We start from the raw sequence: 133518 nt of genomic DNA on the forward strand, positions 1-133518 counted from the left end.
GTTGTAGAAGTAATAATACATGATTTAAGTGATGTATAGTTGTAGTTGTAGAAGTACTAATACATGATTTAAGTGATGTATAGTTGTAGTTGTAGAAGTAATAATACATGATTTAAGTGATGTATAGTTGTAGTTGTAGAAGTAATAATACATGATTTAAGTGATGTATAGTTGTAGTTGTAGAAGTAATAATACATGATTTAATTGATGTATAGTTGTAGTTGTAGAAGTAATAATACATGATTTAAGTGATGTATAGTTGTAGTTGTAGAAGTAATAATACATGATTTAAGTGATGTATAGTTGTAGTTGTATAAGTAATAATACATGATTTAATTGATGTATAGTTGTAGTTGTAGAAGTAATAATACATGATTTAAGTGATGTATAGTTGTAGTTGTAGAAGTAATAATATACATGATTTAAGTGATGTATAGTTGTAGTTGTATAAGTAATAATACATGATTTAAGTGATGTATAGTTGTAGTTGTATAAGTAATAATACATGATTTAAGTGATGTATAGTTGTAGAAGTACTAATACATGATTTAAGTGATGTATAGTTGTAGTTGTAGAAGTACTAATACATGATTTAAGTGATGTATAGTTGTAGTTGTAGAAGTAATAATACATGATTTAAGTGATGTATAGTTGTAGTTGTAGAAGTAATAATACATGATTTAAGTGATGTATAGTTGTAGTTGTAGAAGTACTAATACATGATTTAAGTGATGTATAGTTGTAGTTGTAGAAGTAATAATACATGATTTAAGTGATGTATAGTTGTAGTTGTATAAGTAATAATACATGATTTAAGTGATGTATAGTTGTAGAAGTACTAATACATGATTTAAGTGATGTATAGTTGTAGTTGTAGAAGTAATAATACATGATTTAAGTGATGTATAGTTGTAGTTGTATAAGTAATAATACATGATTTAAGTGATGTATAGTTGTAGAAGTACTAATACATGATTTAAGTGATGTATAGTTGTAGTTGTAGAAGTAATAATACATGATTTAAGTGATGTATAGTTGTAGTTGTATAAGTAATAATATATGATTTAAGTGATGTACAGTTGTAGTTGTAGAAGTACTAATACATGATTTAAGTGATGTATAGTTGTAGTTGTAGAAGTAATAATACATGATTTAAGTGATGTATAGTTGTAGTTGTAGAAGTAATAATACATGATTTAAGTGATGTATAGTTGTAGTTGTATAAGTAATAATACATGATTTAAGTGATGTATAGTTGTAGTTGTAGAAGTAATAATACATGATTTAAGTGATGTATAGTTGTAGTTGTAGAAGTAATAATACATGATTTAAGTGATGTATAGTTGTAGTTGTAGAAGTAATAATACATGATTTAAGTGATGTATAGTTGTAGTTGTATAAGTAATAATACATGATTTAAGTGATGTATAGTTGTAGTTGTATAAGTAATAATACATGATTTAATTGATGTATAGTTGTAGTTGTAGAAGTAATAATACATGATTTAAGTGATGTATAGTTGTAGTTGTAGAAGTAATAATACATGATTTAAGTGATGTATAGTTGTAGTTGTATAAGTAATAATACATGATTTAAGTGATGTATAGTTGTAGTTGTATAAGTAATAATACATGATTTAAGTGATGTATAGTTGTAGAAGTACTAATACATGATTTAAGTGATGTATAGTTGTAGTTGTAGAAGTACTAATACATGATTTAAGTGATGTATAGTTGTAGTTGTAGAAGTAATAATACATGATTTAAGTGATGTATAGTTGTAGTTGTAGAAGTAATAATACATGATTTAAGTGATGTATAGTTGTAGTTGTAGAAGTACTAATACATGATTTAAGTGATGTATAGTTGTAGTTGTAGAAGTAATAATACATGATTTAAGTGATGTATAGTTGTAGTTGTATAAGTAATAATACATGATTTAAGTGATGTATAGTTGTAGAAGTACTAATACATGATTTAAGTGATGTATAGTTGTAGTTGTAGAAGTAATAATACATGATTTAAGTGATGTATAGTTGTAGTTGTATAAGTAATAATACATGATTTAAGTGATGTATAGTTGTAGAAGTACTAATACATGATTTAAGTGATGTATAGTTGTAGTTGTAGAAGTAATAATACATGATTTAAGTGATGTATAGTTGTAGTTGTATAAGTAATAATACATGATTTAAGTGATGTATAGTTGTAGTTGTAGAAGTATTAATACATGATTTAAGTGATGTATAGTTGTAGTTGTAGAAGTACTAATACATGATTTAAGTGATGTATAGTTGTAGTTGTATGAGTAATAATACATGATTTAAGTGATGTATAGTTGTAGTTGTATAAGTAATAATACATGATTTAAGTGATGTATAGTTGTAGAAGTACTAATACATGATTTAAGTGATGTATAGTTGTAGTTGTAGAAGTACTAATACATGATTTAAGTGATGTATAGTTGTAGTTGTAGAAGTAATAATACATGATTTAAGTGATGTATAGTTGTAGTTGTAGGAGTACTAATACATGATTTAAGTGATGTATAGTTGTAGTTGTAGAAGTAATAATACATGATTTAAGTGATGTATAGTTGTAGTTGTAGAAGTACTAATACATGATTTAAGTGATGTATAGTTGTAGTTGTAGAAGTACTAATACATGATTTAAGTGATGTATAGTTGTAGTTGTAGAAGTACTAATACATGATTTAAGTGATGTATAGTTGTAGTTGTAGAAGTAATAATACATGATTTAAGTGATGTATAGTTGTAGTTGTATAAGTAATAATACATGATTTAAGTGATGTATAGTTGTAGTTGTATAAGTAATAATACATGATTTAAGTGATGTATAGTTGTAGTTGTAGAAGTACTAATACATGATTTAAGTGATGTATAGTTGTAGTTGTAGAAGTAATAATACATGATTTAAGTGATGTATAGTTGTAGTTGTATAAGTAATAATACATGATTTAAGTGATGTATAGTTGTAGTTGTAGAAGTAATAATACATGATTTAAGTGATGTATAGTTGTAGTTGTATAAGTAATAATACATGATTTAAGTGAGGTATAGTTGTAGTTGTATAAGTAATAATACATGATTTAAGTGATGTATAGTTGTAGTTGTATAAGTAATAATACATGATTTAAGTGATGTATAGTTGTAGTTGTAGAAGTAATAATACATGATTTAAGTGAGGTATAGTTGTAGTTGTATAAGTAATAATACATGATTTAAGTGAGGTGTAGTTGTATACGTAATAATACATGATTTAAGTGATGTATAGTTGTAGTTGTAGAAGTAATAATACATGATTTAAGTGATGTATAGTTGTAGTTGTAGAAGTAATAATACATGATTTAAGTGATGTATAGTTGTAGTTGTATAAGTAATAATACATGATTTAAGTGATGTATAGTTGTAGTTGTAGAAGTAATAATACATGATTTAAGTGAAGTATAGTTGTATAAGTAATAATACATGATTTAAGTGATGTATAGTTGTAGTTGTATAAGTACTAATACATGATTTAAGTGATGTATAGTTGTAGTTGTATAAGTACTAATACATGATTTAAGTGATGTATAGTTGTAGTTGTAGAAGTAATAATACATGATTTAAGTGATGTATAGTTGTAGTTGTAGAAGTAATAATACATGATTTAAGTGATGTATAGTTGTAGTTGTATAAGTAATAATACATGATTTAAGTGAGGTATAGTTGTAGTTGTATAAGTAATAATACATGATTTAAGTGATGTATAGTTGTAGTTGTATAAGTAATAATACATGATTTAAGTGATGTATAGTTGTAGTTGTATAAGTAATAATACATGATTTAAGTGATGTATAGTTGTAGTTGTATAAGTAATAATACATGATTTAAGTGAGGTGTGTAGTTGTATACGTAATAATACATGATTTAAGTGATGTATAGTTGTAGTTGTAGAAGTAATAATACATGATTTAAGTGATGTATAGTTGTAGTTGTAGAAGTAATAATACATGATTTAAGTGATGTATAGTTGTAGTTGTATAAGTAATAATACATGATTTAAGTGATGTATAGTTGTAGTTGTAGAAGTAATAATACATGATTTAAGTGATGTATAGTTGTAGTTGTAGAAGTAATAATACATGATTTAAGTGATGTATAGTTGTAGTTGTAGAAGTAATAATACATGATTTAAGTGATGCATAGTTGTAGTTGTAGAAGTACTAATACATGATTTAAGTGATGTATAGTTGTAGTTGTAGAAGTAATAATACATGATTTAAGTGATGTATAGTTGTAGTTGTAGAAGTAATAATACATGATTTAATTGATGTATAGTTGTAGTTGTAGAAGTAATAATACATGATTTAAGTGATGTATAGTTGTAGTTGTAGAAGTAATAATACATGATTTAAGTGATGTATAGTTGTAGTTGTATAAGTAATAATACATGATTTAATTGATGTATAGTTGTGGTTGTAGAAGTAATAATACATGATTTAAGTGATGTATAGTTGTAGTTGTAGAAGTAATAATACATGATTTAAGTGATGTATAGTTGTAGTTGTAGAAGTAATAATACATGATTTAAGTGATGTATAGTTGTAGTTGTATAAGTAATAATACACGATTTAAGTGATGTATAGTTGTAGTTGTATAAGTAATAATACATGATTTAGGTGATGTATAGTTGTAGTTATATAAGTAATAATACATGATTTAAGTGATGTATAGTTGTAGTTGTATAAGTAATAATACATGATTTAAGTGATGTATAGTTGTAGTTGTATAAGTACTAATACATGATTTAAGTGATGTATAGTTGTAGTTGTATAAGTACTAATACATGATTTAAGTGAGGTATAGTTGTAGTTGTATAAGTAATAATACATGATTTAAGTGATGTATAGTTGTAGTTGTAGAAGTAATAATACATGATTTAATTGATGTTTAGTTGTAGTTGTAGAAGTACTAATACATGATTTAAGTCATGTATAGTTGTAGTTGTAGAAGTAATAATACATGATTTAAGTGATGTATAGTTGTAGTTGTATAAGTAATAATACATGATTTAAGTGATGTATAGTTGTAGTTGTAGAAGTATTAATACATGATTTAAGTGATGTATAGTTGTAGTTGTAGAAGTACTAATACATGATTTAAGTGATGTATAGTTGTAGTTGTATGAGTAATAATACATGATTTAAGTGATGTATAGTTGTAGTTGTATAAGTAATAATACATGATTTAAGTGATGTATAGTTGTAGAAGTACTAATACATGATTTAAGTGATGTATAGTTGTAGTTGTAGAAGTACTAATACATGATTTAAGTGATGTATAGTTGTAGTTGTAGAAGTAATAATACATGATTTAAGTGATGTATAGTTGTAGTTGTATAAGTAATAATACATGATTTAAGTGATGTATAGTTGTAGTTGTATAAGTAATAATACATGATTTAAGTGATGTATAGTTGTAGTTGTATAAGTAATAATACATGATTTAAGTGAGGTGTAGTTGTATACGTAATAATACATGATTTAAGTGATGTATAGTTGTAGTTGTAGAAGTAATAATACATGATTTAAGTGATGTATAGTTGTAGTTGTAGAAGTAATAATACATGATTTAAGTGATGTATAGTTGTAGTTGTATAAGTAATAATACATGATTTAAGTGATGTATAGTTGTAGTTGTAGAAGTAATAATACATGATTTAAGTGATGTATAGTTGTAGTTGTAGAAGTAATAATACATGATTTAAGTGATGTATAGTTGTAGTTGTAGAAGTAATAATACATGATTTAAGTGATGTATAGTTGTAGTTGTAGAAGTACTAATACATGATTTAAGTGATGTATAGTTGTAGTTGTAGAAGTAATAATACATGATTTAAGTGATGTATAGTTGTAGTTGTAGAAGTAATAATACATGATTTAATTGATGTATAGTTGTAGTTGTAGAAGTAATAATACATGATTTAAGTGATGTATAGTTGTAGTTGTAGAAGTAATAATACATGATTTAAGTGATGTATAGTTGTAGTTGTATAAGTAATAATACATGATTTAATTGATGTATAGTTGTGGTTGTAGAAGTAATAATACATGATTTAAGTGATGTATAGTTGTAGTTGTAGAAGTAATAATACATGATTTAAGTGATGTATAGTTGTAGTTGTAGAAGTAATAATACATGATTTAAGTGATGTATAGTTGTAGTTGTATAAGTAATAATACACGATTTAAGTGATGTATAGTTGTAGTTGTATAAGTAATAATACATGATTTAGGTGATGTATAGTTGTAGTTGTATAAGTAATAATACATGATTTAAGTGATGTATAGTTGTAGTTGTATAAGTAATAATACATGATTTAAGTGATGTATAGTTGTAGTTGTAGAAGTAATAATACATGATTTAAGTGAGGTATAGTTGTAGTTGTAGAAGTAATAATACATGATTTAAGTGATGTATAGTTGTAGTTGTAGAAGTACTAATACATGATTTAAGTGAGGTATAGTTGTAGTTGTATAAGTAATAATACATGATTTAGGTGATGTATAGTTGTAGTTGTATAAGTAATAATACATGATTTAAGTGATGTATAGTTGTAGTTGTATAAGTACTAATACATGATTTAAGTGATGTATAGTTGTAGTTGTATAAGTAATAATACATGATTTAAGTGATGTATAGTTGTAGTTGTAGAAGTAATAATACATGATTTAATTGATGTTTAGTTGTAGTTGTAGAAGTACTAATACATGATTTAAGTCATGTATAGTTGTAGTTGTAGAAGTAATAATACATGATTTAAGTGATGTATAGTTGTAGTTGTATAAGTAATAATACATGATTTAAGTGATGTATAGTTGTAGTTGTAGAAGTATTAATACATGATTTAAGTGATGTATAGTTGTAGTTGTAGAAGTACTAATACATGATTTAAGTGATGTATAGTTGTAGTTGTATGAGTAATAATACATGATTTAAGTGATGTATAGTTGTAGTTGTATAAGTAATAATACATGATTTAAGTGATGTATAGTTGTAGAAGTACTAATACATGATTTAAGTGATGTATAGTTGTAGTTGTAGAAGTACTAATACATGATTTAAGTGATGTATAGTTGTAGTTGTAGAAGTAATAATACATGATTTAAGTGATGTATAGTTGTAGTTGTAGAAGTAATAATACATGATTTAAGTGATGTATAGTTGTAGTTGTAGAAGTACTAATACATGATTTAAGTGATGTATAGTTGTAGTTGTAGAAGTAATAATACATGATTTAAGTGATGTATAGTTGTAGTTGTATAAGTAATAATACATGATTTAAGTGATGTATAGTTGTAGAAGTACTAATACATGATTTAAGTGATGTATAGTTGTAGTTGTAGAAGTAATAATACATGATTTAAGTGATGTATAGTTGTAGTTGTAGAAGTAATAATACATGATTTAAGTGATGTACAGTTGTAGTTGTAGAAGTACTAATACATGATTTAAGTGATGTATAGTTGTAGTTGTAGAAGTACTAATACATGATTTAAGTGATGTATAGTTGTAGTTGTAGAAGTACTAATACATGATTTAAGTGATGTATAGTTGTAGTTGTATAAGTAATAATACATGATTTAATTGATGTATAGTTGTAGTTGTAGAAGTAATAATACATGATTTAAGTGATGTATAGTTGTAGTTGTAGAAGTACTAATACATGATTTAAGTGATGTATAGTTGTAGTTGTATGAGTAATAATACATGATTTAAGTGATGTATAGTTGTAGTTGTATAAGTAATAATACATGATTTAAGTGATGTATAGTTGTAGTTGTAGAAGTAATAATACATGATTTAAGTTATGTATAGTTGTAGAAGTAATAATACATGATTTAAGTGATGTATAGTTGTAGTTGTATGAGTAATAATACATGATTTAAGTGATGTATAGTTGTAGTTGTATAAGTAATAATACATGATTTAAGTGATGTATAGTTGTAGAAGTACTAATACATGATTTAAGTGATGTATAGTTGTAGTTGTAGAAGTACTAATACATGATTTAAGTGATGTATAGTTGTAGTTGTAGAAGTAATAATACATGATTTAAGTGATGTATAGTTGTAGTTGTAGAAGTAATAATACATGATTTAAGTGATGTATAGTTGTAGTTGTAGAAGTACTAATACATGATTTAAGTGATGTATAGTTGTAGTTGTAGAAGTAATAATACATGATTTAAGTGATGTATAGTTGTAGTTGTATAAGTAATAATACATGATTTAAGTGATGTATAGTTGTAGAAGTACTAATACATGATTTAAGTGATGTATAGTTGTAGTTGTAGAAGTAATAATACATGATTTAAGTGATGTATAGTTGTAGTTGTAGAAGTAATAATACATGATTTAAGTGATGTACAGTTGTAGTTGTAGAAGTACTAATACATGATTTAAGTGATGTATAGTTGTAGTTGTAGAAGTACTAATACATGATTTAAGTGATGTATAGTTGTAGTTGTAGAAGTACTAATACATGATTTAAGTGATGTATAGTTGTAGTTGTATAAGTAATAATACATGATTTAATTGATGTATAGTTGTAGTTGTAGAAGTAATAATACATGATTTAAGTGATGTATAGTTGTAGTTGTAGAAGTAATAATACATGATTTAAGTGATGTATAGTTGTAGTTGTATAAGTAATAATACATGATTTAAGTGAGGTATAGTTGTAGTTGTATAAGTAATAATACATGATTTAAGTGATGTATAGTTGTAGTTGTAGAAGTAATAATACATGATTTAAGTGAGGTATAGTTGTAGTTGTAGAAGTAATAATACATGATTTAAGTGAAGTATAGTTGTATAAGTAATAATACATGATTTAAGTGATGTATAGTTGTAGTTGTATAAGTACTAATACATGATTTAAGTGATGTATAGTTGTAGTTGTATAAGTACTAATACATGATTTAAGTGATGTATAGTTGTAGTTGTATAAGTACTAATACATGATTTAAGTGATGTATAGTTGTAGTTGTAGAAGTAATAATACATGATTTAAGTGATGTATAGTTGTAGTTGTAGAAGTAATAATACATGATTTAAGTGATGTATAGTTGTAGTTGTAGAAGTAATAATACATGATTTAAGTGAGGTATAGTTGTAGTTGTATAAGTAATAATACATGATTTAAGTGATGTATAGTTGTAGTTGTAGAAGTAATAATACATGATTTAAGTGATGTATAGTTGTAGTTGTAGAAGTAATAATACATGATTTAAGTGATGCATAGTTGTAGTTGTAGAAGTAATAATACATGATTTAAGTGAGGTATAGTTGTAGTTGTATAAGTAATAATACATGATTTAAGTGATGTATAGTTGTAGTTGTATAAGTAATAATACATGATTTAAGTGATGTATAGTTGTAGTTGTATAAGTAATAATACATGATTTAAGTGATGTATAGTTGTAGTTGTAGAAGTAATAATACATGATTTAATTGATGTATAGTTGTAGTTGTAGAAGTAATAATACATGATTTAAGTGATGTATAGTTGTAGTTGTAGAAGTAATAATACATGATTTAAGTGATGTATAGTTGTAGTTGTATAAGTAATAATACATGATTTAATTGATGTATAGTTGTAGTTGTAGAAGTAATAATACATGATTTAAGTGATGTATAGTTGTAGTTGTAGAAGTAATAATACATGATTTAAGTGATGTATAGTTGTAGTTGTATAAGTAATAATACATGATTTAAGTGATGTATAGTTGTAGTTGTATAAGTAATAATACATGATTTAAGTGATGTATAGTTGTAGAAGTACTAATACATGATTTAAGTGATGTATAGTTGTAGTTGTAGAAGTACTAATACATGATTTAAGTGATGTATAGTTGTAGTTGTAGAAGTAATAATACATGATTTAAGTGATGTATAGTTGTAGTTGTAGAAGTAATAATACATGATTTAAGTGATGTATAGTTGTAGTTGTAGAAGTACTAATACATGATTTAAGTGATGTATAGTTGTAGTTGTAGAAGTAATAATACATGATTTAAGTGATGTATAGTTGTAGTTGTATAAGTAATAATACATGATTTAAGTGATGTATAGTTGTAGTTGTATAAGTAATAATACATGATTTAAGTGATGTATAGTTGTAGAAGTACTAATACATGATTTAAGTGATGTATAGTTGTAGTTGTAGAAGTAATAATACATGATTTAAGTGATGTATAGTTGTAGTTGTATAAGTAATAATATATGATTTAAGTGATGTACAGTTGTAGTTGTAGAAGTACTAATACATGATTTAAGTGATGTATAGTTGTAGTTGTAGAAGTAATAATACATGATTTAAGTGATGTATAGTTGTAGTTGTAGAAGTAATAATACATGATTTAAGTGATGTATAGTTGTAGTTGTAGAAGTAATAATACATGATTTAAGTGATGTATAGTTGTAGTTGTAGAAGTACTAATACATGATTTAAGTGATGTATAGTTGTAGTTGTAGAAGTAATAATACATGATTTAAGTGATGTATAGTTGTAGTTGTAGAAGTAATAATACATGATTTAATTGATGTATAGTTGTAGTTGTAGAAGTAATAATACATGATTTAAGTGATGTATAGTTGTAGTTGTAGAAGTAATAATACATGATTTAAGTGATGTATAGTTGTAGTTGTATAAGTAATAATACATGATTTAATTGATGTATAGTTGTAGTTGTAGAAGTAATAATACATGATTTAAGTGATGTATAGTTGTAGTTGTAGAAGTAATAATACATGATTTAAGTGATGTATAGTTGTAGTTGTATAAGTAATAATACATGATTTAAGTGATGTATAGTTGTAGTTGTATAAGTAATAATACATGATTTAAGTGATGTATAGTTGTAGAAGTACTAATACATGATTTAAGTGATGTATAGTTGTAGTTGTAGAAGTACTAATACATGATTTAAGTGATGTATAGTTGTAGTTGTAGAAGTAATAATACATGATTTAAGTGATGTATAGTTGTAGTTGTAGAAGTAATAATACATGATTTAAGTGATGTATAGTTGTAGTTGTAGAAGTACTAATACATGATTTAAGTGATGTATAGTTGTAGTTGTAGAAGTAATAATACATGATTTAAGTGATGTATAGTTGTAGTTGTATAAGTAATAATACATGATTTAAGTGATGTATAGTTGTAGAAGTACTAATACATGATTTAAGTGATGTATAGTTGTAGTTGTAGAAGTAATAATACATGATTTAAGTGATGTATAGTTGTAGTTGTATAAGTAATAATACATGATTTAAGTGATGTATAGTTGTAGAAGTACTAATACATGATTTAAGTGATGTATAGTTGTAGTTGTAGAAGTAATAATACATGATTTAAGTGATGTATAGTTGTAGTTGTATAAGTAATAATATATGATTTAAGTGATGTACAGTTGTAGTTGTAGAAGTACTAATACATGATTTAAGTGATGTATAGTTGTAGTTGTAGAAGTAATAATACATGATTTAAGTGATGTATAGTTGTAGTTGTAGAAGTAATAATACATGATTTAAGTGATGTATAGTTGTAGTTGTATAAGTAATAATACATGATTTAAGTGATGTATAGTTGTAGTTGTAGAAGTAATAATACATGATTTAAGTGATGTATAGTTGTAGTTGTAGAAGTAATAATACATGATTTAAGTGATGTATAGTTGTAGTTGTAGAAGTAATAATACATGATTTAAGTGATGTATAGTTGTAGTTGTATAAGTAATAATACATGATTTAAGTGATGTATAGTTGTAGTTGTAGAAGTAATAATACATGATTTAAGTGATGTATAGTTGTAGTTGTATAAGTAATAATACATGATTTAAGTGAGGTATAGTTGTAGTTGTATAAGTAATAATACATGATTTAAGTGATGTATAGTTGTAGTTGTATAAGTAATAATACATGATTTAAGTGATGTATAGTTGTAGTTGTAGAAGTAATAATACATGATTTAAGTGAGGTATAGTTGTAGTTGTAGAAGTTATAATACATGATTTAAGTGAAGTATAGTTGTATAAGTAATAATACATGATTTAAGTGATGTATAGTTGTAGTTGTATAAGTACTAATACATGATTTAAGTGATGTATAGTTGTAGTTGTATAAGTACTAATACATGATTTAAGTGATGTATAGTTGTAGTTGTAGAAGTAATAATACATGATTTAAGTGATGTATAGTTGTAGTTGTATAAGTAATAATACATGATTTAAGTGAGGTGTAGTTGTATACGTAATAATACATGATTTAAGTGATGTATAGTTGTAGTTGTAGAAGTAATAATACATGATTTAAGTGATGTATAGTTGTAGTTGTAGAAGTAATAATACATGATTTAAGTGATGTATAGTTGTAGTTGTAGAAGTAATAATACATGATTTAAGTGATGTATAGTTGTAGTTGTAGAAGTACTAATACATGATTTAAGTGATGTATAGTTGTAGTTGTAGAAGTAATAATACATGATTTAAGTGATGTATAGTTGTAGTTGTAGAAGTAATAATACATGATTTAAGTGATGTATAGTTGTAGTTGTAGAAGTAATAATACATGATTTAATTGATGTATAGTTGTAGTTGTAGAAGTAATAATACATGATTTAAGTGATGTATAGTTGTAGTTGTAGAAGTAATAATACATGATTTAAGTGATGTATAGTTGTAGTTGTATAAGTAATAATACATGATTTAATTGATGTATAGTTGTAGTTGTAGAAGTAATAATACATGATTTAAGTGATGTATAGTTGTAGTTGTAGAAGTAATAATACATGATTTAAGTGATGTATAGTTGTAGTTGTATAAGTAATAATACACGATTTAAGTGATGTATAGTTGTAGTTGTATAAGTAATAATACATAATTTAGGTGATGTATAGTTGTAGTTGTATAAGTAATAATACATGATTTAAGTGATGTATAGTTGTAGTTGTATAAGTAATAATACATGATTTAAGTGATGTATAGTTGTAGTTGTATAAGTACTAATACATGATTTAAGTGAGGTATAGTTGTAGTTGTATAAGTAATAATACATGATTTAAGTGAGGTATAGTTGTAGTTGTAGAAGTAATAATACATGATTTAATTGATATTTAGTTGTAGTTGTAGAAGTACTAATACATGATTTAAGTCATGTATAGTTGTAGTTGTAGAAGTAATAATACATGATTTAAGTGATGTATAGTTGTAGTTGTATAAGTAATAATACATGATTTAAGTGATGTATAGTTGTAGTTGTAGAAGTATTAATACATGATTTAAGTGATGTATAGTTGTAGTTGTAGAAGTACTAATACATGATTTAAGTGATGTATAGTTGTAGTTGTATAAGTAATAATACATGATTTAAGTGATGTATAGTTGTAGAAGTACTAATACATGATTTAAGTGATGTATAGTTGTAGTTGTAGAAGTACTAATACATGATTTAAGTGATGTATAGTTGTAGTTGTAGAAGTAATAATACATGATTTAAGTGATGTATAGTTGTAGTTGTAGAAGTACTAATACATGATTTAAGTGATGTATAGTTGTAGTTGTAGAAGTAATAATACATGATTTAAGTGATGTATAGTTGTAGTTGTATAAGTAATAATACATGATTTAAGTGATGTATAGTTGTAGTTGTATAAGTAATAATACATGATTTAAGTGATGTATAGTTGTAGTTGTAGAAGTACTAATACATGATTTAAGTGATGTATAGTTGTAGTTGTAGAAGTACTAATACATGATTTAAGTGATGTATAGTTGTAGTTGTAGAAGTAATAATACATGATTTAATTGATGTATAGTTGTAGTTGTATAAGTAATAATACATGATTTAAGTGATGTATAGTTGTAGTTGTATAAGTAATAATACATGATTTAATTGATGTATAGTTGTAGTTGTAGAAGTAATAATACATGATTTAAGTGATGTATAGTTGTAGTTGTAGAAGTAATAATACATGATTTAAGTGATGTATAGTTGTAGTTGTAGAAGTAATAATACATGATTTAAGTGATGTATAGTTGTAGTTGTATAAGTAATAATACATGATTTAAGTGATGTATAGTTGTAGTTGTAGAAGTACTAATACATGATTTAAGTGATGTATAGTTGTAGTTGTAGAAGTACTAATACATGATTTAAGTGATGTATAGTTGTAGTTGTAGAAGTAATAATACATGATTTAAGTGATGTATAGTTGTAGTTGTAGAAGTAATAATACATGATTTAAGTGATGTATAGTTGTAGTTGTAGAAGTACTAATACATGATTTAAGTGATGTATAGTTGTAGTTGTAGAAGTAATAATACATGATTTAAGTGATGTATAGTTGTAGTTGTAGAAGTACTAATACATGATTTAAGTGATGTATAGTTGTAGTTGTAGAAGTACTAATACATGATTTAAGTGATGTATAGTTGTAGTTGTAGAAGTAATAATACATGATTTAAGTGATGTATAGTTGTAGTTGTAGAAGTAATAATACATGATTTAAGTGATGTATAGTTGTAGTTGTAGAAGTAATAATACATGATTTAAGTGATGTATAGTTGTAGTTGTAGAAGTAATAATACATGATTTAAGTGATGTATAGTTGTAGTTGTAGAAGTACTAATACATGATTTAAGTGATGTATAGTTGTAGTTGTAGAAGTACTAATACATGATTTAAGTGATGTATAGTTGTAGTTGTAGAAGTAATAATACATGATTTAAGTGATGTATAGTTGTAGTTGTAGAAGTAATAATACATGATTTAAGTGATGTATAGTTGTAGTTGTAGAAGTAATAATACATGATTTAAGTGATGTATAGTTGTAGTTGTAGAAGTACTAATACATGATTTAAGTGATGTATAGTTGTAGTTGTAGAAGTAATAATACATGATTTAAGTGATGTATAGTTGTAGTTGTAGAAGTAATAATTAGAGATATGCGTTAAAATGTAATATCGGAAATTATCGGTATCGTTTTTTTTATTATCGGTATCGGTTTTTTTGTTTTTTTTTAATAAATCAACATAAAAAACACAAGATACACTTACAATTAGTGCACCAACCCAAAAAACCTCCCTCCCCCATTTACACTCATTCACACAAAAGGGTTGTTTCTTTCTGTTATTAATATTCTGGTTCCTACATTATATATCAATATATATCAATACAGTCTGCAAGGGATACAGTCCGTAAGCACACATGATTGTGCGTGCTGCTGGTCCACTAATAGTACTAACCTTTAACAGTTAATTTTACTAATTTTCATTCATTACTAGTTTCTATGTAACTGTTTTTATATTGTTGTACTTTCTTTTTTATTCAAGAAAATGTTTTTAATTTATTTATCTTACTTTACTATTTTTTTTTAAAAGTACCTTATCTTCACCATACCTGGTTGTCCAAATTAGGCATAATAATGTGGTAATTCCACGACTGCATATATCGGTTGATATCGGTATCGGTAATTAAAGAGTTGGACAATGTCGGAATATCGGATATCGGCAAAAAGCCATTATCGGACATCCCTAGTAATAATACATGATTTAAGTGATGTATAGTTGTAGTTGTAGAAGTAATAATACATGATTTAATTTATGTATAGTTGTAGTTGTAGAAGTAATAAGTTATTTAGTCTGCACCAACCTGGACTTTTGTGCGATGTTGTCTTCTTCTTCGCTCTGCTCGCACTTGCGCTGCTGGATGAAGACGAGGACGACGACGAAGATCTCCTTCGTTTCTTCTTCTTGTCGCTTTTGTCAACTTGACTTCCTCTCTTTGGGGACCTGCTGCGGTCCATTGTGGGTCAAACAATGTGTTTTGCTCCTTAAAGCAGATAAAATCACAACACGCTCACCGTCGTCGATTCTCCATTGACGAACCGTATGTTGGTGGTCCGCTCATTATTCAGTTCCGTCGGACAACATCGTCACAGTGCGTTAAGTTCCTATTTCGTCGGGGAAAGATTGATTGATTGAAACGTTTATTAGTAGATTGCACAGTACAGTACATAGTCCGTACAATTGACCACTAAATGGTAACACCCGAATAAGTTTTTAAATTTGTTTAAGTCGGGGTCCACGCTAATCGATTCATGGTAGACGGTGAACTGGGGCAAATTCTTAGGGCATATGAAACCTGTACAACAAACGTGAGTTGACTAAAATAAAATAAAGTTACGTTAATGGAAGATTGTTATAAGAAATTTAAAAAAAAAAAACAACATTAGGGTGAAGCCAGGCGTAAAAAAAAAGGAATTTTACAATGTAGTTCCGGGAGGACTCCACTAGGGGTCAGTGTGGCATCTGTGGTGTGTTTGCAACTTTGCAAAGGAGTAAGTAAGACTGGGAAGAAGCCAGAGTTGGACGAGAACCAAGAAAGTCATTGTCCATGTGATGTCCATCCATCCATTTTCTACCGCTTATTCCTTTCGGGGGCGCTGGAGCCTATCTCAGCTACAATCGCGCGGAAGGCGGGATACACCCTGGACAAGTCGCCAACTACTCCTTTTTGAAATAAACTCAAACTCACTCACAATGTCAGATGAAACAGAAATTGAGCTGTTTGGCCACAATACATGTTCCATCTATCCATTTTCTACCGCTTGTCCCTTTTGAGGTCGCAGGGGGTGCTGGATGTTCTCCCGAAATGTGTTTGTCATTCTTGTTTGGTGTGGGTTCACAGTGTGGCGCATATTTGTAACAGTGTTAAAGTTGTTTATACGGTCACCCTCAGTGTGACCTGTATGGCTGTTGACCAAATATGGCTTGCATTCACTTGTGTGTGTGTGAAAAGCCGTAGATATTATGTGATTGGACCGGCACGCAAAGGCAGTGCCTTTAAGGTTTATTGGCGCTCTGTACTTCTCCCTACGTCCGTGTACCACTCCGTACAGCGGCGTTTTAAAAAGGCATAGATTTTACTTTTTGAAACAGATACCGATAATTTCCGATTTTACATTTAAAAGCAATTATCGGACATCTCTAATAAATACATTTACGAAATGTATGAGTTACCTTGGATTTCTTTAGTATTTTTACACAAAATACAAGTCAGAGGCATTTGGAACTAAACAAATATTGAATAAATCTTATATCGGTTGTGCTTGCGAGATGTCCTATTTTTGGTCTCATAGTACCACCGAAATATTATATTTCACTTGTGTTGATGACACACCAATCACATACTGTAGGTTTCACGTTCACCTCTGTGAATAAATAGTAAGCACTCCATTTCTCTTGGAACATTTTACACTCGTTATCCACTTTTCTCCGTGCTGACATCTTGGCTAAGGTAGCCTACGCCTTCATTCTGAAAAGGTACATCATCTAGGGGTGTAACGGTACACCAAAATTTCGGTTCGGTACGTACCTCGGTTTAGAGGTCACGGTTCGGTTAATTTTCAGTACAGTAAGAAAACAACAAAATATATCTTTTTTGGTTATTTATTTACCAAATTTGTAAACAATGGCGTAACAGGGTTAATGTGGTCAACATACACTACCGTTCAAAAGTTTGGGGTCACCCAAACAATTTTGCGGAATAGCCTTCATTTCTAAGAACAAGAATAGACTGTGGAGTTTCAGATGAAAGTTCTCTTTTTCTGGCCATTTTGAGCGTTTAATTGACCCCACAAATGTGATGCTCCAGAAACTCAATCTGCTCAAAGGAAGGTCAGGTTTTGTAGCTTCTGTAACGAGCTAAACTGTTTTCAGATGTGTGAACATGATTGCACAAGGGTTTTCTAATCATCAATTAGCCTTCTGAGCCAATGAGCAAACCATACCATTAGAACACTGGAGTGATAGTTGCTGGAAATGGGCCTCTATACACCTATGTAGATATTGCACCAAAAACCAGACATTTGCAGCTAGAATAGTCATTTACCACATTAGCAATGTATAGAGTGTATTTCTTTAAAGTTAAGACTAGTTTAAAGTTATCTTCATTGAAAAGTACAGTGCTTTTCCTTCAAAAATAAGGACATTTCAATGTGACCCCAAACTTTTGAACGGTAGTGTATATAAAATAAAAACTAAATAAGATAAGGCTCAGAATGGTTTCTTAACAAAACCTTTCTACATATAAAGTGCTTTTTTTGATTGATTGAGACTTTTATTAGTAGATTGCACAGTACAGTACATATTCCGTACAATTGACCAATAAATGGTAACACCCGAATAAGTTTTTCAACTTGTTTAAGTCGGGGTCCACGTTTATCAACATTAAACTGCCTCAAGTTGTTACTCAGATTAAATAAAATGACAACACTTTTCTTCTACATATAAAAAGTGCAACATTAAACAGTTTCAAGTCAACTCAGCCTCAGATTAACTTTTCTTTCCCCCCCAGTCTGGCTAACTTGGCAGTAAGAGGATATATGGGCTTATTGTTCCTCCACCATAGAAGTGGGTCAAAATGTAGTTTCTAATGGAATATGGTCTTAAATCTGCTGCTATAAAAACATTTGTTATTGCTTTAGCCCTGCCTGACTCGCCGAGGAGAGGCTGCTTGAATGCGGCGGTGACGCTTCAAATGGGTTAGCATGTTTGACGTGTTGTCAGAAGCAGCTGCTGAACAATGTCGGCAAACCTCCGTCCTCCATTGTTGGATCGCGCAGCCAAAGTGTTCCCAAACGGGAGATCGTAATGAGGCAGGAGGGTCTTCCAGCGCTGGCTTTTACATGTTGTCCTAGCATGCGGTGTGTGCATTGTTTACACATCGTGCGGTACGCTACTTAATATGTCCGTGTGGAAACTCGTTCGGTACACCTCCGAACCAAAACCCCCGTACCGAAACGGTTCAATACAAATACACGTACCGTTACACCCCTACTATCACGTTGTTTAGTTTAAGTACCAGAGTTGTGCCTTTTCTCCTACTCTCCTCTGACCGTAACAAGTATATTTAGGAGACAAACCCCAGCGTGATGATTTTGGCCCACAGGCCGTATGTTTGACACCCCTGTGAAAGATGCGCTCTGTTGTCCCAATTGATAAAATACACATCACAAATAGACCAGCACACATTTTGAGAAGATAGTTGTAATCTTTTATTTTACAAAGGCATTTGTGAATCTTTAAAGCTTGTATTACTGATCAAGTTAGCCCTTGTCGCCCTTGCTCCCAACGAGGCTCAACGGAACTCAGAATTGCACCGCTTTGCTTTGACCGCTTACCAACCTTGAGGTGAATGAACGCCGCCGCAACTACCTTTACACGGCTTAAATATTATTATGTCACGGTATCAATAAATAAAACAAATCTTTCATGATACTGTTGAGGAGTGTCAAATTCATCCAGGAGAGATGCATTGCATTTCATAAATACTGAAGATCCTGTTACAGATGACATACAGCTGCACCACTGAATGTAACAGTCAAACATGTTTGGACGTCTGGAAAAGTTTAAAAAAAACAAAACAACAGGAAGCGAGCTTTAAAGCCGTCTTTCCAGTCCGTGTGCAAAGAAGTAAAACACAAACATTTGTAGGTGGTGGAATGTTGCTGGGATCCGTCTCCCGTCCTCGGCTCATTAGGACGCGGCCGCCATGCGGATCCTCTCGGGTGGAAAGAGCAGAACGTTCTTGGCTGCTTTGATGGTGTTCTTCATGAGCATGGCCACCGTCATGGGGCCCACGCCTCCTGGGACGGGCGTGATGAAGCTCGCCTTCTGTCGCACACCTGACGAGACACGTGCACTTAACGTTAACGATTGAAGCGGAATCGCTGTGATGTCAAGGAAAATATTATTTTTTTAATAATAATTATTTTTTTAAATGGTAATTTTAACATTGAATGCCCGATTGTAGCTAGGCTCCAGGGCCCCCCCCGCGACCCCGAAGGGAATAAGCGGTAGAAAATGGATGGATGGATTAATGAAATAAGTTTATTTCGGTCATATAATCAACCATCAACCATTTTGTTTTGAGGCACGTTTAAAAAAAATAAAAAAATAATGCACTTTGTGAAAGTCAAAGTATAGTATTTCCCATAGTTGTAGTGGGTATCAGGATTATCTCAGGGAGAGAATGTCCCAAATTCCAAGCTGCTGTTTTGAGGCATGTTAAAAAAATATCCACTTTGTGACTTCAATAATAAATATGGCAGTGCCATGTTGCCACTTTTTTCCATAACTTGAGTTGAAGTGGTTCTCTTATTTTGGAAAACCTTGTTTTTGATTGATTGATACTTGTATTAGTAGATTGCACAGTACAGTACATATTCCGTACAATTGACCACTAAATGGTAACACCCCAATAAGTTTTTCAACTTGTTGAAGTCGGGGTCCACGCTAATCAATTCATGGTAAAGTTACAATGTTTCATGCATCCAGCGGGGCATCACAACAAAATTAGGCATAATAATAATGTGTTAATTCCACGACTGCACTGCAAAAACTGAAATCTAAGTAAGATGAAATATCTCAAATAAGGGTGATATTTGCTTATTTTCTGTCTGATAAGATAATTATTCTCACTAAGCAGATTTTATGTTAAAGTGTTTTACTTGTTTTAAGGGTTTTGGTCCTAAATGATCTCAGTAAGATATTACAGCTTGTTGCTGAGATGTTACGACCTATATTGAGTAAAACATGCTTGAAACTAGAATATCAACTGTTGCAAAGCTGTGTCATCAACACTCACAAGTATAAAGCGACTTTTTTTAAAGTAATAATTTCTTACTTCAAGCATGAAAAAAAAATCATGATGCCGAGCGCATATCATTATGTCAAGATAATGGCACTAGCATTTAATTAATTTAAGAATATTTTTCAACATATTGAGCAAAAAGGTATTTTTTTTTCTACCAAGAAAAGTGCACTTGTTATTAGTGAGAATATACTTATTTTAAGGTATTTTTGGGTTCATTGAGGTTAGCTAATTTGACTTGTCTTGGTAAGTCTTGACAAGCCGAATTTTCTTGTTCTATTGGCAGATAATTTTGCTTAGTTCAAATAAAATACCCCTAATTTCGGCTTTTTTTTTCTTGTTTTTGAACACTGACTGTTTGCAGTGAGTATATATCAGTATCGGTTGATATCGAAATCGGTAATCAAGAGTTGGACAATATCGGCAAAAAAGCCATTATCGGACATCTCTAGTTTTGCTGAATATTAGACTATTTTAATGGTGCCAAAAGACAATGAATATTGCCTAAAAGCACAGTTGTTGAGTGGTAAATCAGGTGTTTACCTTCAAAATCCACATCTCCAACCAGTCTGCTCTTCCCAGTGAGCGGATCCTGCACCCGGTTTATGCCCACGTCGATCACGGCCGCGCCTTCTTTGATCATGTCAGCTGTGATGAGGTTGGGAATCCCTGAAATAACAAAGACGGTTACAAAACAAGCAAAGTCTAGGCTGGTGGGACGAATTAGGAAGGAATAAATCCCAAGTCGGGTACCTGCAGCCGCCACCACGATGTCAGCTATTTGAGTGTGTTGCCGAAGTTGATCCTTGGGAGTGTATCGGTGGGAGATGGTGACTGTGGCGTCGCCTAGAACGCACGTTAGCGCCCGTTAGCATTACGCAAACAAACACCGCCATGAGAGAGATGAGGGGAGGAAGTTACCTCCTGGTCTCTCGTGACGACCGTCTGTGTGCAGCAACATGGCAATGGGCATGCCCACGTTCTTGGAGCGCCCCGCGACCACCACGTTCTTCCCCTGAGTGGGAATACCTGGAGAAGGAATCCACGCAGCTTGTTTTAAGAGTCCAGTCATGTACTACACACCTCAATTATCAGACATGTTTTGTACCTGTACGGTTGATGATTTCCCACACCCCCCAGGGAGTGGCGGGCAACATGGTGGACTGGTCCAGACACATGCGGCCCACGTTGACCACGTGGAAGCCGTCCACGTCCTTGGTGGGGGACACGGCGTTACAGATGGTGCGTTCATCGATGTGATCTGTCGGGAGGTGAAAAAGGGAGCTTTTAGATCACATTCTGTCGATGCACTGCAAAAACTGCAATCTAAGTAAGATGAAATATCTCAAATAAGGGTGATATTTGCTTATTTTCTGTCTGATAAGATCATTCTTCTCACTAAGCAGATTTTATGTTAGAGTGTTTTACTTGTTTTAAGGGTTTTGGTCCTAAATGATCTCAGTAAGATATTACAGCTTGTTGCTGAGATTTGATGACCTATATTGAGTAAAACACGCTTGAAACTATTATTGTCCAAATGTCCAAAACACACCCAGCAATGGTGCACAGGAAGGCGGGGAAGAAGAGGGGAAAAGGCGGCCAAAATGGTCAAAAGTCCCAATATTGTCCAAAATACCTCCCCTGGTTCAAGTCCCACGAGTCCCGCCGCACAAGTCCCGGGATGCAAAAAATGTCCAAAGCGCACCCAGCAAAGTCCCACGGGAAGTGGGGGAGAAAAGTGAGAAAAGTCGTCATAAGTCCCCAAAAATGTTCAAAATGCCTACCCAGGTTCGAGTCCCACAAGTCCCGCCGCGCAAGTCCTTGGATGCCCAAAATGTCCATAACACACCCAGCCGAGTCTTAAGACTTGTGGCACTCGAATCCGGGTGTGATTTTTTAACATTTTACTGACTTTTCTCACTTTTCTCCCTGCCTTCCCGTGGGACTTTGCTGGGCGCGTTTTGGACATGCTGGGCATCCCGGCCGGTGGCGGGACTCGAACCTGGGTAGGTATTTTTAACATTTTTGGGACTTTTGCTGACTTTTCCAACTTTTATCCCCCCCCCTCCCCGTGGGACTCGGCTGGGTGTGCTATGGACATTTTGGGCATCCCAGGATATTTTAACAACTTCAAATCCATCTATTGATACACTGCAAAAACTGAAATCTAACCAAGATGAAATATCTCAAATAAGGGTGATATTTGCTTATTTTCTGTCTGACAAGATAATTCTTCTCACTAAGCAGATTTTATGTTAGAATGTTTTACTTGTTTTAAGGGTTTTGGTCCTAAATGATCTCAGTAAGATATTACAGCTTGTTGCTGAGATTTGATGACCTATATTGAGTAAAACATGCTTGAAACTAGAATATCAACTGTTGCAAAGCTGTGTCATCAACACTCACAAGTATAAAACAACTTTTTTAAAGTAATCATTTCTTATTTCAAGCATGAAAAAAAAAATCTTGACTTTGACACAATTGTGTCTCATATTAAAACAGATGACAGCCAAATGCTGTTTTATTTTCAATGAAACAATAGAAAATACGTACTTATATAGTAGTACACTTGTTATTAGTGAGAATATACTTATTTTAAGGTATTTTTGGGTTCATTGAGGTTAGCTAATTTGACTTGTTTTGGAAAGTCTTGACAAGCCAAATTTTCTTGTTTTATTGGCAGATAATTTTGCTTAGTTCAAGTAAAATACCCCTCCTTTTTGTATTTTTTGTCTTGTTTTTGAACACTGACTTTTTGCAGTGTGTGTGTGTGTGTGTGTGTGTGTGTGTGTGTGTGTGTACCTGGCAGAGGAAGCTGCACAAGCAGGCCGTCCACGCGATGGTCCGTGTTTAGTTTGAAGATGAGGTCCAGTAACTCTTCCTCGCTGATGTCGGAATGCTTGAGGATGGTCTCGCTGGAGATTCCTAAGGAAGACAAAAAGTTTGCTTTCACGTTTCCCGCTCCGTCGTCACATGTTCACTTTCACCAGCGCGCGTGTTTGTGTTTCCTCACCGACATCGGCGGCCGCTCTGGTCTTGTTGAGGACGTACGAGTGACTGGCCGGGTTGTCTCCGACCAGAACCACGCTGAGATGAGGCCTCCGGTGTCCGGCCAGCATCCAGTTCTCCAAATCGGCCCGCGCCTCGTCCCGGATCTGACGGGCGAGCTTCTTTCCTGAGATGACCACAGCCTCCTGCCTGTGAACACACACACACACTTTAATAACTGGTACTTACAAACCATGACTACACTTCATTGGTCCACAACAAAGAAAGTCATCAACGCTCTTGCCTTAACTTCACCGACCTGACATCGTTTTGACTTTTTTTTAGACCACAAACTCCCCAAAATGCTGAAATTAAAGTCTGAGATAAAACCACGAAGAGGACAGGGCTTTAATTAGGGAGAGGAAATGTGCTGACCAAACATGAGGCTTCAAATAGGAGTTCTGAAACAATGTTAAGTGTAATACTACTCTTTTTTGCCATGGCGTTTATTAATAGAGAGAACACACACCAGACGACTAAAATAACGACCTACATTTGGATATTTTTTTAACCGTCCGAGCACATTCCATTTGAATTATCTTCAAAGCCGAAAATGACATAAAAGTCATTCAGTTCTCACAGGGCGTAACTTGGCATTTAGGATTTTTTTTAATGACCTTTTTTGCTCAAATTTCTCCATGAACCCAAGCCCTAAATAAAATAAAATACATTTTTGACCCTTTTAATGAGTTAATATCACAGGTTTAAATGAGTAAAATAACTAATGTTATGCAAATGTATCAACAACACTTTGATCAAAAAGACCTTCAAAGAGTTAAAATAAAATAAACGATAGGGACAAGCGATAGAAAATTGATGGATGGATGGTATTTTTGTTTAGGGCTGAAGTCAACTGAGACAATCGAGCCAAAAAAGTACAAAAAAAATATTTATTCTAAATGTTTTATGCCCTTTGAAAATTTAAGGACTTTAATGTTTTGTTTGGCTTTGGGGTGTTGTTGAACAACTTCCAGAGTGTCGTACACCTGTCAAACAATTGCACATTGGAATTTTTATATGTAATATAAAAAAAAAAACGCACAAAAAACCAAATGTATAATTGAGGAAGACAAGAAAAATTATGACCAAAGTACACAAAAAAATACTCACAGCGCTACGTGGTCTTTACGTGGTCACTGTCGCGTTACGTTGTATTCACGTAGTCACTGTCGCGTTACGTTGTATTCACGTAGTCACTGTCGCGTTACGTAGTATTCACGTAGTCACTGTCGGGTTACGTTGTATTCACGTAGTCACTGTCTCGTTACGTTGTATTCACGTAGTCACTGTCTCGTTACGTTGTATTCACGTAGTCACTGTCGCGTTACGTTGTATTCACGTAGTCACTGTCGCGTTACGTTGTATTCACGTAGTCACTGTCGCGTTACGTAGTATTCACGTAGTCACTGTCGCGTTACGTAGTATTCACGTTGTCACTGTCGCGTTACGTTGTATTCACATAGTCACTGTCGTGTTACGTTGTATTCACGTAGTCACTGTCGCGTTGTTGTAGTCACTGTCGCGTTACGTTGTAGTCACATAGTCACTGTCGCGTTACGTTGTATTCACGTAGTCACTGTCGCGCTACGTTGTAGTCACTGTCGCGTTACGTTGTAGTCACTGTCGCGTTACGTTGTAGTCACTGTCGCGTTACGTTGTAGTCACTGTCGCGTTACGATGTAGTCACGTAGTAGTCACGTAGTAGTCACTGTCTCGTTACGTTGTAGTCACGTAGTCACTGTCGCGTTACGTTGTATTCACGTAGTCACTGTCGCGTTATGTAGTCACTGTCACGTTACGTTGTATTCACGTAGTCACTGTCGCGTTACGTTGTATTCACGTAGTCACTGTCGTGTTACGTTGTATTCACGGAGTATTCACATAGTCTCTGTCGCGTTACGTTGTATTCACATAGTCACCGTCGCGTTACGTTGTATTCAGTCACTGTCGCGTTACGTTGTATTCACATAGTCACTGTCGCGTTGTTGTAGTCACTGTTGCATTACGTTGTAGTCACAGTCACTGTCGCGTTACGTTGTATTCACGTAGTCACTGTCGCGCTACGTTGTAGTCACTGTCGCGTTACGTTGTAGTCACGTAGTCACTGTCTCGTTACGTTGTAGTCACGTAGTCACTGTCGCGTTACGTTGTATTCACGTAGTCACTGTCGCGTTATGTAGTCACTGTCACGTTGTAGTCACTGTCGCGTTACGTTGTAGTCACGTGGTCACTGTCGCTTTACGTTGTAATCACGTAGTTACTGTCGCGGTACGTTGTAGTCACTGTCGCGTTACGTTGTAGTCACTGTCGCGTTACGTTGTAGTCACTGTCGCCTTACGTTGTATTCACGTAGTCACTGTCGCCTTACGTTGTATTCACGTCTTCACTGTCGCGTTCCGTTGTATTCACGTAGTCACTGTCGCGTTACGTTGTATTCACGTAGTCACTGTCGCGTTACGTTGTATTCACGTAGTCACTGTCGCGTTACGTTGTATTCACGTAGTCACTGTCGCGTTACGTTGTATTCACGTAGGCAGTCGCGTTACGTTGTATTCACGTAGGCAGTCGCGTTACGTTGTATTCACGTAGTCAGTCGCGTTACGTTGTATTCACGTAGTCAGTCGCGTTACGTTGTATTCACGTAGTCACTGTCGCGTTATGTTGTATTCACATAGTCACTGTCGCGTTACGTTGTATTCACGTGGTCACTGTCGCGTTACGTTGTATTCACGTAGTCACTGTCGCGTTACGTTGTATTCACGTAGTATTCACGTAGTCACTGTCGCGTTACGTTGTATTCACTGTCGCGTTACGTTGTATTCACATAGTCACTGTCGCGTTACGTTGTATTCACGTAGTCACTGTCGCGTTACGTTGTATTCACGTAGTCACTGTCGCTTCACGTGGTTATTGTCACGTTATGATGTTTACGTGGTTATTGTCTGTTAACCTGACAAATTAGCATTTGGTGACGTGGTGAAAAATAATGTGCGTAAAAGCCAAAGTGGGATGAAAATGACATTTACACAACAGTCAAGCACAAATGCTGTACTTTGCCTTTTGTGATCTTCTCTTTGAAAAAGTTGCAGACAAAACACTCCCTGCTGTAATGTGCATGCCATGCCAGGAGGTGGCGGTGTCAGTTACACGCATGCACACCGGGATGGCTTGTCCTCCTGGAGGTCTGTCGTCGACATAGTCAATATTGATGTGGTAAAAACGGCACTGCTCTTTTCAAAACATAACAATTGCGATGCAAATACAGTTTTCTTGTGCACATGTCCCTTTTTTGTTCCTGTTCCCGAGCACTGCATTTGCATGCTGGTACAGTAAGTCCTCTGGAACCACTTGTAGTCTCTAAAATTAGCTCCTGCCAAGCTGACACAGACGTATGCTCCACACGGCGGACAAACCTTTCAGCCCAAGTGTCAAGATGCAAATAGCAAAGTGGTAAAAGGAGGAGGACAGAAGGCGCTTGTAAAAGAAGTAGTGTGTGAAGCGCCAGCTGAGGTACAGTATGATTTACCGTGTGGCCCCTGCTAACTGAGGCTTTCTTGGACCAAACCGGCCCCAGTGCCAACTTTTTGCTCTTACATAAGACAAGAGAATGCTAACCAATAACTGAGGAGCAATGAGCCTTCGGCGATGATGTAACCAGTCTTTTGTTCCGATAGGCACATTTACAGTGGAGGAAAAAAATAGCGCATCTTTGCAGAATTACCTTTTTTCTTTTCTACAAAAAAGTATTTTCCTTATATAGTCTTTAAGCACTTATTAAAAACTTTAGTTTACCATTGGGGATGAAATAAAAACATATATATATATATACACTTTTATTTTTAATTAGCTTGCTTCTGCAGATAAAATAAGTTTTCTTTGGAGATGAAATAAAATAAATAAATATATATATATATTTATTTATTTATAAAAAAAAAAATTATATATATATATATATTTTTTTTTAAATTTCATCTCCAAGGAAAACTTATTTTTAACATTATTCCTCCACCAAATTAAAGTTATGTTTACTGAGCTGTTATAGTATTTATGTGCAGAAGCAGGTTAATTAAAAAAAAAGAAATTATATATATATATATATATATATATATATATATATATATATATATATATATATATATATATATATATATATATATATATATATATATATATATATATATATATATATATATATATATATCAGCTCAGTAAACATACCTTTAATTTGGTGGGGGAATAATGTTAAAAATAAGTTTTCCTTGGAGATTAAATTAAAATTAAAACATATATATGTATATATATATATTTTTTTATTAGCTTGCTTCTGCACATAAATACTACAACAGCTCAGTAAACATAACTTTAATTTGGTGGAGGAATGCTAAAAAAAACATTTTCCTTGGACATTAAATAAAAAAACTTTTAAAAAAATAAATATATATATATATGTATATATATATATATATATATATTTTTTTTTTTAAATTATTATTATTTTCTAATTAGCTTGCTTCTGCACATAAAATAAGTTTTCCTTGGAGATGAAATTTTTAAAAAATACAAAAAATAAATAAATAAATATATATATATACAAAAATAAACAATCTTTCTTCTTTCCTAACATTGTAAAAATGTAATAAAGTGAAACAAATACAAAAAAAAAATATTTTCTTTATAAAAACATATTTGGGGTGTTTGTAATTTGACGGTATTCTTTGGAGAATAAATTAAAAAAATACAAATAAACAAGCTTTCGTCTTTCCTAAGATTGTAAAAATGTAATAAAGTGAAAATCGTCGGATGAAAAAAAAAGTCTACCTTCATTTATAAACAAAAAGCCAGAAAATAGTATTTTCTTTATAAAAATATATTTGGTGTGTTTGTAATTTGACGGTATTCTTTGGAGATTAAATTAAAAAAATAAACAAGCTTTCTTCTTTCCTAACATTGTAAAAATGTAATAAAGTGAAAATCATCGGATGAAAAAAAAAGTCTACCTTCATTTATAAACAAAAACAAGAAAATAGTATTTTCTTTATAAAAATATACTTGATTTATTTGTAATTTATGCATGGTGTGACTAATAAAAGTCATCTGTGAGTCGATCATGTGCACAAACACGCGACTTGTGTCCCTGAGAAGAACTCATGTTTGGGTTCAATTATGTCAATACATGCACAATATACTGAAGAAAAAATGCTTGCATTTATATTTCCATGTGAGGGCTTGAATGTTTTTTGCATGTTAAAAGACAAGTTAAATTAATCATGTGTAAATATAGGTGTGCCATCCACCTCCCCTCCCCCCCTCCCCCCGCAGAGCCAACAGGGTGCAAACACTGAAGCGGATTTCATCAGCCACACTTGCCCTGCTGTCATACCGGCATGCCGCCAGGGGGCGCATCGCGCCAATGCGAAAAATGTTCTACCGAAAAACGTTACGAGTAAACGCCCGTTTTTAGCGGAGAGAAACACACAATGTAAATAAGAAGGTTAAGAAGGCGCGGGGAATATTAATTCGACAACAAGAAGCGATAAAGTGGGTGTAAAATAAAAAATAAAACCCCGCCATATTGAAGGTGCCATGAAGCATATGGCGGCCGTGCTCACCTCGGGGCGGACGTGTGTAGCTGACAAAGTTGATGGCGGGAGTGCTGACACACTCTCCTGAGAGCCCTGCTGACCGCTGCCATTGCGACGAGAGGCTGAGAGGCTGAGAGGAGGAGAGGACAAGTCCGGAGAAGACGAGGAAGGACCGAAAAGGCGGGCTGGACTGAGCCGCACAGCCGCTTTTAAGCAAAGGCCCCGCCCCTTGCTGTGCGCGCATATGTGACGTCACATTCGGAGTGACGTCAGGTCCCCACGTGACGTTCCTTCCTGCTCAACTCGTTTGTCATGACATGACGTCACGATAATAACAATGAGTCTTGGGTTTAATAAGTTCAATAGTCTGTGTTGCGTTTGTCATGACATGACGTCACGATAATAACAATGAGTCTCGGGTTTAATAAGTTCAATAGTCTGTGTTGCGTTCGCAGTAAGAAGGTGTGTGCCCGTGTAGTACAAACTAAAGAGGAAGTGGCAACAGAGAAGTCATCAAGTATAACAATCATATTTAAAAATAGCACTATTAACATATATCCCAAATCTGCACTGCTGGAAAAATAAATAAAAAAAGTTTTTTATATTTTATTGTACTTTTGTGGTATACTTTTAAAGTTATTCTTCTGATCATCAGGTGTCATTTCAACACGTACACTGCAAGAAGTCAGTGTTCAAAAACAAGAACATTTTTAAAAAAAAATTAGGAGTACCGTATTTTTCGGAGTATAAGTCGCACCGGCCAAAAATGCATAATAAAGAAGTAAAAAAACATATAAGTCGCACTGGAGTATAAGTCGCATTTTTAAGGGAGATTTATTTGATAAAAGCCAACACCAAGAATAGACATTTGAAAGGCAATTTAAAATAAATAAAGAATAGTGAACAACAGGCTGAATAAGTGTACGTTATATGAGGCATAAATAACCAACTGAGAAGGTGCCTGGTATGTTAACGTAACATATTATGGTAAGAGTCATTCAAATAACTATAACATATAGAACATGCTATACGTTTACCAAACAATCTGTCACTCCTAATCGCTAAATCCCATGAAATCTTATACGTCTAGTCTCTTACGTGAATGAGATAAATAATATTATTTGATATTTTACGCTAATGTGTTAATAATTTCACACGTAAGTCGCACCCAAACTATGAAAAAACTGCGACTTATAGTCCGAAAAATACAGTAGTCATTATTAAGTACTTATTAATGCCTTAGACATGGCCTTATTATAACCCTAACCCTCTAACCCTGACCCTAACCCTAACCAAATAACTCTAAATTAAGTATTTGTTACTTAGAATATGTTCCCCTAGTGACCAAAAAAAATCTAAATTAAGTCTTTATTATTACTTAGAATATGTTCCCCTAGTGACCAAATAACTCTAAATTAAGTCTTTGTTACTTAGAATATGTTCCCCATACTAAAGTGTTACCAAAAACATATAACTTTGTCTTGAATTTGAAAAAAAAAAACATTTTATTTTTCACTAAAGAAGGGTTCTGTGAATGCGCATATGAAACTGGTGGGGTTCGCTACCTCCAACAAGGTTAAGAACCACTGCTGTTGACATATATCCCAAATCTGCACTGCTGAAAAAATAAATAGATAAAAAAATTGTTTTTTATGTTTTATTATACTTTTGTGGTATACAAAACACAACACGTACACTGCAAAAAGTCAGTGTTCAAAAACAAGAAAAAAAAATTAGGAGTATTTTATTTGAACTAAGCAAAATTATCTGCCAATAGAACAAGAAAATTCGGCTGGTCAAGACTTTCCAAAACAAGTAAAATTAGCTAACCTCAATGAACCCAAAAATACCTTAAAATAAGTATATTCTCACTAATAACAAGTGCACTTTTCTTGGTAGAAAAAAAAGACACCTTTTTGCTGAATATGTGGAAAAATATTCTTAAATTAATTAAATGCTAGTGCCATTATCTTGACATAATGATATGCGCTCGGCATCATGATTTGTTTTTTTCATGCTTGAAGTAAGAAATGATTACTTTAAAAAAGTAGTTTTATACTTGTGAGTGTTGATGACACAGCTGATATTCTAGTTTCAAGCATGTTTTACTCAATACAGGTAATAAAATCTAATCTACGAGCTGTAATATCTTACTGAGATCATTTAGGACCAAAACCCTTAAAACAAGTAAAACACTCTAACATAAAATCTGCTTAGTGAGAAGAATTATCTTATCAGACAGAAAATAAGCAAATATCACCCTTATTTGAGATATTTAATCTTACTTAGATTTAAATTTTTGCAGTGTACATATATATCTGACATTACTGTACATCATTTTTGCTTTTCATATGTAAATTTACATGTATTTATTTGCGGGGTAGGGGGGGATTACCAGTAGTACTATTATACATTTGAAAAGGTAAATACTAGCTGATATTATCGGCCGATAAATGCTTTAAAATGTAATATCGGAAATTATCGGTATCAGGTTTTTATTTTTATTAAATCAACATAAAAACACAAGATACACTTACAATTAGTGCACCAACCCAAAAATCCTCCCTCCCCCCATTTACACTCATTCACACAAAAGGGTTGTTTCTTTCTGTTATTAATATTCTGCTTCCTACATTATATATCAATATATATCAATACAGTCTGCAAGGGATACAGTCCGTAAGCACACATGATTGTGCGTGCTGCTGCTCCACTAATAGTACTAACCTTTAACAGTTAATTTTACTCATTTTCATTCATTAATAGTTTCTATGTAACTGTTTTTATATTGTTTTACTTTCTTTTTTATTCAAGAAAATGTTTTTAATTTATTTATCTTATTTTATTTTATTAATAAAAAAAAAAAAGGACCTTATCTTGTCCAAATTAGGCATAATAATGTGTTAATTCCACGACTGTATATATCGGTATCGGTAATTAAGAGTTGGACAATATCGGAATATCGGCAAAAAAGCCATTATCGGACATCCCTAGTAAATACAGTATTTAGAGTTTTTTGCAAATAATTACTAGAGTACTCATGTAACACAGTAAAATGTGTTCTGAGATGTAAAAGTAGTCATTTTGGAATTGTGAGTACATTGTTTTAAAAATTGATAGTAAAATTAGGGCCCGGTCATGCTTAAAAGTTATTTTCTTGCATATATGTCACATTCATATTTGGTATTTGTAAGCAAACTCTACTTGCATGTCTTTTTCCTCATACGAGTGTGCGTATTGGTGTTAATTATCTAAATTAAAAACAGGATTATGAGTCCGATCATGTGAAGCCACGTTGCAATAAAAATGAGGGCGCCCTCTGCTGGATGTTTTTGATATTACAACACACTGTATACTGTTTTCATTCATAAAAAGTATGCTCAGTAAGTGACAGACTAATGTTTTTATGACACTCGGATGAAAACAATCAAAGACTACTAGCCAGAAAAATGACTTTAATGTCATGTGATGATGTAGTGGACAGACTGTGAGAACATTTTGCATAGGTTGCTCATTTCATCGACCGCCTGCATGAAAAGCCCAGTGGTAAAATAGCAACACGTTCATTGTGTGTTTTTATGAAGAGACACCGCAAAGCTGACCTGGATGGTGGATGTCAGCCCTGTGAACACCAGTCCATAAATACATATTTCCCCACATTCATAGATTAGCTAGAAATGTTATAAATTACACTTTTGTAATAATTAGTTCGGCTTTCATATAAATAACACCCTTCACTTTTGACCAATATAGCATTAAAAAAAAAAGCATAATATAATGCCAGTTTTCTGAATGGTAATTAAAAATAAGAAAAACAGAAAACACTTCTTGACGGGCTCTTTAAAGCCATTTGTTTCATAAGCAGGAAAATAAACAGAACAATCTCAGCCTCCCTGAGCATAAAGTCACATCAATACCACATGATTTTAAATAGTTCATGAAACACTCCAATGCTTGGCAGAAACACACACACACACACACACACATACACACATACACACACGCTCCCCTCAAAGTAATAGTATTTCATCTTTAAAGATTATTAATCATTGCTTGCTATTGCACAGAAACATGAATTTTCAACACAGAAAATACACAGTGGTGACATTTTGGTTGGTGGCGCCCACATAGAAATGTAGATAATGTTCACTGGCGTCAAATGAAAATGTACAGAGCCCCTAAAAGGACATGGGGGAATTTTTATAATAGTTTTTTTTTTTTAGACATGTATCTCGTGCGCACGAGATACATGTCTAGAAAAAAAAAATTAAAACAAATTTATAATAGTTTTTTTTATCTCGTGCGCACGAGAAACTTTCTCTTGCGCACGATATACATGTCTAAAAAAAAATAAAAATAAAGGACATGGGGGAATTTTTTTTTGTATAATTTTTTTTCTTTTTTTTTTAGACATTAATCTCGTGCGCACGAGAAACTATTTATAAAGTTATAAAAAAATAAATAAAAAAAATTTATAATTGTTTTTTTTTTTGGCATGTATCTCGTGCGCACGAGATACATGTCTAGAGAAAAAAAAAAAGTATAATTGTTTTTTTTATCTCGTGCGCACGAGAAACTATCTTGAGCACACGAGAAACTTTCTAAAAAAAAATAAAACATTTTTTTATAATTATAACAACAATTATAATTATGTAATTTTTTAAAATAACTTTATAAATAGTTTCTCGTGCGCACGGGATACATGTCTAAAAAAAAAAAAGGAACATGGGGGACATTTTTTTTTGTATAATTTTTTTTTTAGACATGTATCTCGTGCGCATGAGAAACTATAAAGTTATAAAAACAAAAACAAATATAATTGTTTTTTTTAGACATGTATCTCGTGCGCAGGAGATACATGTGAAAAAAATAAAATGACATTTATAATTGTTTTTTTTTTAATCTCATGCTCACGAGAAACTTTCTCGTGCGCACGAGATACATGTCTAAAAAACAAAAGAAAAAAGGACATCGGGGAAAAAAAATTTTTGTCAAATTTTTTTTTAGACATGTATCTTGTGCGCACGAGAAACTACCTCGTGCACAAGATACATGTCTAAAAAAAAAAAAAAAGGACGGGGGGGAATTTTTTTTTGTCACATTTTTAAAAAAAAATCTTAGACATGTATCTCGTGCGCACGAGAAACTAGCTCGTGCACAAGATACATGTCTAAAAAAAAAAAAAAAAGACATGGGGGAAAATTTTTTTTTAGACATGTATCTCGTGCGCACGAGAAACTATCTCGTGCACAAGAGAAAGTTTCTCGTGCGCACGAGATAGTTTCTCTTGCGCACGAGATACATGTCCAAAAAAAGCTTGTTCACGTAAGCGACAGCAAGGCGTACTAACTCAGCAGCCACACATCTTACACTGACGGTACCAATACCCAGAATCCCATGCAGCACTAACTCTTCCGTACTAGGTCAGCAGCCAGCCAGCCACATGCAACATGTGGCTGGACTGGCATGCTGTATATAAATGCTTGTGGACAATTACTGTAGTGCAGTTAGGGCACGCCCTTTATTTAGTAATTAGAGTGTAAATAGGATAATTTTTTCCCTGGGAGTAATCTATGAGAGGCACTGAGATCCATCAAACTCCTGGGTAAATCGGGGGTCGGCATGTATGTAGCTGAGCCGCATCAGAGTGGTCAAGGAGCCGCGGGTTGCCGACCCCTGCTTTAGGGGCTCCGTAACAATGTCAAACCCAGGAAATTAATCATACTATTAAACTTAAAAAATAGCTGGGAAAAAACCTTCCATGCTGACATTCATGAACACACCCCCATGCCGCCCTGCTCCAGATTGTCAAAAAAAAAAAAAAAAAAAATACTATCTGTGCTGAATGTTGGCGTAGTGGCGAGTAACATGCTGCCAAAAGATGAACACATTCAAAGATGATATAATGCAAAAAAACAAAACTAAACAACTAGCGGTGTAAACATTGATGGTGTTTGTTTAAAGGTGGCAAAGTGATATAAAACTTGATTTGTTCTTTAAACTAAAATGAAAAAAAACTACCTTGCAAATGCAACTTTGTATCGCTGCTGCAGTCATAATAATAATAATAATAATAATAATAAGAATCATGTTACATTTTCTTCGTATACTTGTCTTTACTGTACGCTTATAAATATTTACTGTATAGGTAGAACATCTCTGGTATCAACAATATACTCTCTCTCTCTCACACACACACACACACACACACACACACACACACACACACACACACACACACACACACACACACACACACACACACAGACACACACACACACACACACACACACACACACACACACACACACACACACACACACACACACACACACACACACACACACACACACACACACACACACACACACACACACACACACACACACACACACACAGAGCTGCCACATTCACACAAAAGGGGGAGAAGGGATCGTGGTTGTGGTGGTGGATTGCGGTGGGGGTTGGGGTCGCCCTTATGTGCGATTGAGGGTCTGGAAGATTCTTGATATCTGGAGCATGACGGGTCCTGTCTCAGGGTCGTTCATCCACTGGGTGCTGTTGAGGGGGTTCTCCAGCATGTCCTCAAATGCTGCAACGGGGACACAAATTCTGCACTTCAGTTCCATTTCACAATTGGAAAACCAGGACTTGTGGGACCGTGTGTGTGTGTGTGTGTGTGTGTGTGTGTGTGTGTGTGTGTGTGTGTGTGTGTGTCTTATCTACATCCAGCAGTTCCTCCCAAGTGTCTAATCTGTCAGACACAACAAAGAAAAAAAGTGTATTTATTTTGTACCGAGCAGAGTCTTGGGGTTTGTCAAACCCAGCTGGACCACAGGGTTCTCCAGGATGGCCTGGAACAGCGGACTGTTGGTGTCAATGCCTTTGTCCAGGTCCTCTGGGGACGGCTTCTTGTCTCCCAGCAGCCACTCACACTGGAACACACACACACGCACACGCACACGCACACGCACACGCACACACACCCACACACACACACACACACACACACACACACACACACACACACACACACACACACACACACACACACACACGAGACACAGCACGTCGGTCATTGTGGACTTTGGGTCAGGTGACTGACCAGTGGAGTCACAAGTTGAGTGACATGCAGGAATACTTGGATGCAAGAAGCACACAACTCTTTAGCAGCAAACATTAGGGGTGTAACGGTACGTGTATTTGTATTGAAGCGTTTCGGTACGGGGGTTCCGGTTCGGTTCGGAGGTGTACCGAATGAGTTTCCACACGGACATATTAAGTAGCGTAACGCGGGTTGTGTAAACAATGCACACCGAGGCACAACACACAGCATGCTAGCAGCTAACGGGCTGGGATAGACTGACCATACGTCCTCTTTTCACCGGACATGTCCTCTTTTGCGGAGCTGTCAGGGCGGAGTTTCTTAAATGCCTCAAAATGTCCGGCATTTTGAGTTAGGGTTGCGTGTATTTTCAATGTACGTTCAGGGTTAAGAAGGGGTTAAAAACAAAACAAATTGTGCGCGAGTTATGACAAACGCGCATGCGTCGCCAGGCTCTGCTTTTTATCCATAGATTTATCACATTTAATTTGTTATTATCTATAGCAGGGGTGTCAAAAGTGTGCCCCGGAGGCCATTTGCGGTCCACAGCTAATGTTTTAAAGGCCCACGACACATTCGAAAAATACTATTAAAATAAACAAAAACATAACAAAAGTGAAATAAAAAAGCTTAAAGGTTAAATGTCATTTAGAAAAAGTTGCAATGTTGACTAATAAAACAAAACTGTTTTTTTTCTTCTTTCAAACTGTCATTGCTCAAAACATAATATTGAATCAAAATCAATGTTATTATGAATTATTGACCTATCCAAGGTTCCCATTACTTCACATTAAAAATATTCCACTAAGAAAAATATTTTTGGTGGAAGATTTTGCAAATTTGGTAAATAAATAACCCAAAAATGTATATTTTGTTGTTTTCTTACTGTACCGAAAATGAACCGAACCGTGACCTCTAAACCGAGGTACGTACTGAACCAACATTTTTGTGTACCGTTACACCCATAATAATATGCAAACTTAGCATGATGTTGTTAAAATGTACAATGTTAGCAATGTAGCTAACATAGCTGTGCTAGTGTTGCCAACATTTGTGTCCTACAGTCCCACTTTTAAATATTGTTGTATGTGAGATATGGCATGTATTATGTTGGAAAAGTGCAGAGTGTTTGTATAAAAAAAAAAGGTGGGATTAAATACACAATGACACTTCTTGAAGACACACACTCAGTCAGAGCCAAACAGCTTATTAGCATTAAAGACACACACAAAATGATGTGTTCCTAAATTCCTAGGCTACATTTTGCACTGCAAAAACTGAAATCTAAGTAAGATTAAATATCTCAAATTTATTTTCTGGCTGATAAGATAATTCTTCTCACTAAGCAGATTTTATGTTAGAGTGTTTTACTTGTTTTAAGTGTTTTGGTCCTAAATGATCTCAGTAAGAAAGTACAGCTTGTTGCTGAGATTTGATGACCTATATTGAGTAAAACATGCTTGAAACTAGAATATCAACTGTTGCAAAGCTGTGTCATCAACACTCACAAGTATAAAACTACTTTTTTAAAGTAATCATTTCTTATTTCAAGCATGAAAAAAAAAATTATGACTTTGACACAATTGTGTCTCATAATTAAAACAGATGACAGCCAAATGCTGTTTTATTTTCAATGAAACAATAGAAAACATGTACTCATATAGTAGTACAGTTTGCACAGTACAGTAAACTGACAGTTAATATTTAAACATTTAACATTTCTAACAATTTTGAACAGAAATAGTTCATGCACATTCAGATAAATTCTTCAAAATTACAATTAAAAAAATGTTGGCCGGGGGCCGGGCTGTTTATATGCGCACTAATTGACTGAAAGAGCACGCACTTGGCGCGATGATGTCATGTTATCCATGGAAAAATGCATTTTTAGACAATATGATTTGCCTGAGCGGCTAGGAGACCCCGAGAGTAACAAGCGCTTGCCTTGTTGCCTTTCCATTAAGAACAATAAATCAGTTTTTAGTATAAGTTTCAAGAAATGTTATGCCGAGCGCATATCATTATGTCAAGATAATGGCACTAGCATTTACTTCATTTAAGAATATTTTTCAACATATTGAGCAAAAAGGTCTCTTTTTTTTGTACCAAGAAAAGTGCACTTGTTATTAGTGAGAATATACTTATTTTAAGGTATTTTTGGGTTCATTGAAGTTAGCTAATTTTACTTGTTTTGGAAAGTCTTGACAAGCCAAACTTTTTGCAGTGTGTACTACAGATTGAAAGTTGACTAAGTACTGCACATTTAAATAACCCGGCAACATTTTGTTACTATTTTTGTTAAAAAGTTCAATGCCGAGTCTTTGTATTTAGTTAGACAAAGTAGCAAGAGTCGAGTACGTTTTGTGTCTTCTAAAAAAAGACATAAAATAACAGAAAAGAAGAGAGTCATTGAAGTTTGGTGTCCACCTACCGCTGCGTCCTGCTGGTTGTTGTTGACCTTCAGCGCGTCAATCACCTGCTTTTCCTCAAAGCCCATCTCCATGAGCGCATAAACTGCCTGTCGGCACAATCGGCAAAAGGAAACGTGTTAACTTAGTGTCATAAATAACGCTGATCAATAATAGAAATAATATTTATCAACAAATAACACTGATAAATAATAACAATCAATACATAAATAACACTGTACACGGCTACTAATAACAAGTTACTACAATTAATAAATAACACTGATTACCATACTTGCCAACCCTCCCGATTTTCCTGGGAGACTCCCGAAAATCTCCCGGGGCAACCATTCTCCCGAATTTCTCCCGATTTCCACCCGGACAACAATATTGGGGGCGTGCCTTAAAGGCACCGCCTTTAGCGCCTTCTACAGCCTGTCGTCACGTCCGCTTTTCCTCCATACAAACAGCGTGCCGGCCCAGTCACATAATATATGCGGCTTTAACACACACATTGGTGAATGCAACGCATACTTGGTCAACAGCCATACAGGTCACACCGAGGGTAGCCGTATAAACAACTTTAACGCTGTTAATGTAAATAATTCAATGTATATACTCTGATGATTATCTTGTGTGATGACTGTATTATGAAAATAGTATACATCTGTATCATGGACCCCGACTTAAACAAGTTGAAAAACTTTTTCTCGTGTTACCATTTAGTGGTCAATTGTACAAAATATGTACTTCACTGTGCAATCTACTAGTAAAAGTTTCAATCAATCAATCAATACAAATATGCGCCACACTGTGAACCCACACCAAACAAGAATGACAAACACATTTCGGGAGACCATCCGCACCGCAACACAACAGAACAAATACCCAGAAGCCCTTGCAGCACTAACTCTTCCGGGAAGCTACAATATACCCCCCCGCCCCATCTCCCGAATTCGGAGGTGTCAAGGTTGGCAAGTATGCTGATTACTATTACTAATAATAAATCAATAAAACTGATCACTAGTACAAATAACTAATAACACAAATCACTACTATTAATAATAATACCACTGATCACTACTACTGCTACTACTAATAAATAATACAATTAATTATAATGAAAAATAACATTATTCACTAATAATAATAATAAGGGTAAAATAACACAAATTACTATGATCAATAATAAATCAATGAATAACACTGCTCACTAGTACTACTATACATCCATCCATTTTCTACCGCTTGTCCCTTTTATGGGGATGCGGGGGGGTGCTGGAGCCTATCTCAGCTGTATTCGGGCGGAAGGCGGGGTGCACCCTGGACAAGTCGCCACCTCATCACAGGGCCAACACAGATAGACAGACAACATTCACACACTAGGGACCATTTAGTGTTCACTAGTACTACGAATAATCACTAATTAACACTGATCACAACTATTAATACTACTAATAATAACAGTAATCACTACTATTAATACTACTAATCAATAACTAACAGTGATCACTACAACTACTAATAATAATCAATAGCGAACACACCCTGGAGTCCGGCCTGAACTCTCTTTTCCTGCGAATCCTCTTGAAGATTTCTGTGAGTTCGTCCTGTCGGCTGCTCTCGTCCGTGGAGGACAAGCTGCGGCGGCGCGAGGAGGAGGAGGAGCTTCTGGATGCGATGGAGGACGAGGGGCCCGGCGAGGCAGCGGCGTTGGCGGCGGCCGAGGCTCCGGCTGCTGCTGCGGCAGAGAGGTCCTGACCGGGCAGCGGCGTGTCCACCGAGGGGTCGTCCATGTGCTCGATCAGCCATTCCATGGCTTGTGTCACGGACATGCTGCAAGTGGAAACACTTCAGCACACAACACTAACCCATCAACACACTTTTAGGTTACATTCATTCTGCAGCTGTTGGACAAGTTGTTGATGACTCTGCTTAGGGGTGTCCACATCCGATATTGTTATCGATCAGCAAAAAATTTGATATCAGTTTGCATCTAAAATCTCAGATACAAGCAGTCCTGCAGCGTGTTTACATGTGCAAACCTTGTCAGCCAGTTAACATGTAAATGCCCACCAAAGGTTGCACTTTTATTATATATCTTAGTCAAGGCATTTACAAAAAGTAAGTATGGTAGGCTATATGTTACTAGGAGCTAGCAGCTACACAACAGCCAAGCACACAAGCAATAAGTGTCAGAAAAATTGTATGTAAATGATCAAAAAACTTTCCGTTCTGAGTTCCCAATGAACAGACAAGAGGCTGCCTTTGTTGCACCAAGCAAAGGCTTGGAAAATTCCATTGTGTACGATGGGAGGAGACGGGAGGGGGTTATCTATTGTCATCGAAGACCTGCTCAAGCTGAAGCCAGGATCAGCCCAAGCCCGAGGCATCTTTTTCTTTTGTGTTAATGTGACCGAAAACATTGACTGTTTACATCAGGGGTCCCCAAACTACGGCCCGCGGGCCGGATACGGCCCCCCAGCGTCCAAAATCCGGCCCGCGGGAAGTCCCAAATTAAAAAATTATATAATTTTTTAAAAATTATTATTATTTTTTAAATGTTTCCTTACTAGTCCATTTTCTACAGTCTCATAGCCACTCAGGCAAATCATATTGTCTAAAAATGCATCTTACCATCGATAACGTGACATGCAGCAAGTGCGCTCTTTAAGTTAATTAGTGTGCGAGCAATATATGTATGAATACACACACACACACACACACACACACACACATACATATATATATATATATATATAATACATATATACATACACACACACATATATATAGACCCATATACATACAGTATATATATATACATATATATACACATGGACATATAAATAGACACATACATATATACACATTTACATATATGTACACACACATACACATTTACATACATATATTTACATACATACATACATATATATACATATATATACACATGGACATATACATAGACACATACATATATACACATTTACATATATGTACACACACATACACATTTACATACATATATTTACATACATACATACATATATATACATATATATACACATTTACATATATGTACACACACATACACATTTACATACATATATTTACATACATACATACATACATATATATATATATATATAAATAAATATATATATATTTATATATATATATATATATATATATATATATATATATATATATATATATATATATATATATATATATATATATATTTATATATATATATATATATATATATATATATATATATATATATATATATATATATATATATATATATATATATATATATATATATATATATATATATTATATATATATATTTATATATATATATATATATATATATATATATATATATATATATATATATATATATATATATATATATATATATATATATATATATATATATATATATATATATATATATATATATATATATATATATATATACACACTACCGTTCAAAAGTTTGGGGTCACCCAAACAATTTTGTGGAATAGCCTTCATTTCTAAGAACAAGAATAGACTGTCGCGTTTCAGATGAAAGTTCTCTTTTTCTGGCCATTTTGAGCGTTTAATTGACCCCACAAATGTGATGCTCCAGAAACTCAATCTGCTCAAAGGAAGGTCAGTTTTGTAGCTTCTGTAACGAGCTAAACTGTTTTCAGTTGTGTGAACATGATTGCACAAGGGTTTTCTAATCATCAATTAGCCTTCTGAGCCAATGAGCAAACACATTTTACCACTAGAACACTGGAGTGATAGTTGCTGGAAATGGGCCTCTATACACCTATGTAGATATTGCACCAAAAACCAGACATTTACAGCTAGAATAGTCATTTACCACATTAGCAATGTATAGAGTGTATTTCTTTAAAGTTAAGACTAGTTTAAAGTTATCACATACAGACACATACATATATACATACATTTACATATACATATATATACACACACATTTACATATAATATACATATATATATATATATATATATATATATATATATATATATATATATATATATATATATATATATATATATATATATATATATATATATATATATATATATATATATATATATATATATATATATATATATATATAGTGCGGCCCCCAGCCAAATAGTTTTACCCCAACGCGGCCCCGGAGTCAAAAAGTTTGGGGACCCCTGGTATACATACTCCCCATTCCTTTGGAAGCAGATGTTGTTGTGTAAACAGGGAGTGTCCAAATAAAGGAGGAAACGTAAACCTTTTTCGTCAGAGCGTGGTGAAAGACTGTACAGAGAGTACAGTCGCCGCGTCTCTCCTCAATATTGAGTCCAAATTTTATTCTGTCTGTTTGATTCTTTGCTTCTTGTCTTGTTTAATAGATGTCATCAGTGTTTGAACCTGACAAAAAGTGTCCTTAAATGAACGAGATTTCAGTCTAAAACGTCACATTTGCCAATATAAACAAGTATCAAATAATCATAGTTTTATATTACTTGAACATACAAAGTCTCCAAGGCTAAAGTGTATTAGAAAGTATCCAGCAGGAGGTTACAGGCCCTCCCCTGTATTCTTTTCAACAGTAACAATATCCCACTTGGATGCAACATTTCAGCATATTACCAAAGAAACCCTCAGCAAAAGCCAAACCTAACCTGTATCATTCAACTTACTGTGTCATTACCTTATTACCTTATTTTAATAAATGATTATTGCCATCAGGTGTCACCAAAAACCCAATGCCACTCCACTTCAACTTAAGGACATAGTAAGTCCATTCTAGACGGTTAATAATAGATAGTTTGTGTTTTTCATACCTACCATTGTTCTCTGTTGGAGTCATTCCACTTGATCAAGCCTTATCTAACATTCTACGCTACAAAATGATTTGAGCTGATACACGCAAGACTCCAGTATCTGTATCATACCGAAAGCAAAAACATTTTTTCGGTATACTCCTCACACTGCTCACCAAATAATGCTTGCTCTCTGAAAAAGTACACCAGGGTTGACATTTTGGTCAAGGTGAATGCTAAATGGTACTATTGTTATTGTTTTTTATTAAAAGAGTGTTCAGTTTGTATATTATTTCAATTACTATCTTTATATATTCTTTATCCTATTTTGGGTTTTATTGCAATATATTATGGAACTTGCTGTGCTTGCAGAGTTAAGAATATACCCGTTGGACAAATGTAATGTAGGACCCCTGATTTAGTATGAAAAATAAGCATTTTAGGGTGTTTAGGGGTGAAGTCTTGGAATGTTCCCTGTCCAATGCTACAAACAGGCCCCAACCAGGGTATGATATTCAGCTAGCAGCTAGCTTGTGAACTTGATGCCAAACAGCCATTAGACTACAATAAACGGACAAAATGAGTTGCAATACAGTTTTAAGCACAAAGCAAGTGACATTAAAATTACAATGATGTTCACCATAATTTAGGCGGAGCATATTTTGAAATCCCAAAAAGAGGACACGTATATGCGTGCCAAGGCCGGGACTAGGTGAAAATGTGCCAATGATACTCGAACTTGCTTTATAAATAATATATTTATTTAAATAAAGCATTTTTTTCTCCTCTGTTGACAAAAGTGTTGACGCTAGAAATTTTCAAAATGGGGTCCCAGGGACCCCATCAAGTCATAAAAATGGGGTCCCACAGTACATTTTTGGGGTCCGGTCCCACTTTTTTGTAAGCGTTTTGAAAACAAATGATACATGTATGCATTATCCTGTTATATCTCACATTCTATATTGTGTTTTGGAAAAAGGTTGTCATAAACGTTACTTAATTCATTAAAAAAAATAATACAAAAGAAAACAAATGTGTATGCATATGTAAATGTATTCAGTTCTAAACATTCATTCACTTTTTTTCTTTCCTTCATGGATCTAAACTTTACCGCTGCTGGTAGTTTTTTCTATGTTTTTATTGAATAAGTTGTAGGTGTATTTATTTCAGTATAAAAGTGTAAAAAGTGTTTTGCTTGGGTCATGAAACGATGATAATGGTGCGCCAGGGCATACATACATTTTATATTTAACGCTTAAATCTCTTCTGTCTACATCAACTTCAGATCTATCCCTCATTTCAAAATGTTTTAGTTTTTTTAATGTTGTTTTTTGTTTGTTTGTTTTCTGCCCTTTTTTGTCAAACTAAACTATGTTTTTTATGGCAAACACAAAATAGGCAAAATCTTCCACTAAAAATATTTTTCATAGTGGAATATTTTATGTGAAGTAATCGGAACCTTTGATAGGTCAATAATTTCATAAAAAAATTGATTTTGATTCAATATTATGTTTTGAGCAATGACCGTTTGAAAGAAAAAAAACCAGCTTTGTTTTATTAGTCAACATTGCAACTTTTTCTAAATTACATTTCACCTGTAAGCTTTTTTATTTCACTTTTGTTATGTTTTTGTTTATTTCAATAGTATTTTTAGAATGTGCCGTGGGCCTTTAAAACATAAGTTGTGTGCCGCAAATGCTAAAAAAAAATTATACAAAAAATTAAATCTGCGTCCTTTCTGATTTCAATGCGTTAAAAAGACACAAAAAGTACGTTAACGCCAACACTGCGTGACAGTATAACAAAATAAGTCACACTTATATTCTGTAACATTCACAGTTTTGGAAAAAAGTACAGAGGTAGAAATATTCAAAATAACCTCTTGTATATAATCCAAACATAAATAATGCCTCAAAACAAGTTAATTAAATTTAAACAAGAAACAGCAGACGAGCTCTCGCCCTGCACAGCTGTTATGTGCTTTGTAGTGTCGATATGGGCTTGTAGATCGTTGGCCCCTTTATTTGCCACAGATACATACGTTCCTGCTTTGCACACAGTGCATTCTGCTTTCCATGTGTCACGGCCAGGACGAAAACACAGATACTTTTCCCGCAAATCATCCGTGAAGTTGCATTTACGTTTCGGCTTCTCTCTTGTGTCCTGTCTGTCTCTCGACTGTCTCGCTCTCTTTCTCTGCCCCTCCCTCACGAATGTTGCTGCGTGTGCACACCTTCACAATTTGTTTTGTTTTTAACCCCTTCTTAACCCTGGACGTACATTGAAAATACACGCAACCCTAACTCAAAATGCCGGACATTTGAGGCATTTGAGAAACCCCGCCCGGACAGCCCCGCAAAAGAGGACATGTCCGGGGAAAAGAGGACGTATTGTCAGTCTACCATAACTTTCAGAGCTTGCTGATGCAATGATGCGTTCAATGCCTCCTCCAGTGTCGTAAAAGTGAACTACATACCCTCAAGCCACCCAATGACACAAAAAGAAAACAAGCGTCACAGAGACCTTTTTTGTACATTAGCCCCACAAGTAGCACGGACCTACTCAAACAAATGTCATTGAATTCCTATCCATACATACAATAAAAATATGTGTGTTAGAATAATTTTATCTAAATTATCACAAAAACTTTGTGTTGAAATGAGTTTCCAGCGAGAAGACCAAAAGCTGTCTTTGAAACCTGCCAAGAAGAAGGCTTGTAAAACTCCACCGTGTAGGGGGGGAAGCAACATGAAGGTGTTCTGTTTTCTGTCATGTATTGTAATCAACAGAAAGATATTGTTTTAACCCAAGGACTACAAAGCGGAGAGAAGGCAGGATCTGCCCAAGTTCCAGACGACCTCTTTTTTAACCTAATTTTTCAACTGTTTTACAAACCTCTTTTTGAACTCTTATACGACCTTTTCTGTGAACTGTTTACGACCTTTTCTTTTGAACTGTTGTAATCAAAGGCGATGGCTGTTTACGACCTCGTCCCTTAGAAGCAGCTGTTGCCATGTGGTCAGAGAAAGTCCAAATAAAGGAGGAGGAGGAGTACAATCTTTCGCCAGAGCGTGCTGAGACACTACAAGGGTACAGTGTCCAGGCGACTCTCCTCAATATTGAGCCAAATTGAATTCTGTCTCTGTTTAATTCTTTGCTTCTTGTCTTGTTTAATAGATGTTATCAGTGTTTGAACCTGACAATGTGGCTTGCTTCACACTTTTAAGTTTTGAACCCAGACTGTGTGGGAAAAACATCCTCCCTGTCTCCCATTTGCCATAAAAACATAAACCAAGTGTGACTTACTGGTTTAGTCGGAGGGCTTTGACGGCTCTGCTCTCGGGGAAACCCATCTCAGTGAGCTGCTGGAGGGCCGTGTCGTCCACGCGATCCTCCTCGTCCTCGTCTAGCATGTCTGCGAGGACACACCAGAAACTCAGGGATGAGGGACTGACCTTGTTCCTTAGTGGGACGGGGACACGTTTTAACGTTACCGTTGGCCTTTTTGAAAAGCTCCACAGCATCGGGGTTGAGGGCCAGAAGCTTCTGAGCAACTTCTATGAGCGACACCAGGATTTTTCTGAGCTCTGTCTGAAACTGGAGAACAGGCAGAAAATGATCTTTCAATGAAAAATAGAAACATTTTAAGCATGTTATAAGATACAGTGGAACCTCGATTTAGGAAGCCCTCATAGTACAAACTTTCCACTTTATGAACCCCTCAGTGTTTCCCACACATTCATTTATTTGTGGCGGCCCGCCACGAAAGAATTACGTCCGCCACAAATTAAATTAAAAAAAAAAAAAAAAATTTTTTTTCCTGTCCAGCTTCTCAGGCAAATCATATAGTTGATGTAGATGCCCATATAGGCTGCTCAGATTTACTTTACAAAAGAGAAGTGTAGGATACTTCTCTTGTTGCCTTATTTGTATTTGACCACTACTGTTTTCTGTTTATTTGTTACTGACTGTGGCAGGACACCTCTGCCTCTGTTTCACTTTATGTTGCTGGTAAATAATATGGTTGTAGTAGTAGGCTAAAGTTAAATTATTTAGTATGCACTAATTAAAGGGGCAGAGCTTTAAGAGACATTTTAGCTTTTATATTTTATAAGATATATTTTTTGTAAGAACCACAACTAATAAATATATTTCAGTGAATAATTTATTGTTCAAATCTGTATATAAATATGTACATAAAGTGTTGTAATTATATTGTAAAATGGATGGATGGATGGATGGACGTTTAAAACAAAACTGTTATTATTATTTAGTAAGTATACATTTTTTGAGCCTTTTTAGAGAAAATCATATCATTGTAGTAAATAATGCAAATTACTCGATGATGTCATGGTGACCACGCCCATAGCCACGCCCCCACCGCCAACGGTATCTTGGCAGTTTATGGGAAGCACTGCCCCTCATTGTACAAACTATTCCATTGATGAATGCCTCATTGTACAAACCTTTTAAATTTGATAGAGCCCTCATGTACAAACTTTCCACTTTATGAACCCCTCTTTGTACAAGCTATTCCATTGATGAAAGCCTCATTGTACAAACCTTTTAAATATGATAGAGCCCTCATGTACAAACTTTCCACTTTATGAACCCCTCATTGTACAAACTTTTCGCTTTGCAAACCCATCATTGTACAAACTTTTTACATTAGGAACCCCCTAATTATACAAAATTTTAGATTTATGAAGCCCATTGGACAAACCTTTAAAATTTATGAACCCCCTCATTGTACAAATGTTTATTTTTAATTATTATTTTTTGACCCATCATTGTACAAACTTTTAGCATCTATGAACCCCTCGTTGTACAAACTATTCCATTTAAGAACGCCTCATTGTACAAACTTTTTAAATGTTTATAGAGCCCTCACATACTAACTTTCCACTTTATGAACCCCTCATTGTACAAACTTTTTGCTTTATGAACCTCTCATTGTTCAAACTTTTAGATTTATGAAACCTCATTGTACAAACCTTTAAATTCTACGAACCGCCCACTGTACAAACGTTTTGATTTATGAACCCCATTGTACAAACCTTTAAAATTTGAGCTTCTCATTGTAGAAACATTCAAAATTCATGAGCTGCTCATTGTACAACCTTTTCGTTTTGTACAGACATTTCGATTTACGAACCACTCTTTGTACAACCTTTTTGATTTATGATACTCTCATTGTACAAACTTTCCAATTTACAACCCGCTCTTTGTACAAACTTATTAATTTACAAACCACAGGCCGAATAAAGATATGTTTGCTGTACAAATCTTGTACATTGGAAGCTGGAATGCAGAGCTGGGAATGATATTAATAAAGAATAAAGATGGCCATATCCACTAAAGCTTTTTTTGCACTTGCCTTGTCTGAATATAAACAACTTATGGGAAAATATGAGGGGGGAATTTTTTTTTTTTTTACACATTTGCTTTGAGCTAAAAATTCGTAAATCCAAAAGTTTACAAATAGAGGGGTTCATAAATTGAAGTTTCACTGTATTTACAAACCCTGTTCAAAAACCAATTAAGTTCAAAAATTGAGGTTCCACTGTACATATCCTACACAGTCAAGCCACAATAGTTATGTGACTGAAACATGTGGAAAACCCAACAAAATATTCAGAGGTGGAACAGGTTTCAGCTTAGTGCGTACCCGTTTAATCAACTGGCTTTTACCAGGACATGTGACGATAACTATAGACCCGGAAAGTGTCTCTGTCCCGGTTGCGTAGTACAACACAGCCAATAGTGTCAACAATTATGAAAAGAACGGAATGTAAAGCGCAAAGTTTCGACCTTATATAACAAGACACGCCTCCCAAGTCATCTCCAGGTGTAACTTTTTAGTTAAAATATACAACTTATTTATACACTTTTGTTAATGTTATGGCTGTGCCTTAATCACCTCCGTAGTTTGGAATTTTGTTTTATTACACACAAGCTAACTTATGTTTACACTTTTAGAACAGTTTGTTGTTAGGGTGAGATTTCAAATATTGCCTATTCATCTAAGCCAGGGGTGTCCAAACTTTTTCCACTGAGGGCCGCACACTGAAAAATCAAAGCAAGCGGGGGCCATTTTGATATTTTTTATTTTAAAAACCAATACAATATATGTATAAAAAAATATACATTTAGGCCTCCACTCAGGCTTGATCCCGGGGACCCTAAAGGGTTTTGGTCAAAAAAATATAAAAAAATGTGTCATTATTCAGTATTATTATTATCTTATTATTCAAGGTTTAAATATCTAGATCAACATTAGGTCTATCTGTCAATATAATGTTATTAAAGATTTAAGTTGTATGCTCTTTTTGTCAAAGAAAACCCTGTTTTTTTTAATGGAAAAAACACAAAATATGTAATATTTTCACCCAATAACATTTTTAAGTGGAATATTTGAGATTATATAATAATAATAATACAATTATGAAAAGAACGGAATGTAAAGCGCAAAGTTTCGACCTTATATAACAAGACACGCCTCCCACGTCATCTCCAGGTGTCACTTTTTAGTTAAAATATACAACTTATTTATACACTTTTTAAGTTAAATTCCTTTTTCACTTTTGTTAATGTTATGGCTGTGCCTTAATCACCTCCGTAGTTTGGAATTTTGTTTTATTACACACAAGCTAACTTATGTTTACACTTTTAGAACAGTTTGTTGTTAGGGTGAGATTTCAAATATTGCCTATTCATCTAAGGCAGGGGTGTCCAAACTTTTTCCACTGAGGGCCGCACACTGAAAAATCAAAGCAAGCGGGGGCCATTTTGATATTTTTTATTTTAAAAACCAATACAATACATGTATAAAAAAATATACATTTAGGCCTCCACTCAGGCTTGATCCCGGGGACCCTAAAGGGTTTTGGTCAAAAAAATATAAAAAAATGTGTCATTATTCAGTATTATTATTATCTTATTATTCAAGGTTTAAATATCTAGATCAACATTAAGTCTATCTGTCAATATAACGTTATTAAAGATTTAAGTTGTATGCTCTTTTTGTCAAAGAAAACCCTGTTTTTTTTAATGGAAAAAACACAAAATTTGTAATATTTTCACCCAATAACATTTTTAAGTGGAATATTTGAGATTATATAATAATTGGAGCCTTAAAAAGGTCAATATCTCATAACAACATTGATTTTAATTCCTTTTTTTTTTTTAGCAATGACACTTAAAAACAAATCACACACAAATTATTAGGGATCCACTTATTAAAGTGTTAAAACATAAATTATAATTTTTTTTAAACTTTTTACTTTTAACACAATAATCTCAAGATCAACTTCAGATCTATCCATCAATTATAAGTTGTATTGTTGTTTATGTTTTTTGTTCGTTTTAGGCCTTTTTAAAAAAAAACAAAAAAAACAGCTTAGTTTTTTATACGGCAAACACAAAATATGCAACATTTTCCCCAAAGAATATCTCAAAGTGGAATATTTAATGTGACGTAATTGGAGTCTTGAATAGGTCGATAATTCATAATGACATTGATTTTGATTCATTATTTTTTAAAGAAAGAAACAGCCTGCATGGCAGCTTTGTGTTATTAGAGTCAACATTTTCTTGTTGCATTTCAGATGTTTGCTCTTTTATACCACTTTTTATGTTTTTTAATAGTATTTTTAAAATGTGCCGTGGGGCCGTTAAAAAATTACCTGTGGGCCACACTTTGGACACCCCTGATCTAAGGGTTTATTGGTGGCAATGGTTTGACTATGGAACAGACTATTCTATTATGTCAAAATGACTAGCTATTATTATATGACAGTTTGTTGCCTGCTATGCATTATGTTTCTTTTTGAATGGTCTTTGCGCCTGAAGTAAAGACTGTTGTAGTGTTCTTGTGGAAGCGTACGTTGCGCGTGCAGAGAGGCTTACGTCTCTGATGTTGTGCTGTGTCACAGTGCGGTCCGAGTGGCGAGTGCTGAGGTTGGCGGTGGCCTTCAGGATGGCGTCCTTGTCCGGTGCCTTGTTGTCTTGTTTCTTCTGACACCACACAAGGAGAAGGAGACAGAGATCAGGAGAGTTCTCCTCCTGTCTTGTTGACGAGACCTACCTTTTCATCCGCGCTCACTTCCGCCATTTTGGGCGGCGTGGGCGGCGGCCTTTTCTTGATAAGCAGCAGAACATCTGTTTAGAGAAAAGAGGCGGTTTCACAGAGTATATTGTCTTACTGGAACCTCTTTCATACCTTTGTCCTTGAGACTTTCATCTGCAACCGTTTTTATGTCGCTGAGCACTCGCTCTGTAGCAACATGTATGAGTTTATGGTGGGTCAGTGTCTTGGGGTCTTCCAGGTTTCCATGAACACACTGGAGGAAATACAGAAGACGTGCATAACCATGACTTTATGGTCTTCCAATCAATGATTTAAAGACAAGGTGTTGGCATCACAGCACTCTCAGAGAGATGTAAACAATTAAAAATATGTTTACATTTAAAAATTGATCCATATGTTAGTCTGTTTAATAGATACAGAAATGTGAACCTTATAACTCACAACCCTGCCCATCCACTCCACCAGACAATTAAGGGACAGCGGAGTTCATACTCCAACAGGCTCCTTCAACTTCCTTCCCGCACTGTGCGATTCAAGAACTCCTTCATTCCACACTCCATCCAGCTGTATAATCACTCGCCATACAGCAATAGATGACATCTGCCTATTACCTGACACCTGACATTTTAGCTACTTCTCTTTGTTTATAATGTCTATTTTCTATTTCCTGCTGGACCTACTCTCTATTTTATGCTGCTGCTGTCATATAGACTGTATATACTGTAATATTGTACATGGTCATTGGTTTATATTGTATATATGTTATAGACATAATATAATATATCTGTATATACATTACTCTGTACACATATTATGTATATATTCGTATATATGTTAGATTTTTTTATTTTTTATAGCTATATTAGTCTATTTATACCTGCATTGTCCTTTCCATCATTCTAACTGAGCTACTGTGTTGAACAATTTCCCTTGTGAAACATTAAAGTTTGTCTAAGTCTAAGTCTAAGTCTTGATTCCAATTCTTGGGGTGACGATTCAACTTAGAATGAATTCTCCGCTCAATACGATTTTTGATTCAAACCGATTCTCGCCATATTTTATTATCAATTAATCAATGTTTACTTATATAGCCCTAAATCACAAGTGTCTCAAAGGGCTGCACAAGACACAACGACATCCTCGGCTAAGATCCCACATCAGGACAAGAAAAAACTCAACCCAATGGGATAACAATGAGAAACCTTGGAGGGGACCGCAGATGTGGGGACCCCCCTGGGCGACCGGTGCAATGGACGTCAAGTGGATCTAGCATAATATTGTGAGAGTCTAGTCTATCAATCAATCAATCAATCAATGTTTATTTATATAGCCCTAAATCACAAGTGTCTCAAAGGGCTGTACAAGCCACAACGACATCCTCGGTACAGAGCCCACATACGGGCAAGGAAAAACTCACCCCAGTGGGACGTCGGTGAATGACTATGAGAAACCTTGGAGAGGACCGCATATGTGGGTAACCCCCCCCCCCCTCTAGGGGAGACCGAAAGCAATGGATGTCGTGTGGGTCTGACATAACATTGTGAAAGTCCAGTCCACAGTGGATCCAACACATCAGCGGGAGTCCAGTCCACAGCGGGGCCAACAGGAAACCATCCCGAGCGGAGACGGGTCAGCAGCGCAGAGATGTCCCCAACCGATGCACAGGCTAGTGGTCCACCCGGGGTCCCGACTCTGGACAGCCAGCACTTCATCCATGGCCACCGGACCTATGCAACTCCCCCTCGCAAGGGACAGGGGAGAAGAGGAGAGAAGAAAAGAAACGGCAGATCAACTGGTCTAAAAAAGGGGGGTCTATTTAAAGGCTAGATTACACAAATGAGTTTTAAGATGGGACTTAAATGCTTCTACTGAGGTAGCATTTTTAACTGTTACCGGGAGGGCATTCCAGAGTACTGGAGCCCGAATAGAAAACGCTCTATAGCCCGCAGACTTTTTTTTGGCTCTGGGAATCACTAATAAGCCGGAGTTCTTTGAACGCAGATTTCTTGTCGGGACATATGGTACAATACAATCGGCGAGATAGGCTGGAGCTAAACCGTGTAGTATTTTATACGTAAGTAGTAAAACCTTAAAGTCGCATCTTAAGTGCACAGGAAGCCAGTGCAAGTGAGCCAGTATAGGCGTAACATGATCAAACTTTCTTGTTTTTGTCAAAAGCCTTGCAGCCGCAAGTCTATGGTGTATCAAACATAATAGTGAGAGTCCAGTCCATAGTGGGGCCAGCAGGAGACCATCCCGAGCGGAGACAGGTCAGCAGCGCAGAGACGTCCCCAACCGATTATAATACAATACAAAACAGGTCGCAAGTTACAAAAACTCATTTTGTCTGCTGACGTTAGACCAGTGGTTCTTAACCTGGGTTCGATCGAACCCTAGGGGTTTCGGTGAATCTGCCTCAGGGGTTCGGCGGAGTGTCAAGACACACCCGACTCATCGTGCAAATAAAAACTTCTCCCTATTGCCGTATTATGGATACGGCAACAGCAGAAGTCAGACTGATTTGCAGGTGTGTAATTTGTTGTGAGTTCATGGACAGTGTTGGTTTTGTTCTTTGAACAAGGTGATGTTCATGCACGGTTCATTTTGTGCACCAGTAAAAAAACATAAGTTTGCCTTGAATTTGAATTTTATTTTTTTCACTAAAGAAGGGTTCGGTGAATGCGCATATGAAACTGGTGGGGTTTCAAGGTTAAGAACCACTGCGTTAGATGTACAGTGGGGCAAAAAAGTATTTAGTCAGCTACCAATTGTGCAAGTTCTCCCACTTAAAATATGAGAGGTCTGTATTTTCATCATAGATATACTTTAACTATGAGACAGAATGGGGGACAAGAACCCAGGAAATCACATTGTAGGATTGTTTATTAATTAATTGGTAAATTCCTCTGTAAAATAAGTATTTGGTCACCTACAAACAAGCAGGATTTTGGGCTTTCACAGACTTGTAACTTCTTCTTTAAAGAGGCTCCACTCGTTACCTCTATTAATGGCACCTGTTTGGCCTGGTTATTAGTATAAAACACACCTGTCCACAACCTCAAACAGTCACACTCCAAACTCCACTATGGCCAAGACCAAAGAGTTGTCAGAGGACACCAGAAACTAAATTGTAGACCTGCACCAAGCTGGGAAGACTGAATCTGCAATAGGTAAGCAGCTTGGTATGAAAAAATCAACTGTGGGAGCAATTATTAGAAAATGGAAGACTGACAAGACCATTGATAATCTCCTTAAATCTGGGGCTCCACACAAAATCTCACCCCGGGGGGTCAAAATGATCACAAGAACGGTGAGCAAAAATCCCCAAATCACACGGGGGGACCTAGTGAATGACCTGCAGAGAGCTGGGACCAAAGCCACAAAGGCTACTATCAGTAACACACTACGCCGCCAGGGACTCTAATTCTACAGTGCCAGACGTGTCCCCCTGCTTAAGCCAGTATATGTCCGGGCCCGTCTGAGGTTTGTTAGACAGCATTTGGATGATGAAAAGTATTGGGAGAATGTCATATGGTCAGATGAAACCAAAATATAAATTTTTGGTAAAAACTCAACTTGTGTTAGGAGGAGAAGGAATGCTGAGTTTCAACCAAAAGAACACCCTACCTCCTGTGAAGCATGGGGGTGGAAATATCCTGTTTTGGGGCTGTTTTTCTGCAAAGGGACCAGGATGACTGATCCGTGTAAAAGAAATAATGAATGGGGCCATGTATCGTGAGATTGAGTGAAAACCTCCTATCAGCAAGGTCATTGAAGATGAAACGTGGCTGGGTCTTTCAGCATGACAATGATCCCAAACAGACCGCCCGGGCAACGAAGGAGTGGCTTCGTAAGAAACATTTCAAGGTCCTGGAGTGGCCTAGCCAGTCTCCAGATCTCAATCCCATAGAAAATCTTTGGAGGGAGTTGAAAGTCTGTGTTGTCCATCGACAGCCCCAAAACATCACTGCTCTAGAGGAGATCTGCATGGAGGAATGGGCCAAAATACCAGCAACAGTGTGTGAAAACCTCGTAAATACCTCTGTCATTGCCAACAAAGGGTATATAACAAAGCATTGAGATGAACTTTTTTTTATTGACTAATTACTTATTTTCCACCATAATTTGCAAATAAATTATTTAAAAATCAGACAATGTGATTTTCTGGACTTTTTTGTCTCTCATAGTTGAGGTATACCTATGATGAAAAATTACAGGCCTCTCATCTTTTTAAGTGGGAGAACTTGCACAATTGGTGACTGACTACAGTAAATACTTTTTTGCCCCACTGCCATTTGAGCAGCAAGTATGTGCAGAGATGGCCTAAAAAACATTTTGAATCGATACAGAATCAGAATAAATTGAAATTCAGATGTGAATTGATTTTTCTGGCACCCCTACAATGCAATCATTTTGGGTCATTTTAGCCATTTAAGATTACATTTGAATAAAAAAAGAAAACATTGTTGTTTTTTTTAAATGACATTTTTTCTCGTCATTTTGTCAAATACAAAAACAGTAAAAAAAAAAAACATTTTTAAATATATTTTAAAAAATTATTACAATTTGAAATACATTGAAAAAAAAAGGTCAAAAAACAGAGACAGAAACATTTGAGTTACTTTACAAAATTGAGGTACGTGCTTTCAGTTGGAAAACAATTTAAAAAAGTTTGTTTACATTTATTAATTGTATTATAGAGCTTAGTGTATTATAAAGTGTCAGTTTCAAAAATGTATTAATTGTATCATTTTTCTTTTAATAAAAAATGAAAATGGGTTCCACAGACCCGAACACCACACGAGGGTTAAGGCTGGACTCCTAAGGGTTGTAACCAAAATATTAGGCACACCTAGTACCTGAAAGCTGAACATTGTTATTATTGTAAATATATAATATTTCAACACAGCTCTTTGTGATTGTGTGCAGCTTTAGAGTGCAAGTCAAAGAGTCACAAGGCTACAAACACAAGACATGACAACTGTCAAACACGAACATGTAAAGGAGTGTAACAGTTAGCCGCCAACATGCCAGTCTATTAGAAGCCTATAAATAGGGAAGTGGGAGTACTATAAATAAGAGATGCACAGCAAGAAGAGGGGCACCAAAGAAGGATGACACTAGAGACCACCACAACACAAGAAGAGGGGCCCCAAAGAAGGATGACACTAGACTAGAGACCACCACACCACACAACACAAGAAGAGGGGCACCAAAGAAGGTTGATACTAGACTAGAGACCACCACACCACACAACACAAGAAGAGGGGCACCAAAGAAGGTTGATACTAGACTAGAGACCACCACACAACACAACACAAGAAGAGGGGCACCAAAGAAGGATGACACTAGACTAGAGACCACCACACAACACAACACAAGAAGAGGGGCACCAAAGAAGGATGACACTAGACTAGAGACCACCACACAACACAACACAAGAAGAGGGGCACCAAAGAAGGATGACACTAGACTAGAGACCACCACAACACAAGAAGAGGGGCCCCAAAGAAGGATGACACTAGACTAGAGACCACCACACAACACAAGAAGAGGGGCACCAAAGAAGGATGACACTAGACTAGAGACCACCACACAACACAACACAAGAAGAGGGGCACCAAAGAAGGATGACACTAGACTAGAGACCACCACACAACACAAGAAGAGGGGCACCAAAGAAGGATGACACTAGACTAGAGACCACCACAACACAACACAAGAAGAGGGGCACCAAAGAAGGATGACACTAGACTAGAGACCACCACAACACAACACAAGAAGAGGGGCACCAAAGAAGGTTGATACTAGACTAGAGACCACCACACAACACAACACAAGAAGAGGGGCACCAAAGAAGGATGACACTAGACTAGAGACCACCACAACACAACACAAGAAGAGGGGCACCAAAGAAGGATGACACTAGACTAGAGACCACCACACAACACAACACAAGAAGAGGGGCACCAAAGAAGGATGACACTAGAGACCACCACACAACACAACACAAGAAGAGGGGCACCAAAGAAGGATGACACTAGACTACAGACCACCACACAACACAACACAAGAAGAGGGGCACCAAAGAAGGATGACACTGGAGACCACCACCACACCACACCACACCACACCACACAACACAACACAAGAAGAAGGGCACCAAAGAAGGATGACACTAGACTACAGACCACCACACAACACAACACAAGAAGAGGGGCACCAAAGAAGGATGACACAAGAGACCACCACCACACCACACCACACCACACAACACAAGAAGAGGGGCACCAAAGAAGGATGACACTAGACTAGAGACCACACAACACAACACAAGAAGAGGGGCGCCAAAGAAGGATGACACTAGACTACAGACCACCACACAACACAACACAAGAAGAGGGGCACCAAAGAAGGATGACACTAGAGACCACCACCACACCACACCACACCACACAACACAACACAACACAAGAAGAGGGGCACCAAAGAAGGATGACACTAGACTACAGACCACCACACAACACAACACAAGAAGAGGGGCACCAAAGAAGGATGACACTAGAGACCACACCACACCACACAACACAAGAAGAGGGGCACCAAAGAAGGATGACACTAGACTAGAGACCACACCACACAACACAAGAAGAGGGGCACCAAAGAAGGATGACACTAGACTAGAGACCACACAACACAACACAAGAAGAGGGGCACCAAAGAAGGATGACACTAGACTAGAGACCACACCACACAACACAAGAAGAGGGGCACCAAAGAAGGATGACACTAGACTAGAGACCACACAACACAACACAAGAAGAGGGGCACCAAAGAAGGATGACACTAGACTAGAGACCACCACACAACACAACACAAGAAGAGGGGCACCAAAGAAGGATGACACTAGACTAGAGACCACCACAACACAAGAAGAGGGGCCCCAAAGAAGGATGACACTAGACTAGAGACCACCACACAACACAAGAAGAGGGGCACCAAAGAAGGATGACACTAGACTAGAGACCACCACACAACACAACACAAGAAGAGGGGCACCAAAGAAGGATGACACTAGACTAGAGACCACCACACAACACAAGAAGAGTGGCACCAAAGAAGGATGACACTAGACTACAGACCACCACAACACAACACAAGAAGAGGGGCACCAAAGAAGGATGACACTAGACTAGAGACCACCACAACACAACACAAGAAGAGGGGCACCAAAGAAGGATGACACTAGACTAGAGACCACCACAACACAACACAAGAAGAGGGGCACCAAAGAAGGATGACACTAGACTAGAGACCACCACAACACAACACAAGAAGAGGGGCACCAAAGAAGGTTGATACTAGACTAGAGACCACCACACAACACAACACAAGAAGAGGGGCACCAAAGAAGGATGACACTAGACTAGAGACCACCACAACACAACACAAGAAGAGGGGCACCAAAGAAGGATGACACTAGACTAGAGACCACCACACAACACAACACAAGAAGAGGGGCACCAAAGAAGGATGACACTAGAGACCACCACACAACACAACACAAGAAGAGGGGCACCAAAGAAGGATGACACTAGACTACAGACCACCACACAACACAACACAAGAAGAGGGGCACCAAAGAAGGATGACACTGGAGACCACCACCACACCACACCACACCACACCACACAACACAACACAAGAAGAGGGGCACCAAAGAAGGATGACACTAGACTACAGACCACCACACAACACAACACAAGAAGAGGGGCACCAAAGAAGGATGACACAAGAGACCACCACCACACCACACCACACCACACAACACAAGAAGAGGGGCACCAAAGAAGGATGACACTAGACTAGAGACCACACAACACAACACAAGAAGAGGGGCGCCAAAGAAGGATGACACTAGACTACAGACCACCACACAACACAACACAAGAAGAGGGGCACCAAAGAAGGATGACACTAGAGACCACCACCACACCACACCACACCACACAACACAACACAAGAAGAGGGGCACCAAAGAAGGATGACACTAGACTACAGACCACCACACAACACAACACAAGAAGAGGGGCACCAAAGAAGGATGACACTAGAGACCACACCACACCACACAACACAAGAAGAGGGGCACCAAAGAAGGATGACACTAGACTAGAGACCACACCACACAACACAAGAAGAGGGGCACCAAAGAAGGATGACACTAGACTAGAGACCACACAACACAACACAAGAAGAGGGGCACCAAAGAAGGATGACACTAGACTAGAGACCACACCACACAACACAAGAAGAGGGGCACCAAAGAAGGATGACACTAGACTAGAGACCACACAACACAACACAAGAAGAGGGGCACCAAAGAAGGATGACACTAGACTAGAGACCACACAACACAACACACACACCACACCACACAACACAAGAAGAGGGGCACCAAAGAAGGATGACACTGGACTAAAGACCACCACACCACACAACACAAGAAGAGGGGCACCAAAGAAGGATGACACTGGACTAAAGACCACACCACACAACACAAGAAGAGGGGCACCAAAGAAGGATGACACTAGACTAGAGACCACACAACACAACACAAGAAGAGGGGCACCAAAGAAGGATGACACTAGACTAGAGACCACACCACACAACACAAGAAGAGGGGCACCAAAGAAGGATGACACTAGACTAGAGACCACACAACACAACACAAGAAGAGGGGCACCAAAGAAGGATGACACTAGACTAGAGACCACACAACACAACACACACACCACACCACACAACACAAGAAGAGGGGCACCAAAGAAGGATGACACTGGACTAAAGACCACCACACCACACAACACAAGAAGAGGGGCACCAAAGAAGGATGACACTAGACTAGAGACCACACAACACACACACCACACACCACACACCACAAGAAGAGGGGCACCAAAGAAGGATGACACTAGAGATCACCACAACACCACACCACACCACACCACACAACACCACGCCACACTACACAACACGACACAACACCGTGGACAAACCTACATGTTTCAAGCACTTCTCCTTCAGTTTTTCCACCATGGTGTCTTCCGGGATCTCCTCCAGCCACTCGGCGCCGTCCACCGTGCAGATGTGTATTTTCAACACTTTGCCCGCGAAGATCTTCTCCTCCTGGACGAACATGTCGGCCAGCAGACAAGATGTTGGCCGCCTGACGTGAGCTAGCAGGTTGCTATGAGCTCCTCGCTAGTTAGCCCCCCTCCTCTCCGGAGCTAGCTTGTCGTTGTGAGTTCAAAAACACACACCAGCCGATTAGCTTAGGGCCATTTTAAGGACTTTTTATCCGTCGTCTGTGAGGGCGTCGGCCGATAAGCTCGCTCCGCGGCCGCCAGGTGCTTTATTTCCCGCAGTAATGCAGCGAACCGCCAGCCAGAGAGCACCCTATTTTTACTGTCACGGTTAACCTTTGAACTTCAACTGTACTGGCACGCGGTGCATCATGGGAGATGTAGTCTGGCGGTCGAATACTAACCGGATTCAAGTATGGCGCTCAATTAGGGTCAAAAGTTGAGTATAGTACTTGAAAAATAAAACGTTGAAACTGAAAAATAACGTTTTGAAGTTGCATATTGAAAAACAGTGTTATCAAAAATAAGTGCACATATTTTTTCTTTTCTTTTTCTTATCTCGTGTTTCGATAAATGAACTCCTCTGATTTTTTCTGATTCAAATGTTCTTTTTACAGTTAAATTCGATCAGTTTTAGATATTTTTCCAATTCAAATCCTTTTTTTGGGGATAGGTTGATTGGCAACACCAAATGGTCCCTATAGTGTGTGAATGTAAGTGTGAATGTTGTCTGTCTATCTGTGTTGGCCGTGGGATGAAATGGTGACTTGTCCAGGGTGTACCCCGCCTTCCACCCGAATGCAGCTGAGATAGGCTCCAGCACCCCCCGCCATACTTGCCAACCCTCCCGATTTTCCCGGGAGACTCCCGAATTTCAGTGCCCCTCCCTAAAAATCTCCCGGTGCAACCATTCTCCCGAATGTCTCCCGATTTCCACCCGGACAACAATATTGGGGGCGTGTCTTAAAGGCACTGCCTTTAGCATCCTCTACAACTTGTCATCACATCCGCTTTTCCTCCATACAAACAGCGTGCCGGCCCAGCCACATAATATACAGGTATGTGGCTTTTACACACGCATAAGTGAATGCAATGCATACTTGATCAACAGCCATACAGGTCACACTGAGGGTGGCCGTATAAACAACTTTAACACTGTTCCAAATATGCGCCACACTGTGAACCCACACCAAACAAGAATGACAAACTCATTTCGGGAGAACATCCGCACCGTAACACAACATAAACACAACAGAACAAATACCCAGAACCCCTTGCAGCACTAACTCTTCCGGGACGCTACAATATACACCCCCCCGCTATCACCAAACCCCGCCCACCTCAACCCCTCCCCTCCACCTCAACACCCCCCCCATCTCCCAAATTCGGAGGTCTCAAGGTTGTCACCTCCCAACCACGCCACCTCAAAAGGGACAAGCGGTAGAAAATGGATGGATGGATGGAAATCCTTTTCTTTTAGATCCAGACTTTTTTCCCGATTTTTGCGTGGGGTGCGTGCCATCAATTGAAAGGGACGTGCTCAAGAAGGTTCATTACGTCTTCATATTTATATACGTTTACATTTTTCTGGTAATCAGACAATATTTTTCGGTATATTAATACATCTTTACCCGACATGTTTGATCGATTGTTTCGATCCGTTGTGGTGAGGAAGGAGCTGAGCCGGAAGCATACTTGTCAACCTTGAGACCTCCGAATTCGGGAGATGTATATTGTAGCGTCTCGGAAGAGTTAGTGCCGCAAGGGGTTCTGGGTATTTGTTCTGTTGTGTTTATGTTGTGTTACATACATGTTCTCTCGAAATGTGTTTGTCATTCTTGTTTGGTGTGGGTTCACAGTGTGGCGCATATTTGTAACAGTGTTAAAGTTGTTTATACGGCCACGCTCAGTGTGACCTGTATGGCTGTTGACCAAGTATGCTTTGCATGCTTTGTTACTGTCTGTCCCAATGATTTTTAGCGTTGTCCCAGGCTATGATGTGGTTATTTATTTTTGCGATGATCCGATATGGCTGATTTACGAAACATGTCAGGTAGAAAATTCCATTTAATATTCCGAAAAACATTGTCTGATTACAAGAACATTGTAAAAAAGTATATGAAAGAGACGTGGAATCATGACAGTCAGTTTAGCAAACAAGGATAAGAGGCGTTGCCTTCAGGTAATGTAGGAATTTAAACAATTAAACTCAACACAGATTAGTTCTCTCACTTAGTCACAACACTAAAACACTATATATTTCATAAATAATGCAATAAAAGTGATAATATTATAATTACGGTTTGATATACTATACTGTAGTCGCCGGGTGCAGCTGCGGCTGTTTTTTAATGAACTCCACAAGATGGCAGTAACTGCATTTGAAGTATCATGACGAGTGGCCAGCACACAGCAGATGTATCGACTTCTGCTTGGGCATTAAAAGCCTCCCGTTTCAACTTTCTCAACGTTACATAAATAATGAATAAATTGTTATGAGTTTGTTATTGTTGACCTTCAGACTTCCTAGTGGTGGCTGATTATGTGCCCGCTGACTGTTTTTTTTTTATGGAAGTAGAATTGTCTCACATCAACTTGTATATATCAATATGAGATTAATACATAAGCATATATTAATAAATATACAAAAACAAATGTGATGAACAAATACATAAATAATTTGCATAAATAAACGCGTATTTGTAAATATATTTTTTAGATTTCAAAATATATACAAATACAATTTATAAATATAAAAATGTGACATACAAATAAATCAAGAATTTGTATAAATAAATGTGTATTTGTAAATATATTTTTGAGATTTGAATATAAATATGCTTGATTTTGTGTTTGTATTTGTATTGAATTTGCATATGTGGATCGCTTTTTTGCTTTTGTGTCGATGAGACATTCCTCCCACAAACCAGATGCACAAATAAATGTGACCTACACAATCCTCTGAACAACCAGCAGAGGGCACTGCAGCCTGATAAGAGATCAGTATCTACATACGGACAAGGTCCTTAAACGGCATTGTTACAATGAAATAAGCAGTTTGCACTGTCTTTCAGATTAACTGGATACATTAGCATTAGCTAATACAACGCTAACATTAGCTAGCTCAGGCCCGTTGTGCATTCTCTCTGTAAAGACGTGGATTATTTTTGTGCAGAGAACTTCGGGCATTTTGCATATAATGCATATAATGCTCTGTGACCCAGACCGCTCTGCAGCCAGAGCGGTCTGGCTTCATAATACGCCACACATGTTCAATGGGAGACAGGTCTGGACCACAGGCAGGCCAGTCTAGTACCCAGGGGTGCCGAAAAGGGGGGGTAAAGGAGACGGATTCTAGGGGCCCATGATGGAGGGGGGCCCAGAGAGGCCCCTAATGATGATGAAATTATAATACAGGGGGTCCTGTAAAGATTATTTTCATGGGGCCCAAAATCCCTAGCGGCGCCCCTGCTAGTACCCACACTCTTTTACTACGAAGCCTGTGGCTTGGCATTGTCATGCTGAAATAAGCAGGGGCGTCCATGAAAAATACGTTGCTTAGATGGCAACATATGTTGCTCCAAAACCTGTATGTACTTTTCAGTATTAATGTGTAAGTTACCCATGCCTTGGGCACTAATACACCCCCATACCATCACAGAAGCTGGCTTTTGAACTTTGCGTCTATAACAGTCCGGATGGTTCTTTTCCTCTTTTGTCCGGAGCTCACGACGTCCACATTTTCCAAAAAAACATTTGAAATGTGGACTCGTCAGACCACAGAACACTTTTCCACTTTGCATCAGTCCATCTTAGATGAGCTCAGGCCTAGCGAAGCCGGTAGCGTTTCTGGGTGTTGTTGATAAATGGTTTTTGCTTTGCGTAGTAGAGTTTTAACTTGCACTTACAGATGTAGCGACAAACTGTAGTTACTGACAGTGGTTTTCTGAAGTGTTCCTGAGCCCATGTGCTGATATCCTTTACACAATGATGTCGGTTTTTGATGCACTACCGCCTGCCTTGCCGCTTACGTGCAGTGATTTCTCTGAACCTTTTGATATCACGGACCATAGATGGTGAAATCCCTAAATTCCTTGCAATAGCTTGTTGATGAATGTTGTTCTTAAACTGTTCGACAATTTGCTCATGCATTTGTTCACAAAGTAGCCTGTTCACCTGTGGGATGTTCCAAGTAAGTGTTTGCTGAGCATTCCTCATATTTCTCAGTCTTTTTTGCCACTTGTGCCAGCTTTTTTGAAAAACATGTTGCAGGCATCAAATTCCAAATGAGCTAATATTTAGTTGAAAAGGATTTGCAAGTCATTGTATTCCGTTTATATTTACATCTAACACAATTTCCCACCTCATATGGAAACGGGGTTTGTACACAAGGTGCCAACATCACTGGTTTTGAGTTTTGTATAAACTGATTTAAGCAAGACGTGTCAATTTTAAGACACAAACAGGTGCCATTTATTATATCAAGAAACATTTTTACAGACTGAAAAAAAGGACAGAGGGTTTTTGACGGGTTATATGTTTTGCCAGTCGTATCTTTGTACATGAGAGAAAATATACAGTGTCACTACAACCAAATTTAAAAAATAAAATACAACCTGCAGGTTGTGTCTCAGACAGTACTGAAGGACTATGTTTTAGTATGGCAAATGGACAATAAACAAACATAAGCGTCAATGGATTTTAAAGATGAACAGAACTCAAACACATATTAATGTCCAAAAGACAACATTTATAATGCTATACAGTTGAAATGAATGATTGCATAATGGGGGGGAGGTATACAAAATATATACTCTATTCGATGTGACACTTTAAAGCAAGGGTGTCCAAACTTTAACAGGAAAAAAAAGGCTAAACAAGCAGTATATAAACTATACCATCTGTTTGACATTTGACAGGCAAAACAATGAATGCTTAAGACATCAGATTTCTTCAACAAAATCCTGCTTACAAGGGAAATGCATGACCTAAAGTATTTACAGAGAGGGAAGAGAACACAGCCATAGGCTCAAACGTATAGGAGAGAGAGAGGGGGGCGTTTCCTTGATCTCCCTCCGGACTAACAACAACATAAACGGTGGCCGAAACAGGGCCAGTTGTCTTTTTAACAGCCGATCTCCAAGATGGCCTTTAACTGTACAAACATAGCATCAATCACCGCTGGATGCAACGTCTCGCATACTTCCTTGTTTTTGGAAAATGTAACAAAAATTGAAATGGTAAAAACTCTACGTTTACACCCCGGATTAACACTTACTATGAAATGCCCCTTGAACACCATTTTCTCTATAAACAAGATTATACAAAAAATATATAAGACAAAGATTAAGAGAAGTGGGACTCGGACGACAATAAATAGCCAGTGTATGAGCACAAAAGAAGAGAAGAAAGACCCCGAATTTCTGTAGGCAGGCAAGGCGTATAAATAAGACATTAATAAATAAAAAAAACAAAAAGAGTTGATGAAATGCTGTTAGTATAAAAGCATATAAAGTGTTCTATTAAGTCTTGTTTACAGCTTTGCCCTTTTTTATTATAAAAATATATGGATCACTTTTTCATTTGAACTGTTCGGGAATGTGCACCATCTGAGACTGCATGCTGGTGGGCGGGCTGGAGATGCCCTCCGACCAGTCGGACATGTTGGAGTGAGGAGAAGAGCTGGACCATTGATCCGGGGAGCCCGGGGAAGGTGTCAGAAAGGGGTGGTCGGCCACTTGGACCTGATGGCTCGGGGTGTTGTCCATGGTGCCCGTGTAGCTGTGCTGGGAGGGCGGGGTGAGGAACTGGGTGCTGGGGATGGACTGGGTGATGATCTGGGCCTCCTGGGGCAGGATGGTGCGGATGGGGATGCTGGAGGTGCCGCTGCTTTGCTGGAGCTCCGGGGAACTCAGCTCGCCGCTGATGAAGTTCTGGCCGTTGCTCGTGTTTGAGCTCTGGTTCTGCAGCTGGATGCTTTGTTGCTGCTGGAGCTGCTGGAGGTTCTGCATCTGCTGCATGATGTGAGGCTGAGGAGCGAGGCGGGCGTTCTGAATCCCCGTGTAGGTCATCATCTGAGACATGTTGGCAGGGTGACCGTTGTGAAGGGTGGTCATCATTCCCAAGCCCCCCTGCCCTCCTCCTCTTAAGGCGTTAAACTGGCTCATGTTGCCGTGCATCCTGGAGAGCCAATCGCACTGGGCCGTCAAGGTGCACTGCCCGCTCGACCCTGTCACGGGCAGGTGGGTAAGGCGGGGAGGAAGCGGGTCGAACTGCATCCGCGCCAGCTCCTGCTTGTTGGGCATCACCATGTGGTTGACGGCCAGGTGCGCGTCCGACATGGCCTGGAGGTGATTAAGCGACACGGGCGGCGACTGCTGGAACGGCGACGTCATCATGGGAGGGGACGCCACATCCGATCCGTAGCCGTGCGGCGATGCCAGCGAATCCACCGGCGATAGCACGGCCGAGCTGTCCAGGAGGTTGCCGGACTTCCCGTCCTGGGAGTTCTTCTTCTTCACTTTCATGTCCTTGCTGTCCTTGCAGCTTTTGGCACCGGGCTTCCGGGCCTTTTTGCCCAGCCCTTGACCCTGCGGCTGGGACTGCTTCATGTTGCCCAGGTAGCCGTTGGGCGAGCAGAGAGCGGGCGACAACGCCGTGCTGAGGGAGCCCCCGTGCATGGGAGGGCTTCGCACCAGGTTGTACTCGTCCATCAGCCTCACGATGTCATGGTGCATTCGCTCTTGGGCAATGTCTCTCGGAAGGCGGTCCATGTGGTCGGTTATCTCTCGGTTGGCGAAGTGATCCAGGAGGACCTTGGCGGTCTCGTAGCTTCCTTCCCGAGCTGCCAGGAAGAGCGGCGTCTCCTCCTGAGGGGAACAGGAAGTAAACAGCACATTAACGACGCAAAGGAGATGTCATCAACCAAGGTAATCAAAAAGGTCAACCAACGAACGAGATTTCTCTACAGAATCTCCTCTCTGGTCAACAAAAGCACCATGAAGATTCTAGCGGGAACTCTCGTTCTGTCATGACATGGACTTTGGCGCAGTTTCCTGCGAGGATTGTTTTCCCAAGATGCAAACAAACTGGACTGGACATCGGATGGAGGTAGATACATGTTTAATTATTACCGTAATTTCCGGACTATAAGCCGCTACTCTCTCCCCTCGTTCTGGTCCCTGCGGCTTATACAAGGGTGCGGCTTATTTACGGCCTGTTCTTCTCCGACACCGACGAAGAGGATTTCGGTGGTTTTAGTACGCAGGAGGAAGACGATGACACAATGATTAAAGACTTAATTTTCATATACCGGTAGGCTGGTTATTTTGATAACGTACAGGTGAGCACTTTGTATTACTTTGCACCGTTGTATTATTTGTACTCTGCACGAATGCTGTTCGCCATGTCAAAGATGTGAAAGTTTGATTGAATGATTGAAAGATTTATTGTTAATAAATGGGACGCTTTGCGTTCCCAAACAGTCATCTCTGTCCCGACAATCCCCTCCGTGGTAGCAGGAACCCCTATATACTACGCTAATTACACATCAAAACCCTGCGGCTTATAGTCGGGTGCGGCTTATATATGGAGCAATCTGTATTTTCCCCTAAATTTAGCTGGTGCGGCTTATAGTCAGGTGCGGCTTATAGTCCGGAAATTACGGTACTATAAACTACAAAAAGGGTACAAACAAAAGGCGCGCACAAGGCGGAGAACAAACTTGGCTATGAAAACAAAAGAACTAACACAAAGGCAAAACTATGGACATGAAACAAATAAACACTTACTGTGACCAGAAAGAACGGCATGAACTACGATATCAGGTAACATGAGTAGCATGGGTATCATCAGATAAACAGGGGTAATGTCGCCAGGCCGACTGCCTGGCAACTGCAAGCTTAAATAATGGTGACATGATTAGTGACAACAGGTGCGTGACTCAAAATGTGAAACAGGTGAAACTAATGGTTGCCATGGTGACAAAACAAGGGAGTGAAAAAGCAGGAACTAAGTGTCCAAAAACCAAACAGCACATGGCCAAACAAAAACATGATCAACAGACATGACACGTTCAACGCTTTTTCGATATCGCTTGCACCTCCTGGTACCCTAGCACCTGCAAAACCCTTAAATCTAGACTCCAAACATCCCAGAACAAGCTAGTCAGGTTACTTCTAGACCTCCACCCCAGATCACACCTCACTCCTACCCACTTCTCCAAAGTGGGCTGGCTCAGGGTGGAGGACAGAGTAAAACAACTTGCACTGAGCCTAGTCTATAAAATCCGCTACACCTCCCTGATACCGAAGTACATGTCAAACTACTTCCATAACGTAAATGACCGCCATAACCACAACACCAGGGGGAGCTACACTAACTACGTTAAACCCAGATTCCGATCTAACAAAGGTCTTAACTCATTCTCCTTCTATGCCACATCAATATGGAATGCACTCCCAACAGGTGTAAAAGAAAGTGCATCTCTATCCTCCTTCAAAACCGCACTAAAAGAACACCTCCAGACAACTTCAACCCTTGACTAACACCCTCCCCCCACCACATCCCACCTCCCCGGATTGTATATAATCAAATGTAAATAGTCAAATGTATATACTTGTTCTTATGCTTTCTGAACTCACTTTGTTCACTGCTCTCTGTACATATCCTACACTGCAAAAACTAGTGTTCAAAAACATGAAAAAAAATTACAAAAATTAGGGGTATTTTATTTGAACTAAGCAAAATTATCTGCCAATAGAACAAGAAAATTCGGCTTGTCAAGACTTTCCAAAACAAGTAAAATTAGCTAACCTCAATAAACCCAAAAATAGCTTAAAATAAGTATATTCTCACTAATAACAAGTGCACTTTTCTTGGTAGAAAAAAAGAGACCTTTTTGCTCAATATGTTGAAAAATATTCTTAAATGAAGTAAATGCTAGTGCCATTATCTTGACATAATGATATGCGCTCGCCATCATGATTTTTCTTTTCATGCTTGAAGTAAGAAATGATTACTTTAAAAAAGTAGTTTTATACTTGTGAGTGTTGATGACACAGCTTTGCAACAGTTGATATTCTAGTTTCAAGCATGTTTTACTCAATATAGGTCATCAAATCTCAGCAACAAGCTGTAATATCTTACTGAGATCATTTAGGACCAAAACCCTTAAAACAAGTAGAACACTCTAACATAAAATCTGCCTAGTGAGAAGAATTATCTTATCAGACAGAAAATAAGCAAATATCACCCTTATTTGAGATATTTCATCTTACTTAGATTTCAGTTTTTGCAGTGTACCAAGTCAGACCTACACTGTTTCAGCGCCACCCCCCAGATTGTAAATAATTCAATGTATATACTCTGATGATTAACTTGTGTCCATCCATCCATCTTCAACCGCTTATCCGGAATCGGGTCGCGGGGACAACAGCTCCAGCAGAGACCCCCAGAGTTCCCTCTCCAGAGCAACATTTGCGACTTCCTCCTGGGGAATCCCGAAGCGTTCCCAGGCCAGAGAGGAGATGTAATCCCCCCATCTGGTCCTTGGCCTGCCGCTGGGTCTCCTCCCAGTGGGACGTGCAACGAGGACCTCCCTAGGGAGACGCTCGTGAGGCGTCCGCACGAGATGCCCGAACCACCTAAGCTGGCTCCTTACCAAGCGAAGGAGCAGCGGCTCTATTAACTTGTGTGATGACTGTATTATGCTGATAGTATATATTTGTACCATGAATTGATTTACGTGGACCCCGTTAACAAGTTGAAAAACTTATTCGGGTCTTACCATTTAGTGGTCAATTGTACGGAATATGTACTGTACTGTGCAATCTACTAATAAAAGCTTCAATCAATAAATCAATCAGAATGAAGTTGGAATGTTTTGGTACCTTGTTGTTCTGCATGTCCTTGTTGGCGCCGCTCTTGAGTAACACGATGGCTGCCTCCACGTTATTCACAGCGGCGGCCCAGTGTAACGCCGATTTACCTGACAGGACCGACGAGAGCCAATCAAACCTAGACCTTCATTGCGCATGCGTTCAGATCCTTTGAAGCGGCGTGAGCTCTTTACCGAAATCATCGATGGCGTTGACATCGGCGTGGCAGTTGATGAGCTCATCCACCATGCCTTCCACTGCCAACCGGGCAGCCAAGATTAGGGGAGTGGTGCCGTCATGCATGCGGGCATCGAGGTCGGTGGCGCGGTTCCTGATAAGAATCTGTCGAGACCATCACAACAATAACAGTATATAAGTACAACTCATTGGGAGATACATCAGCTTATTAGACAACTACAAATGCATGGTAGTAGACTAGACCGGTGTTTCTTAACCATAGGGATGGGGCCCATTTCTGGGCCGTGAGCTATTGAGCCGCTAAAAAATATCTGTTTCTCAGCTGTGGGCTGTATGGGCCCATCGGTACTCAGCTGTAATACACTTTTCCACCAATTGTGGCAGTAGAGACAATCTCAAAACAAACGGAAGAAGTCTGGAGATAAATTCATGGAGAAGTTTCTTAAGCGCAAAAATTATGACTAAAGTGGTGAAGCTGTATTTTCATTTGTACTTTAAATTTATTGACAGTTTAGTTAAGAAACATATTCATTATTAATGTAGTTCATTTATTTTACCACTACACAATTGTACTTTTTAAAAAATTCGTTATTGATGAGTTCCTTCTCATGCAATAGAGAGAGTGTTTTGCATTTTTCTCATCATCCCTTGTAATGGGATGACGATGATGATGATGATGATGATGATGATGATGATGATGATGATGATGATTAAACGGGTGTAGTTTTGATTGTTTATGCTGATTGGAAGTTTTTTTTTATAATATCCACAACATTAAATGAGCAGGATGGGTTATGTGTGACTATGTTTGTTGAATTTTTCTGCTGGTATAATTGTTTTGTCTGCATCATGACTAGGAAAGGTTGTTTGGAATGGGTCATGTCAGTGAATGCTGTACACAAGTTCACATCGCTGTACAATTAATGGCCACTGACTTGAGTACTTTAAGTTGGCCACCACATGGCGACAAAATAGCACCTATCAGTTGCTGACTATTTGTATATTATATGAATATGGCCTACTCAGTGGCCTAGTGGTTAGAGCAGTGGTTCTTAACCTGGGTTCGATCGAACCCTAGGGGTTCGGCGGCGGTCAAAACACACCCGACTCATCGTGCAAATAAAAACTTCTCCCTATCGGTGTATGACGGATATGACAACAGCAGAAGTCAGACTGATTTGCAGGTGTGTAATTTGTTGCGAGTTTATGCACTGTGTTGGTTTTGTTGTTTGAACAAGGTGATGTTCATGCACGGTTCATTTTGTGCACTAGTAAAAAAACATGGTAACACTTTAGTATGGGGAACATATTCACCATTAATTAGTTGCTTATTAACATGCAAATTAGTAACATATTGGCTCTTAATTAGTCATTATTAATTACTTATTAATGCCTTATTCGGCATGGCCTTATTATAACCCTAACCCTAACCAAAAAACTCTAAATTAAGTCTTTGTTACTTAGAATATGTTCCCCATACTAAAGTGTTATCAAAAACATATAACTTTGTCTTGAATTTGAAAAAAACCCTACATTTTATTTTTCACTAAAGAAGGGTTCGGTGAATGCGCATATGAAACTGGTGGGGTTCGGTACCTCCAACAAGGTTAAGAACCACTGGGTTGGAGAGTCCGCCCTGAAATCGGTAGGTCGTGAGCTCAAACCCCGGTCGAGTCATACCAAAGACTATAAAAATGGGACCCATTACCTCCCTGCTTGGCACTTAGCATCAAGGGTTGGAATTGGGGGTTAAATCACCAAAATGGCACCGCTGCTGCCCACTGCTCCCCTCACCTCCCAGGGGGTGAACAAGGGGATGGGTCAAATGCAGAGGACAAATTTCACCACACCTAGTGTGTGTGTGACAATCATTGGTACTTTAACTTTAACTTGGCCAAATTGCTTATTGGACTCGTGCCGTCTCACAGGCCGAATTGAAGACTTCTCCTTAAAACCACGCTCCCTGTATTCAAGGCACTTGTGTCCCCCTCTGAAATTTCACACCATCTATCCTGGACATCCATTTATCCATTAATTAGACCTAAAATGGTTCTTTTCACACACCCATACAACTAGTAAATGTTTTATAATGGGGACAATTCGACCATGGAACTGATTAATTGTATTTCCATGATTTCTTATGGGAGTAATACGTCTTAATTATTAACATAGGAAAGGGTGACTGAAAAGGTAAACATGTGACCGGAGTTTTCTACAAATCTGACATCTGGTGGGTTGTGAGGGGAGGGGAGGCGGGGCTATCTCATTGTCTGATTTGCATAATTTGCCATGACAAAAGTGCATGTGCTTTTTTTTGGAAAGACAAGAAGTAAACAAAAACATGAAAAGTAGAGATGTCCGATAATATCGGCCTGCCGATATTATCGGCCGATATATGCGTTAAAATGTAATATCGGAAATTATCGGTATCGTTTTTTTTATTATCGGTATCGTTTTTTTTTAATTAAATCAACATAAAAAACACAAGATACACTTACAATTAGTGCACCAACCCAAAAAACCTCCCTCCCCCATTTACACTCATTCACACAAAAGGGTTGTTTCTTTCTGTTAATAATATTCTGGTTCCTACATTATATATCAGGGGTGGGCAATTAATTTTTACCGGGGGCCGCATGAGCTACCCGAGCACTGCTGGAGGGCCACATCGACAATATTTCAATTAAATTTTGCTCAATATTATTTTTGATATATACCGTAAGATAAATAATAATAATAATAATAATAATAATAATAGTAATACTTCAACATAGTGTGTGTAACAGCATTCCATGACTAATATATATAAATTAACATTAATAATAAATGACAGTAAAATAAGCACACGTATGACTGAGGAGTCATAGTGTAACTTTGTGTGGTGTTTGAGTTGTCCGACTTTTTGTGTGGCCTTAAACGCACTAGTGGTTTAGTGCTATGCGTGTTGGTGACAGATGACAAGTTGGTTTTGGCCTGGTTTGTACGGCAGAAAATGACTAGTTTTTCGAGATAGAATTGTTTTACTCATGTTTTTGGTGTGGTTATGTCCGAATATAAACAGTTTTGTTCAATAAAGTGATCGATATAATTCCTGTCCTCGAAGCATCTCGATAGACGTTACAATAATTGAACGGTGTTCAATTGAACGGTGTTGACGAGCACCGTTAGGGCCGCTTGTTGTCACTGTCACTCAAAGTTGCATTGCAAAATTCCATAGAATAAATATGTTTATTTTGTTTAGAATTCAGATGGGATTTGATTTGGTGCGCGGCATATACTTGCTGCGCGCAGCGGACGCTTGAGCAGTGCGCAATTGCGCAGGCACGCACCTTAGGTGAGGGGACGTTGCTTTGCAGTTCATGTGTTGTTGAAAACACGGCATTCCTCATCAACTTTTCTCTTTTTGGCGTCTCGGGTGTAAACCGTGCATCACTTGTCGCTGCATGTGCACCTTCACTCGCAGGTTACACACGGACACACGCCCATAAATAATACTTTTCAAAATAAAAGCAGCACAGTTGTATTGCGCGCAGGACATAGATGTTTTTTCAACTTTATTTTGTAATTGCAGTTGTTCACATTCACTCACAATCACGCATACGTCCACACGGAAGTAATACAAATAACGATTTTCAAAACAAAAGCAGCACCGTTGTATTGCACACTCGACATAGATACTTTTTAAAATTTATTTTGTAATTTATAATTGGCCTCACGCGGGCCGGACAGGGACGCACAAAGGGCCGGATGCGGCCCGCGGGCCGCAGAATGCCCAGGTCTGTTATATATCAATACAGTCTGCAAGGAATACAGTCCGTAAGCACACATGATTGTGCGTGCTGCTGGTCCACTAATAGTACTAACATTTAACAGTTAATTTTACTAATTTTCATTCATTATTAGTTTCTATGTAACTGTTTTTATATTGTTGTACTTTCTTTTTTATTCAAGAAAATGTTTTTAATTTATTTATCTTATATTACTAATTTTTTTAAAAAGTACCTTATCTTCACTATACCTGGTTGTCCAAATTAGGCATAATAATGTGTTAATTCCACGACTGCATATATCGGTTGATATCGGTATCGGTTGATATCGGTATCTGTAATTAAAGAGTTGGACAATATTGGAATATCGGATATCGGCAAAAAGCCATTATCGGACATCCCTAATGAAAAGCAAAGCAAGGTAAGAAATATGTTAAGAAATACAAATAAACATTGTTCCGTTGTTTCCTTTCATGTTTGGGTTATGGCGTGGCCCTTGTTGGAAACTGTTTGAACCCCCTGGTGTATGTAGTGCACAAATCCAACTTGTCCCAAATAACCCTCCACTGACCTGGAAGACACCCTGGGCGTCTGCTGCCACGGCCGCATGCAGGGGCGTCCTGCCCATGTTGTCCTGGATGTTGGCATCAGCGCTGGCCTCCAGCAGCCTTTTGGCGGCGTCGGAGCGGGCGTAGCGAGCGGCCAGGTGCAGCGCGGTCTCGCCAGTGCGGTCGGTCTGGTTGTGAAGGTTGGCGCCCTGATAGATGAAGTCATTGATCACGTTGGCCGAGGCGTCCTCCTCCTCCTCGCTGTTGCCCGTTTCTAAGCCGCCGCCACTGCAGGACGCAATCATCAGGGGTGTGAATCCATCTGGACAGAGAAGGAGGGGGGAGTGAAGGAAAAGTCCCAAGACTGCACGCTCAGCAGAAGGAAGACAACAAGATGCACTTCAAAGCGGCGCGCCCATCAAAACAAAGCAACAAACAAATCGAATAACGGATTCTGATCAAGGCTCCCGCGCTGCACAGGGTTCAGAAAAAAAGTGAAGCCGAGGGGATAGAGGCCAAAGAAGAAGCCCACAAAACCTGAATATCTGACTGTGAGAGGCAGCTCAGTCCGTCGACTTGGATGAGCTTTTTCCCTCTTCAAAAGGATAGTGAGCCGCAGATCCCGCAGATTTGGTCGATTCAAGTGCATCGATCCGCGACGGGGGCGAAAAAAGTGTGCTCTCGGGTTGTTAACCCTATTACTTTGATTTGTCACAGCCTCTCTGCTGGGAATTCAGCGCTAAGTGCAACATTGGGTTTGGAATGTGATGCCTTCATTGTTTTTTTTGTGCAATGTGGAAAAGAAAAAGGAGGGTGAAAAAAGAGGCCCATTACTAGTCCAATGATGAATCTGATCAGGAATCAGCGTTTCCCGCCCCTAGGCGCCGGCTGCTTTGAAGAAGATCCCTCACCCTGAGGACCCCCGGGCTTCTGGCAACTCCCACTTGTGCACGCACGCCAACGCAAATCACACACCAGCAATGTGAATACTAGGCTAATTTGACATGAAAACAGACACCCAACTAGCATTTTTAAGCTAGATAGGCAGGACTAATCAGTATACCCCAAGGCTTTTAGCACCTGGAAAATCAATATGCTCACAATCGAGGATCTTAATACTGTAGCCAAAAAGCGCCAACGTTTCATCCAGTTGATCCGAGAGAACAAAATGTAACGAGATCCTTTATAAGCACAACAAATCATAACACGGGTCTGATGATATGGCACGGATCCTGATCATTTGATTTATATGGTAAACTGTGGCCACACGTAATGAAATTAAAGCATTAAAACCTCATCTGATTAGATTTCATAAGGAAACAAGCATCCTAACATGTTCAAATTGGATTGTTCCAGTTCAATTTAAATTGTTGCATAATGCACTGCAAGATCCGCAATAAACTGTGATTGTGCTTCAGCAGCCGTTGCATCAAATCGAGTTCTTTACAATCATTTTTTAACAATGTCATGAACATTTATGCACAAATATGAAGTTGCACACAAACAGATTACAAAAATGAAGGCCATAAGCTTTTTGGCGTAGGCAAATAATAAAAGTTATATTTTTTTCAAATTAACCAAAAATACAAAGATTTGTTTAGTAATTTAAAGAGTCTCTGATATATTTTTGGATGTGTATGGACAATTCAAGATCACAAAAGATAATTATTTTTGATGGGATTTTTCCTGTTAAAAAAAATAAAAAATGAAAATACAAATAAATTACATAAATAATACAACTATGCTATAATCAGGCTAATTTGTAGTATGTACAGAAGTATACAAATGTTCATTAATGTATGTATTAATAAATAAATAAATATCCCACACACAAACGAAGTCCTAATAATTGGTAACGATGCGAGCCGAGTTCACCCACCTGGACCCCGAACGTTAACGTCCATGCAGTCGTTCTCAATCTCGCCCTGGGGGGGTGTGGGCGCGATGGAGGGGATGCGCAGGTCGGCAGCGTCCAGGTGCTGTTGGGTCCACTGTCGGTTGTCCTTCTTGTCATCCACCTCCAGGACAGCTTGCTCGTCAAAGTGCTGTTGCGAGGAGGGGGGACGGAGCAAGGTTTGGAGGGTAAGAAAAGAAAAAGATCGGATTAAAATCAGAAAACGCACAAAAAGTCATTTTAATCCAGAGTGATGTACAATGTATAAGTAAAAGAACTGCAAAAAATGGGTAGAAATTTGTCCAGTTTCTTACCCTGAAGCGTTTGGCATCTGAAGGCTCGTCTTCTCCCCAATCGTTGTGGCCGTCGTCCATGAGCGAAATGTCCGAGGTGTTTTTCAGCGGCCTGTGATGAAGAAGAGAATGCGGTGAACTCCTCCATCTGCGCAGCGTTCGTGGTTTAAAAAAAAAAAGAAGCACCCAAAAGCATTGATCACATGCATTCCCCCACCCCTCTGTCCACCATGTCAATTAAAGAGCTCCTCAACCGCCTGTATCATTATCATTAATGATCCGGCAAAATCCTGCTTTGCCCCCAAATTTCAAGGGTCATGGGTCACACCCGCCGCCGTCCTTTAGACAAAATCCTTCACCTAAAACAATGACAGAACGGAAACTTACTTTAATCCCACCGAGTCCTCCCCGACGGGCTCCCGTCTTTTCTTTTTGCTGGTCTCCGTCGTCTTAAAGCCTTCGGGGAGCCAAAGGCGTCCGTGTTCGTGGCGCCGCTTACGGGCAGCGACCATGCCCACTCCGGCGAAGGCCAGCATCAGCAGAGCGCCTACGACCACGTAGATGGGATAGAGTTCCTGAGACGGCTGAGGGTCTGCACCGCCTGGCAGGAGAAGGCACAACATGGTCACGGCGGGCTGGGGGCGGGGGGACAGACATGGACCAACTACGGACAGACCAGAAGTGAGCGTGCGAGCAGAGCTGGTTCGCTCGCTGGGTCCTCCTCCGAAATGCTTTGTAAAGCTATCTTTGGCTATCTGTTCTGCAATAATCACAATTGCTAAACGCTTTTCATAAAAAAAAGAAAAAAGGATGGGGCGTGATAAAAAAAAAAAAGACAAAAAAGGGGGAAAAAGACCACTACCACCTCCTAACTCCCTTTTCAACTCAGGGTACCGAGAGACAACTTTACCATTTCTTCTTTAAGAGAAAAAAGGGAAGGGGATTAATGAACTTCAAATTACTGCACGCGCTTTAAGCTGTAAAGACGGAGGATTTATTAGGATTTTCCAGATAACAAAGACTCCCAACTTCTAGCACACTCCCGATCAATTTTTCCCCTTCCTTTTTTTTTCCACTAACGATTTTGAAATGATAAACTCACCCCCCCCCAACCTAAACCCTTGGAGATGCATTAAGTCCTGGTATTACATTCACTGAGGTGAAGGTTGCAGCAGCCCCTTACGCTGCTGGATGAGGCGTGCGTGGGCGTACGGGCACGTGGAGAGTGTGTGTGTGTGCGCACGCATGTGAACATGTCTGAGAAAGCAAAAGAGATGGAGAGCTGTATGCTTTGAGTGAGTGAGTGAGTGAGGTGGGGCTGGGGGAACAAGTTGATTTGCAGCAATTAACCATTTTGGAGCCTGAAGCCAGTGGATTTAGACCGCGAGGAAAGGATTGATTGTTTAGGCCATGAGATTCACAACTGCATTTGTTCTTTGCTGCATAACAAATACACAATCAAAGAGCGTTAGGGTTAGGACCTGACTGGGGGGTGTCGGGGATATTTTCACTTTTCATGTGTGCAAGGCACGCGTCCCACCTGTGTGTATGATCACGTATGCAAAGACTGCAGAACAAGGCCTGGCGGGATCGTAGCATGAAAGCTCCAGTTAGCACCTACATATTGCTGAGTCTCCTATAGTTGCCAGGTGTGTGCTCAACAAAAGTAAATAACTGCTGGAGTCTGTAATTAGCGCCTTTAAAAAAACATTGGAATGATCAGATGTGGCTGTAGGCAACTTCCTACTTCCTAGTTTTTTATTAACTCCACAAGATGGAGTTGCATTTTATGCTTTTCATTTCATCCCTCGCCAAACCACGCTTCAAATTTCACGTTTAAATATTTTGTATCATAAATTCATATCACAGGTCCTCAGTTTTTCGCTTTTGACTACCAGCTAATATGTAAAAATATGCCGATATAAGGAAATTGCACATATTTTTGAGCTAAAGTAAGTATCTGTATTACAGTACGGCAGTGGTCACCAACATTTTCGAGCCAAAGATCCATGGTCTCAGGAAAAAAACAAAACAAGATCTACCCCTGCGTCAACTATGTGTTATATGTATATATATGTATATATATATATATGTGTGTATATATATATATATATATATATATATATATATATATATATATATATATATATATATATATATATATATGTTGTCATTAGCGCTAATAATTCAGTATATAAACGCCCTAGATATAATGACAAACAACATTTAGATTATATTGCTCAGATATTTTATTTGTACTTTCCTAACTTCAACAAATTAGAGGTTAGGGGGAAATTAAGAAGATTACAGTTTCATTTTATCACTATTTTTGGCAAGTACTGCAGTAAAGCTAAAATGTGAACACGGTGTTGCAAATAAAAATCAGGCATGTGATTTGACCACAATGAAAAAGACTGAAAACATTTCCGGAGGTCTGGGGGACGAAGGCCCCCAGCCAGGTCCAGCCAGGTCCCCCCACCAGTGCCCTGGTGGGCTGGTGGGGGGACAAGGGGGGCAACGCCCCCCGAAGCTCCTGGTTTTTCACCAATTTAACATGCTAAAATTAACAAAGACAGCACCATTTGAAGAAAATATTTTAGTGTTTAAAGACATGAAAACATCATTAATAGAACATACATAACCCAATCATCCTAATGAATCACTGTATATGGTTCAGTCCCAACAGTATTTAGTCACTAATATTTACATCTTGTGTTCATTTCACATCCACAGGTGTCACATTGATCAGTGTTATTATCTACAGTTTATTTACAGTATTACCACATTACTTCAGTTCACTTCACACATTAGCTTTCTCAGAGAGCCCAGCCCTAACATGAGCTTTCCTTGCAAATGTATTTAACAAAATACCAAAGGTAAACATTTCATTCTTTTCGCCAAAATAGGATATAAATTTATGAAAATAATTAAACGTGTTTAGTATTGTTTACTCATATTTGAATATAGGAAATAATAATAATGTGAGGACACTGACATTTTGCATGAAACAAGTGTGAAAATATTTACCTTCAAGATTGTTACACCACTGACAATAGTTTCAAGAGACTACATAAGAACTTAATATTACAAAATAGTATTATATGCAAATTTATTTCAAATAAATTGTTAACTGGATTCAATAATGCGACTCTTTGAATTTCTGTAATTTCATAATATATTTTCACGTGGCTTTTTATTTTTAGAAAAACTCATTTATATTTCGCAAAGCAATAATTGGTTAATATTTAAAACAAACATGCGTATTTCGCAAGCAAATATTTTTTTAGCTTACCTCATTATTAACAACCCTGTCTGCAACTGAAGTGGGTAGTTTGGGTGGATCTTTCCTCTTGATGTAAACAAAGGATGAAGTCCGTAAGGTTTGCTCACTTTCGGTTGACATCCAAAAGTACCAGCTAGTGAAAAGTTGGTTTTCCTTGCTTCAAGTTGTTTCATATGTTTTGGGCGTTTCGCATGTACTTCCAAAGCCTTGAAACCTCGTGATCCATAGTCAATATTATCATGACACCACGTGCACAAAACCTTTCCGGGACGATCGATTTTCCGAATAAAATCACCGAACAAAGTCGTAACATCCTTCTTCCCAACAGTATCAGTGATTTCCCTTTCCATCCAGTCCCATCGAAACATATTTTTGACATGTTTATCAATTTATTTTACTCGTAAAGCGTCCTTTCTCTCGAGAACCGACATCGTTTACATATGGAAAATGGCGGTATGATGACGTTATTAACGTCATCATTCATAACAGATGTCCTGATTGGCCACAAGGAACATATCGACCAATCAACTACGGCGTAATATAAACTACGTCTCGAATCTTGATTTAGGGTCGGAAAAAAACCCCGAAAAACGGGAGATAATTTTTTTTCCCCCCGAGATTAAAAAAGACGGAATTCCGACTTTAGACGGAAAAATCACATGCCTGAAAAATGTTCTGTGCACACACAAAAAACACTGTAGGGGTGTGGGCGAATGACGAGAGAACAATCAATAGAAACCAATCCATGTCTGATGCTTTAGGATCAAACCTGAAGATGATTTTGAGTTAACTTACTATAAACAGCTTCAATGGTGTAGGGAACATCCAGTTTGCCACTGGAAGCCAATGCCCCGAGGAAGGCAGCGGCATCCGTGGTGCTCTGGAAACACTCACTGGACTGCTGGATGCACTGACGGTTATCCACCTCCAAGTGCACAATTGAACTGCAAGGAGAAGAGAAACCCTTCAGATAATTGTTTGTCTTTCGAAACATTGGCCGAAATATTTGAAATAGGCTCACCCTTTTATCTGCAAGTGATCCAGCTCCCTCTTCGTCCTCCAGTGCCCCCCTGCTGCGTGATACAAGCTCCTCTTAGCTATAGTCAGCACCTTGACCGGAACCTCTGACCAACTGTCTACTGAGCGCTTGACATTGTACTTTTTCAGCTCCTGCTCGTTGCCGTAGTAGGGATAAACCATGGTGCCGCCCTCCACGTCCTTCCTGAACACCACGTTGGTGCGGAGGACACGGCTGAGCTCGCGCAGGAAGCCAAACGAGTTGTTGAGGAGCTGCTCGGGCGCGATGTGGACCACTACAACCAACTGGCCCATGGCGAACTTCTCTGGCATGTTGTTGGCACAGTCCAAGCCGTCCCACTCGCACTCGGCGTTGTTGCAGCCTTGGTCGCAGTGGTTGTCGGCATAGTGATCCTTGCAGTACTGGTCGTATAAAGGGCTGCAGAAAAAAAAAGTGCGTTCCCAGCAATTTTAGACAATAATGGCTGAGTGTTGACTCATTTTCAGTAGATATTAAATCCATACTGCTATACAAACTGTACATTGTCTACTCTAAAGTTTATCTACATTTGCTTACTCTAGTATTGTCCCTTGACAATATATACTGTCTTAAGAATGCTTGCTGAAATGGGAGGGCTGTACTCATTTGTCAGATATGGTGAGTAGAAAAATATTTAAATTTGGATGTACTTAAAAGTAGTCAATGTACATCTGGGCGGCGTAGTTCGGTTGGTAGACCAGTCGTGCCAGTAACTTGACGGTTCCAGGTTCGATCTCCGCTTCGGCCATCCTAGTCACTACCGTTGTGTCCTCGGGCAAGATCCTTTACCCACCTTCTCCGAATGCCACCCACACTGGTTTAAATGTAACTTAGATAATGGGTTTCACTATGTAACGCGCCCTGAGTCACTAGAGAAAAGCGCTATATAAATGTAATTTACTTCACTTCACATCTTGTACAACAGTATACAGTCCCTCCAGGATTTTGAAATTTATCAGATTATTATCATATTTGTCACAGCAGCACTCAAACGCAACGCATCTGCCCAACCATTCAAAAGTCTTACCGCATCGCCCCACCTCATCACTTCCTTGTTTACATTGACAATGATTCATTCATACATTCATTTATTAGTCATCACCAACTAACTTATAAACACAAATCCCAATGTTCTCACCGAAAGTGTGGGCACTGACTACAGATTCATAAAAAAAACCAATAAGCCTTAAAACATTGCAACTTTTTTGAAAATGTTTCTGCGAAATCAAGCAACTCAGGACGCAACAATCACCAAAAAAAGCCAGCAAAGTCCTGAGTGTAGATGTATTATCCACTGAAAATGAGTCAACACAACCCTAATTGTATCAAAAGCTGGCAACAAAACTTTACAATGATCATGTCCAAAATGTGGCCAAAGTAGGGATGTCCGATAATATCGGACTGCCGATATTATCTAGGCAAGACACAATTATTACCAGCTATTCACACAATAACGGCTGTGCGTTGACCTATTTTCAGTACATCTATGCTTCCATACAAGCTGTACATGAACTTCTCTAAAGTATATCCAAGTTTTGGAGCAGAACATGTTGATAGACTGTTGAGTGGCTGTATTACACTGCAAAAACTGAAATCTAAGTAAGATTAAATATCTCAAATAAGGGTGATATTTGCTTATTTTCTGTCTGATAAGATAATTCTTCTCACTAAGCAGATTTGATGTTAGAGTGTTTTACTTATTTAAAGGGTTTTGGTCCTAAATGATCTCAGTAAGATATTACAGCTTGTTGCTGAGATTTGATGACCTATATTGAGTAAAACATGCTTGAAACTAGAATATCAACTGTTGCAAAGCTGTGTCATCAACACTCACAAGTATAAAACTACTTTTTTAAAGTAATAAGTTCTTATTTCAAGCATGTAAAAAAAAAATCATGACTGACACAATTGTGTCTCATAATTAAAACAGTTTTATTTTCAATGATACAATAGAAAATACGTACTCATATAGTAGTACAGTTGTTACTAGGGATGTCCGATAATGGCTTTTTGCCGATATCCGATATTCCGATATTGTCCAACTCTTTAATTACCGATACCGATATCAACCGATACCGATATCAACCGATATATGCAGTCGTGGAATTAACACATTATTATGCCTAATTTGGACAACCATGTATGGTGAAGATAAGGTACTTTAAAAAAAAAAAAAAAAAAAAAAAAGATAACTAAATTAAAAACATTTTCTTGAATAAAAAAGAAAGTAAAACAATATAAAAACAGTTACATAGAAACTAGTAATTAATGAAAATGAGTAAAATTAACTGTTAAAGGTTAGTACTATTAGTGGACCAGCAGCACGCACAATCATGTGTGTTTACGGACTGTATCCCTTGCAGACTGTATTGATATATATTGATATATAACGTAGGAACCAGAATATTGATAACAGAAAGAAATGGGGGGAGGGAGGTTTTTTGGGTTGGTGCACTAATTGTAAGTGTATCTTGTGTTTTTTATGTTGATTTAATAAAAAAAACCAAAAAAAACCCGATACAGATAATAAAAAAAACGATACAGATAATTTCCGATATTATCGGACATCCCTAGTTGTTACTAGTGAGAATATAATTATTTTAAGGTATTTTGGGGTTCATTGAGGTTAGCTAATTTTACTTGTTTTGGAAAGTCTTGACAAGCCAAATTGTGTTGTTCTATTGGCAGATAATTTTGCTTAGTTCAAATAAAATACCCCTCATTTTTGTATTTTTTTTTCTTGTTTTTGAACACTGACTTTTTGCAGTGTAGTTTGTAATATATGTAGTACTTACTTGCATTGTCCTTCCAGGTTCTGGCAGTCAAATCCGTCATAGAGGCATCCAGCGTTGTCACATTGCGAGTCGCACTTGCCGTCGTTGAAGTAGCGCCAGCACTGCAGCGAGGCCGAGCAGTTCTTCCACGGGTCGTCGAAGTTGAGCGAGCAGTCGCCGTAGTCCCAGCCGCACGCGTGGTTGTTGCACAGCCCGTCGCACACCTGGTTGTGCTTGCGCTCCTCGCACTGCGGGATCTCGCAGGCGACGTCCACCTCCACAGACGGCGGCGGCGTGATGTCATGGCCAGGACCCCCCCGGGAGCTGTAATCTAGGATGTGGCACCAGAGGCCGTTGAAGTTGGCGGGGCAGACGCAGTGGTAGAAGGGCTCCTCCGAGGCGTTCTCGCACGTGGCAAAGTTGTAGCAGGGGTTGGAGTTGCAGGGGCTGTCGGTGGGATACTGGCACTGGGGTCCCGTGAATGACGGCGTGCAGAAACACTTGGGGCTTTTTTGGCCGGAGATGCACGTGCCTCCGTTGCGGCAGTGGAGGCTGCCGCAAGCCTGGGCGTCATATTCGCATGTGGAGCCAGTAAAACCCTGCATGATTAATTAAGATGAATAAAGGTACAAACCCCGTTTCCATATGAGTTGGGAAATTGTGTTAGATGTAAATATAAACGGAATACAATGATTTGCAAATCATTTTCAAGCCATATTCAGTTGAATATGCTACAAAGACAACTTTTTTTTTTTGCAAATAATCATTAACTTTAGAATTTGATGCCAGCAACACGTGACAAAGAAGTTGGGAAAGGTGGCAATAAATACTGATAAAGTTGAGGAATGCTCATCAAACACTTATTTGGAACATCCCACAGGTGAACAGGCAAATTGGGAACAGGTGGGTGCCATGATTGGGTATAAAAGTAGATTCCATGAAATGCTCAGTCATTCACAAACAAGGATGGGGCGAGGGTCACCACTTTGTCAACAAATGCGTGAGCAAATTGTTGAAAAGTTTAAGAAAAAGCTTTCTCAACCAGCTATTGCAAGGAATTTAGGGATTTCACCATCTACGCTCCGTAATATCATCAAAGGGTTCAGAGAATCTGGAGAAATCACTGCACGTAAGCAGCTAAGCCCGTGACCTTCGATCCCTCAGGCTGTACTGCATCAACAAGCGACATCAGTGTGTAAAGGATATCACCACATGGGCTCAGGAACACTTCAGAAACCCACTGTCAGTAACTACAGTTGGTCGCTACATCTGTAAGTGCAAGTTAAAACTCTCCTATGCAAGGCGAAAACCGTTTACCAACAACACCCAGAAACGCCGTCGGCTTCGCTGGGCCTGAGCTCATCTAAGATGGACTGATACAAAGTAGAAAAGTGTTCTGTGGTCTGACGAGTCCACATTTCAAATTCTTTTTGGAAACTGTGGACGTCGTGTCCTCCGGACCAAAGAGGAAAAGAACCATCCGGATTGTTATAGGCGCAAAGTTGAAAAGCCAGCATCTGTGATGGTATGGGGGTGTATTAGGGCCCAAGACATGGGTAACTTACACATTTGTGAAGGCGCCATTAATGCTGAAAGGTACATACAGGTTTTGGAGCAACATATGTTGCCATCCAAGCAACGTTACCATGGACGCCCCTGCTTATTTCAGCAAGACAATGCCAAGCCACGTGTTACATCAACGTGGCTTCATAGTAAAAGAGTGCAGGTACGAGACTGGCCTGCCTGTAGTCCAGACCTGTCTCCCATTGAAAATGTGTGGCGCATTATGAAGCCTAAAATAGCACAAGGGAGACCCCCGGACTGTTGAACAACTTAAGCTGTACATCAAGCAAGAATGGGAAATAATTCCACCTGAGAAGCTTAAAAAATGTGTCTCCTCAGTTCCCAAACGTTTACTGAGTGTTGTTAAAAGGAAAGGCCATGTAACACAGTGGTGAACATGCCCTTTCCCAACTACTTTGGCATGTGTTGCAGCCATGAAATTCTAAGCTAAATATTATTTGCAAAAAAAAAATAAAGTTTATGAGTTTGAACATCAAATATCTTGTCTTTGTAGTGCATTCAACTGAATATGGGTTGAAAAGGATGTGCAAATCAATCATTGCATTCCGTTTATATTTACATCTAACACAATTTCCCAACTCATATGGAAACGGGGTTTGTAATACATACTCCTTGTGCGCTGTGTGTGAGAGTGTATGTGCGCAGACTTACCGGAGGGCATTTGCATATGAAGCCATGTGGGGTGTTACTGGCGACAGCACAGGTGCCCCCATTACGACAAGGTCTACCCTTACAGCCATCGAACACAGCGTCACAGCGCTGACCTGCAGTCACATCACAAATAGGCAAACTATAAATCCATAGTTGTAGACGACCACAATAGTAGGTCGTCTACAATGGTAGGTAGTACGTTTTTTGGATGTCTCTTAAGAATGGATTGATATTCTTGATACACTATAATAGATGGCCACATTGCAGTTATGGCTAACTTCCGAGGGCCGCTTGTAACAGTGAATATATGTGAATATAAATGTATGATTGCCTCATGATAGTATTATTAATTATAAAATATATTATTGCCTGTGCATTGAATTATTAGATATGTTTTACATACAAATTGATGAATAAATTGCTTTGCAATCATAAGTCAAGGTGACAAAAAAATATTTATGTATTTTTGTTTACATAAATAGTAATATATTTCTTGTGTGTACAGATAATATTAAAGTTTAAAAGATACACAATTTAATGCAGTACATGCATTTTTTTGTCAAAGTTGAAAGAACAAATATATTTAGTAAGAAAGATTAAGACCTAACTACATAAATTGTGGTGGGCCAAATATGGCCCTGGGAGAAGCACTGTATAAAAAATAGTGATGCAAATTATAAAACAAATTATGTCTAATTATTATAATAAAATACTTAATAAAAAAGTACAATCAATTAAATTAAGTAGTGTTGGCAATAAATACTTATATAATAAAATATATATGTATATATTTTTATATATACATACATATATATATATACACAACATACATACATACATACAGTACATATATTATTAATTAGATTAAATACAAAATGACTGTGGTATGGACCAAATAAATATGTGTTTAATTGTACTACATATACTTGTGCTCTTATAATAAATAATTTAGGAACTTAATCAGATGACAGTTGTAACAGATCATGTTTATCCGCCAGTTATGTCATGCAATTTGGATTGCTTATGATTTCAAATCAATAGAGTTGTCACATGAACTGGGAATTGATTTGACCTCGGCAATATTGTGTTGGGTTTCATTTAAAATCAGCGGGGATTATACCAAACCAACAAAAAACATGCACGCAAAAATACATCCCTCTTAATCCCCACATATGAACAAAATCAATAAATGAAAAATGCCACCAAACAGCGCCCACACAGAGTGTGTGTGTGTGTGTGTGTTTTTGTACCAGTGAATCCGGTGCGACACTCGCAGCGGTAGTTGTTGGCTAACTGGATGCATCTGTGTGTGCCCCGCGGGTCGCAGGGGTTGGATAGACACTCGTTGACGTCCCCCTCGCACCGCTCTCCCACGTATCCTGGTGGGCAGATGCAGTGGTAGCCCCCTACCCCGTCCACACATTTCCCGTGGTTAAAACACTTGGGCTCTTTGGTGACGGGATCGGCAAACGGGGTGCAGTCATCGATGTTGATCTCGCAGTTCACGCCTAGTGTAGGCACAGGAAATCGGGAACAATTTTGGCATATTTTGCAGGATAATTGAAGGGTGAAAGAGAGGAAAGATGACAGGGGTATTTTCCTAATTAATTAAGTGAGGAGAGGATGGCGAGTGGTATGTGTGTGTTGGGCCTGCTGACCTTGGGTCCCTCGGGGACAGGAGCATTTGTAGGTATTGATCAGGTCAATGCAGGTGCCCCCGTTCTGGCACGGCTGGGAGAAACACTCATTGATCTCGTCCGAGCAGTTGGTCCCTACGAAGCCTGGCATGCACTGTGACGCCAAGGAGGAGGAAGAAAAAGAAGACGAGAAGGGAAGAGTTCAATCGATGGCTGACATGAAACAAAGATTTTGATTACCTGGCGTTTTTTCCCCCCTGGTCTCTATACTGCCAAGACCGGCCTATCCTTTATTGAGGGGAGATTAACATTTCTGGAGGTGGATGCTGTTTATAAATAGGCCTGTTCATTAGGACTGTCTTGTGTTTATTGCACTAAAAAATGTATTTGATCAACTAAGGTAGCTTTTAAAATTAAATACAACATATTTTTGATCTAATGGAGGCTTGCACAAGGGCACTACTACCCTCCTGTATCTGTACCAAAAAAATTAAAATTATATGTAAAAAACATTATATACATATTTTATACAAATATATACAGTATATATATGTATGTATATATATATATATATATATATATGACAAAAAAGTAGAATTAGTATTGTTGCAGTTATAATAATGATATATCAGTAATTTCATTACATTCAATGGTACCTTCTTTTTTGTTATAATACCCTTCTTTACTGATTGGCAAAGAGGAATCACATGGTTCTAACACGCAATGGGGCTGCAGCTATCGAATATTTTAGTTATCAAGTAATCCATCAAATAGTTTGTTCGATTAATCGAATACACCCTATAAAATAGTTAAAATGAACAAAAGTTTTTTCTGCTTGCAATAACCTTCATTCTTTTTTTTTTTTAAAACAAATTCACATCAACAAAAGTAGGATAATAAAAAGTAAAATATAATAAAGTTATTGATATAGATAATCATATATATATATACATATATATACACTACCGTTCAAAAGTTTGGGGTCACATTGAAATGTCCTTATTTTTGAAGGAAAAGCACTGTACTTTTCAATGAAGATAACTTTAAACTAGTCTTAACTTTAAAGAAATACACTCTATACATTGCTAATGTGGTAAATGACTATTCTAGCTGCAAATGTCTGGTTTTTGGTGCAATATCTACATAGGTGTATAAAGGCCCATTTCCAGCAACTATCACTCCAGTGTTCTAATGGTACAATGTGTTTGCTCATTGGCTCAGAAGGCTAATTGATGATTAGAAAACCCTTGTGCAATCATGTTCACACATCTGAAAACAGTTTAGCTCGTTACAGAAGCTACAAAACTGACCTTCCTTTGAGCAGATTGAGTTTCTGGAGCATCACATTTGTGGGGTCAAATAAACGCTCAAAATGGCCACAAAAACAGAACTTTCATCTGAAACTCGACAGTCTATTCTTGTTCTTAGAAATGAAGGTTATTCCACAAAATTGTTTGGGTGACCCCAAACTTTTGAACGGTAGTGTATGTATATATATATATACATATATATATATGTATATATACACACACTCATATATATATATATATGTATTATATACATAAATATACACACAGGCCAAAAAAACTGAGCATAGCTTAAAAACAGGTAATAAATTAGGGTGAGAACCAAGTTAAACAAAAAGGCAAAGTATGATCATTCATTAGAGCAGTCACTGACATTCAAATAACCAAAGACGAAAGCACATTCTGCAACAATTTCACACAAAGAATTAAACAGGCATTCATTGAAAAAGTTGTGTTTGTTATTTGGACAACTCATTAGCATTAACATGCAAACTGCATATATGCGAAAATGTTCTCACATGCACCCATGTGTTTGAATAAAACTTTTAATTAAAGTTCCGGGCACTCCATCCAGTTCGTATTTAATAAGTTGTATTAGTTACACTCATTTAACGATTAATCGAAGCTTTTTCTAATCAAATGAATCAATTAATCGTTGCAGCGCCTCAAGGCCGTTTTGACCCAAGTTTAAAGTGCCAATTAAGTTTCATTCAATATTTAATCTTGCACTGGTTCCTCACCTTGCATGAATATCCTCCCAGAAAGTCCGTACACGACGCTCCGTTTTGACAAGGGTTGGGGGTGCATTCATCCACCTGCTCTTCGCAGTAGCTTCCCGTGTAACCAACCTGGCAGCGGCACCGATGGACGTTTCCGGCATCCAGACACTGGCCTGAGTTACGGCACAGATTGGCGACATCGACCCCTGTAGGCACAAGCTCAGGTTGTTAAGTTAAGGAGTTGAAAAACACATACACCAGAAATGAACGGCTTTACCTCTCTGTTTGGCTGCAACCTCGCAGGAGACGCTCGGTATGTCGCAGTAGACCCCCGCCCAACCAGTCTGGCACTCGCAGCTGTAAGTGGTCCCCCTTTGCCAGCAGGTGCCCCCGTTCTTACAAGGCGACGAGTCGCACCAGCGCACCAGATTCTAACGTAGGGTTATGTAACATTCAATAAAATACGCAATAAAAAATGAAACACTGTAAACTAGGGGTGTAACGGTACGTGTATTTGAATTGAACCGTTTCGGTACGGGGGTTCCGGTTCGGTTCGGAGGTGTACAGAACGAGATTCCACACGGACATATTAAGTAGCGTAACGCACGTTGTGTAAACAATGCACATTGAGGCACAACACACGGCATGCTAGCAGCTAACGGGCTAGGACAGACTGACCATACGTCCTCTTTTCACCGGACATGTCTTCTTTTGCGGAGCTGTCGGGGTGGAGTTTCTTAAATGCCTCAAATGTCCGGCATTTTGAGTTAGGGTTGCGAGTATTTTCAATGTACGTTCAGGGTTAAGAAGGGGTTAAAAACAAAACAAATTGTGCGCGCAGCAGCATTGGCGAGGGAGGGGCAGAGACAGAGAGAGCGAGAGAGTTATGATAAACGCGCATTAAGTGGACCCCGACTTAAACAAGTTGAAAAACTTATTCGGGGGTTACCATTTAGTGGTCAATTGTACGGAATATGTACTGTACTGTGCAATCTACTAATAAAAGTTTCACAAGCGCAGCCAGGCCCTGCTTTTTATGCATAGATTTATCAGATTTAATTTTTTATTATCTACAGCAGGGGTGTCAAAAGTGTGCGGCCCACAGCTAATGTTTTAAAGGCCCACAGCACATTCTAAAAATACTATTAAAATAAACAAAAACATAACAAAAGTGAAATAAAAAAGCTTAAAGGTTAAATGTTGACTAATAAAACAAAGCTGTTTTTTTCTTTCAAACTGTCATTGCTCAAAACATAATATTGAATCAAAATCAATGTTCAGTGTTTCCCACACATTCATTTATTTGTGGCGGCCCGCCACGAAAGAATTACGTCCGCCACAAATTAAAAAAAATAAAAAAATAAAAAATAAAATAAAAAATTGTTTTTATTTTATTTTATTTTTTATTTATTTTTTTGTCCTCTCCAGCTTCTCAGGCAAATCATATAGTTGATGTAGATGCCCATATCGGCTGTTCAGATTTACTTTACAAAAGAGAAGTGTAGAATACTTCTCTTGTTGCCTTATTTGTATTTGACTTCATTAAATGTATTTATATTAGAAACACAACATGTGTATATAACAAAGGGTGCAAAGTCTGCAGGCAGTAGGAAACACATGGTTAAGTGTAGGGAGTAAAACTGATGGCAGTCTAAAGTTCAAGATTTTTGGAGCTCTTTGTTCAGTGGATCAGATGTTTGATGAAGCTCTGTGTCTATCTACCACCACTACTGTTTTCTGTTTATTTGTTACTGACTGTGGCAGGACACCTCTGCCTCTGTTTCACTTTATGTTGCTGGTAAATAATATGGTTGTAGTAGTAGGCTAAAGTTAAATTATTTAGTATGCACTAATTAAAGGGGCAGAGCTTTATGAGACATTTTAGCTTTTATATTTTATAAGATACATTTTTTGTAAGAACCACAATTAATAAATATATTTCAGTGAATAACATATTGTTCAAATATGTACATAAAGTGTTGTAATTATATTGTAAAATGGATGGATGGATGGATGGATGGACGTTTAAAACAAAACTGTAATTATTAATTAGTAAGTATACATTTTTTTGAGCCTTTTTAGAGAAAATCATATCATTGTAGTAAATTATGCAAATTACTCGATTATGTCATGTGACCACGCCCATAGCCACGCCCCCACCACCACAGGTATCTTGGCAGTTTATGGGAAACACTGATGTTATTATGAATTATTGACCTATCCAAGGTTCCGATTACTTCACATCAAATATTCTACTAAGAAAAATGTTTTTGCAAATTTGGAAAATAAATAACCCAAAAATGTATATTTTGTTGTTTTGTTACTGTACCGAAAATGAACCGAACCATGACCTCTAAACCGAGGTACGTACCGAACCGAAATTTTTGTGTACCGTTAAACCCTTACTGTAAACACACAGTTCAGTGCACTTACCTGACAGTTGAGTCCCGTGTAGCCGTGAGGACAGGTACACTTGTAGGTGCCATAGCTGTCCTGGCAGGTGCCGCCATTCAGGCAGGGTCTGGAGTCGCACTCGTTGATGTCGTGCTGACAGTAGCTGCCGGTGAAGCCAGATGGGCACAAGCAAGTGAAGGTGTTGATGCCGTCCACACATGTCCCGCCGTTAAAACAGGAGCTTCAGATAAAAAAAGAAGCGAAAAATTGATTCAAAATACATAATCATAATAACCTAAAATAAGTTCAACAAGCCCATACAGTTTAAAATGCAGTCAATATTGAAGTGAAGCTGTTGTAATAGAGTATTTCACCAGAGGGGGCAGCAGTGGACAAGAAAAGCTTTGTGCCATACCTCTCTGTGCAGTCAGGGGTGTTGTTTTCACAGTGGATTCCACTGAAGCCTGGCGGGCAGGTGCAGGTGTAACTGTTGACACAGTCCGTGCAGTTGGCTTCGTTCTTGCACGGGTTGCTCTCACACTCGTTGATGTCTTCGTCGCACGTGTTGCCTCGGAAGCCCGGCTGGCACGTACACAAGAATCCGTCCACCTCGTCCTCACACAGGCCTCCGTTGCTGCACGGATCTGAAGAAAGGGAAACGTTTTTTTGATTGTGTTTAAGACCTATTTCAGAATGACAGGAAGGCAGACAAGAGAGCTTACTGGGCTTGCAGTCGTCAATGTCGGTTTCACAGTTGCGCCCGGTGAAGCCCGGTTTGCAGCCGCAGCGGTAACTTCCCATGGTGTTCTGGCAAGTAGCGCCATTACGGCAGGGGTTCTTCACACACTCTTTAATGTCCACCTCGCAGGTTTGCCCTGAAAATATGTAGGGGGGACACACAATTAATAAGAAACCATCCAATTAAGAACTCCTCCTGTAACACTTATTTCTAACCACTGTGATGCAGCATATTAGCGTACCTGACAATGACAATGAAATGATCTTCCACTCAATGGCAGAAAGCACATCATTAACATGTGTATAATACTACAGTACCTGTTGCCATTCATACAACTTTTTTTTTTTTTTTTTACAATGTTTTCTATTGAAAATAAGTGCCTTGGCTCAAAACAGGTTGAGGTACATTGTCCTATGTATAGTACCTGGGTGCGTTATCTACAAAAGGGAATAATCGCTAGCGGGGGGAGTATATTGTAGCGTCCCGGAAGAGTTAGTGCTGCAAGGAGTTCTGGGTATTTGTTCTGTTGTGTTTATGTTGTGTTACGGTGCGGATGTTCTCCCGAAATGTGTTTGTCATTCTTGTTTGGTGTGGGTTCAGTGTGGCGCATATTTGTAACAGTGTTAAAGTTGTTTATACGGCTACCCTCAGTGTGACCTGTATGGCTGTTGACCAAGTATGCCTTGCATTCACTTGTGTGTGTGAAAAGCCGTAGATATTATGTGATTGGGCCGGCACGCAAAGGCAGTGCCTTTAAGGCCCGCCCCCAATATTGTTGCCTGGGTGGAAACTGGGAGAAATTCGTGAGAATGGTTGCCCCGGGAGATTTTCGGGAGGGGCACTGAAATTCGGGAGTCTCCCGGGAAAATCGGGAGGGTTGGCAAGTATGACTGGGAGACGCAACTGCTCTGTACTTCTCCCTACGTCCGTGTACCACTCCATACAGCGGCGTTTTAAAAAGTCATAAATTTTACTTTTTGAAACCGATACCGATAATTTTCGATATTACATTTTAAAGCATTATATATAGAGATGTCCGATATTATCGGACATCTCTATATATAATATTAATATAATGTATACATAATTAATGATTATTTTAATTAGATATTAAGACTGTATAATGCATATGTTCCTTGACTGCACTTAAATGTAGAGTATATGTAGAATATATTTATATTATTTATACATTATATATATAATATATTATATTATTTATTATTATTACTGTCTATTGTGAGCGAACTGTGGTGCTGAATTTCCCCCAGGGATCAATAAAGTACTTTCTATTCTATTCTATTCTTAAGTAGGAGTGTAACGATTGATTGATACATCGATTGTGTCAACACACATGGTCTTTTTGTGTTGGTTGCAGTTTGTGCCTTGAGTGGGAAAGGTTGTTTGGATTGGTTCATAAAGGTAAATGCTGTGCAAATTTCAATTGTTAAAACCCTTAGTCATTCACCTGATATACTCAAATTGTCCACATGAGGGTAGCAAAGTTGCAGTTGATTCGACAAACAGCTAATTTAAATGAAACTGTAGATTTCTTGTTAAACTTGTGACGTCTGGGCGCCAAACTGAAGATGTCGGCGGGCCATAATTTGGAAACCCCTGATATATCAATTAGGCCTCATTAGAAGATGACATCATTGTTGTGTTTACCTTGCCATCCTTCCGGGCAGACGCAGGAAAAGCTTTGATAGTCCTCAGACTCCTGACACACTCCCCCATGTTTGCAAGGTTTGGAGCTACAAGGGGCCATGACACTTTCACAGTTCTCTCCTGTAACAAACACATAATAACAAAAAATCCTAATTACAAGGTATGCTCCACTTGAACCGTTTGACATCGCAAAGCAGTCGTGAACTCGGTAGATAACCCGACGAAAGAAGACCATCTTTCAATCGGTGCTATCGCAGGATTTTCTCCGGGTTCCGTCACTATTAGAGGCCTTTCGGAGACATTTCCCTATCTTTTTCCACAACGCACGTCTCGTACAGGAAGCAGTCTGTGGCTTCCGGCCATTGTGAGGACATTTGCTGTTCTGTGAGACGGGAAGCAGGCAAACAGGAAATGTGTCAAGCGACCTGTTCCCACCCGAGCGCAGGCAGAAGACTTTTGTCCTCTGTGAGTTGTTCCAACAAAAAAAAAAAAAGACGACTCAAAATGAAATACAAGAACGCCGCTTTCCATTGCTATCTGCTCAAATAACATGCGAGATGTCATGAAAATGTTTCCCAGCTCTCGTACGGAGGGATGCGTGTATCACAGGAGGTCAAAGGTTTGGAGACGTAGAATGCTGAGGAAGTTTTGCTGCGGATCTTTAATGGAAAGCTGTTGAAATTAAGGCTAATTTTTTCTCCTGTTTTTCCACTAAGTTAAAGAACACTAGTGCAGGAAACAGCCCTTTAGTGGAGAAATGCCAGAACTGAGGTGCGTGCGTAGAATAATATTTTCATACCAGTGTAAGGCAGGATACAGTTGCACTTATAGCCTGCCACGTCGTCCATGCACGTCCCCTGGTTGAGGCAGGGGTTGGAGGCGCATTCGTTGATGTTGGTTTGGCAGTTTGGTCCTGCCGTTGCAAACAAAAAGAGCTCGTCTCACACACACATTTAAAAACAGTGATGGTACTGTAGGTGTGTGTGCAAGACACACTGACCAGTAAAGCCTGCGCGGCAGGTGCAAACGTATCCGCTGGTCATGTCTTTGCACGTGCCTCCGTTCATGCACGGATTGGACTCGCACTCGTTGTTGTTGATGTCGCAGTTGTTGCCGCTCCAGCCAGAGTCGCACAGGCATTTATATCTGGAATAAAAAAAACAGGATAAAATAACACATATGAAGCTAATGTTCATGAAAAAAAGTCTCAAATATGCAAGACTGAAATTTTGTGTGCTTTTATTTTTTAGTAAATATAGAAAGGACGCGTAAACTGTGATAAAGGAACAATTGCGCAACAGCTGCGTTCTAACGGCCTAATTTATTGAAGGTTTGCGTGTACTAAAACACGTGCAAACTTGATACAACACGCAAAGCTGATCTACTAAACATGTGCAAAGTGGATTGTGTCTGTTAAACGTGCAGAAAAATGCGTGCAATCCATTTTGCGTCTCTGTCTTCATTAGTATGCAAAATATTTGCTAATCAGCAAATACTGGGAGGAAAAAGATGCAAATATAATTATTTAGCACACACAATGTGATTTATCAACACTCATCACCATTTTGGGAGCACTGTTTTGCAATTTATTTAGCATGTGTCAGAAGTAGTTCCACACACGGCTGCAGGACCAGAGGATGGACAGAGGATCCTCTGTCCTTTGTGGGTATGTCAACATTTTGGACTGACAGAAATATAAAATATTAGTCATATCGTCAATTAAGCAATTTCCTTTTATAATTGTATAGCTGCTGGATGACTTTGGTTAGAGTGTTCGACCTGAGATCGGTAGGTCGTGAGTTCAAACCCCGGCCGAGTCATACCAAAGACTATAAAAATGCGACCCGTTACCTCCCTGCTTGACACTCAGCATCAAGGGGTTAAATCACCAAAAATTATTCCCGGGCGCGGCCACCGCTGCTGCTCACTGCTCCCCTCAACTCCCAGGAGGTGATCAAGGGTGATGGGTCAAATGCAGAGAATAATTTCGCCACACCTAGTGTGTGTGTGACAATCATGGGTACTTAAACTTTAACTTATGGGGCTGATTAATTAATTAAATTGAAGCGTTTTGTCGTTTGCTGGCGTTTTTTTAATGTTGTTAGATTCTTTAATTTAGGAAATATATAACTATAATATATCTCCAACATGAAAAGACGTAATTCATTATGCATTTTCTTGCGTTTGAGTCATTCCAGGGGCACGAATGCGCTGGTATTGCGATCCACAGCTTTGCGCACAGAATTAAGTTTCAGTGTGCATATTTTTCTGTTGTCTAGATTGCGATTCAGAAAAAGTGTCACAGATGATAGATATGTGCTGCTGGCTCAACACATCTCACACAGGTAGGAGGAGCATGATACCATGAATGTGCAGGAAATGAGAACCCCGTACGCACGCAAAATCCTCATTTAAATAAGGCGGTCTGCACCACTTTTCAATTGCACATGCACTGGTAATAGTAAATCGCACACAACACGCCCACTCTTAGTACACGCTATTTAATTTTTTTGCACACGCTGATTAGCGTGTGGTATTTAGATCTTAGTAAATCAACATATATGGTGTGTCAAAATATTAGACATATTGTCTATTCAACAATATCCTTTTATAATTTTATATAATTATATAATTTTTATAATTTTGGGACGGCGTGGCGAAGTTGGTAGAGTGGCCGTGCAAGCAATCGGAGGGTTGCTGGTTACTGGGGTTCAATCCCCACCTTCTACCATCCTAGTCACGTCCGTTGTGTCCTTGGGCAAGACACTTCACCCTTGCTCCTGATGGCTGCTGGTTAGCGCCTTGCATGGCAGCTCCCGCCATCAGTGTGTGAATGTGTGTGTGAATGGGTGAATGTGGAAATACTGTCAAAGCGCTTTGAGTACCTTGAAGGTAGAAAAGCGCTATACAAGTATAACCCATTTATCATTATTTATCATTTATCAATTTTATAGCTGCTTAGTAACTTAAGGGACTTATTAAAACAAACATGCGTTTTGGTGTCTTCTGGCGTCTTTTTAATGATGTTCTTTTTTTCATATATATGAAATTTTTTTTTTGCAATATGCATTTTCTTGCACCTGGAATATTTAAGCACACGCTCGTAGTTAGTGCCAACATCTCCCATGGCACACCTAGTGCTTGAAAACCTCTAAAGGCCTTAGTGGCCACATGCGTGGACAGCACCTTTTAGCTCTTATTTCCAAAATTGTGGACACTACTGAATTGGGGTCTTATGCCGACATATGGACACTTATACTGCTGTCTGGTGGTGTCAGAAGAGTATAACATACAATGGAATTTGAAAAAAAAAGTGTAAAAATAAAAATGTGCATGTCACTACACATGAAGTACACGTTTGTGTACTTATGGACTAAGTACATCATATCAAAAGATGATTTTTAGTTTTTATTCTAATTAGGGTCCAATAAACCCAAATAGCAAAGAGAAATAAAAACAGCATGTAAACAAACAGCTTGGGCCTTATGAGGTTAAAAAAGTAGGTTCCATTGTAGATGGAGGCTGCGGAAGCAGAACCTCCAGGTTCTGTAACAGCTTCTTCCCTCAGGCCGTAAGACTCTTGAACGCATCATAACTATCCCCTCAACACCCCCCAAAGTGGATTAACTCGCTGGAATAAAAAAGACAATATAACATACGGTATATCCATAAACGTGGATGCATATGGAAAAGTGCAATATATTTATCTGTACAGTAACCTATTTATTTATTTATATGTGCACCTTATTGCTTTTTTATCTTGCACTACCATGGGCTGATGTAACACAATTTCGTTCTTATCTGTACTGTAAAGTTCAAATTTGAACGACAATAAAAAAGGAAGTCTAAGTCAAAGTCTAAGATGCACTGCAGGACTGCTTCTACAATATCCAGAAAAAGTGGTACATAAAGATCTGTTGCATGTTTCAAAATATAGCAATACGCAACAGGTAGGAGCATTATAACATGAATGTGTAGTAAATGAGTGTCTCCATGGTGAAAGCCGCATAGTACACACAAAAACCTCATTTAAATAAGGTAATCTATATCAGTTATCAATTGTATACATAATCTTAGTAGATCATACGCAACATGCCCACTTATAGTATACACAATTTTATTTTTTGCACATGCTGTTTAGCGCCTGTTTTTAAAATGATGCCCTTAGTGTCACATTTACCAGTATGTGCATATTTATCTTGGCGGCTCAGTATAACATGGCTAAGTCAGTTCCTCAGTTGGTGTGGCCTCACCCGTTGATCTTGTCCTCGCAGTGGCCGTGGATGCAGGGGTTGCTGAGGCACTCGTTGACCTGTGAGAAGCAGGTGGCGTCGTGGTAACCTTCCGGACACACGCAGGTGAAGCTGTTGATGCCGTCGATGCAGGTGCCGCCGTTGTGACACGGGTTGATGGCACACTCGTCAATGTTGATGTTGCACATGGTGCCTACGGGGAAAAGAGAGGGTGCACATTTGAGATAGCTATTTTTGTTATGCTCTTTCATCTTCACCGGTAGACAACGCCGCCACAAGGTTTATAGTTTCGGCTCCTTTTGTCGGCTACTTGAAGCAGCGGTGCCATTCAGGCCTCTGCCACACACAACATAAAAGGAAGCCCTATAGCTTTAATTCCAGGAAGGGACTTCCAAGCTTTTAAAATCTCAACTTTCAGGAATCTTTCAGTGAATCTTTTCTTCCACTCAAATCCCGAGTGACTGTGTGCGCCACAGAGGTTATGTGTGTGTCCTCTTTGTGCGGGCTAGGCAGCTTGCATGTCCGAAACAGCAGCAGGTTAGGGACAGGGTGGAGCGGGGAAATCGACACCCGTCGAGCCTCAGAGGAGCGTGCTCATTCGCCAGCTTGCTTGCCATCTGTTGGACTCCTCTGTCTATACATAAGTTCCCCAACACTGCACCTTTCTTGTCAACAGGTCACCTGAGACACCTGACAACCTGTCCTAAAATCCACTGTCTCGTAGAATCTCAAGTTGCATCAAAGCTTACAACTAATTATAGCAGTGTCGTGATAGAGAAAATAAGCAGTAAACCATCTTATTGCAAAGCACTGATATAACCCTAGAACCTGCACTAAATGCAACCACTGGTCTCAGTGCTTTCATTTGGCGTAATATGTACTGGTAAAGTTATTTGAAAGGGTTTAAGAACCAACAAGGACAGTGAGAATGCAGACTTTTTCAAGCGTAGAGATCGGTTGATCGCTTGCAAGTGAACTATGGTATAAGGCTGCAGCTAACGATTATTTTTCTATCGATTCATCTATAGATTATTTTTTTCGATTAATCTATAGATTATTTTTCCTTTTACCGATTATTTTTTTATTCAAAATGAAGATGAAAAAATAAATGTAGGCCAGTTTTTTCAAAAGGCATGGCTTTTATTTGCAAAAAAAAAGAAGTATGGCCACTCAGTCAACATTGACAACACCATGACTAAATATTCTGTAACAATGTAAACATTTAAAACTTTTAACCTTTAACAAAATTAAAAGTAGCTTATTTGCTTTTTAATGTGCAAATATAAAAGTCAACATCCAGTGCAAATCTTAATATTCTGCAATAGTATAAGCATTTCAAAAGTAAAAGTATTGCTTATTTTGCTTTAAAATGTGCAAAAATAAAGATAAACATCCAATACAAAAAAGTGTAAAACGAAATATTCTGTAACAACAGTGTAAACATTTCAACAAAAGTGAAAGTATTGCTTATTTGCTAAAATGTGCAAAAATAAAGATAAACATCCAATACAAAAAAGTGCCAATCTAAATATTCTGGAGCACTGTAAACATTAAGTATTGCTTTTAAAATGTGCAAAATAAACATCCAGTCCAACACAGTACACAATAACCAATTCTACTCATTCCAGTGAGTGACTAACAGTTGTAATGAAGAAAGGTTAGCATGTCTACTTGCTCTGCTTTTTTTCTTGTTTACAATATTCCCAGCAGCTGAAAATAGGCGCTCAGAAGGGGTCGATGTGGCTGGAACTGAGAGCTAATTAGCCTTCACCTCAAGCCAGGACTGCGAGTGAGCTGAGCTGCAGTTTATATTCCTAGAAGGTCAACGGGCTCATAGTGATGTTACTAGTAGTTGACTGGGAGGTGTTTATTATCATTTGGGGAGAGTCCGCTGCCTGATGCTCACCTGCTAAACACCTATCTGCTAGACGCTGAAGCGCTGACTACATGCGCTCTGAATACGCACTGCTGATTGGCTGATAATGCTTCGTGTGTACCAATCAGATGGTTGTGTGGGTGGGACAATGCTGCGTGCTGAGACAGAGGCAGAATGAGCAAAGCAGCTTGTTAAGACTTTAGCAGCTAAAGTTAGCTTTAGCTTAGAAACTCGTTCGGTACACCCCCGTACCGAACCGAAAGCCCCGTACCGAAACGGTTCAATACAAAAGACGTACCGTTACACCCCTAGCAGATACAAATGACACATTCATGTTTTGTGTAATGATGACAACGTATGCTCACGCGGACGATTGACTAGTTGATGGTTTTCTTTTCAAATGTTCGTTCATAGCCGTCGTGCTGCTATGATAGGCCATTTACGCTCGACACAGTGTGCATACAACAACATTATTAGGCTGTGTATTGAAATACTTTCACACTTTTGACGACTTTTGGCGTGATTTTTCCCCCTCGCTCGCATCGTCTGCTTTGATCGTCTGCTTTGCGCTTCGCCATGACGGTAGCGTGACGTAAATATGCGACGCACAAAAACGGCGTCGACGTATTTACGTAACCGATGACGTCGACTACGTCGACGCGTCGTTTCAGCCTTACTATGGTACGGTTAAATTGAGCTCAAATTTGAATGCTACACATACCAAAGACACGGACCAGTCTTAAATGGTACGAACACATGCAGAAATTATGAATATGTAAGAGAAAAGGTGTTAGAAGTGCTGTCTCGCTGCTCTGCTCTCTTCATCTGTTTGTGCGACAACGCTGCAAGTATATTTTAGAAGCTTTTAAAAAAATAAAAAATAAAAGCTGCTAAACAGCAGAATAGAAAACAACCTATAAATTCAACACAGCTGACAGCATTTTGGTGCGGAATATTTAAGTTAAGTCACTAAAATGTAGGTGTGTCCCAATATAACTTTTTCACTCTGGATACAATACCGATATTTGAGACTTGTGTATTGGCCGATAGCAATATTGACCTGATACAATAACCCAAATCATACATACTTTTGTTATTTTGTAGTGTGGAATGTTAAAAAAGGCTTTATCAAGTAAAATTACTCAAACAGAGAACAATGGTTAGTGAAAAACACTAACCAACTTATTATCAACTGTCAGAAATGGAGTTATGCTGTCTTTAAGTAATTAAGTTCAACTTATGACGCAGTAAGTTGAATGATGCGGACACGTTTGTTACTGGATAATTCTGCCTTGGAGAATTTGTATCTGTAACTAATATGCAACTATAATTATTTGATACTTGTTTATATTGACAAATGTCGTGTTTCAGACTGTAATATTATTCAATTAAGGACATGTATAGGTATGTCAGGCTTATGTGCTATTTGTATGCTTGGCTTTTGTGTGGCCTACCACGTTAACTACCTTTCAATGATGCATAGATTTAGGATGAACGCAACCTGTGCGTCAAAATAACTGCAGTTGCATTGGAAACATGTTCAATTATTGGATGACCACATACGAAAAAGGCCCTCGTCGGGTTTGAAAAGATTCTGAGTTTTACTGTTCACGCTGAGGGCGGCATTATTCAGTGGGTAGAGTGGCTGTCTTGAAACCGGTTCGATCCATGTCAAGGTGTCCCTAAGCAAGACACAGAACCCCTGACTGCTTCTGATGGGTCATTGTAAGTGCCGAGCATGGCAGCTTCCGCCATTAGTGTGTGAAGGTGTGTGTAATTGGGTGAATGTGGTGTATATTGTAAAGCGTTTTGGGTATCATTCCAGGTATTGTAAATATTTATATAAATACAGACCACTTACCATTTTACACTGACATGACATATGGGAAAAAAGCTTCTGAACCTGCATACACATACTGTAGGAAGGCACTGTTTTATAATTTGTAGGATTCTCTTTTCTGAAAGGAAGAAAGTGAGTCTTTTACTGCCAAAAAACTGCTTCCCTTGCAGCTTTGGTTAAACCTCACAGAGTCTGAGCCACATCCCCTGCCAAATAACAGCTTTAACCCAGGCCTTATTAAACCAATACCACCTGTACAAGTTTCTTACCAGTGTAGCCGGGCTTGCAGGCACACTCATAGCCATTGATCTTGTCAATGCAAGTCCCATAGTCACAAGTGTTGCTCTTGCAGTCATCAATGTTGATTTCACAGTTGATTCCTGGAAGAAACAACACATTCAGTCACCATAAAAGAACGGCTAAATCTTCCAAAAATCTGTTTGTTCCACCTATTGTACCTGTGGTCCCCTTGGGACAATTGCAAATGTAAGCGTTTTCCCGGTCCTGGCAGACGCCGCCATTTCTGCACGGTTGACTAAGACACTCGTTGATGTTGGTCTCGCACAGTCGGCCGGTGTAACCCGGGTGGCAGTGGCAGCTGAAGGAAGCCAGGCCGTCAATGCAGGAGCCATAGTGGCACGGGTCAGAGTAGCACTCGTTGATGTCCGTCTCGCAGTGCCTCCCAGTGTAGCCTACAAAAAGAAACCCATTTTATTAAGGAATAACGTTTATACATAATTGCTAGGAGTGCAACGATACATGTGTTTGTAATGGGATATTTCAGTACGGAATATTTGATACTGTAAAGAGGCGTACTGATTCCCCCCACCAAACACACTGAATGAGTGTAACTGCCTCGCGATATAGTCCAAATCTACTCCATAACGTTTTGGCTAGCAATAATGCTCATTGTCATTTCTGTATTATTTTTTATTTTTGCTAACTGCTTATTTGCTATTACTTTTACCATCATATTTGTACATGTTGTATTTGCTGATGTTGCTCTGTTGTTGTTGTTGTTGTGTTTGCTGTTGTTGTTTTTGTCTCTCTGTCTAATCCCCCTCTTGTCCCCACAATTCCCCCCTCTGTCTTCCTTTTTTTCTCTTTCTATCCCCTCCTGCTCCGGCCCGGCTGCACCAAATGATAATATAAATACATTTAATAAAGTCAAAATACAAATAAGGCAACAAGAGAAGTATTCTACACTTCTCTTTTGTAAAGTAAATCTGAACAGCCGATATGGGCATCTACATCTACTATATGATTTGCCTGAGAAGCTGGGCAGGACAAAAAAAAAATAAAAAAAAAAAATAATAATAATAATGCAAAGGAGAAGCCAGAACTTGAACAACCCTTTTCCTATCAAAGTCGGGCCAAGACAAGTGGATAAGACGAACGCAGTGTTCAGCAGAGATGTGGATGGGGCTACAAGCTGGAACTAATAATGACACACACATGCAAAGTGTCCTCTGCAGAGGACACTCCTATTTTGCACTACTGTGATGTGTGAATGTTAGGGGTGTAACGGTACGTGTATTTGTATTGAACCGTTTCGGTTCGGTTCGGAGGTGTACCGACCGAGTTTCCACACGGACATATTAAGTAGTGTAACGCACGTTGTGTAAACAATGCACACCGAGGCACAACACACGACATGCTAGCAGCTAACGGGCTACGATAGACTGACCATACGTCCTCTTTTCACCGGACATGTCCTCTTTTGCGGAGCTGTCAGAGCGGAGTTTCTTAAATGCCTCAAATGTCCGGCATTTTGAGTTAGGGTTGCGTGTATTTTCAATGTACGTTCAGGGTTAAGAAGGGGTTAAAAACAAAACAAATTGTGCGCGCAGCAGCATTCGTGAGGGAGGGGCAGAGACAGAGAGAGCGAGAGAGTTATGATAAACGCGCATGCGTCGCCAGGCTCTGCTTTTTATCCATAGATTTATCAGATTTAATTTTTTATTATCTATAGCAGGGGTGTCAAAAGTGTGCACATTAGCTGTGGGCCATTTGCGGCCCACAGCTAATGTTTTAAAGGCCCACGGCACATTCTAAAAATACTATTAAAATAAACAAAAACATAACAAAAGTGAAATAAAAAAGCTTAAAGGTTAAATGTTGACTAATAAAACAAAGCTGTTTTTTTTTCTTTCAAACGGTCATTGCTCAAAACATAATATTGAATCAAATCAATGTTATTATGAATTATTGACCTATCCAAGGTTCCGATTACTTCACATCAATTATTCCACTAAGAAAAATATTTTTGGTAGAAGATTTTGCAAATTTGGTAAATATATAACCAAAAAATTTATATTTTGTTGTTTTCTTACTGTACCGAAAATTAACCGAACTGTGACCTCTAAACCGAGGTACCGAACCGAAATTTTTGTGTACCGTTACAACCCTAGTGAATGAGGAGTGAATAAATATTGGGTAACACTGTAAAGCGCTTTGTGTGTCAAGATCTAATACATTATTATTAAAATTGTTATTAACAGGGCTTATTTTTTGAAATGTGTAAATCTGACTAAAGAAATATCTACTGTAGAGGATACGGTATTACTTATTTTAATTGGAACATTTCCTGGTTATTTATGGTATGTTTTGTGTTTTATAAAGCTGTTTACACAAAGGCTAAGCAGTTTTGCATTTTGTTGCCTTACGGGACCTTAAACTCAAAGTCTGTGCCAAACTGTGATTATGGAGTACCGTCAACCCCTAGAACTTTCTGTTTTGCATACCCTCTGTGCACTCGCAGGTGTACTTATTTGGCCCGTCTGTGCACTTGGCGCCATTCTGGCACGGCGTGCTGGCGCACTCGTCAATGTCGATCTGGCAGAGGTGGCCGGTAAAGCCTGGGAAGAAAAACAACAAGAGGGTTTAATTGTGTGCGTGTGTGCGTGAAGGAGTATGTGTGTACACACAAAGGCATGGCTACTGTTTTCTCACCACATCCAACTACTCATACTCGTAATCCTGAATCAGAAATCTGCATGTTAAATAACAACTACTCCAACCATGCAATTTCTTTCCATTCAGCACCATTCAACACGGGGTTTAGGAGAGAGGAGGGGGTCATTTACAGAGGTGGGTGGGTGTAAGGGTAGAGTGAAAGTTGTCCGGCCTCCTGACCAAGACCGCCAGACAAAGGAAGGCCTGTCTGCTCAACGCAACGCCAAACTGATGCAGTTGCGCCCCCCTTTCAAAAAAACTTTTCCATCACAATGTGCATTCTCTGGTCTTGCCTCAGCTCTTTACCCCCTCCCTAACTGCCTCTATAAAGAGCCAGCTTGACCTTTTACCCTGAACTATTCAAGCCTCCTTTTGATTCAAAATCCACCAGCAGGCGCTCTTTCTTTTTGGTGCCGGGTTACTCTCATCTCTGATGTTTCCCCTCTTTTGTGTCATGATGGTACAATCCAGAGACGAGTAAGATGTTGTCTGATGAAGAGATAAAGTGCCTCCTAACAGGTGGTTTCAACCACAAGAGACAGACTCCGCAGAAGCAAATCTGTCAAGGGAGTATTGCTGCGAATTTTCCCTCTGCAACTTAGCTAGAACCATGAACATGTAGTGATGTGTGTTTATTCAACACAGCTGTTATCACTGATCAAGATAAAATACCGCATTTCCTCATATAGGGGGTAGGTAGGTGTTTACTTAACTGCAGACAGGGCCGGCTGTCCATTAGGGCAGGCCTTTATTTATACACAGATAATATTGAAGGATGTCCCCTCCAATTATTTTAAATGCACGCATGTTGAAGGGGTCATATCAGGATTTTGTTTCTACATTTAAATGTTATGTAAAACACTTCCTTGTGGTTTACATAACATGTAATGGTGGGTCTTTGGTGAAAAAATTGCATAGATTTAGTTTCACAGACCTATTTTCAAGCCATTTTTTTGTCTCCCTTTAAAAGGACGGCGTGGCGAAGTTGGTAGAGTGGCCGTGCTAGAAATCCCTTTAAAAGGACGGCGTGGCGAAGTTGGTAGAGTGGCCGTGCTAGAAATCGGAGGGTTGCTGGTTACTGGGGGTTCAATCCCCACCTCCTACCATCCTAGTCACGTCTGTTGTGTCCTTGGGCAAGACACTTCACCCTTGCTCCTGATGGCTGCTGGTTAGCGCCTTGCATGGCAGCTCCCGCCATCAGTGTGTGAGTGTGTGTGTGAATGGGTGAATGTGGAAATACTGTCAAAGCGCTTTGAGTACCTTGAAGGTAGAAAAGTGCTATACAAGTATAACCCATTTATCATTTATTTATTTAAAAGTGGTTCATTTTGAGAGGCAGAATTGTTAGATGAGAATGAACCTCCTCACCATGCCTCCTCACGTTGAGTGCGCATTCGCCCGTCCCCGCAATAAGGAAGCGGGCAATGCTGGCGGAAAAGAGCGAGGAACGAAGCCTGGCTGACATACAGGTTGGAACGATAGGTTGGCTAAGGTTAAACTTCTACCGAGTCTGTAACATTCTAATCCTAGACCCTGGATGTACCGTATTTTTCGGACTATAAATCGCAGTTTTTTTCATAGTTTGGCCGGGGGTGCGACTTATACTCAGGAGCGACTTATGTGTGAAATTATTAACACATTAGCGTAAAATATCAAATAATATTATTTAGCTCCTTCACGTAAGAGACTAGACGTATAAGATTTCATGGGATTTAGCGATTAGGAGTGACAGATTGTTTGGTAAACGTATAGCATGTTCTATATGTTATAGTTATTTGAATGACTCATACCATAATATGTTACGTTAACATACCAGGCACGTTCTCAGTTGGTTATTTATGCCTCATATAACGTACACTTATTCAGCCTGTTGTTCACTATTCTTTATTTATTTTAAATTGCCTTTCAAATGTCTATTCTTGGTGTTGGCTTTTATCAAATAAATTTCCCCAAAAAATGCGACTTATACTCCAGTGCGAATTATATATGTTTTTTTTCCTTCTTTATTATGCATTTTCGGCCGGTGCGACTTATACTCCGAAGCGACTTATAGTCCGAAAAATACGGTATACATGTGTATAGTGACAATAAAAGGTTTTACTATTCTATATCATGTAAATAACTCCGCTGCACAGCTGCTTTGAGTTGTAAACAATGGAGGGTCAAGGCTGTAAACTAAGCTATGAGCTATGAGCTACATCGAGAACGTAATAATATATTATATAACTTACTCGTCCATTGCCAAACACAGAAACACTGATCCAATTAGAAGTATTTTTTAGGAAAACCATCCTCTATTTTGCCAGAGGACAGTGACGCTATTGTCTTATATTAGAGGGCTAAGATAGCTACACAACAACGCAAGCTGATTGATCAATTGAGACTTTTATTAGTAGATTGCACAGTACAGTATATATTCCGTACAATTGACCACTAAATAGTAACACCCGAATAAGTTTTTCAACTTTAAGTCGGGGTCCACGTTAATCAATTCATGGTAACAAAGCTAACATTGCTAACATCATCCACACTTTTCTAACCTACTGTTATTACTTACTGTTTCATTGTCTTCTTTGTTGCCATAGATAGTAGTCACAGAGGCCCCCATTAAAAGTAGTATATTGTAAAATCCATCTTTCAACTGGCGAAGGTTTCTGAAGCAGGACTCTTCAAAGTGCATTGCACACACACGAAGAAAGACTTCTTCCAAGTTGAAGGTGCATTGCCATGAATCATAAAAGTTAAAAGAAAGACACTTTTTACTTCAGATTAGGCTGAAAGTTAGTGTAGTGACTTGTGCTGGTTAAAACAAACAGAGCATTTTCCATCATTGGGTTTCATCGTCGACATGATGTCGTAGTCGGTTTTACACACATTTAAGTTGGCTGATGTTTGGGTAAATGTGTTGTGTTTTATTGTTCTCCTGCCTTCACTTTTATTTTGTGCCTGCCTTTTCCCTTTTGTGCCTCTTTTTCCAGTTCACTCTTCCTGGGCGAGGGGCGGACCTTGAGGCACACCTGCAGCTAATCAGTTCGTGGACTATTTAAGCTTGGCACAGACAGCTGTGCCTTGCTGGTTATTGTTTCCTGTTTCTTCCACGTCGCATGCTGTGGCTTGACCTCCAAGTCCGGGTACGTTTTTTCGCCCTTGTTATTATACAGCTAACCTCCGTGTGTTTTTTTTTCCCACCCTGAGGTGGAGAAGATATCTGTTGTGGCCTTTTCCTTTGCTCAGTGTGCCCTGGCCTTTCCCCCTGCCGACCTCTGAGGTTCCCGCTTATTGGCTATGTTATATGGTGTGCGCTTTTGCCCCCTCACCTTTTGTTAACCTTTTGGTCTTAATTAAAGACTCTCCTTTTTTGATTCCATCTTGCCCCCCCGTCTCTGCATCTGAGGTCAACACATTGACCAAGTCCTAACACAATGTCTACCATATGTGGATAATCCGCTGATGTCACACTTGAACAAAATTCCAAACGGACCGTTTGGAGGAAGTAGGAAATTAATCAATCAATCAATGTTTATTTATATAGCCCTAAATCACAAAAGTCTCAAAGGGCTGCACAAGCCACAACGACATCCTCGGTACAGAGCCCACATAAGGGACGTCGATGTGAATGATTATGAGAAACCTTGAAGAGGACCGCATATGTGGGTAACCCCCCCTCTAAGTACAGTCCTTAGTGGATCTTAACATAATAGTGAGAGTCCAGTCTAAGGCAAGATTGTTTTATAAATATCTCTGCAATGCCTCCATGATTTGATTTCAAATTTAAAGGACTTATGCAGATCCCAAATACACATACCGTATTTTTCGGAGTATAAGTCGCTCCGGAGTATAAGTCGCACCGGCCGAAAATGCATAATAAAGAAGGAAAAAAACATATATAAGTCGCACTGGAGTATAAGTCGCATTTTTTGGGGAAATTTATTTGATAAAACCCAACACCAAGAATAAACATTTGAAAGGCAATTTAAAATAAATAAAGAATAGTGAACAACAGGCTGAATAAGTGTACGTTATATGAGGCATAAATAACCAACTGAGAACGTGCCTGGTATGTTAACGTAACATATTATGGTAAGAGTCATTCAAATAACTATAATATATAGAACATGCTATACGTTTACCAAACAATCTGTCACTCCTAATCGCTAAATCCCATGAAATCTTATACGTCTAGTCTCTTACGTGAATGAGCTAAATAATATTATTTGATATTTTACGCTAATGTGTTAATCATTTCACACATAAGTCGCTCCTGAGTATAAGTCGCACCCCCGGCCAAACTATGAAAAAAACTGCGACTTATAGTCCAAAAAATACGGTACTGTAAGCAGGTTCCACCATGTAAAAAAAACTTGGTTTTGCATAATAGGGCCCTTTCAAGCAGCTCATCCGCCAAAATACTCCGAAATGTAAAACTTAGCTTTACAGATGCCACGTCTGCTACAGGCAATGTGTAAAGGGGTAAAGACTTCTGACTCTGCATTACTTTTAAAAGCTGGATTTGTACTTAATTTTTTTCCAAACGGAGAAAAAAATCAGGCGTATCCAAGTGTATAAGGTAGTTGAAGTGTGGTGTTAATTTGAGCGGACGCCTCCTGAGGAAATAAGTTACAGTAGAACATTTTTAAGTCGAATCCACCGGATTGGATGACTAGTCACATAAGCGGTTGTCGACATAGCCAAAAGAAGCCACTCTTTGCACATTGGAAGGGGTTAAAAACAAAACAAATTGTGCGCGCAGAAGCATTCGTGAGGGAGGGGCAGAGACAGAGAGTTATGATAAACGCGCATGCGTCGCCAGGCTCTGCTTTTTATCCATAGATTTATCAGATTTAATTTTTTATTATCAATAGCAGGGGTGTCAAAAGTGTGCCCCGGAGGCCATTTGCGGCCCGCAGCTAATGTTTTAAAGGCCCACGGCACATTCTAAAAATACTATTAAAATAAACAAAAACATAACAAAAGTGAAATAAAAAAGCTTAAAGGTTAAATGTAATTTAGAAAAAGTTGCAATGTTGACTAATAAAACAAAGCTGTTTTTTTTCTTTCAAACTGTCATTGCTCAAAACATAATATTGAATCAAAATCAATGTTATTATGAATTATTGACCTATCCAAGGTTCCGATTACTTCACATCAAATATTCCACTAAGAAAAATATTTTTGGTGGAAGATTTTGCAAATTTGGTAAATAAAAAACCCAAAAATGTATATTTCGTTGTTTTCTTACTGTACCGAAAATGAACCGAACCGTGACCTCTAAACCGAGGTACGTACCGAACCGAAATTTTTGTGTACCGTTACACCCCTAATATTATATTGGTTTATTTCGTCAGAAAAACTAACGCCAAAACGACAGCAATTACATGCACTCGGGCACAGCCGCACACGTCTTTGGTAGCAGTCATGGCGCCTGTTGTTTAGTTGGCCAAACTCTTTATACACCATTTTGGATTCCCCCCCACCCTCCAGACTGCAGAAATGACAAATTTCAATGGCTCTCAGTGGGGTTCCCATGGCTATTGCGTGTACAGAAATGAAAAGAGGGGACCCTCTCAACTGTGAGAAATTTCCATTTCAAGCACGGCGGTTAAGAACCCCCCCCAAACCCTCCTTTACTCCTCCCTTCCTGCTTCTGCATTAACGGTCCATGCGTCTCATTCCACCACTATACCACCATCATGCCCCCCCCCCAAATACTTTCACTGCCACCACTTCCTCACAAATACTAAGAGTGTTCTTAAGCATCCATCGCCTCTTTCTTTCTTTACGTCCCTCTTCTTTCCTGTTCCTCCCCACCCAGGCTGGCTTTGATCGTTACCGCAAAATTAAAGAAAAAACAATTTCCAGCTCAGTGAACATGTTTGCTGAAACATTCAATGCACTTATTCTCTCTTTCTTTTTTGTCTGTTTTCCAGATTCAGTAGCGGCATTCCTTCACTGAACAAAACACCAGCACGTCTTGTACAAATAGTGATACTCAAGAGGAATTTGTGCACCAAAACAACCAGTGAGCTGGAACAAATGACCATGTCAACGCACAAAATACCAGTAACGTGTGACTGTATCAACTTTCCCTTGTACCCAGTCACAATTAAGTCTAACAGTCACCCACATAACTTTGTTAAAGGATAAAACAAACTTGTAGAAAAAGTTGAAACTTCCACAAGCCTTTCCCCCATAGATTTTTCTTCTTCTCTTCCTTCGTTGCTTCTTTAGTTCAGGACTAGCAGGGCCTGTGTAAGCCTGCCTCAGGGCTTGGGATTAGCGCCCGTCCACAGAGCTGTTTGTGTCTGCGCCAGTGTGTTTATGTTTTAGAGGGAGGAGGGGGGAGGAGAAAAAAAAAAAGAGCGAGTGATCGACCTCTGCGCCCCCTGGCCCAGCGCTCCCCCTCACCAATCCCTCCTCACTTCGTCGGCTCTACGGCGGCCTCACCTGTGGGGCACTGGCAGTGGAAGGCGTTGATCTTGTCGATACACTTGCCACTGTTCAGGCAGGGGCTGTGGGCGCACTCATCCGTATCGATCTCGCAGAACTCCCCCTCGTAGCCTGGTCAATTATCAAGGGAAGTGTGTGTTGGTTAGACCAGAGATGCTTTTTCACACCTCTGTTATTAACTGATGCGCTGGACTTTAAACACAAGCTATACAAATGGGACCAGAGCTTCTATTTAGCAGTCCAAAGACTTCTTGTTTTATCAATATATTGATTAAAATAAGCTATAGGGACAACAGAATCAGGATAAATCATCCATAATGTCTGGGATATATTTGAGTATGAGCTGTGCCCCTATACATTTTTGTCCATGTCCAAGTTATGAAGTTAAACTTCCACCAACACAAACCTGGCATGCAGATGCAGTGGAAGTCGCCAATTTGGTCCAGGCAAGTGGCCTCGTTCATGCACGGGCTGGACATGCACTCGTTGATGTCCAGCTCGCAGCGCGGCCCCACGTATCCCCGCTGGCACTTACACTGGAACGAGCCCTTGGTGTTTATGCACTTTCCGGCATGCTCACAAGGGTTGGGACCTGTTCCAAACAGGATTACTTTTAACTTTTTGTACAAGTGCAATTCCATGCTACATAATGTGTTACGCTATTGTAAACATAATAAAAACATAATCGTAGTAAATTGGCATAGTTTGATTACTGTACTAAATTGAATTTCTGTTTTTGGTGCCAATTCATTGAGAGATCGGTGGGTTTGGTTGGCGTTCTTACCAAGCGAGCACTCGTTAACATCTTGATCACAGGAGACCCCCAAGTAGCCCGGAGGGCAGGTGCAGACGTGATTCCCGCTGACGGGGTTGGTGTCACAGTTGGAGCCCTTCTGACAAGGGTTGCTGATGCAGGCGTCATCCAGCTGGCACAGCAGACCTGCAGCCAAATACAGACTCAATTAAACCAAAACGCCAAACCTTGTAAGTCCACTTTATTCAGTGTATATATTGTGACTCATTAAGTCAGTGTTCACCTGCATGTTGTGTTCAAAGACCCCCCCATTATGCAAAATGTTGTTATTAATGATGCGCTAACAGTAATAAGTCTCCCTAGAGCAGTGGTTCTCAAACCTTTTTCACCAACTACTAGGGGTGTAAAAAAATTTTTTTTAGATTAATCGCGATTCTTATTTGTAACGATTCATAATCGATTAAAAAAGAAAAAAAATCCATATCTTCTGTACAGATTTACAAAAGAGTTCTGGAAACTTCTTTTGTTGCCTTATTTGTATTTGACTTTATTAATTTTATTAAACAAAACCCGTTTTCATTTAAGTAATATAGAAATTGATCAGAGCTGTTTATCTATTTTATTGAGAATTGTAGTTAATCATACAACTGGCACCCAATGTTATTAAAAAAAGTATAGATTTTGAATCAAGAATCGTTTTGAATCGAGAATCGTTTCTGAATCTAATCGTTACCCCCAAGAACCAAACTGAATCGTGTGGTGCTCAAAGATTCACAGGCCTACCAAGTACCACTTAAGAAAAAACTTGGCTCTCCAAGTACCACCATAATAACCAACATTAAAATAAAGTAGCGTAGTAGGCCTAAGTATTTATTAAAAACAAGCAAATTTTTTTGTGTTGTATATTTAATGTTTTTGGCGAATGTGACACTACACACAGTTTGAACAGTAACGCTGTGTTTAAATGTAGGAAAATAAAACACTGTACTTTCATCAAGTGATTCTTTAGCATACCCCTAGAAACCACTCTTAGTAAACGTACCACAGTTTGATTATCACTGCCCTAGAGCATGTTAATTGACACCAAATGTGAGGAAAATCTGTCATCTCCCTCACTTGTTAGTAGGCATTTGAATCTTACAACTCACGATTCAATCCGATTCAGATTCTTGGGGTGATGATTTTATTCAGAAATGATTCTCGAATTATATCAAATCACTATTTTCAAAACAGTTTACAGGTTACAGCATTTGTCTTGGCTATGAAATATAGACCCTGCGAATTAGCGCAGAAATACCCTAAAAACATATTTTTATTCCTTTAAATTTAGGGCTCTATTCAGATCATAATATGTTGCGAGTTGGCTGTGAAACGACTATTTTCAGCATCCCTATGTGTTAGAAAGAAAAGGCCCACAGATGCTTGCCTTTAAAGTTGCTGCTTTTTATGACATCATGAAAGAAAAAACCTTCCTCATGGACACAATAACTCTGTCATGCCCCTAGCTAGATGAGCTCACCCCAGGTTTACTCGCAATACTTTACCAAGCATAGTGTTGTAAAAAAAAAAAAAAAGAAGCAGGCTTCGCTACACATCAAAAAATGTTTTGCCTATCAGTCTGTTACAGATGCGAGAGCTGTAAGTTTGATCATTTCGTTTTTCTTTAGTAAATGGGCTAAACTAGCACGATGTTATTGTTCAAATATGAACGTAATCTTAGCATGTAGCTATGCTAACATAGCTTAGCTGACGTCTCTAACATGTGTGCCCTGTCCAACTCCCTAATGTTACTTTGTTGTTAGGGATTGATTGATTGATTAAAGATCTGAACAAGTGCAGAATTACTTTGTATTCGTAAAAATTTGTAAAACGCACACTGTCTCGAACACAACTCATTAGCATTAAAGCTACAGACACACAAAACGGCGTGTTCGCAGTAGGGCTTACTAAAAGCATTTTTAAACTGTTCCAACATCAAGACTAGATTTTGGCCAAAAACACTATTGTGGGACCTCTAACACTAATTTAAAATTGTTGCAAAATAGTATAACGAGGGACCTTAACAAGTAGGGCTGCGAATCTTTGGGTGTCCCACGATTCGATTCAATATCGATTCTTGGGGTCACAATTCGATTATAAATCGATTTTTTTCGATTCAACGCGATTCTCGATTCAAAAACGATATTTTTCCGATTCAAAACAATTCTCTATTCATTCAATACATAGATTTCAGCAGGATCTACCCCAGTCTGCTGACATGCAAGCAGAGTAGTAGATTTTTGTAAAAAGCTTTTATAATTGTAAAGGACAATGTTTTATCAACAGATTGCAATAATGTACATTTGTTTTAACTATTAAATGAACCAAAAATAGGACTTACTTTATTTTTGTGAAAATATTGGACACAATGTGTCAAGCTTATGAGATGCGACGCAAGTGTAAGCCACTGTGACACTATTGTTCTTTTTTATTTAATTTTTTCTTTCTTTTTTTAATAAATGTCTAATGATAATGTCAATGAGGGATTTTTAATCACTGCTATGTTGAAATTGTTACTAATATTGATACTGTTGTTGATAATATTCATTTTTGTTTCACTACTTTTGGATTGTTTGGTGTCGTGTTTGTGTCTCCTCTCAATTGCTCTGTTTATTGCAGTTCTGAGTGTCGCTGGGTCAGGTTTGGTTTCGGAACTGGATTGCATTGTTATGGTATTGCTGTGTATTGTTTTGTTGGATTGATTAATTAAAAAAAAAAAGAAAATCGATTTTTGAAAAATGAGAATCGATACTGAATCGTGCAACGTGAGAATGGCGATTTGAATTCGAATAAATTTTTTCCCACACCCCTATTAACAAGTGCTAACATGCTAAAGCAGGGGTCACCAACGCGGTGCCCGCGGGCACCAGGTAGCCCGTAAGGACCAGATGAGTAGCCCGCTGGCCTGTTCTAAAAATAGCTCAAATAGCAGCACTTACCAGTGAGCTGCCTCTATTTTTTAAATTGTATTTATTTACTAGCAAGCTGGTCTCGCTTTGCTCGACATTTTTAATTCTAAGAGAGACAAAACTCAAATAGAATTTGAAAATCCAAGAAAATATTTTAATGACTTGGTCTTCACTTGTTTAAATAAATTCATTAATTTTTTTTACTTTGCTTCGTATAACTTTCAGAAAGACAATTTTAGAGAAAAAATACAACCTTAAAAATGATTTTAGGATTTTTAAACACATATACCTTTTAAATTCCTTCCTCTTCTTTCCTGACAATTTAAATCAATGTTCAAGTAAAAAAAAAATTTTTATTGTAAAGAATAATAAATCAATTTTAATTTAATTCTTCATTTTAGCTTCTGTTTTTTCGACGAAGAATATTTGTGAAATATTTCTTCAAACTTATTATGTTTAAAATTTTAAAAAAAAATTCTGGCAAATCTAGAAAATCTGTAGAATCAAACTTAAATCTTATTTCAAAGTCTTTTGAATTCCTTTTAAAATTTTTGTTCTGGAAAATCTAGAAGAAATAATGATTTGTCTTTGTTAGAAATATAGCTTGGTCCAATTTGTTATATATTCTAACAAAGTGCAGATTGGATTTTAACCTATTTAAAACATGTCGTCAAAATTCCAAAATTAATCTTGATCAGGAAAAATTACTAATGATGTTCCATAAATTATTTTTTTAATTTTTTCAAAAAGATTCGAATTAGCTAGTTTTTCTTCTCTTTTTTTCGGTTGAATTTTGAATTTTAAAGAGTCGAAATTGAAGATAAACTATGTTTCAAAATTAAATTGTCATTTTTTTTCGTGTTTTCTCCTCTTTTAAACCGTTCAATTAAGTGTAAATATCATTAATTATTAATAATAACATAGAGTTAAAGGTAAATTGAGCAAATTGGCTATTTCTGGCAATTTATTTAAGTGTGTATCAAACTAGTAGCCCTTCGCATTAATCAGTACCCAAGAAGTAGCTCTTGGTTTCAAAAAGGTTGGTGACCCCTGTGCTAAAGTAACAAGAAATAGCCAACACAATCCAAACCTGTGCGGCCATGAGGACATTCGCAGACGAACGAGGCAACGCGGTCGTGGCAGGTGGACCCGTGGTGGCAGGCGGCGCTGGCACAGTCGTCAATGTTCTCGCTGCAGTCGTCCCCCGTCCACCCGTTAACGCACACGCACTGGAAGCTGCCGTAAGTGTTATGGCATGTGCCGCCATTTTGGCAGGCGTTGGGCATCAGCTGGCACTCATCCACGTCCTCTGTGCAGAGCTGACCTGGAGAGGGAATAAGTACAGTTGTGATACAGGCAAATCTTTAGTTGTAAAGTCCGCATTTGCAAGTGTTTTGAAACCCCTCACCTGTGAATTCGGGTCTACACTGGCAGTTGTAGGTGTTGACTCCGTCCACACAGGTCCCTTCATTCTGGCAGTCGTGGCCTGGACAGTCATCAATGTTCTGGTTGCAGGTTTTTCCGGTAAAGCCTGCCAAGAAAATATTGAGTAATGTTAATATTGATGCGCTGGACTGACACTTCAAACTGTCAGTTACTCTTCCCTCCCGATGTGGCAAATAACAGTTAACAGGAGAAAGAATGAAACTACGGTTAACTGTCTTTTCCCTCCATCTGTGCTCTTGAGGTTTGTGGCAACTTCACCGTTTAGTAAAAGTCAAGTGGTACATTTTAATAAGTAATAACATTGGAAATGCTTGGATTCTATATTAGAAAAATGGCAAACACACTGCAAAAAGTCAGTGTTCAAAAACAAGTGAAAAAAATACAAAAATTTGTGGTATTTTACTTGAACTAAGCAAAATTATCTGCCGATAGAACAAGAAAATTCGGCTTGTCAAGACTTTCCAAAACAAGTAAAATGAGCTAACCTCAATGAATCCAAAAAAACTTTTAAAATAAGTATATTCTCACTAATAAGTGCACTTTTCTTGGTAGAAAAAAAAGACCTTTTTGCTCAATATGTTGAAAAATATTCTTAAATGAAGTAAATGCTAGTGCCATTATCTTGACATAATGATATGCGCTCGGCATCATGATTTTTTTTCATGCTTTAAGTAAGAAATGATTACTTTAAAAAAGCAGTTTTATACTTGTGAGTGTTGATGACACAGCTTTGCAACAGTTGATATTCTAGTTTTAAGCATGTTTTACTCAATATAGGTCATCAAATCTCAGCAACAAGCTGTAATATCTTACTGAGATCATTTAGGACCAAAACCCTTAAAACAAGTAAAACACTAACATAAAATCTGCTTAGTAAGAAGAATGATCTTATCAGACAGAAAATAAGAAAATATCACCCTTATTTGAGATATTTCATCTTACTTAGATTTCAGTTTTTGCAGTGCAGATAGCATTAATCAGCCAAAAAAAATCCATCCGTCATGTCTCTCATAATGGTTGTGAACAATCGGCAAAATTCCAAAGAAAGTACAGTTCCCTTTAACACTAAAGGTTAGGGGTCTAACCATACGCCATAATCACGGTTTAGGACACCCTGGTTTTTAAGGTCATGCTATGGTTCATTTATGGGTAAAGTAAGGGAACAAAACTTTAGTGCAATTTAATGATATTGATGTATATTTCAAATAATTAAATAATAGTTTACAACAGTGGTGTCCAAAAAAAGTTAATTCAGTTCCATGAATTACAAGTGCAGACAAGTGCAACAGAGTTTGAACAGTTCTCATTGTGCTTTTCGTCTTATCCACTCTGTTTACGTATTTCGTCAGAAAGGCACAGTTTTCACTAATAGGAGAGTGTTTTCAAGCTCTGGCTTCCCCTTGGCAATATCGCTAGCCAAACTGTATTTGTTTACCGAGTAGACCCGTGACTATACACTTCCGGAGCAGTCCCTTCTCTGTACTGTAGTAAATGTTCCGCACCGAAAAATCCGATTACGAACACAGGTACCGTTACACTCCTAGTAAAGATGTTTGTGTGACCTGCCTAATTGATTGTTTTGACAACAATTATTTTCAGGTTCAAAAGGACGTACAGGATGGCAAGCTGACCCACAGATTTGTTGCGTCGATTTCAGGACTTGGGACAAAAACAAATCGTGTGTTTATGTGTGTGCATGTGAGTCTTTGGAGGTGATGAGATGGTAGGAGGGCTCATACTCTCAGCAAGCTGAGCCTCACTGTGCTATGTGCAAAGGATGTTGTCCTTTGACCATTTCCTTATGATAAGCCCAGATGCTTTCCCGTCCCCGCCTCCGTTCACACACTGCGCACACGGAAAAACACACTTGTGCTCATACAGCTTGACATGACATCACTGCAATAGCATTTAAATCAGAGGAGTTTTAACCCGACGTTTCTGTTTAATGGCGCCTGGGTCGCACTTTTGACTCCCCTGATTGAAAGGATGAACCCAATCACTTAGGGGTGTAACGGTACACAAAAATGTCGGTTCGGTACGTACCTCGGTTTAGAGGTCACGGTTCGGTTCATTTTTGGTACAGTAAGAAAACAACAAAATATACATTTTTTTGGTTATTTATTTACCAAATTTGCAAAATCTTCCACCAAAAATATTTTTCTTAGTGGAATATTTGATGTGAAGTAATGGGAACCTTGGCTAGGTAAAAAATTCATAATAACATTGATTTTGATTCAATGTTATGTTTTGAGCAATGACAGTTTGAAAGAAAAAAAAAACAGCTTTGTTGTATTAGTCAACATTGCAACTTTTTCTAAATTACATTTAACTTTTAAGCTTTTTTATTTCCCTTTTGCTATGTTTTTGTTTATTTTAATAGTATTTTTAGAATGTGCCATGGGCCTTTAAAATTGCAACTTTTTCTAAATTACATTTAACCTTTAAGCTTTTTTATTTCACTTTTGTTATGTTTTTGTTTATTTTAATAGTATTTTTAGAATGTGCCGTGGGCCTTTAAAACATTAGCCGTGGGCCGCAAATGGCCTTCGGGGCACACTTTTGACACCCCTGCTATAGATAATAAAAAATTAAATCTGATAAATCTATCGACAAAAAGCAGAGTCTGGCGACGCAAGCGCGTTTATCATAACTCTCTCTCTCTCTCTGTCTCTGCCCCTCCCTCACCAATGCTGCTGCTCGCACAATTTGTTTTGTTTTTAACCCCTTCTTAACCCTGAACGTACATTGTTAATACACGCAACCATAACTCAAAATTCCGGACATTTGAGGCATTTAAGAAACTCCGCCCGGACAGCCCCGCAAAAGAGGACATGTCCGGTGAAAAGAGGACGTGTGGTCAGTCTATCCTAGCCCTTTCACCGGACATGTCGTCTTTTGCTAGCATGCAGTACGTTACTTAATATGTCCGTGTGGAAACTTGTTCGGTACACCTCCGCACCAAACCGAAACCCCCGTACCGAAACGGTTCAATACAAATACACGTACCGTTACACCCCTACTATCACTGCAGTCCAATGATTGGTGAATGGACAGTCATCACAATCGGAAACATTTCTTATAAGAATAAAAGAGAATGCTATGTTTCTACCTGGCACACAAGTGCATTCATAGCTGGTATCTCCGTTCTGGACGCAGGTGCCTCCATTTTGGCAAGGTGATGGGTTGCATGGCAGGTAGAGGCTCTCGCAGTGCTTGCCTATGTACTCCGCCGGGCACTGGCAGCGGTAGCCACCGACCACGTTGACGCAAACGCCGCCGTTCTTGCAAGGGGGCGGGTTGGCATCGCACTCGTTGACGTCCTGGCTGCAGGTCTTTCCAGAGAAGAACTGCGTGCAGGAGCAGATGTAATGGGACTCGATAGCGGCGCACCGGCCGTCATTGGCGCACGGATTCGAGGCACAGGGGTCGGGATGCTGGCACTGGTTACCTAGGAGTACAAATATGATTAATTGTCTATCCTACAAACACTACAGCCTGAAAAGTCTTACCTGACCATCCAGGTGGGCAGCGGCACTTGTACGTCTGCAGGCTCTCCACCTCGCAGGTGCCTCCGTTGCGACACGGCATGCCGACACATGCAATGTTGACAGGCGTCTGGCAGCGGCGGTCGGCGAAGCCCAGCTTGCAGGTGCAGCTGAAGTCCACTGTGTTCGCCTTTGTCACGACGCTGCATGTGGCGCCGTTCATGCAAAGCCCCGTAGTGCAAGGGTCACGGAACTGGCACCTGCTTCCAGCATACCCATCACGGCACCTGGTGAAGGAAAAGGTTTGATATTTTGATTCAGAGGGTTTAGTTGTTACATTTATCTCTTAATATTCTTCTTCAGCATTACTGTGTGGGTGCTGGAATCCTTTATACATGTGTAAAAGTGAAAACATACAATAATAGATTTCATGTCACTTCAGACTAAAGATGTCCGATAATGGCTTTTATGCTGACATTCCGATATTGTCCAACTCTTAATTACCGATTCCGATATCAACCGGTACCGATATAAACAGTCGTGGAATTAACACATTATTATGCCTAATTTTGTTGTGATGCCCCGCTGGATGCATTAAACAATGTAACAAGGTTTTCCAAAATAAATCAACTCAAGTTATGGAAAAAAATGCCAACATGGCACTGCCATATTTATTATTGAAGTCACAAAGTACTTTTTTTTTTTTTAACATGCCTCAAAACAGCAGCTTGGAATTTGGGACATACTCTCCTTGAGAGAGCATGAGGAGGTTGAGGTGGGCGGGGTTGGAGGAGGGCGTGGTTTAGAGGGGGCGGGGGGGGGGGGGGGGGTGGCGGGGTGGTGTATATTGTAGCGTCCCGGAAGAGTTAGTGCTGCAAGGGTTTCTGGGTATTTGTTTTGTTGTGTTACGGTGCGGATGTTCTCCCGAAATGTGTTTGTCATTCTCATTCTTGTTGTTTGTTTGGTGTGGGTTCACAGTGTGGCGCATATTTGTAACAGTGTTAAAGTTGTTTATACGGTCACCCTCAGTGTGACCTGTATGGCTGTTGACCAAGTATGCATTGCATTCACTTGTGTGTGTGAAAAGCCGTAGATGTTATGTGACTGGGCCGGCACGCAAAGGCAGTGCCTTTAAGGTTTATTGGCGCTCTGCACTTCTCCCTACGTCCGTGTACACAGTGGCGTTTTAAGAAGTCATTAATTTTACTTTTTGAAACCGATACTTTCCGATATTACATTTGAAAGCATTTACCGGCCGATAATATCAGCAGTCCGTTATTATCGGCCATCTCTACTTCAGACCAACATGCACATCTACGCATTGGACAAAGAACTGAAGTAGGGATGTAATGATGACCACTTCTGACAAACTGTTTTAAATTAACACTCTGATAAACTCACGCACCGGTGATATTGCTCATTTACTGGAGAAGCAAGCGAGCACGCTAATGGCTAGCTAGCTTAAATGCCAACATGAACACAAGAGATTTTAACGTCTTTCCCCGTTAGTAACCTCATACCACAATCTAAACTTGTACAAACACATTGCTGTAACTAATTATTCAATCGTGCACATTAAACCTACAGGCTGTGCTCTGTTGGAACAAAATGACTGATCAATACAAGGAGGTGTCTACAACAGGAAGTGAACCTGCGTGACGTCACATAAACTTGACGTGCAACACTCGTTTTGCCTTTATCATGAATAAAAAAAACAACACTCCTTTATAAAACAACCTTTATAAATCAAAACGTAAGAAGATGAACATATACAAACACTTAAACACTTCAATAATATGGCTTTTAACAAGCCAGAATAATATGTAATGTTTTGTCCGCCAAAGAAGTATATTGTGTGTCAGTTTCTTATTTTATTTAAAAAAAAAAAAACTTGGTTAAAAGATTTCAGAGTGTGAGTATAAGTACTTTTTGAGCATATTCACAATACCGCGATAATATTGACAACCGTGATCATTTTGGTCACAATAATCGTGATATATAGTCACATTCCTTATCTAAAGTCAACAAGAAGTAGTTACATACAATTGTTTATTTTTTAAAGCTGTCCAGCGGCTTTGGACAACATTCTGAAAAGTTTTATAACTTCACATTTGTATTGACATATCAACCCCTTTATTGGGCACTCATTCATAAATTTACCCTATATTAGAGATGTCCGATAATGGCTTTTTTGCCGATATCTGATATTCCGATATTGTCCAACTCTTAATTACCGATTCCGATATCAACCGATACCGATATATACAGTCGTGAAATTAACACATTATTATGCCTAATTTTGTTGTGATGCCCCGCTGGATGCATTAAACAATGTAACTTTACCATGAATTGATTAACGTGGACCCCGACTTAAACAAGTTGAAAAACTTATTCGGGTGTTACCATTTAGTGGTCAATTGTACGGAATATGTACTGTACTGTGCAATCTACTGATACAAGTTTCAATCAATCAATCAAAAACAAGGTTTTCCAAAATAAGAGAACAACTTTAACTCCAGTTATGGAAAAAAGTGCCAACATGGCACTGCCATATTTATTATTGAAGTCACAAAGTCACAAAGAGGACGCTAAAGGCAGTGCCTTTAAGGCACGCCCCCAATAATGTTGTCCGGGTGGAAATCGGGAGAATGGTTGCCCCGGGAGATTGTCGGGTGGGGCATTGAAATTCGTGAGTCTCCCGGGAAAATCAGGAGGTTGAAACCGATACCGATAATTTCCAATATTACATTTTTTTAAAGCATTTATCGGACATCTCTAATTTTTATTTTAATATGTCAATGTTTTATCTATATAGTTATATATATATACATGCAGTATACTGTATATATCCCAATTTATATTAAAGTGTATAATAAAACATCAACAAGTATGTCCTTTTTTTTTGTATACCAGTACATTACAATATTATCATATCTTTATCACAAAGAAATCCGACATTTTAAACCCACTTCATGTGGCATAACAGGTAACAAGTCAGGGTACCAAATATAGTTAGTTTTGTGACAAAGGGTAAGAGATAATTTATTGAGCAAAACATTCCAAATTATGTTTAATAATAGAGGGAGAAGAAACAAAGTATGGTTCATTTACATTGATTGCTACAGCAAATGTTCAACATTTTAACATATTTTACTTCAAACATAACACTTTTTAATCTCAGAAAAGGCTAGAGACCAAAAGACTGGATGGTCTTATTTACCACGCAAATTAAAGCCCCGTCAATGTGAATTCCTGAACCAATTCAAGGGAAGACACCACTATAAGTTCAATTAGGGTCAACTTTTGTTTGCGTCAGTGCTCATAAATCAGCTTTCAGGCGAATAGCTTGACCCAATAGGGTCTATGTCTCTTAAAAAGGTCTCGTTCCGGTGCCTTTTTACAACATGGCAATACATCTATGAGAAACTGGGTTTTAAACGGGAGATCCTTCTTCCCATAATCACCCTTGGCGAACAATGTGATTTTTCGGCAGTAAAAAAAAGAGGTCTGAACAGAGGGAGGCGGTGGCGGCGGCCGAACAAAACTCCTGTGATGATTCTCACAGGTCGTGTCCGCGTCGTAAATGCAACTCTGACCCCGGCCAATAAGTTCCCATCGCGAAAGAAAGAAGGCACACATACACATACATTTCAAACGACAATGAGGGGCGGCCCGAGAGGATACTCTACAATAAGGCTAATAACAATCCAGGGCTACAAAATATTACACACAGCTGTTTTGAACAAAAAGTAACAACAGAACAAGCAATTGATCTTACAAGCTTCTCCATACAGCTTAAAAATGCAGCCTGGAGCTCCGCAACCTACTTTACCCGTCAGTAAATTACAGATGCAGAAGATGTTTAATCTAGTTAATTTAGTTTTTCTTCAGAGAATAGCCTAAGCGAGCATGATATTGCTGTTAAAATTGGAATTGCACTTTAATTGTCACATACACAATGTACAGTGAAATGTGTCTCTGCATTTAACCTATAGTATTGAGGCACCATAGACAGCCCGGGAACCAAATGTGGGTCATAGGTTAGCATTAGGGCTGCGAATCTTTGGGTGTTGTCATGTCTGTGTTCATGTTTTTGTTTGGCCATGTGCTGTTTTGTTTTTTGGACACTTCCTTAGTTCCTGGTTTCACTTCCTGGTTTTGTTTGTCACCATAGCAACCATTAGTTTCACCTGTTCCACGTTTGGACTCACACACACCTGTCTCACGTTTTCACAGTCATGTCATGCACCTGTTCACAGTTAGTCACGCACCTGTTTTCACTTTTCATGTCACTATATAGGCTTTTCTGTTTCTGTTGTTCGTCCTGGCGACATCACCCATTCATGCCATGTCCACAGTTCCTTGTCACGTTAGTTCTTGTTTCATCTCTTGTCACGTAAGTTTTTGTTTGTTTAATGTTCATAGTTCTCCGCCATTGTGCGCGCCTTTTGTTTTCCTAGTCAAGTTTTTTACCTCCGCTGTGAGCGCCTTTTGTTTGTACCTTTTGTTTGAGTTTATAGTAATAATTAAACTATGTCTTTACCTGCACGCCACGTCCGTTCCAATTCTTTTGCACCACGGGAGAGCAAACCACGCCATAGACCAAGTCCTGACAGATGTCGCCAGCACGAGAGCTCTCCCGCAAAAAAATGGGACAATTTTGACGAGGTAACGTGGGAGGTCCTGCGCGCCATGGAAGCCGAGACACTCCGCCATTCCCCCATGGAGCGCAGGGATCTCATGTGGGGTCCGACCGGCAAACTGGTGCCGATCAGCTCCCTTTGGTCCGAGGATGGCGCTGCGTCACCGCAGTCCCGGAAGCGCCGCTCCCAACGAAGGACGTCAGGGAGGGCTTCCACAAGCATTGGAAAGGACGCATCGTTCCCGCAAGCTCCTCCCCCTCCGGGCGGAAACGAGCTGCAGCCAGCCCGGCTTCCCCAGGACGACGTCACGCCGCTGCCAGTGGGTGACGTCATGGATTTTTTTCCCCTGAACTCTTTTTCTTGTCAGCCACATCCAACCAAAGACTCTAAATCCATGATTAAATATTACCAAGACATGTTTTTAGAAATCAGATCCTGTCAATCACAGTCACCCAATTTTCATGCCCCGCCCCCCAGGACTCATGCCACGCCCAAGTCAGAAATTTTTTTTTCACCCACAAAAGCCCAGGTGGGGGGGAAAGAAAGACATTTTGGACAATTTAGAGGGGAGGATTCTGCCCTCCTCCTGAACCCCCTCCGCCCACCCCAAAAGACGGTTCCAGACCGCGGGGAGCGCGTCTGGTATCCGCTCCTTGAGGGGGGGGCTAGGGCTGGGAATTGTTCAGGTGGGGTGGCTCAGCATCGTCACGCCAAGCCACAGCCACCAGCACGACCCCCACCACCAGTCTTTCGTCACGCCAAGACACAGCCACCAGCACGACCCCCACCACCAGTCTTTCGTCACGCCAAGCCACAGCCTCCAGCACGACCCCCACCACCTGTCTTTCGACCTGCCAAGCCACAGCCACCAGCACGACCACCACCACCAGTTTTTCGACCATGCCAAGATCTACCTGCTCCACGCCAAGCGCCACCAGTACCTGCTCCACGCCAAGCGCCACCAGTACCTGCTCCACGCCAAGCGCCACCAGTACCTGCTCCACGCCAAGCGCCACCAGTACCTGCTCCACGCCAAGCGCCACCAATACCTGCTCCACGCCAAGCGCCACCAGTACCTGCTCCACGCCAAGCGCCGCCAGTCGCAGCTTCACGACGCCAAGTGCCGCCAGTCGCAGCCCCACGCCGCCAAGTGCCGCCAGTCGCAGCCCCACGCCGCCAAGTGCCGCCAGTCGCAGCCCCACGCCGCCAAGTGCCGCCAGTCGCAGTCCCACGCCGCCAAGTGCCGCCAGTCGCAGCCCCACGCCGCCAAGTGCCGCCCGTGGCTGCCCCACGCCGCCAAGTGCCGCCCGTGGCTGCCCCACGCCAAGACCAAAGCCAAGACCAAGACCCGCCAAGTGACCAAGACCAAGACCCGCCAAGTGACCAAGACCAAGACCCGCCAAGTGACCAAGACCAAGACCCGCCAAGTGACCCAAACCAAGACCAAGTCCAAGCACCGCCACACCAAGACCAAGTCCAAGACCAACTACGCCAAGACCAAGACCAACCACGCCAAGTCCAAGACCAAGACCAACCACGCCAAGTCCAAGACCAAGACCAACCACGCCAAGACCAAGTCCAAGACCAAGACCCAGACCCTCGCCAAGACAAAGACCAAGACCCATGCCAAGACCAAGACCCTCGTCAAGACCCGCCACGCCAAGCTTCGCCGCCTGACGCACCACGCCAAGCTTCGCCGCCTGCCACGACAACGCGCCCACCTCCTCGTCGGCCAAGGATGTGGCCATTCCATGGGCGTCCGCCACGCCAGGTGCGCCGACCTCCTCGTCTGCCACGAATGTGGCCATTCCCAGGTCGCCCACCTCGTCAGGTTCAGCGGCGGTCTACCCGCCGTCGCCACCTGACTCTGCCCCGGTGGATTCGGGGACACCTGGTCTGGCGATCCACCGCCATGTCCCCCTCCCCCCCTCCCATGACTCTTGATCCTGTTTTTTGTTTTTGGACATCTGGGATCTGTCCGTAAGGGGGGGGTTCTGTCATGTCTGTGTTCATGTTTTTGTTTGGCCATGTGCTGTTTTGTTTTTTGGACACTTCCTTAGTTCCTGGTTTCACTTCCTGGTTTTGTTTGTCACCATAGCAACCATTAGTTTCACCTGTTCCACGTTTGGACTCACACACACCTGTCTCACGTTTTCACAGTCATGTCATGCACCTGTTCACAGTTAGTCACGCACCTGTTTTCACTTTTCATGTCACTATATAGGCTTTTCTGTTTCTGTTGTTCGTCCTGGCGACATCACCCATTCATGCCATGTCCACAGTTCCTTGTCACGTTAGTTCTTGTTTCATCTCTTGTCACGTAAGTTTTTGTTTGTTTAATGTTCATAGTTCTCCGCCATTGTGCGCGCCTTTTGTTTTCCTAGTCAAGTTTTTTACCTCCGCTGTGAGCGCCTTTTGTTTGTACCTTTTGTTTGAGTTTATAGTAATAATTAAACTATGTCTTTACCTGCACGCCACGTCCGTTCCAATTCTTTTGCACCACGGGAGAGCAAACCACGCCAAAGACCGAGTCATGACAGGTGTCTCACGATTCGATTCAATATCGATTCTTGGGGTCACGATTCGATTCAAATTCGATTTTTTTCCCGATTCAACGCGATTCTCAATTCAAAAACAATATTTTCCCGATTCAAAAGGATTCTCTATTCATTCAATACATAGGATTTCAGCAGGATCCACCCCAGTCTGCTGACATGCAAGCAGAGTAGTAGATTGTTGTAAAAAGCTTTTATAATTGTAAAGGACAATGTTTTATCAACTGATTGCAATAATGTAAATTTGTTTTAACTATTAAATGAACCAAAAATATGACTTATTTTATCTTTGTGAAAATATTGGACACAGTGTGTTGTCAAGCTTATGAGATGCGATGCAAGTGTAAGCCACTGTGACACTATTGTTCTTTTTTTTCTATAATGATAATGTCAATGAGGGATTTTTAATCACTGCTATGTTGAAATTGTAACTAATATTGATACTGTTGTTGATAATATTCATTTTTGTTTCACTACTTTTGGATTGTGCTGTGTCGTGTTTGTGTCTCCTCTCAATTGCTCTGTTTATTGCAGTTCTGAGTGTTGCTGGGTCGGGTTTGGTTTTGGAATTGGATTGCATTGTTATGGTATTGCTGTGTATTGTTTTGTTGGATTGATTATTTAAAAAAAAAAAAAAAAAAAATTTTTTTTTAAATAAATAAAATAAAAAAATCGATAAAAAAAAAAAAAAGAGAATCGATTCTGAATCGCACAACGTGAGAATCGCGATTCGAATTCGAATCGATTTTTTCCCACACCCATAGTTAACATCATGGTCAGTAAGGTATGCCATTTGAGGTAAAAAGTGGGTAAAGTGTCCTGCACAAGGACATAACAGCAGTGACTGGGATGTACAAAGGGGGATTCGACCCACCAGCCCTTCAATTACTGGATGACTAGCACTACAATTAATATATGGCATCTATGACGTGCCCAATAAGCGCATCTTGGAGCCACACGCTCTGTCGGACACAGACGTGACCAAAAACACAGCTCATTAGCATTAAAGCTACAGACACACAAAACTGTGTATACGTCGGGCTTACTAAAAGCGCCTTTAAACTGTTTAAATTCCAGCATCAAGGTTTGATTTTGATACAACACATTTCCAATACACTATTGTGGCGCCACAAAGACTTAAAATGAGTGAAAAATATGACATACAATTGGCTTTCCCACAACATAACACCACTGTCACATCAAATACCTGACCACAGACAGTCTATTAGCCCTGAAGGCCTGGCAGGACCATGTCCCAAAACGTTCCCAGGAAGTCCAATGTATGTGTGTGTATGTAGGTTGCAGTGGCCTCCTCTTTGGGGGCAGACGGGTGTTTAGACAGTCGCTCTCTCGGGGGATTACACAGCCTTAGGATTGTGTCAAGGAAAAGAAAACATCACATGCTAGGCTGCCCGCTGCATAAACACGGAGTGGTGGCATGTCAACAAATGGTCACTGAAATCGCTCTGTATGACTACTCCATATTACTTACTAAATTACATAGCATACAACATTCACTATGAATGCAAAAATACACTATTAAAATCATGCCCGACCATCATGTAAACACAATGAAGCAAATATATAACATTGGCAAATTACCATGAAAACTAGATTAGTACTCAGTACGTTTGAATTCTTACGACTCACCATTCAATTCAATTTCTGTTCATGGGGTAATGATTCAATTCAGAATCGATTCCTGATTCAACAACATGGTTATCGATTCAAACCTTGTAATATATTATTTGGTATATAAATGATAATAAAAACGGTTCAAAACAGGTTACAAAAGCTCTTCTCGCCAGCTGACATATGACGTACACGCGCAGCAAGTAAGCGCAGAGATGGCCTAAAAAAACTATTAAAAAAAAAAACGATTCTTGAAAATTTGGAATCGATTCAGAATCATAATAAAAATTAATCTTTGGTTATAAATCGATTTTGACATATGAATCGATTTTTACCAGCACCCCAGTACTCAGTGGAGCGTAGACCTCCTAAGATCTACTTCTATGTTACTTCCTGGTTCAAGGTCCTATGGAACAAAAGCCAATGAATGTTCCAATGACACCAAAGTGACCTAAATTGTAAAAATTAAAAATACATTTCATGATTTCCACCTTTTTCTAAGTGTGCACTGACATTTGACAAGCTCTTTCTTGGTCATTGCACCAATCTTCTACAAACTTTTGGTAAGAACTGACTACTTGGCAAACCAACAAACATAGGCGTTCTTGGCAAAGGTAATGAAAGTTACAACCAAGAAAATGTTGACAATGTTGTATTTGGACAAATAAATGGGAAATTCAGTCAATAAATTAACAATTCTGTTGTGTCAAATGGTGACAGTAAAATACAATTGTATTCTATTAGCTTTGACAACTAGCCAACTAATGACAGCATATTACTTACGTATTACTTTATATAGGCCTCAAACGTCATTTAAATTTTAGGTTGTTTCAATGATCACTTAAGATACGATTGTGTCTTAAGTAGAGATGTCCGATTATAACTTTTTTGCCGATATCCAATATTCCGATATTGTCCAACTCTTAATTATCGATTCCGATATCAACCGATACCGATATATACAGTCGTGGAATTAACACATTATTATGCCTAATTTTGTTGTGATGCCCCGCTGGATGCATTAAACAATGTAACAAGGTTTTCCAAAATAAATCAACTCAAGTTATGGAAAAAAGTCCCAACATGGCACTGCCATATTTTTATTATTGAAGTCACAAAGTGCATTATCTTTTTTAACATGCCTCAAAACAGCAGCTTGGAATTTGGGACATGCTCTCCCTGAGAGAGCATGAGGAGGTTGAGGTGGGCGGGGTTGGGGAGGGGTGGGGGGGGTTAGGGGGTTAAGGGGGTAGCGGGGGGTGTATATTGTAGCGTCCCGGAAGAGTTAGTGCTGCAAGGGGTTCTGTTGTGTTTATGTTGTGTTACGGTGCGGATGTTCTCCCGAAATGTGTTTGTCATTCTTGTTTGGTGTGGGTTCACAGTGTGGCGCATATTTGTAACAGTGTTAAAGTTGTTTATACGGCTACCCTCAGTGTGACCTGTATGGCTGTTGACCAAGTATGACTTGCATTCACTTGTGTGTGTGAAAAGCCGTAGATATTATGAGATTGGGCCGGCACGCAAAGGCAGTGCCTTTAAGGTTTATTGGCGCTCTGTACTTCTCCCTACGTCATAAATTTTACTTTTTGAAACCGATACCGATAATTTCCGATATTACACTTTACACATTTATCGGCCGATAATATCGGCAGTCCGATATTATCGGACATCTCTAGTCTTAAGTGATCACTGAAACAACATTTTACCAATTTTTAAATACTCGCTATTTTGTTTTTTTCCCCAAAATATAGGGCACTAGTAGTAGTAGCAACTGGGGCAAATGCAGCTGCCTAGCAATTTCACTTCACTTATTGCCTTTTTCCACAGTCCTGTAGTAAGTAGATATAATAGAAAGGTTAAAAAAAAATTAAATACCTGGGGGGAAATGCTGAATAATGTCTTTAAAGTACAGTTTCAAACTAGCATTACAACCTGTTGTGGCCTAAAATGTTGTTGTGAGGCGCCACCCAAGCTTACTGCAGAAAGGCAGCAGGTGCGCATGTTAATGAGGAAACGGCAGCTGCTGCCCGGGCAGAATCTACGGCCGCCCTCAAAAGCCACCCCCCCATATTCCCACTACTCTTCCTTCCATCCTTCCTCCTCATGATCCTCCATTCCAACACTGTCTGGACACAACCTGTAAGGGTTGTCCAAACTTTTTCCAAGCAAGGCCAACTACAAAAATTATTTCGATTGATAATTGTCATTTGTCAATCAAGACAAACTACGAAGTTATAAAAAAAACAAGATGAAAGGGATAACTTTTAGGCTTATATTATATGTAACAAAGCAACTAGTTGCGAATCTTGCGGGCATGTACAGCCAGGTAAAAATATATTATTAATTTTAGGGACTGTCCAAAACTCACTCTGTAACACCTAAGGGTGTAACGGTACACAAAAATGTCGTACCTCGGTTTAGAGGTCACGGTTCGGTTCATTTTCAGTACAGTAAGAAAAAAACAAAATATACATTTTGTGGTTATTTATTTACCAAAATTTGTAAACAATGGCTTTATCCTTTTAACATAACCATAACGTATATTTACACACAGTGTCGATTGCCAGGGTTAATGCAGTCAACATATATAAAATAAAAACTAAATAAGATAAGGCTCAGAATTGGTTTCTTAACAAAACCTTTCTACATATAAAGTGCAACATTTCCACATATAAAGTGCAACATTAAACTGCTTCAAGTTGTTGCTCAGATTAAATAAAATGACAAAACTTTTCTTCTACATACAAAAAGTGCAACATTAAACAGTTTCAAGTCAACTCTGCCTCAGATTAACTTTTCTTTTCCCCCCAGCCTTTAACCCTGGTGACTTTCACTCAATTTTTATGTTTTTTGCCAGAAAAATCAGTTTATCCACATTGTCTGCAGAAAGAGCAGACCTGCTTGCAGGCTGGGCACGGAGGTAGCAGGTATGGCGAGATAGTGCCTGGCTAACTTGGCAGTAAGAGGATATATGGGCTCATTGTTCTTCCACCATAGAAGTGGGTCAAAATCTAGTTTTTAATGCAATATGGTCTTAAATTTGCTGCTATAAAAACACCAACGGCATTTGTTATTGCTTTAGCCCTGCCTGACTCGCCGAGGAGAGGCTGCTTGAATGCGGTGGGAGCTGTGTTTGTTCGTCTTTATCTTCGTTGAAGCGATGTTATCCATTGTTGTATCGCACCACGAAACCGAAATGTTTCCAAACGGGAGATCTTAACGAGGCAAGAGGGTCTTCCAGCTCTGGCTTTTACACGTTGTCGTAGCCTAGTGTATATATGTGTGTGGGTGTGTGTGTATATCAGTGACGTGCGGTGAGGTTCATGGCTGGTGAGGCACTGACTTCATCACAGTCAGATTTACAAACATA

The 133518-nt window shown here is 38.5% G+C and overlaps 3 protein-coding genes across 4 annotated transcripts; all 3 read right to left on the bottom strand.

The window, feature by feature from the left end:
* Nucleotides 1–19096: 19096 nt before the first annotated feature.
* Nucleotides 19097–29549, bottom strand: LOC133632220 (bifunctional methylenetetrahydrofolate dehydrogenase/cyclohydrolase, mitochondrial-like). Its single transcript, XM_062024524.1, has 8 exons — nucleotides 29376–29549; nucleotides 23732–23916; nucleotides 23521–23643; nucleotides 21827–21979; nucleotides 21640–21747; nucleotides 21472–21564; nucleotides 21262–21387; nucleotides 19097–19750 (listed from the first exon to the last, which is right to left on the bottom strand). Exons 1-8 carry the CDS (start codon nucleotides 29456–29458, stop codon nucleotides 19602–19604), a joined length of 1020 nt encoding a protein of 339 aa, XP_061880508.1. The 5' UTR covers nucleotides 29459–29549; the 3' UTR covers nucleotides 19097–19601.
* Nucleotides 29550–34454: 4905 nt separating this feature from the next.
* LOC133632222 (ubiquitin-associated domain-containing protein 1-like) lies at nucleotides 34455–61261 on the bottom strand. 2 transcript variants are annotated; one of them, XM_062024525.1, is made up of 10 exons: nucleotides 53198–54543; nucleotides 51913–52033; nucleotides 51778–51851; nucleotides 51600–51707; nucleotides 47186–47288; nucleotides 46998–47106; nucleotides 40409–40697; nucleotides 38885–38971; nucleotides 36145–36283; nucleotides 34455–35940 (listed from the first exon to the last, which is right to left on the bottom strand). In XM_062024525.1, exons 1-10 carry the CDS (start codon nucleotides 53351–53353, stop codon nucleotides 35825–35827), a joined length of 1302 nt encoding a protein of 433 aa, XP_061880509.1. In that variant the 5' UTR covers nucleotides 53354–54543; the 3' UTR covers nucleotides 34455–35824. The 2 variants fall into 2 exon arrangements, with proteins under 2 accessions (XP_061880509.1, XP_061880510.1); XM_062024526.1 differs by lacking the exon at nucleotides 53198–54543 and adding an exon at nucleotides 60844–61261 and having other exon boundaries at nucleotides 34457–35940.
* A 4116-nt stretch (nucleotides 61262–65377) lies between these two features.
* On the bottom strand, nucleotides 65378–121602 carry LOC133632223 (neurogenic locus notch homolog protein 1-like). Its single transcript, XM_062024527.1, has 32 exons — nucleotides 121343–121602; nucleotides 120943–121281; nucleotides 117796–117918; nucleotides 117478–117711; nucleotides 113470–113625; nucleotides 113092–113277; nucleotides 112683–112796; nucleotides 106028–106141; nucleotides 103742–103975; nucleotides 103553–103663; nucleotides 99568–99760; nucleotides 96315–96460; nucleotides 96114–96227; nucleotides 95315–95434; nucleotides 93633–93785; nucleotides 93326–93554; nucleotides 92950–93151; nucleotides 90794–90947; nucleotides 90538–90722; nucleotides 88512–88644; nucleotides 88104–88361; nucleotides 86854–86966; nucleotides 84640–85217; nucleotides 81809–82243; nucleotides 81583–81731; nucleotides 77892–78105; nucleotides 77526–77616; nucleotides 77197–77362; nucleotides 75341–75639; nucleotides 70999–71146; nucleotides 70817–70914; nucleotides 65378–67795 (listed from the first exon to the last, which is right to left on the bottom strand). The coding sequence occupies exons 1-32, from the start codon at nucleotides 121539–121541 to the stop codon at nucleotides 66506–66508; spliced, it is 7278 nt and encodes a 2425-aa protein (XP_061880511.1). The 5' UTR covers nucleotides 121542–121602; the 3' UTR covers nucleotides 65378–66505.
* Nucleotides 121603–133518: the final 11916 nt, after the last annotated feature.

This window comes from Entelurus aequoreus, linkage group LG17 (genome assembly GCF_033978785.1).
Source record: "Entelurus aequoreus isolate RoL-2023_Sb linkage group LG17, RoL_Eaeq_v1.1, whole genome shotgun sequence".
Lineage (NCBI taxonomy): Eukaryota > Metazoa > Chordata > Actinopteri > Syngnathiformes > Syngnathidae > Entelurus > Entelurus aequoreus.

What these genes read in the sequence shown, in the direction of transcription:
- LOC133632220 (XM_062024524.1), bottom strand. Translation starts at nt 29,458, where the DNA reads ATGGCAGCGGTCAGCAGGGCTCTCAGGAGAGTGTGTCAGCACTCCCGC. An exon ending in CAGAGCGGCCGCCGATGTCG is followed by an intron (nt 23,644 to 23,731) that starts GTGAGGAAACAC and finishes TGTCTTCCTTAG; the next exon opens with GAATCTCCAGCGAGACCATC. An exon ending in TGTGCAGCTTCCTCTGCCAG is followed by an intron (nt 21,980 to 23,520) that starts GTACACACACAC and finishes ACCTCCCGACAG; the next exon opens with ATCACATCGATGAACGCACC.
- LOC133632222 (XM_062024525.1), bottom strand. Translation starts at nt 53,353, where the DNA reads ATGTGTTGGATCCACTGTGGACTGGACTTTCACAATGTTATGTCAGAC. An exon ending in AAGTGAGCGCGGATGAAAAG is followed by an intron (nt 51,708 to 51,777) that starts GTAGGTCTCGTC and finishes GTGTGGTGTCAG; the next exon opens with AAGAAACAAGACAACAAGGC. An exon ending in GCTTTTCAAAAAGGCCAACG is followed by an intron (nt 47,107 to 47,185) that starts GTAACGTTAAAA and finishes GTGTCCTCGCAG; the next exon opens with ACATGCTAGACGAGGACGAG.
- LOC133632223 (XM_062024527.1), bottom strand. Translation starts at nt 121,541, where the DNA reads ATGAACGGCGCCACATGCAGCGTCGTGACAAAGGCGAACACAGTGGAC. An exon ending in GAGGACTCGGTGGGATTAAA is followed by an intron (nt 77,617 to 77,891) that starts GTAAGTTTCCGT and finishes TCTTCATCACAG; the next exon opens with GCCGCTGAAAAACACCTCGG. An exon ending in CGTTAACGTTCGGGGTCCAG is followed by an intron (nt 75,640 to 77,196) that starts GTGGGTGAACTC and finishes TTCTCTGTCCAG; the next exon opens with ATGGATTCACACCCCTGATG.